The sequence below is a fragment of the Rhinoderma darwinii genome, chromosome 7, assembly GCF_050947455.1.
Source record: "Rhinoderma darwinii isolate aRhiDar2 chromosome 7, aRhiDar2.hap1, whole genome shotgun sequence".
In the NCBI taxonomy this organism is placed as follows: Eukaryota; Metazoa; Chordata; class Amphibia; order Anura; family Rhinodermatidae; genus Rhinoderma; species Rhinoderma darwinii.
The window spans coordinates 13500114-13644292 of NC_134693.1; the positions used below are offsets into that span (position 1 = coordinate 13500114).

Genomic DNA, 144179 nt, shown 5'->3' on the forward strand with positions numbered 1-144179 from the left:
CTTGCCCTCTTACTTGGCAGGTACTGGCGGAATTGAAGCCTCCCTTTAAAATGTACCAAGGACTCATCAATGGAAATACACTTCTCGGGGGTGTATGCTTGGGCAAACCGGGCACTGAAATGGTCTAATAGGGGTCTCAGTTTATATAAACGGTCATAACTGGGGTCATCTCGGGGTGGGCACTGCTCATTATCAGCATAATGCAAGAAGCAAAGTATTGGATGTATCCTGGACATGGCCATACGGTACATCGGGGTGTGGTACAAGATGTCCGTGCTCCAGTAGGTCCTAATGGATGGCTTTTTCAGAAGCCCCATGTTCAGGTGAAGTCCCCAGAACTTGCCCAACTCTGCTGCATCTACAGGGGTCCACCTGTTGGATTGGGCATAAAATGATGTGGGGTTCTTACTAATATATTGTTGGGCATATAAATTTGTCTGGGAGACCATTAGTTCTATAAATTCATCAGTGAAGAACTTCTTGAAAAAGTCCATCTCACTGAGCCCTGCCGTGTTAAATTTGATCCCCGGACTGCCCGTATACTCGGGGATTTGGGGCTCATAATTTTCTGGTGTGGGGGTCCATATGGGGTCACTTCGCTCTGGGGCTTCAACTGCGACGGGGTCACTTCTCTCGGGGGTTTCAAGTGTGGTGGATGTCCTGGGACGTCTCCTAGGTGGTCCCTCCTCTTCATCACTAGATGAGGAGGTTGACAAATAAAAAAGAGTCTCACCATCCGACGAGTCTGTGTCGGAGGCAAGGAATGCATAGGCCTCTTCAGCAGAAAATGACCTTTGGGACATCTTTTTTTATTATTTGTGCGACACGTGTAATTTGTGTGATGAGACACGTGTATTACGTATACAGGAAAAAAAAAAAAAATCCCTAACTCAAAGCAATAAGATGCTACTTTTTTTTTTGTATTTTTTTTTTTTTTTTTAGAACAAGTGGCCTTCCCTAACACTAAAGCTAACTAGGGCGAGGGTTCCTAACACTAAAGCTAACTAGATTTTTTTAACTTCCCTAACGCTAAACCTATCTACGGCGACGATTCCCTGACACTAAAGCTAACTAGATAATTCCGAAATTCCCTGACACTAAGCCTAACTACGGTGACGGGTTCCTGACACTAAACCTAAACTAGAGTATTCTGAGCTTCCCTGACACTAAAGCTAACTACAGTGATAGATCCCTAACGCTAAAACTAACTACGGTGACGGATTCCTAACGCTAAATTCCCTGACACTAAACCTCACTACGCTTTTTGACTGTTCCCTGACACTAACTAACCCTAATACTAAACTAGCTAGATGATAACTTTCTAAATTTTTTTTTTAAATTTTAATACATTTTTATATATTTTTTTTTTATTTTTGTATTTTATAAAGAAGAAAAAAAAAAATTATAATCCACAGGGACCAAAAAATGTGGCCCTGAAGACTAAGCAATGGTCAGTTATAGATCACTGACCAAAAAACGGGGGTGACAAGGGGAACACAAGGAGGAGGAGGAGGACAGGTGTGGGAAGTGGATGGAGCAAGTGGGAAGTACAAAAAAGTAAGTTTTTGAAACTTTTTTCGTTTTTTTTTTAGCACAATTCTCCTACACAACCGCTCTGAACAAATCTCCTACGCCAACAGAGAAGTTCAGGGCGGGTGCGGCAGGATGTGGAGTCTGGGGCAGGAAATGATGTATGCGATCGCCGCTATTGGTTAGTAGTCACTAACTAACCAATAGCAGCGATCGCCGGGGCGGGACCACTTCAATTGGTCCCGGAGTATTGAGCTGTGATAGCGTGCTGTCAGAAACAGCAGTTATCACAGCTCAAGCACGCGCCGGGATTAAATGGCGCCGTGTTTACTCAGGTCAGTAATAGTACTGACCTGAGCGCGAACGTTCTACTTAGCAGGACGTACTATTACTGACCTGAGCGCGAAGGGGTTAAGAGCCTCAATAAGAGATGAAAAATTAGTAGGGATTACCTGAGAAGGGTTGGGAGTGAGCGTAATTCCCAGATATTTCAGACCAGATTCCACCCAAGTAAATTTAAATTTAGAGCTAGACGCTCTCATTTGTGGGGAAATATGAATAGGCATCATGGAGGATTTAGCAACATTCAATTTATAAAAGGAGACTGCTGAATAAGATTTTATAACTTTAAGAATTGCGGGAATCGTTGTTAGAGGCGATTTACAAAATAACAGGACGTCATCCGCATACAACCCGATTTTGTGCTCAATAGGGCCGACCTGAAGGCCCTGGATATCAGGGGAACTACGTATAAGTTCAGCAAATGGTTCCATGCATAGGGTAAAAATTAAGGGGGACAACGGACACCCTTGACGAGTGCCATTACTGATTTGAATATGTTTTGAAAAGAAACCAGACGTAAAGATCTGGGCCGATGGGGAGGTATATAAAGAAAGGATTGCATCCTTAATAAAGGCTTGAAAACCAAATTTGTCCAGGACCGCTTCTAGAAAATGGCAATTAACCCTGTCAAAGGCTTTTTCCGCATCCAATGAAATCGGCACCGCAGGGACCCTCAGGGAATGCGCAATTTGAATTAGATCAAGACTCCACCTAGTTCCATCTCTGGCCTGACGGCCTGTAATAAAGCCCACCTGGTCTGAAGCAATCAGAGAAGCTAGGCCCCTGTTAAGTCTCGAAGCCAGTAATTTAGCAAAGAGTTTTATATCATTATTTAACAGTGAAATCGGCCTAAAATTAGCCTGTATGGAGGTATTATTTGGCACGGCAAGGAGGCATTTTTTGGCACTGTATGGAGGTATTATTGGCACTGTATGGAGGTATTATTGGGCACTGTACGGAGGTATTATTGGCACTGTATGGAGGTATTATTGGGCACTGCAAGGAGGTATTATTGGCACTGTATGGAGGTATTATTGGGCACTGCAAGGAGGTATTATTGGCACTGTATGGAGGTATTATTGGGCACTGCAAGGAGGTATTATTGGCACTGTATGGAGGTATTATTGGGCACTGTACGGAGGTATTATTGGCACTGTATGGAGGTATTATTGGCACTGTATGGAGGTATTATTGGGCACTGTACGGAGGTATTATTGGGCACTGTATGGAGGTATTATTGGCACTGTATGGAGGTATTATTGGGCACTGTACGGAGGTATTATTGGCACTGTATGGAGCTATTATTGGGCACTGCAAGGAGGTATTATTGGGCACTGTACGGAGGTATTATTGGGCACTGCATGAAGGTATTATTTGGCATTAGGTGAGGTAGTCTCCTACACATTTTTCTGCTCATAGGCCTGCACACACCTTGGTCTTAACCTGGTTATCAGAGAGCAGGGCATTGTGGGATAGCTCAGATGACATTTACACAGTAAGAGTTCAGTAGTTATGTCACATGTCTGACAGCGACATCCAAGGACAACTAGCAATAATATGAAAGCAGCTGTGGATATAAAGAAGTAAACATGATGAAATAACTAAAAACCTGCACACAAAAAAAAACTGTATAGCAAAGTAAAATAAGACTTCAGCAAGGGCGGCCGTATAACCCTGACCACTTGTATGTAATGTGGATTAAATTATGGGATGCAACAGGGGTGTAACTACAGGGGGTGCAGAGGTAGCCATTGCATCTGGGCCATGGGGCCTGAGTCGGTCCAAAGGTCCCTCTGTCCCATAAGAAGCCACCAGTATTATAAATGGCGCGTGGTGTGTGGGGTCCCAGTAGCTTCAGCTTACACCCCTGGATGCAGCCATTGTGTTTGGTGATTAACACTTCACCTCTCATTATTTATAGCTGTTCTCGCCTCTGCTCCATTTTCCAGCCTGCACCTGACACTGAGTGTAATCATCCCGTTTGATCGAGTGACAGAGAGGAGTGGGTCACGGTGCTTTGGGTGATTCCACTTTCCATAGGAAATAAATGCTGCACAAACAGGGCGGACTGTCTGCTAAACGAACGGATAACAATCCCGGCTCTGTATAGTGGAAAATAAACACTGATTAGCAGCTTTACATACAGGTCAAGTGAGGTTATATGTGCAGTATGTGGTAAGGGTCCGAGCAGTAGTTTTCCATGAACATTTGCCCCTAAAACAGCAAATATAAATTTAGAAAAGACGGGGGGAGAGGAATCCTCCAGCTCACCTGGTACGAGACTTGTATCGTTGACAGCGCACGGGTCCTCGTGTCGGCACGCGATAAGTAAACAGCAGAGGTAAGGAAAGTTGGATCCAGCGCTAGTTTGGGTAAAATGGAAACTGTTTCCAAGTTTAATTCAATCGTTGTTTAAAAAGGATCCATAGGTTGGAATCCTGGTGTACAAGGAGGGATATCAATCCAGAGGGGAGCCTACGCGTTTCAGACGTCTCATGCCACGGGGCCTTAGGGTTCTCTATAACTTGTGCCAATTATTTTACACTCATGCATTCTTCACATGACAGCACCTTGTGACAATTTATTTGTTTTCTAAATGATTATAATGAATATCCTAGCAACAATATGACACACCGACATACACATGAGGCTGGGAGATGCCACGGGAGGGAACTGAGAACACGTGTTGTCGCCGGAGTGTCTTGTGATTATGTTTCAAATTGACAAAATGAATTCTGTATCTATTTATAAAGGAAAATTTACCTGGAGGTCAAGAAAAACAAAACAAAAAACCGCCGAATCAATCCGACTCCACTGAGCCAACACCTGAAGAATTCTCAGAGCTGCCAACCCGCTCCAACTGCAAGCTGGCGAAGGCGGTTTATAGCATCCAGTAGTCACCAAATGCAGCTCCAACTGCAAATCCGATATCTGCGTTCCTGTACTATCAATTCAGCTTTTTATTAGTTAATGGAAAAAATGGTTGCCCAACTTTTCTAGAGTCCTGGATGGCAGATCTGTCAAGTTGGCAAACAAAATGAGAGTTTAGGATTAAATACTGCATAACGATGAGTATTTGCCATTCTGGAGGCTGGGAAATCTGGATGTGGAGCTTCAATGGCGGTCATATTGGTTCTCTAGATTTTTAGGGTATGTTCACATGATTAGCAAAAAACGTCTGAAAATACGGATCTGTTTTCAAGGGAAGACCGTTCCAGATTTTCAGACATTTTTTAATTAACTCGCATTTTTTGCTGCGTTTTTACGGGCGTTGTTGGAGCTGTTTTTCTATAGAGTCAAAACATTTCAAAACGGCTGTGTAAAAAAACGCCCCGTCGGTACAGAATGCCGTTTCTCCCATTGAAATCAATGAGCAGATGTTTGGAGGCGTTCTGATTCCGATTTTTCGGCTGTTTACGGTCATTCATTCCTATGGGCCCATGCACACGACCGTGGTTTTCACGGTCTGTGCATGGCCCAGGAGCCCGGACTCATAGCAAATAATAGCGAAGGCCATGTGCACGGCCCATGATTTGCGGGCGGCTCGCGGGTGACACTCCGCCCCGGCCGACCCGAAAATCACGGCCGTGCACATGGCTACGGTCGTGTGCATGAGGCCAAAGTCCATATGGATGCCAAGAAATATTGGGGGACATCTCTCTATGCAATGACATCAGTTCTCTGGTGTGACTGTATTCAGTACCGAGCGCCACGTTTATGATGTAATCAGGGATTGTGACCGTTAAATTGCACCGAGAGCAACTGATTTATGGAAATTTTTTGCCACTTTTTCAATAGTGGCCACCTTTTTACCCAATAGGTGTTGGTAGGAGATATGGCCCATGCACCTTGTGTTGGTGAAGTTATAGTCTAAGGGTATGTTCACACGGCCGTAAACACCCGAAAAACGGCTGAAAAATCGGAAGCAGAACACCTCCAAACATCTGCCCATTGATTGCAATGGGAAAACGGCGTTCTGTTCCGAGGGGCCATTTTTTTTCACGGCTGCGAAAAAGAAGTGCATTTCACTTCTTGGGACGTTTTTGGAGCCATTTTTCATAGACTCTATAGAAAACAGCTCCAAAAACGGTCGTAAAAAACGATGAGGAAATCGCAAGTGGCTCAAAAAATGTTTGAAAATCACAAGCTGCTTTCTCTTGAAAACAGCTCCGTATTTTCAGACGTTTTAGAGTTTGTGTGTGAACATACCCTAAGCGTAGAGTCTGGATATTGCTCACAAGTCTAAGTATTAGGCTGGGTTCACACGAGCATGCCGTTTTTGCACACGCAAAAACGTGGCGTCTTGCCTGCGCAAAAGGCACTTTACAGCTCCGTGTGACAGCCCCGTATGATGCGCGGCTGCGTGATTTTCGCGCAGCCGCCATCATTATGACACTCCGTTTGGATGTTTGTAAACAGAAAAGCACATGGTGCTTTTCTGTTTTCATTCATCCTTTTGACAGCTGTTGCGCGAATCACGCTGTTCGCATGGAAGTGCTTCCGTGCGAAATGCGTGATTTTCACGCACCCATTGACTTCAATGGGTGCTTGATGCGCGAAAAACGCCCAAAGAACGGACATGTCGTGACTTTTTTTTCGGCGGACTCACGCTGAGTAAAAATCACGGACATGTCTGCACGGCCCCATAGACTAATATAGGTCTGTGCAACGTGCGTGCAAATCATTTCCCGTTCGTCTGAATAAGGCCTTAACCCGTAGATTAGCTTCCCCTGGCAATAACTGATGACCCCTGGGGGGTTTCATATGCAAAACCTGCAGCAGTCGGCTCTTTTAAGGTGCTGTGAGATGCACTATTATGGGGTATCTGTAGCTAGCACATTGTTATGGGGTATGTAACGCTGGCACACTTATGGGGTATCTGTAGCTGGCACATTGTTATGGGGTATCTGTGGCTGGCACGCTGTTGTGGGGTATCTGTGGCTGGCACGCTGTTATGGGGTATCTGTAGCTGGCACGCTGTTACGGGGTATCTGTGGCTGGCACGGTGTTACGGGGTATCTGTGGCTGGCACAGTGTTATGGGGTATCTGTGGCTGGCACGCTGTTGTGGGGTATCTGTGACTGGCACAGTGTTATGGGGTATCTGTGGCTGGCACGCTGTTGTGGGGTATCTGTGGCTGGCACGCTGTTACGGGGTATCTGTAGCTGGCACGCTGTTACGGGGTATCTGTGGCTGGCACAGTGTTATGGGGTATCTGTGGCTGGCACAGTATTATGGGGTATCTGTGACTGGCACAGTGTTATGGGGTATCTGTGGCTGGCACGCTGTTATGGGGTATCCGGCTGGCACGCTGTTATGGGGTATCTGTAGCTGGCACGCTGTTACGGGGTATCTGTGGCTGGCACGGTGTTACGGGGTATCTGTGGCTGGCACAGTGTTATGGGGTATCTGTGGCTGGCAAGCTGTTATGGGGCATCTGTGGCTGGCACAGTGTTATGGGGTATCTGTGGCTGGCGCGCTGTTATGGGGTATCTGTGGCTGGCGCAGTGTTATGGGGTATCTGTGGCTGGCGCGCTGTTATGGGGTATCTGTGGCTGGCGCAGTGTTATGGGGTATCTGTGGCTGGCGCAGTGTTATGGGGTATCTGTGGCTGGCGCAGTGTTATGGGGTATCTGTGGCTGGCGCAGGGTTATGGGGTATTTGTGGCTGGCGCAGTGTTATGGGGTATCTGTGGCTGGCGCAATGTTATGGGGTATCTGTGGCTGGCACAGTGTTATGGGGTATCTGTGGCTGGCGCGCTGTTATGGGGTATCTGTGGCTGGCGCAGTGTTATGGGGTATCTGTGGCTGGCGCAGTGTTATGGGGTATCTGTGGCTGGCACAGTGTTATGGGGTATCTTAGGCTTGTTTTCAGAAACCTTGGGGCCAGTAAAAAGTTAATATGATGTGGTGTCCTACATATATATGTGGGGTGTGTGTTGGATTTCTAATTGTTGGGGGCTATTTGTATTGTGTCATGTGATGTGGCTTGTTGAAACTCCAGAGATCCTCTGGAATAAGTAGCCGTAATCAACAAGAAGTTCTGCAGCAGCTGGAAGACCATTGCTTCAGTGAGTGACTATCATGAGGTCAGGTGACAGCCTCACTCTGCCGGGACCGATCTCACAGGAAGCCCCAGCATTGTGCAAGTCCCAATGTGATTGACAGGTGACCTGGACCATGTGACCGGCTTCCTGCATTCCAGCCCGGGGAACAACGCGGTTTCCAGTCAGTTCGCGCGCCATGGCAACAGTCTGTCCCCGCCCCTCCCGTGACGTCACTGCACTCTGTTTTACCCGCGCTTATCCCTCCTCAGTGCGGCGAACAAGCAACAAATGTGTCACCAAAACCCCGAGGGAGCTGAGGAATCGTGCGGCCGAGCAGTGTCTCATGTGTTATCTGCATTAAACATCTCCATGTGTAAAAACATCACATACACAGCCTGTCCCTGACCGAAACCTCAGCTCTGAATAAACTTTATAAGAGGAAGTCCATTTACAGATGGTGTGGTACTACAAGCCCCAGCATGCCCGCTGGAGCGGCTGTTCATCCCTCAGAATTTTAATGAAGACATCAATATATGCATTAAAGGGAATTTTTCACACAAAATATATATATATATGTAACATATAATGTTCACATGTACACGTCCGATACGCCTGAAATTACGGAGCTGTTTTCAGGAGAAAACAGCTCCGGAATTTCAGACGTAAAGACAAGTGCAGGCGTTTTTCGCAGTGTCCATTACAGACGTAATTGGAGCTGTTTTTCTATGGAGTCAATGGAAAACGGCTCCAATTTCGTCCCAAGAAGTGACAGGCACTTCTTTGACGCGGGCGTCTTTTTTACGCGCCGTCTTTTGACAGCGGCGCGTAAAAAAAATGACCGTCGGCACAGAACATCGTAAAGCCCATTCAAATGAATGGGCAGATGTTTGCCGGCGCATTGGAGCCGTCTTTTCGGACGTAATTCGAGGTTAAAACGCCCAAATTACATCCGTAAATAGGGTGTGTGAACCCAGCCTTACAGCCTGAGGGTATGTTCAGACAGTGCGGTCAAATAAATCACGGCAAAATGCTGCAATTTTAGGCTATGTTCACACGCTAGACTAAAAACAGCTGTAAAATACGGAGCAGTTTTCAAGGGAATTTCAGCCGTTTTTTGCGGCGTTTTTTACGGACGCTTTTGGAGATGTTTTTCTATTGTGTCAATGAAAAACAGCCCAAAAAACGGCTAAAGAAGTGACATGCACTTCTTTTTACGAGCCGTTTTTTAATGTGGCTGTTTTTAAAAACATCCTCTTAAGTAACACCCCGTGGGAACGGAACGCTGTTTTTCCCATTGAAATCAATGGGCAAATGTTTGGAGGCGTCCAGCCCCCGTATTTTTAGCCATGTCTATGTTTATGGCCCGAAAAACAGCTAAAAATAGCCTGTGTGAACACACCCTTACAATAAACAGCATTTTGTCACAGTTTTCCATTAATTGCACATGGACTTGGAGGCTATAATACTCCTTAGTAAATTACAATATCGCCATACAAATGGCATCCACTGGATCATGCCACAAAATAAAAAATGTTGCATGTGGTATTGGTATCCACTGTACATAGCAGCGGCTCTGAGGATTTTTTTCTTTCTAGAACTCTCTTAAAAAAAAATTAATGTTGCCACACCACAATGCAAAATGGCCAAATGCCCATTTGACATTTTGTGTTTCCCATCTGATAAGATTTTCCTCAGCTGTCATCTGAAAGTAAGCAAAAATAATGGATCGGGTGACAAGATTTAGAGTTCACAGAACCAAACACGGTACAAATTTGCAAACGGCGCCCAGTCGTCAATGAATTTGCAAAAAAGATTGAAGATTTGGTGCAGATTTTGGGGTAGATTTATCAAAACTGTCAAAGAGTAAAACTGGCCTTGTTGCCCATAGCAACCAATCACAGTGCCGCTTTCATTTTTCCAGACCGGTTTAAAACATATAAGCTGAACTCTGATTGGTTGCTATGGTCAATAAGGCAATTTACGTGAACAGATATTCGCATAAGCGACTTTTGATAAGATCGCTTAGATCAAATAGCGATTCTAGACAAGTATCTACATGTTAGTGTCTCAATTGTTAAAAAAATTAATCGTTTGGTCGCCTATTTAACGATGTCACATATCTGCTATCGAATAAACGATTCATATTTACATAACACAACGTCAGAACGACCGATGATTATGTTTTGTTTGCGTAAACAATTCATTGCACGATTAACGAGCGTTTTATTGCTAGTCGTTCAGTCACCACCAAAAATAACCTATTTATTGATATGGCTACACGGCGACTCTGGCTGCGACACAGGTGCATCGTACATTATTAATGTGAATATGGCCGCATTGCGACCTGACAGTCGCAAGAAATCCAAACTGCCGGATTTCAAGCGAATGTCGGGTTGTGGCCACCTGCAAGTCGCAACGTGGCCTCGTTCGCTTTAATCACCGGTGATACACGCTGGGGCACACAGTGATCTTTGGCTGCGTGACCAGTGTTGCAGCCAGGGTCTAAGGGTATGTTCACACGCAGTTGTTTCAGACGTAATTCGGGCGTTTTACGCCTCGAATTACGCCTGGAAAAACTACCCTAATACGCCTACAAACATCTGCCCATTGCTTTCAATGGGAATTACGATGTTCTGTTACCACAAGCCTTTATTTTATGCGTCGCTGTCAAAATACGGCGCGTAAAATGACGGCTCGTCAAAAGAAGTGCAGGACACTTCTTGGGACGTTTTTGGAGGCGTTTTTCATTGACTCCATTGAAAAACAGCTCCAAAAACGGCCGTAAAAAACGCAGCGAAAGTTGTTAAAAAAACGTCTGAAAATCAGGAGCTGTTTACGCCTGAAAACAGCTCCGTATTTTCAGGCGTTTCTGGTCACTGCGTGTGAACATACCCTTATTGTTCCATGTTTTTTGGGGGTTTAAAACTGAAGTGTGACACCCGACAAACACAAGATTGATGTAGAAAGAACCTTCAACTCGTTAGCGCTGGGGGCTTGAGACCATTTTGTCCTAGAAATGACTGGGTGAGAAGGGTTGGCGGTCTACTACCCTCACTTCTGTAACATAGACGGTGGCCATGCAACGTGATCCAAGGTAGTCACCCAGAGCAGCATCCTGTTGCTAGGCAGCATCCAAAACACTTTTTCCAGATCTGCCTGGCCGACTCCGCAATTATGAAGACCTCCTTGCGCTTGTTAATGAAGGTTTAAGTTATAATGAATATTGTAAATGTGTAGCCTGAAGCTCACGTGGTAGATCCTCAGAGGCATGGCTGAACCACATGGGCTCCAATGCCCCAGCTTTACCTGGGCGCACCATCTAATGGGTGACAACTTGGTATTTCACCTCATGAGGTGACATCACACCATCTAGGTTTTATATACCATGTAAATAAAAAGTATTGATTTGTGGTGCGATTGATCAGGATATGTGGAAAACGCACAAATTGCCTCCATATTGTCCATATATAAAGTCGATGTTCTTTTATATAGAATGAGGGTATGTTCACACGCTGTATTTTCAGTCGCATTTCGGGGCGTAAAGGCCTTGAAATAGGCCTTAAAAAATGGTAGCTAAACACCTAGAAACATCTGCCCATTAAATTCAATGGGAAAAATGACGGTTCGTTCAGACGGGGGGGGTTTGGGTTGTTTTTTTTACGGCGCTGTTTTTAAAAACGGTGCGTAGATAAAGTGCAGCGTAAAATGAAGGAGCATGTCACTTCTTGAGCTGTTTTTGAAGCTGTTTTTCATTGTCAATAGAAAAACGGCTCCAAAAAACGCCTCAAAAAACGCCTTCAGCTTCAAAACCGACGGAAAATCAGAGGCTGTTTTCTCTGAAAACAGCTCCTTCATTTTCAGCGGTTTCCATTATTTTCAGCGGTTTTTGACTCTGCGTGTGAACAAAGCCTTAGGGTATGTTCACACGAGGGCGTCCGTTACGGCTGAAATTACGGGGATGTTTCAGCCTGAAAACATCCCCGTAATTTCAGCCGTAACGGCATGTGCAGGCGCTTGAACGCCGCGTCAATTACGGACGTAATTGGCGCTGCTATTCATTGGAGTCAATGAGTAACGGCTCCAATTACGGCCAAAGAAGTGACAGGTCACTTCTTTGACGCGGGCGTCTATTTACGCGCCGTCATTTGACAGCGGCGCGTAAATATACGCCTCGTGTGAACAGACAAACGTCTGCCCATTGCTTTCAATGGACAGATGTTTGTCAGCGCTATTGAGGCGCTATTTTCGGGCGTAATTCGGAGCAAAAACGCCCGATTTACGTCCGTAAATAGGCCGTGTGAACATACCCTTAGGGTATGTTCACACAGCTTTTTTTCAGCCGTTTTTTACTTGTGCGTGTGAACATAGCCCAAGGGGCCCATTGGTGACTGCTTCTTATGAATAGTGATTATGACTGAGGATGTAAAGGGGATTATGGCATATTAATTATGGGGATCAACCGCTGGGAGCCCCTTATATACGAGTCGGGGCACCACAGGATTAATGGGGGTCCCAGATATCAAATTGATGTCATAAAACTAGGACAACACGGCGACTTTAGCAGCGACACAGGTCGCGCGTCCAAAGATCGCTTTGTCACACTGCGTCCATCGCAGTAATGTATGTGAATGTGGCCCCATGGTGACCCGCAAGTTGTTGCAACCATCTCAAGGAATCCGAACTTTTGGAATTTCTTAGGACTGTCAAGTCGCAGTCACTGCAACTTTGGGGTCGCAACGTGAGCACTTTCACTGTACGCAGCTCGACACCGCGCTCTTTCGACGCACAACCTGCGTCGCGGCCATATCGTGTGTGATGGGAGACCCCCTTAAAAACATGGTAGACTTTTTTGACTGACTGACGAGAATTTTATGGGTTTTGTCACCATAGACACAGCAATTATCAGTATGATTATCGGTCAGATGTACTGCATGCAGTTATGGCTGCCTCTGCCCGGGTCTCAGAGATGAGGTGATTGGTGCTACGCGTAGGATTTACAGTAAGATGATATCACTATAGTGACAGGACAGGCACAGCTCGGGTATTACTCATGATCTGTACCAGAACAGAACCGCGTGAGGGGATTCGCTCCGACTAGCCAATGAAATAAGCCGATTCCAGCAGGGAAAGGGTTATGCCACCAATCCTATCGCCTGGCAACCGTCTTCCCACAACAGCCCCGCCTCTCATCTCTGAGCCAACCAATGGTGATTGCCGCCTTCATACAACCTTTGCATAGTAGTAACGGGGATGTGGTGTTGACCGGAGCTCATTTACATGAGCCAATCAAAGTCGGTATGTTAATGAGGTTCGCGGTGGTTGGCTGGGAGTTCGGCACATGTAGCCGGGTAGGGGACGGGATGAGTCAGAGTGATTGGAGCTGAGGTGTAGAGAGGACTCGCGTGTACACAGCTGTGAACGGCAGGATTACTATACGGAGTATCGGGAACACTATGACATTGGAGGAACTGACTGCTGGAGAGCAAAGCATGGGAAAGTAAGGACTGCGAATACTGCATGAAAGGGACTATTGTGGGGGCGACCGCCTGACCTGCCTCTGGTAGTGACCCTGATAGGGGTGACGTCGGTGACCCGTTCGCGGAGAAGTTACCGGCTGTGACGCTTGTGCTATGAGGCCACCCCGGGTCTGATGGGGTGATCGCCTGATGGCATTTTATGTGACTTGTGCGTTTATCGGGCTGTCGCTGGTGAGCTGCGTTTACACTGAACTTGGGTGAAGCACCTGTAGAGTGACGTCTGAGGGTGTTGTGGGGTGACTCGGGGTGTGCATGGAGCCATCACGGGCTAGGTGACGATTTGCGGGTGCGTCTCCATTCTGGGGTCACCGGGCTATTCTGCAGCATGCATGGCTGACGTGATGTGGGGGTGACCCGGGCTGAGTGTAATCCCGGGGTGACACCCTATAGTTTGCAGCACTGACAGTTATTTGCGGTGACCCTGTGGCTGTTGTAGGTGCATATAAGGTAAATGACCGTTGCTGCTGTACGGGGTGAGTGACCCGCTGAGGGTGATCATCTAATCTCTGTTTCAGGATGGACAGTGTGGGGTCAGCGCTGGAGGAGGTGCTGAGCAAAGCCAAACTGCAGAGGACCATGACCATCGGGGTGTACGAGGCGGCCAAGCTGCTCAATGTGTAAGTGCCCGATCATTACATATCTATCTCCTGTGGCTCTCCAGCTGTTGTGAAACTACAATTCCCAGCATTCCTGAGTTGCAGCCACTTCTTCCTACATGGGATGGTGCACACAGATCCGGTCCCTCTGCTCTAAAATCACGATGACCCTGGAGATTATAATCCGGGTAGATTACTGTACATCCAGCTGTAATTCATACCTCCATATGTGTGCAGTGGACTGTCAGAGCATGCTGAGCATTGTAGTTCCCCCTCAGACTTGGAGGCCTTGCAGCTGTAGACCGCTCCATTCATTCATAGCATTGGAACTTGGACAGTTCTCCCCTAATAGAATCAAGACAAAGTATCGGTCCAGTTGTCTGTCTGGGCTTTTAGGATTACATTGTTGCATTTTTACTTTTTACCGTTGGTGTTTTTTTATATATATGTGTGTTCACACGCTGCTTGGTGTAAACTCTCAATACGCCTGAAAAACGCTACCTAAACGCCTACAAACATCTGCTCGTCGAATTCAATGGGAAAAACAGTGTTTCGTTCAGACGGGGCGGTTTTGTTTTTTTTGGTTTTATTTTGCACCGCCACTTTTAAAAATGGTGTGTAAAAAAAACGCTCTGTAAAAAGGAGCATGTCACTTCTTGGGTTGTTTTTGGAACTATTTTTTACGTTGTGTCAATGGAAAAAAACACTCCAAAAAACACCAATTTTCAGCTTCAAAAACAGCTGAAAACCAGAGTTCTCTGTGATTTTCAGCTGTTTGATTCTGCGTGTGAACACGTTCTTATGGTGGAGACTGCTGCATGTAAAGACAACGATTGCCACCGTTTTCTTGACAATCTCACTTTTAGGGTGTATTCACACTGCAGTTTGAAAAGCCTGTGTCGAGTGGACATAGGTGAAATATATAGGAAAGATTCACATTTTTTTTTCTCTTTTACATTCCACTCCTGGTTGTGACTTCAAAAACTGCATAAAAGAACTGCACTGTGAATTAAGCCCAAGGCCAGGATCACACACACCGTTTAGATGCAGTTTTTGGCTCAGTCTTTTAAGCCAAAGCCAGAAGTGGATCCAAAAACGAAAGGTATAAATAAAAGACAGATTCATTCCTTTTATTTTGTGTCCGCTCTGGTCTTTGGCTAAAAAAAAAAACCTGTCAAAATTGCATGTGTGACCCGGCTTTTAATTTATTTATTTTTCACCCCCCCCCCTCCCCCTTTATTCTGGCGTGTTGTCGTTACACGTATGCGCTGCATGTTCTGATCAGCTCTCGGTTTGTACTTTGCAGGGACCCGGACAATGTGGTGCTTTGTCTTCTGGCCACGGATGAAGCGGAAGATCAGGATGTCGCTTTACAGATTCACTTCACTCTGATCCAGGCATTCTGCTGCGAGAATGACATCAACATCCTGAGAGTGAGCAACATGAGCCGGCTGGCGGAGATCCTGGGCGGCTCCGACAAGGCCGGGGAACCTGCTGATCTGCATTGTATTCTAATCAACGTAGGTGACGTTCTCTGCGGGCGGGTGCTGGGTGGTTACTGCTGGGCACATTCCAGGCCAGGGGATTGTTGTGGGTTACTGTGTACGATGCCAGGGAGGGGACAACATTCACTTTGTTGATGGCAACACAGTCTGCCCCGAACCTGTCTGATGTACATTTACTATAGTGCAAAAGTTTCTACAAGTCCTTGAGGTGTTCTCAGTAAAAGTTCTATCCTCTGTTTCTGGGAAAGCGGCTAACATTGCCGCCACGCAGGGGTCATGCCCAGCTTTCCTTTTGAATGGCACATGTTCCTGTGGATAGTAATGAGGGCTGTATCGCTGCTTACGAAGGGCGGAGTCACACGCGGCGTACTTGCGGTATATTTCCGCAGCTTAAAAATACGTTACAGAAGCCACAATGTAAGGCTGTGGGAGAAATATTGTTTCTAGTTCTTGTGTTGCAGAATATTTTTGCCCATAGACGTGCAGTGTAAAGCTTTCTGAAGCGCAGATCTACGCTGGAAATACAATGCCACGTGTGAGCGCACCCTGAAAGGCTTTGCTATTCAGGACGCTTGGTGGCTGGTTATCACCCAGCTTTCCCAGAAACAGATCTAAATACAGAATAGCTAAACTGAATTTTTCCAAACTTGATTTTAAGTCAATTCAAGAACCCTTTTTTTTTTTATATATATATATATATGTATGTATATGGGCACGCTGATGGTAACATGTGGGTATAGGTGTATTAGTGTTTTTGCGCACCTATTTTCTATAATTTGGGTCCCATGTTCACCTCCGTTTCTGCAGAACGAACTTTACACTCCGTTCCGCACTATAAGTTTTTGATCCTGATGACTTGTATACAGAAACCTTACAAGGGACCCCGGAGCTCTTTCCGATCACCCTACACCTACGACTCTCTCCACGCCCTGGTGGCAGCGCTTCCTGCTCCTATACCCCCCCCATTCCAGAACAATTGCTGCTCAGAGGGTATTGTGAGCTCGTCCTGCCCAGCCCTTGGCTTTCTTCTGCCACCTCCCTGCTTGGTTCCCAAGCTCCCTTAAGACTGACTCCCTCCCACATTCCTAAGCTCCATGCGTCCGCTCCCGCCCCGCCAAGGAGTTTCGGTAATGTAAGATCATAGTGACTTTGCTCTCTGTGCTACAGTTACTGTAGTTGAACTTTGGACAACTGCTTGTGATCTCATCACTGGGGCATTCCTGCCCGTTAACTTGTTCTGACATGTCCTTTACTAACGGGAGCTGCAGGTAGAGTAGCATGTAGTGTAACAGGTGCTTCTACGTTTCAAACATTTTTGGTGCTTTCACTTTAAATGGGTTCTAGATTAGAAGAAAAATATTTGAAAAAAAAATGCAGTTCATTAAAATTTAGTTTTTTGTCTTCAGAATCCACATGCTTCCCAGCTGAAGGATCCCGCCATCAATCAAGTGATGAGTTTTTGCAAAGAGAGTCGTTATTCGGATCAGTGGGTACCTGTGATCAACCTCCCTGAGCGATGATCTTTCTCGGACCGGCAGGACTTTGTTTTAAAAATAATATATATATAAAAAAAAAAAAAGTACTTTGCGGAAATGGCGTCTGTTCTCTCCAGAGGACGCTCCACCTGTAAAGTGAGGCTTTAAACCTTCTGTCTGACAAGTGGACATGACTGGGCGGCTGCTGCCTATTGTGTTTCCATGGGAGAAAGAAAGGAGAATATTGTGGTTTAAAAGTGGAAGAGGAGATGAATGGCGTCTGTTGCGGCACATCCGTGAGTTTGGAGGTGACCGGATTTTAAAGTTCAGGAGGAGTTGGGAATTTCCAGAACTAAATGGACTCTCAATGCCTGGCGTATTTTATGAGATTGTATTTAATGGAGGAGATTGGTTGATGCTTAAAGTTATCAATATGAAAAGTTAATTTATTTCTGACTTATTTATGCAACTTTGTTACCGATTGTATGAATTCAGTGACCTGGTACTATCTGCTTTTATATATAGTGGTTAAGAGAACCAAATTTTATCTTTTTTTTTTTTTTTTTTCTTTCTAAATTATTATTGGTTTTAAATTAAATAAAAAAATGTAAAGACTACTGGAATGTGTCTTCCTCTTTCCTTTATCGTTGACACAATTGTTGGGTTGGGGGCTATTTGGCAAACTGAATTTGTGGGTGGTCACAATGCAACAGTGCTGGAACTTCTGCTGTGTGAACATGGCCTAATGCATAATTTTTGCAGTTCATTCTGCTGCAAAATTCCACCTCCCCTTCATTTCAATGGAAGTCAAACGCTTTTTCCTACTCGCTGATTTGACTTTTTCCAATGAAGCATAAGGGTATGTTCACACGGGGTGTTTTCAGCTGTTTTACGGGCCGTAAACGTCCTGAAAAATCGGAAGCAGAACACTTACAAACATCTGCCTATTGAATTCAATGGGAAAAAGTGTTCTGTTCCGACGGGGCGTTTTTTACGCGCCCGTTTTTAAAAACGGCTGAGAAAAAAGTGCATGTCACTTTAGCTGTTTTTGGAACAGTTTTTCATACTCTATAGAAAAAGTCTAACGTGACTTTGATTAAAAAACGCCTGAAAATCAGGAGCGGTTTTCCCTTAAGCAGCTCTGTATTTTGAGACTTTCTTTATTTTGTGTGCGCACAATACCCTAAACGCTGCAGAATTTCAGCAACATAATTCTGCAGCATTTACAGTAGCAGCAACGTGAATGAGATTTAGCAAATCTCAGCCACACTCTGCTGAAAAAATGTAGAATGGAGTTTGTAAATAGACTTGTACAGAATTTACGCAGCGGAAATGCAGTTAAAAACTGCTGAAATTCCGCAGGTGCACATGTTGCTATAATCAATGTAACACGACTTTATTTTGCCCTCTTAAGTTGAGAGGGGGGGGGGGGGGTTGTTAATCATTTTGTAATGAAGTTCTGTAACTTTTTAATCTCGTGTTTTCAGTTCTTTACCATTTTCAAGATCTCTGCTTGCAGTCAGCAAATAAGAACACTATTTTTTGTTTACACCCAGAGATAAAAACCTGTATGGAGTGTTGTTACAATTGTATCAATTGTTGAACAGCCTGGACTCCCCTACATTTAGAGAACACTGATGCATTGTAGCAAACTCGAGAGGAGAGTTTTGTGCTGCTGACTTATTTAGGCCGGGTTCCCACGGGTCTGATGCACTGCGTAAAAGGTGTCTGACCTGGAACCCGCAGTATAGTCCATCCGAAAAATCGCACCATGTTGTGCAGATTTTAGACCGTAATTTCTGCTGCGGAAGAAAGCGCTTGTACTTCCCCGCTCTGTCTTCTCTGCGGGTAGTCCGGCCTCCTACAATGACATTGCAGGCCCATGTGATGCTGCAGCGGTCACATAGGATGAAACGTCATCCCAGGAGGCCGGACTGCAGGGAGGAGGGTGTTCTTGGTAAGTATAATTTATTTTTTTTGCAACGTCCTCGCTGCAATGAAGCCGCAACACTTTCCTTTCTGTCGTGGGATTTGCATCCCCAATGAATTCATTGGGGAAAATCCGTAACCGAAAACCAGCATAAATTGACCTGCTGCGGAATTAAACTCCACTGCAGGTCAATGTATAAACATTTACGTAGCTTTTTTTTTTTTTCCAGTGTTTGCGCTATGTGGGAACCCGGCCTCCAAGGGGTTTTCCAGCCAGTAAAAATGTATAGCCTAGCCTCAGGAAAGGCCATCAATAGCTGATCGCTCGGGGTCCGATCACGGCTCATACTGTAGCGGTGGTTCACAGTATTCACTTCAATTGGAGAAGGTTGGAATACTGTGAATCGCTGCTACTGTCAGCGATTCACAATACGAGCAGTGACTGGAATGAAGGGGAAGCAGCGTTCGTATCCGCGCTGCAGCCCCTTCAAAACAGCTGATTGGCAGGGGTCTCGGCAGTCGGACCCTGAGCGATCAGCAATTTATGGCCTAGCCTGAGGATAGGCCATCAATTACTTGCTAGATAACACCTTTAACTCAGGATTGTCTAGACGAGATGCCACTGTACCAAGAATGTTTCCATTCACTGACTGCAAACGGATCTTAAAAATGGTGAACAATTTGTAAGGCAAAGTATATTAGAATGTTCCAATTTTATGAGGAGTGCCTTCTCCATAATTTTTTACGCTGGGTTCACACGGGATGGAAATGCTGCATATTTTCATCAGCGTCTCTGCGGCAGATTCCGCACACGTGTGTTTCACCCTTTCTACATTGAATAGGGTGAACATCCAGAACAGAGCATGCTGCGCCTTGTCCGAAAAATGATCAGCAGCGTGTGAATGAGATTTGTTTAAATCTGATCCACGTGGCTGTGATCATCCGCTGCACTGACAATCTGCAGTATTTCTGTCCCGTGTGAATCCAGCCAAGGCCAGTTTTTGAAGTTTCAGAATGATGGCTTTTCCTGTATCAGACCTAAAGCGATCCCCTCATGCTCCACCTCCGATGAACTGTCACTTGCTGACCCCTGACATCCCCTCTATTCATGCTCCCTCGTGATTGGACAGATCTCTCATCAATGGCCTGATTTGCTTTATCCATATCTTTTTGGACTCTTAAGTTACTGAAATTCCTGGAGAACTAAATCCACATTCCCGGTCACCCACGACTTCCTGTCTTCCCACACTTCATGCGCAGTTGCTGAGATCACTTCCCCTTACAACAAATATTTAAAGTGAACACTTGGCTAGTAATTCCAATATGTTCAGTAGCGCTGTCTTGATTCTTGGTGTAGTGCGATCAGCTCGATTCACATTGCCCATATTTATCCTAAATGTATGTCTCTTTAAGGGTATGTTCACACATACAAAGCGGCTGAAATTTACGGAGCGGTTTTCAGGGCACGAGCATACAGCGTGTTTAGGGTGGATACGCTGCGTCAAATAGCGCAGCGTATCAGCCTTGAACACCGCAGGGAATGCCATCTGTAAAAACCCCACCATATTGTGATGCTAGTTCACACAATATTTTGGCGGTTTTTGAAGCAAAAAACACGTCTGAAGCAGCGCCAAAAAATATCCAGAATCGCCTCCCATTGATTTTAATGGGAGGCAGTTTTTCTTTTTTCCCCCATGCCCTTCAGGTATTTCCATCTCTGACCTCACAGAGGTCATCATTATGACACTCCGTTTGGATGTTTGTAAACAGAAGAGCACGTGGTGCTTTTCTGTTTACATTCATAATTTGACAGCTGTTGCACGAATCACGCAGTTCGCACGGAAGTGCTTCCGTGCGGCATGCGTGGTTTTCACGCACCCATTGACTTCAATGGGTGCGTGAGGCGTGAACAGCGCACAAAGAAAGGACATGTCGTGAGTTTTACGCAACGCACTCGCGCAAAACTCACGCACTGTCTGCACTGCCCCATAGCCTAATATAGGTGTGTGAATAGCACGCGTGTAAATGATGCCTTCCTGTCATAGCTACATTGCACTGATCCAAACCACCATTTAGTAACCGGCTCATTAGGGTGTGGAAGGGGCCATAGACCCACACAATGCGGGAGATTTATGGGAAAAAATGCACCACAGTTCTGGCAGAAATTGTGCCAAATAAAAGTGCAGTACACGTCGTGCGCCAAAACTATTGCATTTTAGACACCGTTTAAACCTTCGACAGTTTTGAAGTGTCTAGAAAAAGGAGCACGGCTGAAAAGCAAAGCGCCAAATGTATTAACGAATGCTCCATTTCTTTGGTGGGAAATACGCCAGTCCTGAGGCAGAAAACGGAAGAGGAAACACGTCTAGCCAAATGTCTCATATTAATATCAAATCTCCCCCGAGTGTCCCTAGGACAACAAAAAGCTTACCTGCCAGAGCACACAGGACAGGGAGCTTTGTCATGGGCACATTGGAGCCCAAACGCTGATGTGAACAGGCCCAAAGCCTGCAACTACTCTGTTCCAGTCAACCTTTCCATCAGAGGAAGCAATGACCGGAAACTATCGCTTCTGTTTGCATTACCATTGATTTCAATGGAAATGCTTCAGTTTGTGTTCCCGTTCTGTAAAGTTTCAATTTTTTTTTTTATTTTTTTTAATGGAACCCAAACGCTGATGTGAACAGGCCCTTATAGGGAAAATAATTTATGATTTTTATTGTAGCCATGGTGTAGTGAAAAACCCTGGTGCCCATTCCATGGGGCAGCGAATGTGATCATTAATAAATGAAATAGCGGTTTACATTAAAGCTGAGGTAGTCACAGCCCCACCCCTTATGAAACCAATGGCAACTGTAGACAATGGATAACCACTCGTTTAAAGGAAAACTCCAGTTTTGTACAACATAAACCGTTGATTATCTTAGTATTTACTTGGTTATTCTTCTCTTGTTTCGCTTTTTAGTTATGTGATGCTTTATCCTCCATTCAGCCAGAAAGTGAAATTAAGAATTATGCTGGTTTCCGGTTATCAGAGAGCAGTGCATTATGGGAACAGAGTCATGAGACAGAACAGCTGAGTGACGCTATTCTGTCTGTGGAGCGCAGATAAACCAGACTCCAGGAAGGTAATAGCAGAATTTTTACTTTGGCTGTGAATAGAGAAGAAAAAATACAACACACACAAGAATGAGACGCACAATAAATGGCTACAACATCGATGTATTTGCATGGAAAAGTGTTGACAGTCACATTCTTGTAGAATTAAAAAATATACACTGACAAATCATACAAAAACATTTCACCGCCAGTCCCGGGATAGGTCGCACCAATTGCAGACGTTGTACTGACGGGTTACATTTTGAAATTTCAGCAATAACCGTTAAAAACAAAAACTTATTTTTTTCAATATTGCAATTTTTTTTTGTTAAATGTATTATTGTTAAAGTGAACTCGGCACCGACAATGGGGGCAGCCATTAGGAGATCTGCTCCAAAATTCCTAAGAATTCAGCCAACAGCTGCGCCAATGCGAAAACGGCTCATATAGAAGAAAAATTACAAACAAGAAGTGGGAGGAGCCATCCATAGCAACCAATCAGCTGAAATCTGACTTTGCCAGGGGTGTGCCAAGAAGTCACTCTGCCATTGCCAGGGTACAGTGTTAAGGGGGCAAACAATCTTTTCCCCGGGGTAAGGAAAGCCTGGCTGTTTTTGGGTTTACAAATGAGGCCATGATGGTGCAGAAGCAATGATCTGATTGGTTGCTATTGACGACACCTCCAATTTCAGGTTGAATACCACCCCAACCAAGAAAACGGCAGCCGATTCCGGTTCCTAAAATAAATTAAAAAAAATCTCGCTCTCAGTACAAACGGCAATAACCCCTCGGTTGCCAGCGTAATGAGCCCAGGCCATGTTTCCTGAGCCCCACTGGCACCCAAAAAAATAAAAATACAAATTCTGTTGAAAATGTCTAAATTTACTGTGAAACTGTCAGTTTAGAAAAATATAGATTACAAAAATAGCTGAAGAATAAAGAGAAAGGAATTATCCTCTAGAAGAGAAGCAGATTTTTTATTTTTTTTGATCCCAAATTTTTTTTTAAACACGATGAGGAGAAAACGCGACGTACGTTCCCACACCTCCATGTTACACGGTCTCTTAATAAATCACCCCGTTACCCACAATGCCATGCAGCATCACTGGTCTAAAGAATAAAAAAACAAAAAAAAGCCACCCATCGTCTCACAGGGTAAAGGTCGGAATGAACACAATTTACACGTCTGGATTTAGAAAAAAACATTTAACATTTTTTAAAAAGCTTAAAACAAGGAGCAAAAAGAACCCCCCCTCCCCCAAAATGACTAGTAGTGTTTTAGGTTTAAGACATAATACATACACGGCCGAAACAGAAGGAATGTGACCGTCGGAGGACTAGGAAGGTGCGGTGTCAGGATGGCGGTCGTCTGTACTGGTAGGATACAGAATATACACACTGAGGCTCGGAGACAATCAGTGGCGGGTCGTTGGCGCTGGATTTGCAGTCCATCCTTGCCATTCGCTGAGGGATCACAGATGCTCGTGCAGAGAAAACATTCTAACTTTCGTCCTCGTAAATGATAATTGGCGACAAGTACATGGAGGACAGAGGTGCGAGTGACATCTACATTCTAGTAACCGCCGGTCCGCCATGATGTTGCGTTCCATTCCTATTCAGTGGCACTTGGACATGAAAAAGGAAGTCCCTGTGTGTCAAATACAAGATCTACAGGCAACATAAATAGGAAGAGTCCCTATGGGCGACATACATGATCTATAGCAGTTGAACCTGTGGATGTCCAGCAACTACAACTCCCAGCATGCCCTGAGCCACAGCTTGGAGACCACCGATCTTTAAGTTTCCAATGTGGTCCCTTGGGGCTTCGTCATTTTGATGGCTACACTATTCTTCCCGTCAACAGTGATGGAACGTACATGGGAGACTTGGATCGGCAATGTGACCACAGATCATCAACCTGTAGATTCTCCTTGTCAACCAGTCAGGTCCCTTCTTGGGTCCAAATCTCAAATGCAAAGACCCTATAAGAAGACCGTCATCACTGGAATGACGGACATTAATGCTGGAGCTTTTCTTACTATAAAATTCCAAAGCATGATAAAGACGTGTGTCCACCCGAAATCCCCCGCCCCCACACAATCAGCCATTAGGACAATCTTGCAGTTCCGGCTATCCAGCAGAAAGGATGTTTACACGAGATACGTCGCTGCACTGATTACACCACAAATCTAGACGTAGTCCGGCCATTCAGCACTTTCTCACACGCCGGGGCCGCTGGTGGTAACACCGTCCTCTATCTCCAATGTCCTCAAGTAGCTCAACCAATTCCTTATTAGGCGGTGTCAGAAAACACATTCTTATCACCACGGCGTACGAGACGCCCGCCATGACCATTACCACTGCTCTAGGGGATACGGATTTACAACAAGTCGCAGGGTAAGGGCCTGGTTTGTGTCATATGGACTTGCAAAAATATGTCAGGGATTGGAGAGAGTTAAAACCAACTTAAGTATCGAAAGAGTCACTTTGTTGCTCATAGCAACCAATCAGAACATTTTTTATTTTTTTTTTTTAAACTGCACTGAAAAAAAATAAAAAACGAAACGCAATTTGATTGGCTGCTACAGGCAATGAGGCCGCTATCAGAACCATGAGTCCTCAATGTACGTGATCTCCCCCACCTTCCCCTGCAGAACGGCCAATTCATTTTAACTTGCCTGGAATATCACTAAGACGTATTCCCGACATCTCTATGTAGTAGCTTCTCAACCAACATCTATAAACACTAGAGCAGATCAGGTCCATAGCAGCCAATTAGAATCCAGCGTTAATTTTTCCAGTAGAGATTAGAAAATTAAAGCTGCGACCTGATTGGTCGCAACGAGGATCGGTGTTCCCATCTGTTGGTCTGTTAGTGGTCCTACACCCCCCCCCTCTCCCATTAAAACACTATTTTTAATCTATTAATATAAAAGTACATTATTATTTTATAAAGTCCCACGATCCATCATTCAGAAAAACTATAACACGAACACAAGTATCACAGAAGACACGTACCTTCTCCGCACATACTATTAGCAGCCATTTTGTGCGCTGAATCTTTGCAAGACTATATCGGTTACATAATTTTATTATCCAAGGTCCCAATTGTTAGCAGTAAGAAGGGGCGTGGCCTGACAAAAAGGGCGTGCCTTAAATGGCTTCAGTGATCGGCCATGATTGTCGCCACCATTCTTGCAGCCCATAAAACGGCTTCCGCTGCTGTGTGTGGAAGAGGTGCACAGAGTCCTCGCCGAATACAGAATACCCAGCGGTGCGCAAAAAACACGTTGGCAGCCATTATAAAATACAGCCTATTTTTAATTAAAGACCAGTTTATCCACAGAGTGCGAGTAAAAGATGGTGATTCTCAGCTAACCGGCGGCGCTATAGGTGTCGAATCACAACGCCCATCTTATCCGGTTGTTGCCCAGAAATTCATATAGAATACATTAACCCTCCCCGGTCTGAGAAGCCATGAATACATACACAACACTCATCACTATGGCACATTAGGAGTGTACAAGAAGTTAGATTGGAATGTCCCATACGAAAATCCGACACTTGTGCAATTTGCTACGTAATAAAATACTTCGCCTTGGTAACCAATTAAAAACACACAAAGGAGACAGACGTTCTATTAAAAATATACTGAAGTCCGGTCGTTACGTAAGGGAGTTTCTACAGTTTGTGGCGTTACGTCAAATTTGTAACAGTTTTAGGAAATGGGAGGAGGAGGAAAACCAAAACAAAAACAAAAAAAAAGTTGGCCAATTTTTTTTTTCCCCCAGCACGATTCTCTTGGCTGAATCAAAAAGATTCAAAAACAGCAGTTAATGAATCTTTATATAGGACTTCGTTATTTCTTTATTTTACAAAAGCCTGATGTATATAAAAAAAAAAATAAGGAGTGGTAAAAAAAAACCCAAAAAAACAAGTACTGGGAGCGTCCGACACACCGGCATCACCAGGATTATTTATAAACCGTTGACAAAAAAAACACAATCTGATTGAGAAGCGTCGTAGGGAACTGGACTGAGTGCAAAAAGATCCTTTGGCTTCTTGGTTTCAATACTTGGCTTTAAAACACTGAACTGATGCAGACAAAACGAGAACCAACACGATGACGACGTCTCAGATGACACGGACCCAGACATTGGGACCAAGACTGAAGACAAGAGACGCCGGGCCCGGGATACACCAGGACTCCAGCCGCCGCCGTACATTTATTCACAGAGTCAGGCAGGACTGCCCAGCCACGTGGCAGCTCCGGAGCCGCCTGCTGGGCAGCAGCTGATTGACGTTAGTTTATGGCCTGGGTTTTAGGGATCAGTAACCGATGCTGTTACAATGGTATTGTGCCCATTGTCCATAATGCAAGGCATCTGGGCGTAAAATTCTCCCCAACAGCGAATTCTCCCTTTAGCAGAATAGTGATGCAAACAGAGCATTCAAGTTCTTTGGTAAAAAAAAAAAACAAGTGAAAAAATAAAATAAAAAATAAATCCCGCCAAAACAAACAAAAAAAAATACAAACGCTACAAAAAAAAAAATAAAAAAAAAATTGTCCCTCCTTCTAATGGCTTGTATTATGGATAGAATTACACAAAGCGAAGAGATTCCTAATGGGTCGGCGCGCCTGTATGGACATTCTGAAGACATCTTCGTCCATTTACCCCTCCCATGTGGCGGTAGCACCATCTAATAAATTATATTGGACTGGAGTGCCAACCGCAGCCAAGGGTCCCTGAAAAGGACAGCGTGGTTTGAAATAAAAGGGGCTGCGTCAGATTCCCATAATACTTTAGTAAAATATGCCTAAGACCCCCCCCATTTATAAATGAATGTTGAGTGATCAAACATGGACAACAAGGAGTCCAACGAGATAAGGGCAAGTCATGGGTGTCTTACACACGGTAAGGGCAGCTATTTTATGGACCAACTAGTATTCAACTGAACAGGGCGACCCCATGACTAGATGGGCATTTTGCAGAATCAGACTACATGGGCAATGGGTTCAAGTCATGGAAGATGCTGGTTTTTGTGGATTCAGAAAATAAAAAACGGACCCGGGCAAAGGGCTTGGAATGACAGAATCCGTCTATGGCAATGGACCCCCTAGTTGCACTGCAGTTCTAATCTGTGCAGAAAATGGAGGCAACTTTGGTCTTGGTAAGATTTTGCCTAGAAAAACTTACACTAGATGAGAAGATGATGCACATAAAAAAAATAAAAAATAATTATGATCATAAAATACAACCCCCCCCCCCCAGTCACGTAAATAAATTTGGTTTTCGAAACACTTTTTTTACCCCATGAAAATGAAAAATTGGGAAAAAAATTAAATAAAAATAAAATAAAAAATAATAATCATTGGTATAGATTAAAGATTAAACTTTTTTTTCCTTTTTACGTGGAAACCAGAAGCCCCCGGTATCATCTCAGTAGGGACCTGCTCAGTGTTTGAAGAGAAAAGACAGATGTTCACGAGTTACTACAATATGATACAAGGCTTTTTATCCTTGAAGGGGTTTTCTGACGCAGGAATGCCCATGAGTAACGGGTCGTTCTTGGCATGTTCATCACAGTAGCGCATTAGATCAGCGGATGCTTTGGAAATCTGAAGAGGGAGTGGAAAATAAATAAATTGCTTTACTTTGCTAGTAATATTATCAAAACAGTAAAATTCCATTAATCTGGAAATCCTGCTACTCCGGCATGCATGGAAAAGAATCTAAATCCAGGAGCAGGACTTGACCCAACACCCCGGCCCCTGACCCCTCTGCATCTCTTGGCTCCTCAGACTTCACGGCCAGCCCCGTCGCTATAATATCAGGTCATGCGGCCGCTGAGGAGTCGAGAGGTGACGTGAACCCACCGTTGCAGGGGCAGGAACGGTTGGGATATTGGAATTATCCAGAACATATAACGTTACCTTTATTCTTTCTATGGACGCCTCCACTTTCAGTTGCTGGACGGTTCTCCGTGCTTGTGCGATGTTATTTGTGCTGGTTGTTTTGGTAGACATCTTTGGTGAAGTCTAAGAATGGAGAAAATTGAAAGAAAGAGAACATTTTTAAAAATGGATCTCAGAAAGTTCTCTCTGTACAGGTGACACATAAGCCGGGTAGTGAGGACATCCGCCGCCCCTCTTCAGACCCCTTGAGTGTTTCTTCTAGAAAGGGAAGGATCAGCATTTTATATGGAGATTATTTTTTTAACACTTTGCAAACCCACCCCCAGTGCAATGGCAATTACATGTGTTATCGACTTCCTACGCAGCGCGAGAGGTGCAGCTATAGGGGGGCAGATGCAGCAATCATAGCTGGACCCCAAACACTGAGTACCTATAGTTCCCCCAGCCAGGATTATTAGATGGGTGAAATCACTGAATAATAATTTATTTGCTCTATACAGATGAATATAATGTACGCAGAATGTCATAATAATATATAGTATAAGGACAAGTCCACCTTCACAACCAATGTTGCAAATGATCAATTAAAAATCTATACATTTTTTGTCTACAGCTTTCCATGCAGTCCTATGTGTCTCCATGGTAACAGACTATAAACAAACCCTGTGTGGTCTGATCCTGCAGACATCCTGCCTTGCTTACCTACCAAATGCATGTTAGTAATAAGTAGGGGACAGATGGAAGGGAGTGACTACAGAATAGGACTACCAGGTTGGTTTGTAATCTGTAACCATGGCGATGCATAGGTCTGCATAGGAGCTGTAGACACAAACTGATGAGATGGTTAACAAAGACCATTTGTAAAGTTGCTTCATTTCAGATGCATTGGAATAATAAAAAAAAAAAAAAAACTGGATGCAAAAAGGTGCACCTTCCCTTTAAATGATCTTAATAATAGTGTAAACCCCTGAACCGCTGTGTGAGATCAGACACTTTCCTCTATTATAACGGTGCGTTCAACTTATCTGCAGGCAAAAACCACTTTATGAAAAGGAGAGAATAAATCTTGAGCGACAAACATATTAGGTCTCATTCAGACTAGCGTGAATCTCGTCTGTGCTCTCTGCCTTGAAAGAACGCACAGCACACGGACCCATTGATTTCAAACGGGGCAATTCACACGTGTGAGATTTCACGCAACGTGTGTCCGTTGTGTGAAACTCACTGCGTGTCCCATATTGGTGCGTTTTCACGCATATAGCCACCCATTGAAGTCAATCGGTGCGTGAAAACCACGGACAGCACACGGACGCACATCTGTCTGCTGTCCGTGTTTCACGCATCAATTACATTGGGAAAAAAAAAGTGCTTGCAAGTGTGTGAAAAACACATGCGTTTTGCATCAGGGTGCTTTGTGTGTTGGAACACACAGATTTATGTGCGGTTTTTTTACACATCAAATCGCTCACGCTCGTGTGAACGTAGACTTATAGGATTGACATACAATGGAGATCCAGGACAATCCGAGCCGTCATTTCCAGGAGGCTATAAGGCTGGATTCACACGAGCGTGTTCGGTCCGTAATGTACGGAAGGTATTTCGGCCGCAAGTCCCGGACCGAACTCAGTGCAGGGAGCCGGGCTCCTAGCATCATAGTTATGTACGACGCTAGGAGTCCCTGCCTCTCCGTGGAACTACTGTCCCGTACTGAAAACATGATTACAGTATGGGACAGTTGTCCCGCAGCGAGGCAGGGACTCCTAGCGTCGTACATAACTATGATGCTAGGAGCCCGGCCCCCTGCAGTGTGTTCGGTCCGGGACTTGCGGCCGAAATACGTTCCGTCCATTACGGACCGAACACGCTCGTATAGGAATATACTGCTTACAATAAGAGTCCCTCACACCATACAGATCGGTTAGGGCTGAAATAACCGGCCGTACAAGGATTGTACAAGAACCGATGACACCAACACAGGAGAAGGACACGGGAAGCTTTATTACTGATGATGTCATAACATAGCAACACTGCAGGACGGGGAATAATTGCTAAATATCATTACACTGCTGATACAGGCAACACAGGACAGCGGCCAAAACACTAACCGTGGCACGGCCTACTGGCCGGGACCTATGACGGTGCAATGCAGGCCCCGCAAAATTCACAGATTTTCAGTAATGGGAGTGCCAAAGGGGCCTGAGCTCTAATATAGAAGCCCTTTCATTATGTAAATTAGCGTCCGAGAACACAAACTTCACCAATGTGATCTTCTCACGTATCTATGACAGATCAGAAGATCGGCGGGGATGGATTTCCCCTTTATCTCAGAGCTCATACGTTATAGAGGACACATTTATCTGGATGTCACAAGGAGGATGATCAGGGCTTTACAAGTGTCAGCATCACAAATCCCTGAGCGGTGGATCGAGCCAATCCCTCAGCAGAACAAGAGGCAGGAAGAGCGGTGCAGGACGGAGGTGACATTTCTGGATTGAGAAAAAATAAAAACGGTGACTACATCTATCTACCAAAGATTTCCAGCAGAGACGTGGGACTGTGGCCCTTGGGTAACACCGCCTGATTCCCATGTTCTTGTGACGACCCGGAGTTGTCCATCACATAGAATTGAAGGGCTTGTGGCAGATATCGATCTATTGGAGATGTATCAAAACTGGTGTAAAAGAATAGTAGTTGTCTATGGCAACCAGATTCCGCCTCATTTTGAGAGAGGTGCTTTGGAAAATGAAAGCGGCTGTCTGACTGGTTGTCATGGGCGACTACTTCGCTTTTCTTTCGCACCACTTTGGATACATCTCTCCCATTGTACTCACGGTAACAATATAGTTTCTACATTGTAGCAGTCCGTGATTATCCTCCAAATTACATTTTTCACTGTCATTGTTCTTGCCGCTTTCATTACACAGGCGTCACTTGTCCGATAAACCCAGTCATGCCCCATGGGAGCCGAAGAGGCGTAGTACCCGAAAAAGGGCTACAGGCTGTAATATTGGCATATAATGAACTGTAACCCTGAATGACCTCACGATCTAGGCGTCTCACCGCCTTATATGTCTGAAGCTGAAGACGATGGTGAGAGGACACTGGTGGCGGGTGAGACTTCTCCAAGTTTACGGACCCTCAATTAGGTCATATCTCCTTTCTGATCCAGCAGATATAACGTGCCCAAAGACCGATCTATTATCGTCTCTATATATCGGACTATGTATGGCTGGTTTTCATGCATGGCTGGAGGAGTATAGAGATGAGCCATTGTTTACATGGTTACAAAACACGTCATAAAATGTAGGAACAACCAATGAGCATCACCCCGGCATCTCCACAATTCAGGTCCATCCACAACTTCAATGACAGCGTGTTTACAGAGCTATGAAGACGTCCACATCACGACACCAGATCGTGACTCAGGCAAGAAAACACAAAACAAAAAAGGCTCAGCCCTGGAAATTGCTGAATGACAGCAGCACTTCTGGCGCATGGGAGGCGCAGGTATGTGGCACTCAGTGCACCGGCCTATCGTACAATGAGGAATTCTGAATCATGACGTAAACGAGAGAAAGTCTAGATTATTCACATAACAGCAGAAAAAAAACACAACCACCCCCAACATAATGCCACCCCCACCCACCATCCGGTCTTCTGTCCACGTCATGGAGCATACAGCAAGATCTAGACATCACAGCAGGAAGAAAGTGCAACCCCGGCCATACACGGGACACCACCCCCGATCCCATCAATGTTCCCAGGTCTAGAGTGTCTCGGCTTTGTGTAAAGTCCTAATGATCCTCGCACGGGGCGGGTGTGTGGAGGTGGACATGCATATTGACGGAAAGTTTTTGAGGTTGGACCACCATCTTGTCTGGTTAGTTTACAGGTAGGTGTTTGGTGGACGGAACCAGTAGGCAGCAGGAAGCTCTTGGGCACCCGTGTTCGGAGTCACCGTTACAGATTCTGTCACGTTTGACGGGAGAATAGCTCTGCCTCTAGGGTGATTTTTTTCCCCGTCAGAAACGCCAGACAACCACAGGAACCGGACGAATCCCATTGTAAGACAAAGGGGGTTTGTTGGGTGCTGGTGGTAATCATACGAGCGTTGTGGCTTTTGTTCCGAACGGAGGCCACAACGCAAATGTGAACAGAGCCTAAAACATTCATCTAGATTCCAGAGAGAAGAAGTGCAGCAGAGCTGGGTACCATATCGGTAGAAGATAGAAGAGGTGACGGGCAGCCGGCAAATGTTGAGAGGTTCAAAGGGCAATGGGATGTGTTCACCTAGTCAATAGAAAATGACCAAAGAGAAATAAAAAAAATCTGAATAATATCTGGAAATACGAGCAAATAACGGACCGTGTTCTGGTTTCCTGCTCGAGCTGGTTGGCGAGGATTACATTTGCAGAGCTGCAGTCTCAGGGGTAAGAGAAGGGGCATGCTGAGATATCTGCCCGCTGTACCCTGCAATATGCTCATGGTCAGGTGCCAGGGACGGATAAAAGTAGTCTAGTCATTTACTCACAGTTGGGGGTCATTTCTAAACCAGGTTATGAATAAGCACCCAGTTGTGGACCCACATATCCAAGGTAAAGGCACCCCAAAACCCCTCCAAGGTTACCATCAAACCCCCCCAAAAAATCTCAACTCTAATATCCCATTCGCTTCCACAAAACTGGACAGGGGCACAAAGAAAGATAAAAAACACACAAACGCATGGTTAGACCAAATAATAAAATATATTCATATTATACCAAAAATATCAGCAAAAGAAGCTACAAATATAAGGGCACGTTCACACGGCGCTAAACCCCCCTCCAAAAAAAACCCACGTGTAAACGTGTCAAACATGCTAGTTTTTTGTTCAGCGCTTTTTAAAATAAAGGCGATTTTTACGCGTTTTCCACATGTTTTGTGGCACGCAATTAGGACTCCCACTGACTTTGGGAACATTTAGCATGTTTTACGCGTCAAAGAATTGACCGGAGGCCTTTTTTTTTTTTACGACACGTTATTTTATAAAATACGTTTTCATTAAAAAAAAGCGTTGTATGTACTAACTGCACGCGCTCCCATTGATTTGAATGGGAAGCTTAAAGCAAGTGTTTTTTACACGTGCGTTGGTGCGGAAAATGCGCCAAAATACACTTCATGTGAACAGGGCCTAAACATGCAATATTAGAGCATCTCCAAAATTCAGCGGGGCCGCTGTACCATAAGACTTTCCACCCTCAAAACTTCCCTATAACTTACAATCACTGCACTAATAAGAAAGCAGCTGGCACCGTGCCCACCATGCCACAGCGGCCCAGAGATTTGTTGGGGCCACACATGCTCTGATCCCTCCTGCGTTTCCTGTTGTGCAATTATTCAAATGACCCACAGACTGGGGATCCGGCAACAGGGAAAAGTCACTCAAATCTGCCGGTTTCAGGAAGTTGGGCGGGCGGGCAGCCTGCCAAGTTTCTTCACGTCGTCGTAAATCGCTGCGCCGAAAGGTCGGTCTGAACAAGTTAGAAAGCAATGAAACCACAGGCGTCAGGGACTAGGGAGCATACGAGGTCGATTCTCCTAGAAATCAGATGTACTGGTTGGACAAAAAGGCCTTGTTCACACAGTGCAGTTTTGCTGCAGCTTTTAAATGCATTTTTTAAGCCAAACCCAGAGTTGGATCCAGAAGAGGAGACCTATAAGTACCTTCCTTTATAGATTTCTTCTCTTTAGGTTCTGTTCCTGGTTTTGGCTCAAAAATATATGGCAAATCTGCACTTTGTGAACAAGGCCTAAAAGGTGTTCTTCTGAATGAACACCATCTGTCCACCTTCCCTATTCTTCCTGGAGAAATGTTTAGGGGTGTCGGGCATCCACACGATCCTCAATCCTAATTGTTTAGGGCTTTGGGGTCCATTCACACGTTGTGGTTGAGGTGAGATTAGAACCGCATAAAAAAGCGCAACAATTTATGGTAAAATAAAGTGTGATTTTTTAATGCGGTTCTAACCGCACCTCAATGTGTGAATGGACCCTTAAGGCTACATTCAGATAAGCGTTGGCAACCTCGGACGTGAACTGCAGTCTATGGGGGGGGGGGGGGATGCATGACATGCAGGAAAATAGGACATGTCCTATTTTTTCACGGACCCTTCACACGCTGCGTTGAAACAACGGTCATGTGAACGGCCCCATTGAAATACGTGAGTCCGTGTGACGGCCGTTGATTTAACGACCATCTAATACACGCTCGTCTGAATGAGCACTTAGGCCCTTTTTCACACAGTGCAGTTTTTTGGTTAAGTTTTTGAAGCCACATCCAGGTGTGGATCGTAAAAGGGAGGGAAAGTCTATAGGAAAGTTTTTTTTTTTTTTAAAAATCCACTCTTTGTTGTGGTTTCAAAAACTGCGCGGTGTAAATAAGGCCTCAGGGTCCAGTCAGACGTTGCGGTTAAAACCGCATCGAAAAACCGCGTGCGTTTTTACCATAATTTGGTGCGTTTTTTGAAGGAATAAAATTGAATGGAAGAAAAAACAAAACCCCAAATTTCGATAAACCGCAGATTTTTTTCACACAACCGTAAAAAATAACGTCCGTATTCAGATCCGTGTAACAGATGCGATTTTAGGTCTCCATTGACCTCTATGGGGATTTCTCTGCTAAATATCAGCATTTAATGTTGCATGCGGCGCATTTACTTTAGTATGCGTGATATCATGTAACGGAAAAAAAAAACATTCATGTGAACAGAACCGTTATTATAGTGTCAGTGTACAGACCGTATGGTGGGCGGAATACGCTAGGATACTACATGGAGATAAAAATAAAAAAAAATGTGTGTGAATTAGTCCTTAGACACACATTCCGGTCATATTGTAAGGCCTCATTTCACATGAACATGTTTCTCGTCCACGTGCTGTCCGTTTCAACCACACACTGACCCATGCGATTTAATGGGGCTATTCTCTTTTTTTTGATCTCTTGCACGGAGAGCGTGTCCATTGCGAGAAAATCCCAGCATGTCCTATTCTGATCTGTTTATGCGAATCAGACTCGCCCTTTAAAATCTACAGGTGCGGAAAAGAAAACAAAAAACGGACGGCACGCGTACAACACCTGAGCGGTCGTTTTTCACGGATCAATTGATAAAGAAATGCAGGCAGGAAAAAAAAAAAAAGAAAAAAAAAAAAAAAAAAAGGGACCAGGAAGTTCTTGCGTAGGAGAAAAACCACACGGACGCGGCCCGGACGATCATATACATAAACAAGGGTCCGCTTCATTCTGGATGCAAATTGGACACGCTCGAGTGAATAAAGCCTAACACTTGTCTTGTCTTTGCACCTCTACTGTATTGGTAGAGACCCTGAAGTTATCAGGGAGTAGCTAATGGAGAACTATTAGGCCTTATACACACAGTGCAGTTTTGGTGCATTTTTTTTTTATTGCAGCCTTTGAAGTCACAAACAGAAGTAGAATCTCTCCCATATACTATCCCTCCCTTTACAATCCACTCCTGGTTGTGGCTTCATAACCTGCAAAAAAACCTGCACCAGAACTGCACTGTGTGAATAAGGCCTAATGGGTTTTAACGAGAATTTCAATCAGTTGTTGTCCTGGGATTCACATTAATATAGAAGGATAAAGCAGAGACGCCAGTCAGTCACTTCCTTGAATGGGATTTCTCTCAGACACGACAGATTTCAGCGTTTCAATCTGGCAGGAGGAGGGACACGTCCGGGCTCTTTCTTGCCGTTTCATCATCTCACATGCCCGATGCCTCCCCCTGAACGCTGCCGACACTACACACGAGCTCTTTACCCTACAATTATCCTGCTCCGGCCCAAAGTGTAATAAACCACAGAATCCTCTAGGATTTCATCACCACAGTACTCAGCGCACCAAATGCAATGGTTGATTACAGAGAGCAATAGACTCCCAGCAAATAGAGGTAGAAAAGACTTTCGGCTGACTGTTCCTTTAAGGAGCTGAAGATCCCCCTGAAGGTAGACCCTACACTCCGACCGCCTAAATCACTGAACTATTAGGCCCCATGCACACAACCGTAATTTTTTTTACTTTCACTGTCCGCAAATACGGATTCCTCGCATATAAAGCGCGCTGTCCGCAAACACGGTCCGTAGTTCATCCGTATTTAAGAGTCCGCAAAAAAACAAAAACAGGGAGGAATCTTGGGTAATCCCCTGGCATCGCATAGCAACGCTTCCGCAATTACGGATGGCTACAGATCCACCTCCGTAGCGGTCGGAAGCGCCCATAAACTTCCATGGGGAGTCCGTGCTGCAAGTGCGGACAACAATAGGACATGTTCTATATTCTGCGGCCCGGACACATCCGTAAATATACAGAAAGGGGTCAGTGACCAATAGAAACGAATGGATCGGCAATTACAGATGAAAACCACGGTGGTGTGAATGGCGCCTTAGCATGGGTGGTTTTGACATTTGGCACATTAAGCTTCACAATTCTGAGAAAATCCATCTGAATAGACTCATATTTTATATTTGTCAACGTGTGAATCTCTTTGTCGGAGTTGAACAAAAGTCTCTTATTTCAGTGAGTCCAGGAGGAAGCAGCGACACCACCAGCAGCTCCTGCCAAAATCCATGAGGACAGACGGCCGGGTACCGCAGGTCTATGGGGTCTTCTACGCGTCGCTATTTTTCGTCATCCTCATATAGTGGAATAAACAGATCGTGAGAAACCAAAAAGGAAGCGACAGCCGTGTTGGTTCAGTCTCACAAAAAATTGCCTCATATTAATTACTAAAAATGATCAGTTGCTCCTCATCTTATCCGGATCATTGGGTTAGTGGGATACGATGTGTTAGGACATCCACAGAATAGGTTATAAATGTCTGATAGATGCGGGTCCCACCTCTGGAATCTGCACCTATATAAAGAATAGGGGGGGTCCCCTGACCTCATCCCACCATGTGAGGCGTCTGCTGCATCCAGGCGATGGAGAGGTGGCTGGGAAGTACAGAAACCGCGAGTTCACTCGCGTTGTCCATAAGGCTCTGTTCACATCTGCGTTCGGCATTCCGTTGTTCTGTCCGAGGAGCAGAACGAAAATGCCGGAATCACAGGCTCCGTTGACCAATGGAGGAAACCTTCATCCGATGGAACCCCCTGACTTACATGGGTTTCCGTCAGGGTGTCTGTGGTTTTAGCGGAAACAAAAGCGCAGAATTTTGTGGAATCTGCAACAAATGCCTTTAACGAAACAGTCAGTGCAGATGTGATGGGGCCTTTAGCAGTGAACGTGCGCGAACACCTCTCCGTTCATTCTCCGTCTAGAGGCCTCCTCACCAGGCGGATGGGTGACCCTTGTTCTCTACATAGGTGCAGGTTCCAGAGGTAGGACCCGCATTTATCAGACATTTATGGCATCTCCTATGGATTTGCCATTCAGGGTACCAAAAAAGCTGGGTGACAATCCGTGTAGGAGCTGTAATAGCGCCAAAATGTCATATTACCCGGAAACGGCTAACACAAATAGCTGAATACTATACAACAACTTAACGGAAGAAACGAGCTCGGGGGATTCTGGGTGTTTAGAGGGAAACTCTGGACCCCCACAGCCACTGTTAAGTATAGATCTGCCCCAGCAGCAGGGTTGCCATTCTACACCGACTGCAGAGTTACTTAGGAGCGGTCTCTTCAGCTCTGACGTTGGTTATTCCTCGGGCTGGATGACAACACGAGACCAGTAATCAAGTTATACAACGACGACCTATAAAACCTGTGACCTACTCCGGCAGGAACTTTACAAATCCACCTATATCCGTCGCCTGCGTAATACATTAACTCCTTCCTGGCCCACACAGATGTACCCAGCCCAGGGAGGGAGATAGTGACCCTGCAGACACAGATAAGCTACAGTGCAGGCAAGAAATGTGCCAGGCGGGTATGGGAGAAGGGGGGGGGGGGGGGATTATCTGTGGTGACAGGCACTTGTTCGGCCGTCTGTCTGTCTAGGGTGATCCATCACAGGGTGCAGGGGAGGCCTCACACCCGCAGAGCCAGGTGGTTCTCTGTGTATGATGTGCATTGTAGTGCAAGATCAATATTTGAGGGATTTCACTAGATCCAATATCACAATGGGACATCGACCTACTTTTGTTTCTCATGCATTGTAGGTTTTATCTTAAAGGGCCAGTAAACCTAAATTGGAAAGTGTAAAGGGGGTTTTACACTGGGCGATTATCGGGAAAACAATCGTTCATATAGCGCTAGTTGACGATAATTTCTCTGTGTAAACAGAGCAGCGATCAGCAGATGAACAAGCAAACGCTCCATCATCGTCTGATCGTATAGTTTTAAAAAAGTGAAAGAATATCGTTGTCGGCAGCACATCTTGGTGTGTAAACAGGGAGAGGCGCTGCAGACATGATGTATGGGGACGAGCGATCGGAGTAACGACCGCTTGTCCCCATCCATAGCTCCGTGTGACAGGAGCAAACGAGCGCCGATCGACGATGCATCGTTGATCGCCGCTTGCTGCACCGGCCGCTTATTGGCCGGTGTAAAAGGGCCTTAAGAATGCAACATCCCCCCCCCGACTGGGGCAGTATCGCGAGTCTATATCAGTACTTGTTTTTACCCCTTATAAAATGATACTGGAGGACCCCTTTAACCTCTTATCCCAATGGCCCCATTCCAGAGTCCCGTAACGCTGCAGGCCGGAATATGAAGCAGCATCGTATCTGACATAATCAGCCCGGGACTGGCAATGACCAGAACCTCAGCCCAGCGGATAAACAAGAAGATGTGAAGTGAATCAGCATTTATAAAAGTCCTGGATTTCATTCAAAGTGTCTTCTCAAGACCCCCTCCCCATAATTATATAACATGCACAGGAAAAGGACAACTGGAACGACCCAGGGCCTGATGCAACAGGAAAAATCAGAAAGTGCCAATCACGACGGGGCAGCCGCCTCCAGACAATGTTCGTACGGTCACGGAGTGCGGGGATAAACCGCATCACACCCCACAAGTCCGACCCATCGTGTTTATTGTGTGTTCAGTCCCTGGGCCGCTGCCAGACACACAACCATCACCGATTACAGTCAACAAGGTCTCATCACACACCCCGACAGAGACAACAACTCCCATCAGACACAAGAAAATCCCCAAATAGTCCTCTGCTCTCCAGACATTTCTTCCTGGCAAAGATGGGTGACCACTAATGCAGGCGCCATTACAGTTTTCACAGGGTCTTCATCCAGCTTTCTAAATGGCAAGTTATGTTCCCATATATTATATCAAAACTAAGCAGATTTGCCGTTCAGAGGGCTAGCGAAGCGGGGCGACGGACAATCGGACCTGGATTTCAGCACCCAGAGGGCTCACACGAGTACATGACATCTGCCCATAAAATAGGGACAGATTTGCTATTCAATAGTCCGCATGGCAAACCCTGTGATCACCCAGCTTTCCCAGATACAGATAGCACAGAACTGGCGGAACAGAAGTTTTATCGGTTTCTCTTCAAACTTCTATTGTCAGGCTGGAGCCGGGTCTGTAGGTAAAGCAGAGAACCCCAAGTGAGCCGACACCGCTTCTCAGCTCTGCTACTTCACGTAAAACACTTACACCTTCATTGCTGCATCAACACCTCTGTGTTCATGAAGTGTAACTGTGTTTGCAATCAGTCGCACAACCGCCTTTTATTAACCCCATCAGAGCACAGGTCCAACCTCCTAGAAATGTGGGAACTTCCGGATGTGAGAACGCAATGCAAAACATCTGCAGCATCAACCAGAAGAGATTTTACAGGCTCGGTAATTATGGAATCTGGGAACCCAAAGAAACACGAAATAACAAAGAAAGGGAAAATATGAAAAAAAAAAGACCCAACAAGAGGAGCCACAGGGAGAGGCGACGGGTAAGAGAGCAGCGGCGACGGGTAAGAGAGCAGCGGCGACGGGTAAGAGAGCAGCGGCGACGGGTAAGAGAGCAGCGGCGACGGGTAAGAGAGCAGCGGCGACGGGTAAGAGAGCAGCGGCGACGGGTAAGAGAGCAGCGGCGACGTCCTGCTATGAAACATGCAGCAGAGGCCACTTTAGCAGCTATGGAGGTGTCAGTCAGAGTCCCCCAGGCTTCATATGAATGCACAGTCCCTGCTCTCGGATTCCTCCTCCAATTTCGTACAGTGTCTGATCTGTGGCAGCCTGGACGGGAAAAGCTACAAGAAATAATACATACATTAGGCTTTAAAAAAAAAAAAAAGTGTCCTAAAGGACAAAGGAGATGTTAATGGACTGGGGATTGAATAATGTGTAAAAATTCATCAGAAAACTGCGTTTATAGTGTGAACGCTGTACTAGAAGAGCAGGGTTAGGCTCCATTATAGCAGCAGAGCAATGATAATACAGGAAGCGCAGGATCCGTTACACAACCCTACACCATGGCAGAAACCCAACGGAACCCATTAAAGTGAATGGGTTCCGTTGGGCTTCCGCTGTGTCTTCTACCAGACGCTGCGCCATTTTGTCCTTTATTTTTGACCGGATCTGTGACAGAGGCCTCTAAACGCAGATGTGAACGAGGTCCTGTTTGGTTTCAGTCCCCAGGTCTGAATGTCACGATACACAGTGCGCTTATTGTGTCACTATCACTGCCGGCAGCACACTGCGGATGGATGCCTCCAGTATGAGCACTCAGTCGGGGGGGGGGGGGCAGCTCTCACCAGACGACCACCTGCTGCGATAATTAGAAGGATAACTACCCTTTTACTGAGCCAGTTAGTGGGGAGGAGAGAACTTCAAGACCTGCAAACAGTCAGATAAGACTCAATTAGCACATAGATGCCGAAAGGATCCTGGGAAGAAAAGACCATGAAATAAAGACTGCGGACGCCACAAGCATTACAACACGAGGGGGTTATCAGGACTGGAAAGGATTGCGGCTTTCAGCACGAAACTGATAGAAAAAAATTATTTGCCAACTGTAAGAAAAAACCCAAAAACACGACAAATTCCCACCTAAATAAAATAAGTCCCTCTGTCAGGACGAGAATAAAATAATCAGTCCTCCGAGTTATAGCTGCTCCCACAAGGATATCACCCAGCTTTCCTATTCTCCTGAATGGATTGGCTAGGTTGGCCGCGGGCTAGCCTGGAAGTAACGTTTGGGAAAACTTGTGCACTTTTTGGTGGGATCTCAATCTTTAGCGGAGCTCGTGGGGCACCAACGTGTTCTCGGAGACGTCGTTCAGATGTCCAGACTTTCCTCTAAGGTCTATGAACAGTTTATTTATGATTTCACCATTATATTGGGGTTGTAGTAAATGTGGCTATAAGAACCCCGCCATGCTTCAGTGTTTGATGACGTGCCAGGCGCCGTAACCAAAAACGGCAACTTTTTTTTTTTTTACCCCATTTCTCAATGCTGTGTGTCTGGGGGTTGGCGGGATGGGCACCCAGTACATCTACATTCATGTGCAGGGTCTGATAAGAGCCCATGTAACATCTGTCCTGATAGTCATCTGCACATTGGGGTCTTGAACCGGACCTCCCAGGTCATTGCGGTGATGTGGAGAGAGCACAGAAGTCTCTGCGTGGACACCGGTTTAGTAACAGGGTCCAACATTGCGCCATTACTTACCAGACAGAAGATTACACGGCTGCGACTCCTTCCTGGCACTGACAATCCCCATACACCACCCTGGTCATGGATCCCAGGAACGCTCTATTCTATGTCTTTGCTGTATATATTATATATCAGCGCCCCAAGGAATTATAACTTGTCTTTCCAAAAAACCTGCAGGGTATTTAAAGTCGCTCCCTCTCTAATACAGATTGTGGAAGTGTCAGTCTCCACTGTAGTTCTGATATTCTATTCATGAACCAGAAAGACCAGGCTAAATAGAGCTATAGGTTCCTCCCAGATATGAGAATGCTGCATCGAATTCTAGGAGAAGAGATATAATCTATGCATCAATTAAAAACAAGGGGTATATCCCAACATACATCTTAAAAATGGTGGTTTTAAGCAAAACCTGTAGGGGGTTTGTGTAGGGGGTTTGTGTAGGGGGTTTGTGTAGGGGTCTACGGCTCTATACAGACTGTAGCATTTTGTGTAGAAGCTGCATACCCTCTGCGATATCATTTACTACAGTTTTTGGCCCACAAATATAAAATCTGTTGTTCCCTGTTATCCGCCATTCCAGGAAAAAGTCTAGTCTCCGATTTGTTGTCACGTCTTTATAAATGTAATTTTCATTGCGGAAAAACTTTCATCGTAATCACATTAATGGCACAAAGTGGCCGTGGCCCTTCTATAGTCATAGGACAGGTCTCCTTTAAAGAACAACGCGCTGTCACTTCAGTTTCATGTTTCCACGTACGTCCCCGGCCGCCTGCGTAGTTGTGTGTGTGTTGGGCCGGTCCCAGCAGAGTAAATCCCGCTACCTGCATCCATTCACCGTGCCCTCATGACGTCAGGAGCAGCACCCTTCACATGCAGGAATCATCTACATCGGCGGTCTGTGCCATCAGACTACAACTCCCAGCCTGTAGCCGTCAGGTCATGCTGAGAGTTGTAGTGTCACTGATTTCCATTATAGTTAGAGAGAAATGTGAGGAAAGTGGAACAGCAGGAGGTTGAGCAACGTGTTAGATAAGAATATGTAACGTGTTAAAGTTTCACCTTCCCGTAATCCTGCAGGCTATGTAACAAGGATGTTAGTCTATGCAAATGTACAAGTGATAATCTTCCAGGTAGAGGTGCAGGATCTGCCAGCCTCTCGCTTCTCGATAACCTGACCCATAGAAAGCAGCAACACGGACCCTGAACGCTCGCAGTCACATACAGACATACCTTACTAGTTAGCAGGGGGAGGGGGCACAAGATTTGGTTGTAGGTCTGTGGGGCTAGACTATGGTTTCCCCTCACATAATCCCAGATGACACATATTGGGTCGCTCACACATGGCGTATATACAAAGCAAGTACGCCACGTGTGACTGCACGCTTAGGGCCCCGTGCACACGTAGCGTAACTGCTGCAGACTTTCCATTCGCATTTGTCGATGAGATTTATAAAAAAAACAAAACAAAAAAAAAACTCATCCATGTCAACTTATGCTGCGGGATGGTTGCAAATTTGTTGCAGACTTTCCCCATTGCGTTCAAGACGGAAGTGAAATTGGTCTCAGTGCTGCAGCCTCCTGGGGCGACGTTTCATCCCGTCCGAGGCTGGAACGGTTACTTGGGAGAAGACGTCATCCCAGGAGCCCGTCAGCAGTGAGACCAGATGGAAGAGGAGTAAGGCGTCGCTATGGAGGACCAGGTGGAGGAGAGTATTGACCCCCCCCTGATCTAGTGTCCGCAGCGGCAATTCCAGCCGAAAGCCCGCACCAAATCAAACGCGATTTGTCGTGGACTGTCGGCCGGAGTTCCTTGCGGTATCTGGGTCAGACATACTGCAGAGCTTTTCGCCGCAAATCCGACCCGTGTGCATGTAGCCACCAAGCGCTTGTACAGGATTGGTAAAAACACGGCTGCTTTCTGCCAAAAATAGCGCCACACCTGTACAGGCCATGTGTGGTATTGCAGCTCAGTCCCATTCACTTTATACGAACTGCATTACAAATACAACCCATAGACAGGTGTGGTGCAGTTTCTGGAAAAAAGTTTCTATTGTTTTCTAATCCTCAATAGCCCATTTAAAAAGTTGCACCAAAGTTGCCTTAAAATGTATCGTCCCCATGTTCCAGACAGTGTAAAATGAGAGTTAATGCACTTTTATGGATGTCTAGTCTTGTAACTCCAAAGTCACACAAGAATCACGCGGATGTAGCAGTGGTCTACCCCGGGCCTAGATCCGACAGACCCCTCAGACATTAGTTTTAATAAATGACAAAAAAATAAATAAAATATAAAAAAGAAAAGCTAACTTTAAGATGGCAACAACAGCAAGGTCTGTCTACAGCTCACCCGTCCATAGAAATATGTTCAGCCAAAGTTGAATGTCATTTGGGGAATCGGGACGGGAGAACTGAGGGCCAAATGATATATCTGGGACGTCAGTCCGATTCCAGGAAGAGAGAAGGTTGTGTTGAGTTTGCATATAAAAACACTATCAAATTATTTTTTTCCCCATCTCTATGTCAGAAGAAAAACTGATAAAGGACTATTTAACAAAAACAGAGTGGTAGCTGAACAGCGCCACCTAATGCACAAACTACACTGAAAAAGCCCCACAAATTCAATATGCAGACCACAAAAGACCTAAAACCAATATAAAACTTAAATCACTATATGACAAGACTGATCAAAAGCATTCACTAAAGGAGAACATACAAGCCAGGAACACAAAATGTCAAGTCTACAAGTATAGAAGCGCATTGGCTGCCTGGCTACTGATCCAACTGTTTTAATACCATAGGAGCAGTGATAAATCACTATGGCTTTATACCCATGCCAGGGAGCCAATAAAAGGAACAGGTGTGGCAACAACTTTCATGAAGCTTAGTGCCAGCGGCTATGCGGCCTCCACTTAGACTGGCACGTGTCTGCTAGAATTCACATTGTTAATAAGAAATACTTCAGCGGCGAAATTCCAGGTCAGGAAAGTCATTGTCACAGTCTAGGGCGAGGGAAGGTTGGGCAGGGATGGACAAAATACTGCGGAGTTTAGGAGCCAGTTACACCACTCCAGGAGCCAAGTTAAAGGGGTAAATCTCCTCAAGACAAATCGCTTTTGAAAAAGAAGCCGGCTGATCAGCTGATCGCCACAGGTCCGGGTTCTCTAACCATCAGCGATCAACTGTTGTCGCCGGGAGAAGCCATGGCCAGCCGCACATTTCCCCTGCAGAGACCAAAACGTAGCCTTATATGCCGGCCATTTAAATGAATGGCCATCTGGGTAATGTAAGGACTTGGTGGGGCTTATAAAGCGGCTCTGCATTCTGGTACATAGAGGGGGGGCTCCCAAGCAGGGGTCTATCCTCTGACATCCATATACCCTAATAGGGCATATGGACAGTGGTTGTCCATCAAAAGCCCAAAAGAGTCAGAAACCGGCAGTGCATTGGCTCTCAGCCCTGTGTTCGGATATCGGGTAAAGGGAAGATGATCGCGCAGAAGTTCTCAGTGAACAGTGATAATGAAACCCTGCCGCCCGCACCGCCAGAATCTTCTTATGGAATGCGACGGTTTCTCCTCCAAATGCCTCAATTATCCTCCTACTAAATATAGTCTTCAGTTGTTCCCGTACAGAATAGAGCATCATAAAACAAGGAGCGGTCGGCCAGTCAGACAACAATCAGCGAGGAGGCCGCTGGGTTTACTTTGTGGGAAGGTTTCACTCCAATTCCCAAGGCAAATCTTATGTAATTTAGCTGCTATTACTGTGGGAAGTGCTAACAAAGCCGACACTGCAGAATGTGTCACCAAGACAGACCCCATCTGTAAAAAAGCTGTGCACTATGCTACTCACTGAATGGCCCGCACCGTGCCCAAGGTGGGAAAAGGGGCAAAATGCACCGAGTGCGGTCTGCCTCTGATTGGTCGTGGGGCCCTATTTTTGGGCCTGTTCAGTGGGTACAAGTGCACCCCAATTGCAGCCAATTCACCTAGAAATTGACTGTTGTGAACGAACGTATATGGGACTTCAGGTGCGTTTATACAAACTAGACCAGAAGGTCTGGTATTTTCCAGGTCCAAACGCCGTTGTGTAAAGCAAAAAAAACAAGCAACCCCATGATTGTCCCTATTAGGGCTCACAATTGAATACCCCAATTGCAGCACATGTAAAAGAACATCAGAGAAATCCATCTAACCCAAATATGTTTTTGGCATGAAAGTGGAAACCAGAGAACACAGGGCAAACCCACGCGAACACATGTGGCCCAGGTTAAAACTCAATCCATGGGCCCAGTCCTACAAGTCAGCTCTGCCAAGCGTTGTGCCGCGCTCTACGTCCGTGGTTTTCATCCCTGAGCGCCACAGACTGGGAGTTGTAGTTTCACAAGCGCTGGAGAGGCCCATGCCGGTAAACACGAGCACACACTGTACGACGTACCGCAGTGCCCCCGCAACAGTAACTGCAAGACGTCCATAGATCACAATGAAGTGTGGCGGACACGATGCTTGCAGAGCACTTTTTACACCTGATGACACTATTACTAACCAGGCAGGTAAAGATTTTAAAGTGGTATGGTGCCCACATTTTATTTGGGGATCATAAAACAATGTTTTACATATAGCAGCCTAAAGCAGAGGAGTGGGTTGCACTGCATATATTAGGGGTTTAGCAAAGAAGAGGTTAATGAAAATGCAAAGGTCAGCAGGGCACAGCACCCCCAGTGTGCATCACCTGTGAGGAGACATTCAGATGGTGCAGCTATACAAACAGATGTGAGGTTATAACCTTAGTCTGGAGCAGCCAAGCCTAAAGGTGTCACATCGCCCCTCCTGCTGACCGGCAAACACAGCTCCGAATGTGCCACCCCGGGACCCAGGACACACAAACCGCACAGCGCCCCCTGTTCCAAAAAAAACCGAGGGGCTCATCCTATTTTTGTAGCCAGATGTGGAGAACACACATGGTTAATCTTTGTTCACACAGTGCAGATTTTTCCAGTATTTTTTTAAAGCCAAACATAGGAAAGGAACCTAAACTGAATAAGATATATATATATATATATAATAAAAATAAAATTAAAAAAAGACTACCTTAAAAAGTGTCTCCTGTCCTGGATCCAATTCTGGTTTTGGATTAAAAAAAATGCAGGCAAAATCTGCGCTGTATGAACAAGGCCTTAGTAAAAAAATAAATAAAAAATAAATGGAGAAGTCGACACAGGAGTGCAGCCGGCCTCACCCGATAGGAGGCTAAATCCTATAAAACCGCCTAAAGTGTAGTGGGAAATTTATGGCATATACACAGAATATGCCATAAATGTGGGATAATTGCGGGACCCAGCTACGAGACCCCCACCTATATCACGAATGGTGTGGTAGCGCTGACCGCAGATTCCAGGTGGGGACTAGTGGAGAGGGGGCCGAGCATGCACGCCGCTCTGTCCATTCTTTTCTATGGGAGTTACATAAACAATTGAGCAGTGTTTGCTGGGCTGTTTACGTAACTCCCATAGAACAGAATGGACAGAGGGGAGTGCATGCTCGGCCCCCTCTCCACTCCACTAGTCCCCACCTGGAATCTGCGGCCAGCAGCTGCCTCAACAGGAGAAATAGGGGTCAGGTGACCCCTCCCCCCCGTTCGATATAAAAGTGTGGGTCCCAGAACTTGGACCCACATCTATTAGACATTTATGGTGTATATACAGTGAATATGCCATAAATGTCTAAGTTGGTGGCTCTGCAGGAGTTAAAGGAGTATTCCCATCTTATTAGGGGCCATCAGTGAGGACCAAGGGTGGTGGTATTTTCAGATTAGGCTTCGTTCACATCTGAGCTAGGGCTCCGTTCAGTCTGAGCTTCCGTCGGAACTGAGCCCTGACAGACACAAACCATAGGTTTCCGTTTCCATCACCATTGATTTCAATGGTGACTGATCCGGTGCGAACGGTTTCCGTTTGTCTGAGTTGTGCAGGGGTTCCATCGTTTTGATGGAATAGCGTAGTCAACTACCTATGGTTTCCCGTTTGTGTCTGTCAGGGATCCGTTCCGACGGAAAGCTCAGACCGAACGGAGCCCTAGCTCAGATGTGAACGAAGCCTTACACATATCCGAATTAACAGGTTTTGACAATAGACAATAAATCTCATCTCTTCCGTCAGTATGTAGTGGAATGCCATCTATTGTTCTCAGTTATCAGCCATTTCATTCTGTAGAGGGCGACTGTAGTATCCTCCATGTGATGAGTGACTGAAGTTCAGGAAAACCCCTGCTCCCCATGATCACTACGTTATATCACGTATCTCCAGCGCGGACATGTCGGATATCAGCCGCTCCTCTTATAACGCTGCTCCATCAGTACAAGTTATTAGTACAGATTAAAGGGCCGATTAGCGAATGACGGCGCGATACATGCACCGGTTACAACCATCATCATCTCGGTAAGGCTGGAGTAAGATATTAATGCTGGAAGGTCGGACTGACGGTTAATGGTGCGATCCACAATGTGATCATCTGACCCTTATAGTCACGGACAGAATATTCCAGCGGATGTCATAGGGACAGAAGCTCCTGCATTACATGCGGTGACTCAAACATGTTCCACAAGGGACGTTCTGCAGTAATCACCACGTCTCAGGGCAAAGCCGGATCTCTTCATATCCGAACGAGACTGCGTCACCGGTCTCTGGGACATCGGCCACGAAGGTCCTGGAGAAACGCAGATATAGAACATACAGATGTAACGGGCACGCTGGCTGCAGGGTCCGGGCATTCCCAGGTTATTACATTTCCCTGGCAGCTTTTCTTTCCCACAGTTCCAGAGCGGAGGCCGTGTGAAAAGCAAAGACATACCATTTCCTCAGCTCGGCGTTTTTCACGGGGAGACGGATAGTATTTTGACACTGCGGAAAACATTACAATATAAGCCAATGTGAAAAATATTTTGCAACGCTAGAAATGTAGAATTCTGTTCGAGTTGCAGAATAATTTTTCCCATTGGACATTGTACAGTTTTCCGCAGCGTATTGTTACGGTGATACAAGGCAAACACGTCACGTGTCACTGCACCCAAAGGAACCAGAATGAACTCGGAGTAAATCGACTGGATGTTGCAGGATCATTCACGTCTCCGGTCACCAGCACATTTCTAGCTATTGCAGCAGAACCAGGATCTGGCGGAGTAGAAAGGATTCCCGAGACGCCTGGACTTTAGTCTCATGACACCAAATCACTGCATGCCTGAAATACCTTCACACTAAGAACTGTGCACAAGACGAGCGACTATCAACAGCGCGCAATGAAAAAAGCATTCCAGTAAATAGAAGTCCCTAAACTCATCCCGCCATGTACTTCTATATATTCAGTCCAACATGCCCGATTCTTCTTTCTCCCCGACATTTGCCATTGGGACACCCCCTTGTATATTAGATGATCAGCCAGTCCCACCAGATTCGGTGGGATCAGCCGCTCGTAATCGGCCGTGTATGGGCACATCAAGAATTTATAGAGACCGTATTTCCGGTTCTAGAGCCACCGTTTTCCCCAGCGAGGCACACAGATTGGCATCACACACATCAGTCCCTGTCCCAGGCGAGGCTCGGTCTAGTCTAATTTTATTATTTTGCCTTTGGTCAGATCTGATCTGTGGACACTTGTGCACCCGGCAGCTGTAATAGTGGGGATCCATCAGTACATTGGATCGGTGGTGAGCGCTGTTGCCTTTGTACCCCCCTCAACATCTGCATGGCGTTTGTATGTTTTGTATGTTCTTTTGTAGGTTTCCCGTGCGTTCTCAGATTTCCTCCCACAATCCACACAAAACATAAAAAAAATAAAAAATAAAATTTATATATTTATTACAGTCCAAAGCAGATGAACACAGCGCTCCAGCATACCATAGATTAGGCCATGTGCTCGTTTCCAGGGGATGAATCAGTTCCCAAATTTTCAGTATAAAATAACCATAGAACAAAGTAACGGCACCAGGACTTCAAGGTAGATGAAACTGGGAGGATTTATTCACCTCGAGTGAGCGACGTTTCGGCAGATGCAACTGCCTCTCAAGCTAGACTAAGAAAAAAACTCAGAAATGGGTGAACAGATAATCATTACAGATTTTTTTGGTTTTTACTTATTTTCAGCCATTTTTAAAAGAAAAAAAAAAAAGGGAATAGTCTCAGACAGTCTGGATTGACGGCTCAGCGGCAGGGAAAATACCCAGTTCTGAGGAAGCAGCTTGTGTTACAGGACAAACAAAAAAAAAAAAGTCTGTTTGCTGCCTATCAAATGCCACAATGTTTACCCTACACCCTGGCACGCCCTGCCAACTGCACGCAATATGAACACATCCTGGATATCGCTCTGCTGTGCCACTAATCGCTCATTGAGCTGGAACCTCACACTGAAGGATTCCAAGAACTCACAACGTGCCAGAAAGCGTCCGGGCTCCAGGGGGCCCAACACCGTCACTAGTACAAACTATTACCACGGCACCGTCCCCCACATGGAGCTGGCCATAGACCGGAGTGAAACCTATCCCCCTATTCACATTCAGCCTGGACAGAAGACTCACCTGGATATGTATATCGGAGCACTGAACTCCTCAGTCTAGACCCAAGGCCGGATTTAAATGAATGTGCCAGTTTTGCGTCTGCAAAAAACGCTGCGTTTTTCATGCGTTGCGTTCCGTGTGCCATCAGTTTTTCATGTCAGTGTTTGTGCACATTTTATTTATTTGTCTTTTTTTCCTCTGCATTTCTTTAGCAACTGACATCAGTGTGCCGCCCGTGATTTTCCCGCACCCATAGACTTCAATGGGCACCGTGACCAGAATAGGACAAGCAGTGAGTTTCACGCAACGGCCACACGATGAGTGAAAAACAACGTATGTCTGAACAGCCCCATTGAATTGCATGGGTCCGTGTACTGTCCGGATAGCACACGGACGTATACAACGTTTGTGTGAATCGGGCCTAATACAGGAATCACTCACTTTACTAGTTGCATTGGTCCAATAGTCCGCTCACAGGGCTGCAGACAGGGTTAATTCGACCAAGCAAGACACAGACTGCCATAAAACAGCCAATGTCTGCTGCGAACTGGGAAGCTGCCTGGCATTAGAACTCCGTTATCGTACGGTTTCCAATGATCATGATGTATTAGGGAATTGCTATTTATGTAATTCCCTAATGTATTGTGTAAGATCACGAATGATTAATACCTATGGAGACAGGAGGAGCAGCTGCCAAAAACAGCCAAGTCAGGTCCAATGGCGGCTGCACGTCTCCTGTACATCTAGTGGGGTTTCTGCCTGACATCTGAAGCCCCGCTCATCTGTTATTAGGGATATGTTCACAACACGCTTTTTTTTCCCCCCCAAGAAGTTGCGCTTTCATCTGCCGCTGATAAGCGATAAGTGATGCCCATTTAACAGGGCCAATCCGCATGTGGAAACCATGTCTAGAAGTGAGTGGTCATTTTTCCCCCCCCCAACGACGCAGATTTTCAAACCCACTGCAGATTTTTTTTGCCGTATAAAACGAGTGTGAAATCCCATTGGGACATGAAATATTAGCGGATTTTACATGAAATTGGTTGCGGAATCTGCATGAAAATTCTGCCGTGTCTACAAGTCCTTCTATACGTGAAGATAAACAAGCACCAAACAACGATATTGCGAGTTGTGAACGTTCAAAAGACATGCAATTCTATGTAACAATCGCATGTTTTTTTGTAATTTCGAACACTTTAGATCGCGCATCTTTTAGTCCGTTTACACGAGGGGATATGTTGCCAATGATCGAATCTTTTATGATGGCATCAAAATTATCGTTTAACAACAAACAAGCAAATTTTCACAGATTGCACAATCGCTGAACATGATTTACACTGCACGATGATTGGGACCGTTTGATAGATTTTTATACACGATAATCGCTGTGTAGAAGGCCTTCAGGTCACATGCACGTGATGCGCATTACTTGCGGATTTGCCTGCGGGCAATCCACGGTGTAATCCTGTACCAGCAAAGTAAACTTCAACTTCAATCCACGGTGCGGATTTTAAAATCCACAGCATGTCAATTTATCTTGCATTTCCATCATAGAATTGTATCCGACAAGTTTATTTAAAAAAAAAAAAAAAAAAACAAAAAAAAAAAGCAACAAAATCTGCTGCATAAATTCTGCACCAGTTTCCACATCAAAATGTAAAATCTGCACCTAAAAACGGCAAAAAAAGACAAAAAAAAACACCACTCAATAATGAAGTGCGGAATTACCTGCGTTTAGATGCAGATATTCTGCATCTAATTCCGTAACAAGTGCAAGGAGGTCAAGACACGGCGCGGTGTAGGGGGAAGGATGTAGTGTAACGTCTATGCGCAGCTATAATATACACGTGACATTATAGACGTCGCACGATCCCACCAAGTTCACAGCGTCAGTGAGAAGAGAAGCACAATCTACACCAGGATATCAAGGAACAGAACAATTCCTTCCAGGATCCCATTCACAGGCCAAGAAAGCTCCTCAGATAACGCAGGGAAGTCAGAAGCGCTCGCAACAGAGAAGCAACCCAAGACTTTCGAACAGATCTTTCAAGCCCTCAGACACTCTGCTGGGAGTTGTAGTAGATCGAGGAGCACCGGCCGGGAGGTTAGAAGCTGCATGTGATCAGGACATTGTGCAAACACCGGCACGTGCAGTGACTGGTAACAAAAGAATCTGGAACATTTCATGTGCAAACCTCAATTTCCATGACCGAATGGCAATTAGAAGAGAGAGCTGGCACAGTTCTGCCGAGCACCCATACAGAGAGGAGGTCACTGGCAGAGGCTGGCTTTATGATGGCATCAAGGGGGGCACTTGTGACCTGCATTATTCCTATATAGAGCAGAACGTGAATAGATGTATAGCTGCCAGTCACTACCCGCGTGTGATTCACGTCCTTCAGTGCTGCGTGATTTTTCGTTCGCCTCCATAGGGCACAGCTATGATCACGGCTGCCATCTTCCCTGCACTGTATATTGGATTCTGGATGCATCTCCTGCTTCTTTCCTCCTACTTGCTTAAAGGGGTATTCCTGACCAATGACAGCTTTGAGAATCCACCCATTATGAGCACAAGGGTCCAGTGATCCCCTCATTACACAAGCCACGGTTGTCTGCAGCCGTTTTGAATAGGGGCAATGGATGGGGGGGGGGGGGTAACAGCAGAGCAAGCATGCTTGCCCGTTTCCATAACTCCCAATGACTTCAATGGCGAACTGCACTGCCAGCTCGCTTGAACCAAGTCCGTGGCCCCTTCATTCTTAGGATCAGGGGGGTCCCAGAGATCTTAGCGCTATATAATCACTTTATGAGATGGGAATGACCCTTAAGAACAGCGGCACCGGTCGCCTACATGCTTGAGATTAGGGAAATGCACAACCCCCTTGGCACATGTAACTTAGTAAGGAACCAAACTCAAGACCCCCGGAGCCAAAAACTACCGCAAAAAGTGAACATAAATGGACCTGCAACAATATACTAGAAAATGCAACAACAATGCCCTAATATACGTCTTACTGGAACGGCGCCCCCAAAAGAAGAGCATATTAAAAATATAAATCAGTGAAGCGCAGAATGAATATTTCCTGCAGAATTTATTTATGTGATGTCCTAATTATTGTAAATCTTGACCAATACGTAACGTGGAGAAAAACAAAAACATTTCAGCAAGGAGACGACGCCATGTGTATGTAAACAGGCTCTGCCTCGTGCCACACAATTACTGTCAATTTCCAGCACGTGCCCCGTGGCATAGCTGCCATCTGATTCAGCGAGGGCTTGGCCCGCTGCACTATGCGCTGCCATCACCTGCTACAGCAGGGACTCCAGATCGACTTTCTTATGCAAGAATATCACATGCACGGAGCAAAGTCTGACAAATCTAGTGCCAGGTCTGCTGGTGGAGGACAGATGTGTGACCTACATTGCATCATGCCGAGTGTCACATTACCCGAGCAGCAGCAGATCTGAACCAGTGCCACACATCACTCATTACCCCGCTGACCGTACAGCAAACACTCACCCTGGGGAAGAAGAGCGCGCTGGTGTTTTATAACACTCATTCCCCAAAATCTGTCTGGAATTACAGCAGCAAGACAGACCTCTCTAGGGTTTGCTACAATGTGTCAGTGCTGCTAAAATGCATCAGTATGGAGTCTAGAGGATTGTCTAGACTGGACACAATTGTAGCAAGGGTTTTCATCCTCTGGATGTAAATAAGAAATTTCCCATTCACTGACAGCAATCAGATTTTGTAAATGGTGAGGAACTAAAACACAATGTAGATCAGACAGATGCAGAACTTTTAACCCCTTAACGCTCCTTGACGTACTATTACGTCATGGTAAGCGCCCTGTTCGCGCTCCATGACGGAATAGTACGTCTCGGGAGTAACGGCCGTTTCGGCCGTCCTCCCGACACATACAGGAGCTGTGACAGCTGCTGTCTCGTACAGCAGCTGTCACAGCTCCTACAGCGGGGACCGATCGCTGTGTCCCCGCTGATTAACCCCTGAAAAGCCGTGTTCAATAGCGATCACAGCTTTTTAGGGGTTAAGCTGCCATCGCCGGCCTGCTACACGATAGCGGCCGGCGATGGTGACTATGGCAACCGGACACCAAACAATGGCGTCCGGCTATGCCATAGACGGAAGCCTAGTGGGTCCTGACAACGTCAGGACCCACTATGCTTGCTGTCAGTGAGTAGCTGACAGTTCTAATACACTGCACTACGCATGTAGTGCAGTGTATTAGAATAGCGATCAGGGCCTCCTGCCCTCATGTCCCCTAGTGGGACAAAGTAAAAAAGTTAAAAAAAAGTTAAAAAAAGATGTGTAAAAATAAGAAAATAAAAGATTTAAAAGTAATAAAAGTAAAAGTCCCACTTTTTCCCTTATCAGTCATTATTATTAATAAAAATATATAAACAAACAAATAAACTATACATAATTGGTATCGCCGCGTCCGTAACGGCCTGAACTACAAAATTATTTCATTATTTATCCCGCACGGTGAACGCCGTAAAATAAAATAATAATAAACCGTACCACAATCACAATTCTTTGGTCACTTCACTTCGCAAAAAATGGAATAAAAAGAGATCAAAAAGTCGCATGTACCTAAAAATTTTATTGATGGAAACTACCGTTCGTTACGCAAAAAACAAGTCCTCGCACGGCTTTATTGATGGAAAAATAAAAAACGTTCTGGCTCTTAGAATAAGGTAACACAAAAAGTGAATGATTGTTTACAAAACGTATTTTATTGTGCAAACGCCATAAGACATAAAAAAAAACTATAAACATCTGGTATCGCCGTAATCGTATCGCCCCGCAGAATAAAGTGAATATGTCATTTATAGCGCACGGTGAACGCTGTAAAAAAAATAGAATAAAAAAACAATAGTAGAATTGCTGTTTTTTAGTCACCGCGCCACTTAAAAATAGAATAAAAACTGATCAAAAAGCCGCATGCACCCCAAGAAAACTACAATGGATTCCTCAAGGGGTCTAGTTTCCAAAATGCTGTCACTTTTGGGGGGTTTCCACTGTTTTGGCACCACAAGACCTCTTCAAACCGGACATGGTGCCTAATAAAAAGGAGGGCTCAAAATCCACTAGGTGCTCCTTTGCTTCGGAGGCCGGTGCTTCAGTCCATTATCATACTAGGGCCACATGTGGGATATTTCTCAAAACTGCAGAATCTGGGCAATAAATATTGAGTTGCGTTTCTCTGATAAAACCTTTTGTGTTATAAAAAAAAATGGTATAAAAAGGATTTTCTGACAAAAAAAAAGTAGATTTCACCTCTACTTTGCTCAAAATTCCTGTGAAACACCTAAAGGGTTCATAAACTTTCTATATGCTGTTGAGAGCATCAGGGTATACCTACAAATTTAGGATATATGAAGGGAAGGACACCAGTATTCATCCCCCAGAATGCCCCCCCCCCCCTTACTGGGAGTTAATGCAAAAATTGTGTGGGATTTGGTGCACCCACTGCTGGACCAGGGTTACCACCTCTACCTGGATAATTTTTATACCAGCGTCCCACTCTTCAACTCCCTCGCTTCCAGAAGTCCTGCGGCATGCGGCACTGCTAGAAGAAATCTGAGAGGCCTCCCTAAGACTCTGAAGGGCAAACGCTCAGAAGGGGTGAGAGCAGGGCACAATCCAGCAGCAACATATTGTGTTTCAAGTACAAGGACAGGTGAGATGCCACACCAGTACCCATGTACGAGGTACCAGTACAGAGACCCCAAAACCAGACTGCATCCTGGGCTACAATAGGTACATGAGAGGGGTGGACTTGTCAGATCAAGCCCTGAAGCCCTACAGCGCTATGCGGTGTGGTATAAGAAGCTGGCCAGGCACATCATACAGATGGCATTGTACAACGCGTACGTGCTACATCGATGTACAGGCCAGACGGGAACTTTCCTGGAATTTCAAGAGGTGATTATCAAGAAACTAATTTTTATGGACCAAGAAGGGGGGGGGCACCCAGTACTTCTGGAGGCGAGCCCACACGCATCGTACCAGGGCAACACTTTCCAGGAGAAGTTCCCCAAACTGGCAAGAAAGAAAAAAGTCAAAAGAGGTACAAAGTCTGCTGTAAGAGGGGGATAAGGAAGGACACAATATATCAATGTGACACATGTCCCGAAAAACGAAGGCTCCGTATGAAAGAGTGCTTAAAAATTTATCATACATCCCATGATTTTTAATCTACCCCAGTTTTACTTACCCTGATGCACTCGGCACAGCTTATCCCCCTCGTCTTTCCCCTCTGAGCCCTGCTGCGTGCCTAGGCAGCGGATTACAGCCACATGTAGGGTATTGACGTACCCGTGAGAACCCACATTACAGTTTATGGGGTGTATGTCTCCGGTCAAAATGCTCACTACACCTCTAGATGAATGCCTCAAGGGTGTAGTTTTTAAAACGGGGTCACTTCTTGGCGGTTTCAACTGTACTGGTACCTCAGGGGCTACTGCATACATGACTTTGCACCAAAAAATCCCCAGTAGGCCAAATTGTGGTCCTTTCCTTCTGAGCCCTCCCATGGGCCCAAACGGCAGTTTATCACCACAAATGGGGTACTGCCGCACTCAGGACAAATTGGGCAACAGAATGGGGTATTTTATTTCTTGTGAAAATTAGAAATTTTCAGCCAAAACTACATATTATTGGAAAAAATAATTTTGTTTTTATTCCCAGCCCAATTCAAATAAGTTCTGTGAAAAAAATGTGGGGTCAAAATGGTCACAACACCCATAAATGAATTCCTTGAGGGGTATAGTTTCCAAAATGGGGTCACTTCTGGTGGGTTTCCATTACTTTGATACCTCTGAGGCTCTGCAAATGCGACACGGCACCCGAAAGCCAATCCAGCAAAATCTGGACTCCAAAGAACAAATAGCGCTCCTTTCTTTCTGAGCCCTCCCATGGGCCCAAACGGCAGTTTATCACCACAAATGGGTTATTGCTGCACTCAGGACAAATTGGGCAACAAAATTGAGTATTTTATTTCTTGTGAAAATAAGAAATTTTGAGCTAAAACTACATATTATTGGGAAAAAGTTTTTTTTTTTTAAATTCCCAGCCCAATTCAAATAAGTTCTGTGAAGAAACTATGGGGTCTAAATAGTCACATTACCCATAAATGAATTGTTTGAAGGGTGTAGTTTCCAAAATGGTGTTACGTCTGGTGGGTTTCCATTGCTTTGATACCTCTGGGACTCTGCAAATGCGACATGGCACCCGAAAACCAATCCAGCAAAATCTGGACTCCAACCAACACATAGCGCTCCTTTCCTTCTGAGCCCTCCCATGGGCCCAAACGGCAGTTTATCGCCACAAATGGGGTATTGCCACACTAAGGACAAATTGGGCAACAAAATGGGGTATTTTGTTCCTTGTGAAAATAGGAAATTTTGATCATAAATTACATCTTATTGGAAAAAATTTCATTTTTTTAAATTCACAGCCCAATTAAAATAGGTGCTGTGAAAAAACTGTGTGGTCAAAATGATAACAACAGCCATAAATGAATTCCTTGAGGGGTGTAGTTTCCAAAATTGGGTCACTATTGGGGGATTCCTACTGTTTTGGCACCTCAACACCTCTTCAAACCTGGCATGCTGCCTAAAATATATTCTAATAAAAAAGGGGCCTCAAAATGCACTAGGTGCTTCTTGGGCTTGTTTTTAGTCCACGAGCGCAGTAGGGCCACATGTGGGACATTTCTAAAAACTGCAGAATCTGGACAATACATATTTAGTAGTGTTTCTCTGGTAAAAACTTCCGTGTTACACAAAAAAAAATTGAAAAAAATTGAAATTCAGCAAGAAAAATGAAAATTGCAAATTTCCCCTCCACTTTGCTTTAATTCCTGTGAAATGCCTGAAGGGTTTAAAAACTTTCTAAATGCTGTTTTGAATACTTTGAGGGGTCTAGTTTTTAAAATGGGGTGTTTTATCAGGGTTTCTAATACATAGGCCCCTCAAAGCCACTTCAGAACTGAACAGGTACCTTAAAAAAAAGGCTTTTGAAATTTTCTTAAAAAAAAGAGAAATGACTGTTTATGTTCTAAGCCTTGTAACGTCCAAGAAAATTAAAATAATGTTCAAAAAACGATGCCAATCTAAAGTAGACATATGGGAAATGTGAACTAGTAACTATTTTGGGTGGTATAACCGTCTGTTTTACAAGCAGATGCATTTAAATTCTGAAAAATGCTATTTTTTATACATTTTCCCTAAATTTTGCAATTTTTCAACAATAAACACTGAATATATCGTCCAAATTTTACCACTAACATAAAGCCCAATGTGTCACGAGAAAACAATCTCAGAATCGCTTGGATAGGTTTAAGCATTCCGCCGTTATTACCACATAAAGTGAAATATGTCAGATTTGAAAAATGGGCTCTGAGCCTTAAGGCCAAAACAAGGCTGCGTCCTTAAGGGGTTAAATGACACAAAGATTCGGCTTTATACAAACACGCTTCTAATGTCCGGGGCACATTAAACCGACCACCCCAACATGGTGATTAAACGGAAAGCTGGGCGCTATGGTGTCGCATTGCGGTTCAGGTGCGGTTAAAACTGCATCCATTTCACGATTTGTTGTGTTTTTGGATGCAGTCGCGGTAAAAATGACAACGCATGAAAAAAAACAAAAAAAAACATTAAACTGCGGTAAAAACACATGCAGTCTGAATGGACCTGGAGGAGGAAAAAAAAAAGGCAGTTTTGTAACTTCTAAACATGGAAAACATCGGAGTTTGCGGAGAGAGGAAAACAAAGTCACAGATCTCGTAGAATTTCACACGTCCATTAAAACAAATACAAGGCCAGTTGGTAAGTGCGTTACATACCCAGCACGGCGGCATTGCCCGGGTGACTGGTTCATTTTACAACCTTACTGTTCCCCTAATTCGTGTTCATGTGAGGTCCTCTGATTTACTCCAACAATCCCAAAATACACTAGAATGTCAACTAGGGGGTGGTGACAATCGCCCCAAGACTGCGTATATATTGGGGTTCACAACACAATCCCTACAAATCAGTCATACAGAGACAATTAAGGCCCAAGTGGGTTAACATAGCGTTGGAGCCAAACACGACCAGAACATATCAGCTACAAGGAGACGTTGCTCCGACACCCGTTCTACAAGGCTCTTTATTCAGCATGTGCATTTCTATCTTACCCTCACTAGCGGCAAGATCTCGGTTTGCTGTCAGTAAATGGAAATGTCATATTCTTGATAACATCCACACTGCACACTTGTCCTGCTCACTCAGGTGCATGGCTCGTTACAAGATTAGATTTTTTTTAAACTTAGATTTAAGAGTAATGGAATAGATCAGAACAAAATAAACCTGCAAATAAAAGGATTATACGGATTATCAATATTAATTTCAGTTGGAGACTCGCTAAAGTCTCCAAATTATTGAAAAATTATTCAAAACCTAGGATTTCCTGGGCGGGTAAGATCGCTATAGTTAAAATGATGGCATTGCCTGTAATATTATATAGGTTTCGTACAGTAATCATTCCGGTTCCTAATTCTTATCTTTCTAAACTTCAGAAATGACTTACGGATTTTTATATGGGCTGGAAGGAAACCGAGAATACGACTTTCCACGATGGTCAGACCTTGGCTTTCTGGGGGGGATGGGAGTTCTGGATATGAAAAAATATTTTCATCCTACTGTTCTTACCCATATGTACCATTGGTGGCAGAGTAATTCGGATCTTAGATGGGTAGAGATTGAGAGGGCCATGGTGGGGTTTCCTCTGGTCTCCCTTTTGTCTATAAAAGGGTCTAAAGGCCCAGTATTGGGTAGACCCTTACTCTATTGTTGCTTCCATATCCTCCTGGAAATCTCTTATTTCAGTTACGCCTGTGTCGGAGTGCATATCTCTGAAGCGACTTCCCCTTTGCCATCTATCTTCCTTCATGCCAGGAATTAATTTGGGGATCTGGGTAAAGGCTGGAATAGGTGACATGGGGTCATTGTATGATGGAGATGTACGAATACCTTTTTAGAACTTGGTAGTTACCACATTCCCAAACATGATCTGTTTAAATATTTTCAAATCCGCCATATTTTACTGTCAAGTTCTGTCGATTCCCCAGTTTTCCCTATTAGTGCACACAAGATATTTGTCTCAGCATCGTCAAAATCAAAAGGGATCTCTCTGCTTTAGGCCTCATTCACACGGCAGGGTTTCCCGGCCGGGTGCCGGCCGTTCATAAATCGGCCGGCACCCGGCTGCATTAGGAATGATCGACCCCTAATGGGGCTATTCACACGACCGATTTTTTGACGGCCGGGAAATCCGGCCGTCAAAAAAATAGGACATGCTCTATCTTTGCCCGGGCACCCGGCCGCCCGGCTCCCATAGAAGTCTATGGGGCCGGGTATTACACGGCCATCACCGGAATGTGTTCCGAGTGATGGCCGGGTTTCCCGGCGGTTGCGCTCTATCTCCTCCTCCTCACAGCGCAGAGTGCATGTGAGGAGTTGATGCCATTCTGACGAATGGCATCGCTGTACACTGTGTTGCAGGGCCGGGGTGTACAGCAGGTGGAGGGAGCGCTGCGCTGGCTCCCTTCCCCTGCTTGTTAAAAGCACCCTGGCTCGGCGACACCTTAGATGGCGCCGCTAGTAGCAGCAGCTGCTGCTGCTACTACTACTGCAGCGACGCCACTATAGCAGAGCGGGGAGGTATCTCCCCGCTCTGCTATGTGCTAGCCGCACTTTAGCTCCTTAAAGGAGCGGAATCCCCGTGTTTTCGGGGATTCCGCTCCTGGACAGAGCGCTTGATGTCTCTGTCCATATCTGGGCAGTGACATCAGGGGAAACTCCTGAAGCGGAATCCCCGAACACATGGGGATTCCCCTTCAGGAGCTGCCGCTGATGTCACTGTCCGGATCTGCCCGGCCCGGCACGGATGCATAACTTTATGCAAACCGGCCGGGCAGAATGGCCGATTTTACTGGCCGGCACTCGGGCTCGGGAACGACCCGGTCGTGTGAATCCCGCCTTATTCTGAAATTTCCCGATCTCAGTCGCTAGTGAAGCCTGGGTATTTGTGGCATTGGGAGCTAGATTTAAAGAGGCTCTGTCACCAGATTTTGCAACCCCTATCTGCTATTGGAGCAGATCGGCGCTGCAATGTAGATTACAGTAACGTTTTTATTTTTAAAAAACAAGCATTTTTGGCCAAGTTATGACCATTTTTGTATTTATGCAAATGAGGCTTTCTAAAGTCTAAGTGGGCGTGTTTACAGTAAAAGTCCAAGTGGGCGTGTATTATGTGCGTACATCGGGGCGGTTTTACTACTTTTACTAGCTGGGCGTTCTGATGAGAAGTATCATCCACTTCTCTTCAGAACGCCCAGCTTCTGGCAGTGCAGACACAGCCGTGTTCTCGAGAGATCACGCTGTGACGTCACTCACTTCCTGCCCCAGGTCCTGCATCGTGTCGGCACCAGAGGCTACAGTTGATTCTGCAGCAGCATCAGCGTTTGCAGGTAAGTAGCTACATCGACTTACCTGCAAACGCCGATGCTGCTGCAGAATCAACTGTAGCCTCTGGTGCCGATGTCCTCGCTCGTCTGACACGATGCAGGACCTGTGAGTGACGACACAGCGTGATCTCTGGAGAACACGGCTGTGTCTGCACTGCCAGAAGCTGGGCGTTCTGAAGAGAAGTGGATGATACTTCTCATCAGAACGCCCAGCTAGTAAAAGTAGTAAACACGCCCCGATGTACGCACATAATACACACCCACTTGGACTTTTACTTTTCAACACGCCCAGTTGTACTTTTGCAAGCCTCATTTGCATAAATACAAAAATAGTCATAAATTGGCCAAAAATGATCGTTTTTAAAAAAATAAAAACGTTACTGTAATCTACATTGCAGCGCCGATCTGCTGCAATAGCAGATAGGGGCTGCAAAATCTGGTGACAGAGCCTCTTTAAAGCTGGAAATGTCACTAAGTGAATGGTGCTCTGCTATACATTGGGCCTTCAGGATTTCAAGGGGAGCTAGCCACAGAGAAATAGCGCAAAAAATACTACTTAGGTGGCATAGAACCCCTCAGCAAATTGCTACATTTAATGTTACTTACTCTCCGTCATGTTGGAGGGGTTGCGGTATGATAGGTAGTTATATGCATGTATGGTGGACTTGTCCTCTAGTATCCAAGTTTTGGAAATGAACCTTTACATTTATTTCTTCTATTGTACATTTCAGGATCTCTCCATCCCCAGCTCTGGCACTCGGTTTTATTGGCCTTGTTGACATCCCTATAGCGTTTCGGTGGATTGTTGGCCATGTAATCTTGGCTGCCAGATTATTGATAGCTAGGTCTTGGAAGTCTTCAGATCCGATCACAATAATGGAGCTAAGTAACCTAGTACACTTTGACTATGTTCTGGAGAAGATGGTAGCTATACGTTTAAATACTGTCAATACAATGGGCCCTATGGTCAGAATATAGGTTGTCCAGGACTCCTTCCCCCACGTAACATGGGCGCTGGTAGTTCGGGGGGCAACGTATGGCTATAGGTTCATTTTCCATTTTCTAAACTTTTCTGTATAAACCAAATAATGCGGCCGGGGGAAAACTTCTGGCTCAGACTTCCATGTTTTGGAGAAGGTAATATGGCGGCTTTTCTTTTTCTTTGTTAAAATTACTACTTATAGTCGAAGAAGCTGAGACTTGTTTGTTATTACTATAAAATATTACGATTTTTCACCAGTTCTGTGGACAACGAATGGAATGGTTTTTGTCTTTCCTTTCTTCTGATGGATTATATAGTGCAAATGTTTTTTTGTTTCTTAACTGTTTAGTTATGTTGAAAATGTCATAAAAATTTTAAATTTAAAAAAAAATATTAATTTCAGATAACAAAAAAAAAAAAAAAGGCAAAGTTCTGAATAAGTGTCATGTGACCGCGCCATAAAAACAAGTTATTACAAAACGCACAACCCATAAAGTCAGCTAAACGAGTAGAGCAATGCCTCCATCTAGTGGACAGTATATAGAATGCAGTATCCTTAATATTTGTTCATATGGGAATCTTCGGATTTATTAGTAAATATGCTCTGCACCGGAATAGCCTAACCACCAGCAAAGGCGACCATGCTGGATCTACAGGCCCATATAAAATACAGAGTACGGTGATCACTTGCTATTTACGGAAAGCGCTGCTGGAATTAGGCCTCATGCACACGACAGTAACTTTCTTAGGTGTGCACCCGTTAGTTTCTGTGGGGTCATACACAGTGTTTTTGGTAGATACTTTGTTTCGCTCTGCAAATTATAGAACCTGCCCTATCGCGGTCCATTTTTGCAAACCCGTGCCCACTAGAATCTAGAGACGTAAAGCATGCGAAAGCCATCCATGTATGGTCTGCATTTTGCGGATACGTTGCTAGGAAACTTTTTTGCAGACAAGGAAACATGACCGTAATATACGGACATACAGACCAGTTGTGGAAGAATTACGGACCCAAATACGGACACTAGTATCCGTAGTTTGTGGCCCGATCAGCAGCAAGGGTCGTGTGCGTGAGGCCTAAGGACGATTGCTGAAATAAGGGGGTTTACATTTTTTGGGGGTCATCAGTGCGACGTGGGAACTACATAATGACTTTTCTTAAGAGGCGTTCTTAAAGGACCTAAGAATAAGATTCTGATGCACTCTCCATATCCCATAAATGTAGACGTGACTGTGCACAAGACCAGTATACAGTGTAAAATGACGATATAACCCTCCAGCAGGGGGAGCTGTTGTGCTGCAAATTCTGTTATCTAGACGTCACCTGTTTACTTGTGTCCCTACACGGCCTGAACATCCACCTGACCCGCACTGCTGAGGTCTAGACCAGGTTTACCTCCTCTAAAAACCTGTAACGTCGCTGCTCCGGCATTCACACACAAGACTAGCAGTGACACAGGCCCGGCTTCCCCCACGTCTTTCTGCCATTGAGAAACTACAAGTGGAATCATTCCAGACAAGCCGTTCTAATACATTCATCAGTAATCAATGCTGCACGTGGGGCTGGAATTTATGGCGCCTCTTCCAATAGCGCTCGATCACAAAAAACACATCAAATTACTGTAAAAACGCATGCGGTTATTACCACATTACCATGTGATAATGGACACTTATGCGGTTAAGTTGTCGTTAAAACCGTATAGAAAAACCAGCATGCGCTTTTACAGTGATTTGGAGAGGTTTTTTTAGTTGCGGGTGCATTTTATACAGCAACCATAGGGAAAAATTAAATGCACCAAAACGCGTGTGGTTTTCAGATGTGTGGTTAAAATCGCATTTAAATAAAAAACAAAAAAACGCATCAACTGCAATGTCTGAATGGACCCTAAGGCCTTGTTCACACGGCGCTAAAAAAAACGAAAAAAAAAAAAAAAACCGACGTGTAAACGCGTCAAAATCGGTAGCATTTTTCCAAAGCGCTTTTTAAAGTACAAGCGTTATTGAGGTGTTTTTGGGCATGTAATTAGGACAGTTTCAGCGAGTTTCTTTGTGCATTTTTACACAGAACTTGAGTTCTGCAACAAATGCCAGTTTTTGCTGCGATTACACCGCGTATTCACAGCAAATGCCGTAGGTTTTAAAAAAAATTTAATATATAAAGCCTATACTTTCCACTTGCGGTGCTGCCACAGCAAATCGTCCCTGCAAGGGAAGTAGGGACAAGGAAAAATGAGGGAGTATAGGTTTTTGTTTTCTGGCAGCCATCTTCTGCGCCGGTCAGTCTAGTTGAATATATGCACAAAATCAAAGCAGCTATTTGGTAGGATTTCCATGCGAGTTCTGGGTTGGCTACGCGGTGGACTTTTTCACAGTGTATCCAACTGGTGTGAACAGACCATTAAGCTGGGTTCCCACATTGAATTTTGTATGCATTTCTTGCTACAAACTATGCCATTTGTGTGTGTACACACACACACACACACACACACACTGATTTCTGTCTCATTTAATCGGATTGGGGGAAGAATCTTTAGGTCTACAAGTGTCTATAGTTTCTCCCTTCTAGGATCTATATAAAACGGTTATTGCAGAAAAATCCACTAGGTGGCAGCATGTCCAATGTAATAGAATTGTTTTGTTCTTAGTAGCACACAGTAAGGACTGGATGGCGCCCCCTGATGACCAGGTGAGTAATTATTTAATTAGGGACAATGGATAACAGCAGCTGCTCCGCCACATCTTTACAGGGATTTATAGCTTTTTTTTTTTCCTTTTGTTAAACAAAGACCACAACAAAAGATCACATTATCTCAGCAGAGCCAAGGACAACGGACGGAATCACACAGGAAGGAGGACATTGTGAACCCATCTGCCGCCCAACTAATGGAGACACTATAGTGTGAATGAGAGTCAGGAAAATATTAGGCTGTGCTGCCCTCTAGTGGCCTCCATGATGTATGACTAGAGTATCCTTTATAAATAACACAAATCACTTCTATAAACTTTCAGGGAAAAACAGCCCTGACCAGTGACAGCTTCATGGTCAGCGCTGTGATGGTCCACTACTACCTAGCAGCACAGTCGCGTGTGTGTGACCTGTCCCCCGGCGCTCATATAAGCGCTATGTCCAGAACGATCAGGTAGGAAGAGATGGTAAAATATACTTTCTCACGTGGCTGCCTGACCAGCTCTAAAAACTGCATTTCTACAGCGCTGTAAAACAAGACGGTTAGCGATCATGGGCACCTATGACTTTTCTGTATATTCACCCTGTGCAAGAGCTTTTTTCTTTTCATTTAATTTTTTTTTTTTTTTTTAACTTTCTAAATTGACAAAATGTCAATCCCAGAGCCCCTTCCGTTAACATATTGAATATGGTGGCGCTTACTGATTGTTTGTAATAAAATGTGGAAATTATTTAAAAAAACAACAGGTAATAAATATATTGAAATGGAGGATTGTCAATAGTCCGCTGTATACATGGGATCAGTTACATTATTTTTCGCAGGGATCTTCCCATCGTCCTCCGGTCACACATGGAGAGGCAGGTCATGGAGGATGATCGGGACTCACCTAGATATGTGTCAGCCGCTCGTACCCGTATAAAGCCTTTGTCGTCTTCCTGGAAATCTGCAGAGGAATAAAACATAGGTGTGAATAAGTCTCTGAACCACGGATGCAGCTTCATACAGAAATGTGAGAAATTTCAGTGGTGTCTGCGCAGCCAGAAGATTTTATTACGCCAGCACGGGTGACCACACGGGGTTTATACCCAAATAGCAATCCTCTGAAAACAAAATCCCTAATAAAACACAAGTCCTTCAGTAAATTCTCTTTGGAGGTCTTATCTGATCCTAAAATATGAGTGATAACCATAATGGCCACGATTACTCCAAAAAAGGCTTATCCCTATGGAAGCCGTAATGGCGGCCACAAAAGTGGTCACCCAGTATTCCTAGAAACAAACATTACTGAACAACATATTAAAAGGACTTCCCATATGAGTGGTCCTCTTGTGGAAAGTTTATTTTAATATATGGCATCTGAATGTTGGTGATGAGAGTGACTGCAGAACGCACGCTTTACGAGTACACACCTTGGCCTTCGTTAGGAGCATCAGTCACAGATCCGGCCAAAAACACAGGACAAAGTAGCGCAGAACGCTGCCGTATTGTGTCTGGTAAAATGACAGACACTATGGCGGAGCCTATTAAAGTCAAAGAGTTCCGTCAGGCGCTGACTGTCCGAAAAAAAAAAAAAAAAAAAAAAGCTCATGACGTCCTGTGAACATACACTATGTCCAGCTCCACAACCAATTCTTTTTTTTTTTTTATTATGGTTCCCAATGAGTCTATAAATGACGCAAAAGTTTTGATTAAACATTTACCGTTTTCTGTCTACAGCTCCTATACAGACTATGCGTCTCCATGGTAACAGACAACAAATGAACACTGTGTAGTCTGATCCTGCAGTCACTCTCTTCCACTTGTCCCATATTTTATACTAACATGTGACCTATCAGCAGCGTTAACTGGCTCATCTGAGCACCCACAACGCACTGCTGTCTGATAACAGGAAACCAGAAAAATTGTGAATTTACCTTTAGACCTAAAAAGGGAAAGGAATGTTACAAAGGAAAATTTTATTTGCTGAGGCGGCAATACTCCCCAAAACTGAACGTCAGGCTTAGGTAGTATTACTCCTGGTCTTTGGGGTCTCACAATCCACAGCATTAACAAGTTTCACTCCCTCGCTCACAGTACGAGAAGCTCCAGAAATGTCTACGTCTATTCTGGGCCCTACACAGATCTTTTATCATACTCCAGCTGCGGGGAAAGGGGAGCGAGGGAAAGGGGAGCGAGGGAAAGGGGAGCGAGGGAAAGGGGGGAGCGCGAGAGAAAGGGGGGAGCGCGAGAGAAAGGGGGGAGCGCGCGAGAAAGGGGGGAGCGCGCGAGAAAGGGGGGAGCGCGCGAGAAAGGGGGGAGCGCGCGAGAAAGGGGGGAGCGCGCGAGAAAGGGGGGAGCGCGAGAAAGGGGGGAGCGCGAGAAAGGGGGGAGCGCGAGAAAGGGGGGAGCCAGAGAAAGGGGGGAGCCAGAGAAAGGGGGGAGCCAGAGAAAGGGGGGAGCGCGAGAAAGGGGGGAGCCAGAGAAAGGGGGGAGCCAGAGAAAGGGGGGAGCCAGAGAAAGGGGGGAGCCAGAGAAAGGGGAGCGAGAGAAAGGGGAGCGAGAGAAAGGGGAGCGAGGGATTTCTAAAACCTGACATACTAGGTAAAAAGTTGAGGTTCAAAGCCCAATTTGTTACCTGTTTTTGGATACTGGTGTAATCACAGAATGCAAAATATGGGTTATTGATGTGAACGGCGGCTTTATAAAATGTTTTTTTTGTGCGGTTTTTGACGGAAACCACGTAAAAAAACGGCCAAAAATGCCTCCAAGTGATTTCAATGGGAATTTTGAGGCAGATTTTCTGTCTGCAAAAAAACTCAGTGTGAACCAAAGTGAGATTAAACCTGCAAATATAAAAAATGGGCATCTTTGGATTTACATTGCTTTTATTTATTTTTGTGCGGTTTTCACTGGAGACCGTGTGGAAATTAAGCCTGGGCGATTATGACCTAAATCAAAATCACGATTAATTGAACATGTAACCTCGATTACAGAACTATTTAGACCACACCCCATTTTGCCTGCCACGCCCCCTATTTGCATGCTACACCATTGAATTAATATTTATCCCCTGAGCCTGCTGTATACTAATGTATCTAATATACCACCGGACACTCCCCTCACACAGTATAATGTCCCCCATAGCTGCCCCCATAACTGTCCTCCACACAGTATAATGTCCCCCATAGCTGCCCCCACGCTGTATAATGCCCCCAATAGTGTCTGATAAAAATAATATACATACTCACCTAACCCCGTTCCAATGACGAGTGGAGTCCCCTCTGATCTGTGCAGCTCAAACGCAGACAGGTGCGATGACGTCACTGCCTCGCGTCCAGCGATACATAGTGAATGGTAGAGCAGGGACCTTACGGTTCCCTGCTCTACCATTGCACTCAACCGTATCGGTGTCCTGAAGATGCAGATCCAGTTTAGAAAAATCGGGAGAAAATAATTGATAAAACTGAAATTCGCAGGACGACGTTGATTAATTGCGCTGAATTTCGATTAATTGCCCAGCCCTGGTGGAAACAGTCACCAAGTAGGCTACGTGCTGTACCAGATGTGATAAATATATAGCTTGTTACCGGTGTTCACAACTTATGGTCAAAATTGCGCTAAACAAATGTTCCTAATAAAGTTTTGATGGTTCCCCCCTTTTTCGCTTTCTACATTGCACAACGCGAATGTGAACTGAAGAATGAAAGAAAAAAAAAAAAGAAAATTAAAAAAAGGGAAAAAAAACAAAACCCCAAAGCCCTGTAACGCGGACATGTTACAAAGATGGCGGATTTTACATTTACTGAATAAGACGCCGATGGTGATGAGATCTGGAGCGCACATTTCATAGTCGGATTCTCCTGTCCCGGGAGTTACATACAGTAGTTTGCTCTGGGTTATCAGTATCACCGCGGGCGATAATCTGACACATAACACGTCCGCTATTATACGTGAACAACCGGAAACACTACTGAATGAAGCTTCATCTACACAACCACAAATAAAGGCACGACCTCGGGGTATTGTTACCCATTATTATTCGCCTCATAGGAGAATGACACTTTATCTGACGGATTTAGGAGATTGTTCATCCAGGCATTTTATTAGCAGAACGTCTCTGAAAGACACGCGGGCCTAGAATCCCCGCCATCTGGTATCAGAACACACTGGGGGGGCATAGTAAGACTGGCGTTTCAAGCACCAGTCTTAATAAATTTGGTGCATATTCCGCAGACGTAAATTAGTTTAAGGGCTTGTTCACACCGTTTTTTGGCGCTGTTTTTGACGCAGAAACCGTGTGATATTCTCCCCAATGACCTCCGGAACAGTCTGGTAATGACTTTGGTCTAGTTAGTGGCATCACCGAGGCTCCGTGGTTCGCACACTTGCCTTATGGGAGGTCCAGGGTTCGAATCCGACCATGGACAACATTTGAATGGAGTCTGAATGTTCTCCACGCGTTTGTGTTCTATTCCTCCCACACGTCAATATACCCATATATAAGGAATTTAGACTGCGTCGACAACCGCTGTACAACGCTTGCACAACACTTTGGCGCTATATAAGAAACAAAACCATTTGTATCCATCCGTCATTCCTTATTATTTATAAAGTTCGTTAGTTCAGTACCCTGACGGCCTACAAAATTACAACAAAAAAAAAAAAAAAAAAAAAAAAGTCACATGCCAGGGACTTTTCGGATAGTCCCAAATTTCAGGTCCATGTGGCATCCTGGGCTGTAGGGCACCAAAACATGACACTAATAAAAGGAGACCCCATGGACTTGTACACCGTGTGTGTAGAAATTGCTGTATAGAATATTCAACAACTTGGACGTCCTTGCAGAGGACTTCCATTTACTGGGGGTTTTCTAATTACAGGGGATATCCCCCCCCATTTATTTAAACACATTTTTTATTCAGTTTCTTCAAATTATTAAAAACTATACAAACAAATATGGCCACACAGACCCCCCCCCAAAAAAAAACAACATACATAACATATAATACAGAAATCCAAGTAGTAAGGCCCCATGCACACGAACGTAAAAACGCCCGTAATTACGGGCCCATAGACTTCTATTGGCCACGGGTACCATCCCGTTTGCTTACGGGAAGGTGCCCATGCCGTTGAAAAATATAGAACATAAGCTACTTTATTTTACGTAAAAAACAGCCGCCTGCCCATGCCCATAATGACATGTCGTAATTACGGGCACGGTCGTGTGCATGAGGCCCAAAAACACATTGCATTTCCCGGTTACATAAAATAAGGAAAAAAGGAAAGAACGAATCCCCTCCCGGGAAAGAGTCACAATCAGCGCCTGTAGTAAAATGCATAGATCACGGAAGATGTAAACGACCCAGCGTACGCTTCAGCGTTTCCAGTAAGTACCAGGCAGGGAGCGTGAAGGGAGACACCGCCTGTGCGAGTTCTGAATCAGACGCCTGGTCCACCACGAATGCCTTCCATTTAATTTAAAAAAAATGTAGTGTTCGCTTTTCATACTTTTCGCTTCTAGTCTTTCGATGTGTAAACATTGTTTTAATTAACGCAGTACATTTTGCAGAGTCGGCACAGGAGGCAACAACCAGTGTTGCAGTCGTGTCCCCCACCCCCCCCCCCATTTTAAGGTAAAATGAATGTTATGGCCAGGGCGTAAAAAGTGCGCTCTGTTCCATCGGAAATCATAACTTTAATTTTTGGACCTTGCACATAAAACCCTTTTCCATACAGAGAATGTATTATTCCCAGAATCAGCAAAGTCTTATCACCCCTGAAGCATCAGCTCCGAGCACAAGGAAACGGGAGATACCAGCATAGAGAGAATATACGGGAGATACCAGCATAGAGAGAATATACGGGAGATACCAGCATAGAGAGAATATACGGGAGATACCAGCATAGAGAGAATATACGGGAGACTCATTCACAGAGTAGGTATTATATATTCATCAAATTTACTGAAGCACAACATGTGCGTGTTCACCCGGCGAGGAGGTCATCATGACTGAACGCTTTATATAGGGAATTGTAAAAAAAATTATTATATATATATATATATATATATATAAAAATAAAATAGGAATTTTTTTTGCAATGTTACTGTGGCCCCTTCAAGCAGTTCAACCTGCCCCAAGTCAAAAAAAAAAAGAAGGACCTGCACCTCAATATGCGTGTTGTTCTGTGGATCAATGTGAACCATGGATGTGGCTGAACAACTAAAATGATGATAATTATCCCAGAACGTAATCTACTAATAAGAATCCCGGCTTTGTCCGTCTAGATCCTAATCTGATCTGTTACAAGAGCAGCCGGAGCACATCACTGGGCACAAGGTACAGACGTGATAAGGCACTGGATAGTCGGTAGACATTGATCTCCGTTACTGATCATCAAGAAAATGTCAGATCAAACCATCAATAAATATATTTCAGAATGTCAAATATATCAATGACGTCACTAGACCTAATTTCCCTATAAACCAGGACTTCCCATTCTTCAAAGTGATCAGATCTATTCCCATAAGGGCCACGTGATGGATTTACTAGGATTTCATGAGCTATTCTCAACGTACGGCAAGAAAAAAAAAACAAAAAAAATAAATAAAATCGATCTAGCCCAAAGTGAATAGACAGGCAATATGGCGACACACAATCTGAAGTGAGACGCTTTCGTTTACATCACTACAAGCTAAAAGGCAGCAAACAGCACGGGCAGATGGATCCACACGCACTGATCGACAATTACGGTAAAATGCAGAGATTTCTCAACCAGCGCAGTTGTTTCGCACGCATTTAAAAACCTGACTCGTTTTACTCGGAAATGCTGCGTTTTTGTGATGTGATTACTGGCCGCGTGGTTCTCTCAGGCGCAATACGATTTAAACATGTTTTACTTATAAAAACCACGCAGTTAATAACCGTATTTGTAAAACCGCAGCAATTCATAGTAGACGGCGTGGTACACTACAACGTGTGAACCCAAACGGTCAAACTTCTGACATGTCATAGTGACATGTCAGAAGTTTGTATTGGTGGGGGTCCGAGCACGGAGACCCCCACCAATCGCAGCTGAAGCGTTCGTGCGAGCGCTCAGCTGCTTCGTGTCTGTTCGGCTTTTTCTGGAAATAAATGTATCTGTGTAGAGACTCCATAGAAAGTCTATGAGCCCGTACTCCGATACATCGGCTTTACGGAAAAAGCCGAACAGACACGAAGCAGCTGAGCGCTCACACGAACGCTTCAGCTGCGATTGGTTGGGGTCTCCGTGCTCGGACCCCCACCAATACAAACTTCTGACATGTCAGAAGTTTGTCGAACGTTTAGCTACACTTTAAGGCCCCATGCACACGAACGTGTTTTTGCGTCCGCAATTCCCCCGAAAATCCACGGGAGAATTGCAGACCCATTCATTTCTATGGGCCCATACACACTATCCGTGTTTTCACGGGTCCCCGCATGTCCGCAAATCCGTGCCGCACAAACTCAGGACATGTCTTATAACGGCCCGCAAATTAGATGCGGACATACCCATAGAAGTCAATGGGCCCGTGGAAAATGCGGGTACACCTCCGTCAACCGCAGTTTGCGGAAGTGTTGCTAGGCGACGACCGTGAATGAGTTCTGTCGTCATCCTGTTTTACCTAGGGTTTTTTTTTTTATCCACATTTTGCGAATTACATACGGATGAACTGCGGAGGACATTTCACGGAACACGGTCCTGGAATTTGCGAACCAGAAAAACACTACGGTCGTGTGCATGAGGCCTAAGGTGTCCATACACATTATAAAAACGTCGGCCAGACCTGCCGATTTCGAAAGGACCGACCTACCATCTAATGTGTATAGCGGCGTCCCAACTCTCCCCCAATGGAAGATGTCGGGCAAAAGAAGGGTCGGGAAGGATGGCTTTCAACATCCCAATACTTTTGTTCCTAAGGAGATACACCGCTGTCAGACACCTCTAGCAGCGGCTTGTTCCCTACTCCGTTTTAGGAACACATGCACGCTCAGCCGAGCCGAGTGTGCACGATTATGGGGGAGACTGAAGGAATAGCGGTCAGCGAACAGTTATCTAAGAGTGTATGGCCTGCTTTATGCTTTTATATTGGACACCCGTGATCAGCGCATCCATACTGGCTTCTCGACATCTCATTTCAACATCGTGGGCATTCACATTGCAATAGCAGCAAAGGGGATCTGCTCAGACACCCCACATTTCACTAGTGTTTAGAACACGGCTTGAGATTATTGGGTCAGGCACATATTTAGATCAATGTTATTAGTCAGGGCTTTCTGCAAACCAGCCAGCTTATTTCTTTGGACCTTCCCTTGTGTACAGGAACATTGCTCGAACAGATCAGGAACTTTCTAAAATGGTTGATACAAAGATGAAGCGCACAGTTCCCTAGAAATGTCACGGATGTAGCATTAATACTTCCCTTCCACTGTAGCCAATGGGCCCACCAGACCTTCCTGTTGGCACTATGTAAAGCAGGCAGGAAGCGATCTCCTGGCATCTGCCAATCCCAGACTTGTCCACCCGACAACCAGATGGACAACTCACCAATAGAGAGGGAGCATTTTCACAGCTCCACAATGGCGGTATGCAGCACACCGCTCAAGCTGCGTTCTTGACAACCATCATATTCGGTGATCTTACACGGCCCACTGCCTTGTGGCAGAGTTTCTTGCTTCACAAGAACATTTACAGATTTCTGGGCGGCTCTGGCAGCGAACAAGTTGGCAAAGTCCGTTGCTGGAAAGGTGGCCACCGATGCCAGGTAGAAAGGCACCGAGCTTTTTAGTTGGTCTACGCCTTTATGTGTGATTTTATGCACCGGTTAAGGGCCTGTTCACATCAGCGTCAGGCTTCCGGTCGACCTTTCTGTCAGAGGAACCGATGAAAGGAAAGCCAAACAGAAACCACAGCTTCCGTTTACGTTACTATTAATTTCAATGGTAAGGGCCTGTTGACATCAGCGTTGCCCTTCCGTTGAGGGGTTCCATCGGGTCAATCCATCAACCGAAAGGCAAACGGAAACATTTGCTTGCGTTTGCATCACCATTGATCTCAATGGTGACGGAAACTTTGCTAATGGCTTCAGTTTCTCACTGTTGTGAACGGGTTCCGTTATTTTAACGGAATCAATAGCGCAGTTGATGGATGCCCTGAACGCAAACTGTGATGTTGACAGTATTTTCAGAGGAGTACTGTATTGTAGAATTCCACTGTCACAGTTGTATAGTTCAATGATAAACCGATGTTGACTTTGTCCAGCGATCTGAAATTTCAGTTTCTATTGATTACGTTTTATGGCACTGAAGATGGAGCAGGCGGTTTATCAGAAGGAAAACATGGTCTACGGATAGCAGAATATCATGTCCATGTGAGTGACATACCAGACCATCTGCAGCGGATAAGGGTAAAGGCTGTGTCTACAGGTTGCGGTCATATCACGTTTTTCCATTTCACCATTTTCACAAAAACTACATTTTTGCAAACCTGTTGTGGTTTTGCTGTGGTAAAAACATGATTCACCTGCAATGTGTGAACATCGCCATAAAGTGAATCCCCCCTCCTGAACACCATTTAAATAGATCCTAAATTCTGTGTTACTTAATATCTTTAGAGCAACTGGAGCTCAGTTTTTCGGATACAGCACTCCAAATTCTCCGCATAGACAGAGTTAAAAGATTAAATTCTGGCTTCCTTCAGTCACCACTAGGGGGAGATTAGTGCATACTGTTTATATGTTGAACAAAGATGCAGTCAGCTCCCCCTAGTGGAGAAGTCGAAAGCTTCTCATTAAAGAGGAGCGGTCACCGCTCCTGACATGTCTGTTTTAGTAAATACTTGTATTCCCTATAAAACAACAATACTAAAGCATATTTTCTTAGAATACTGTGGTGTGTTGTATAAAATGTAACAACTGGGTGTCACTACACAGTCAGGCCTCATGCACACGAACGTAAAAACGCCTGTAATTACGAGCCGTATTTACGGCTTGTAATTACAGGCCCATAGACTTCTACTGGCCACGGGTACCTTCCCGTATGCTTACAGGAAGGTGCCCGTGCCGTTGAAAAATATAGAACATGTCCTATTTCAGGCCGTAATAACGGCACTGGCAGGCCCATAAAAGTCTATGGGGCTCCCGTAATTACGGGTGGCTACGTGTGTGCACCGGTAATTACGGGAGCGTTGCTAGGCGACGTCAGGGGATAGTCACTGTCCAGGGTGCTGAAAGAGTTAACTGATCGGCAGTAACTCTCAGCAACCGGGAAAGTGACTACCGCTGGAGTTAATAGTATTAAAAGTTAACTTACCCAGAACTCTTCTTCTTCCTCCAGTCCGGCCTCCTGGGATGATGTTTCAGCCCATGTGACGGCTGCAGCGGTCACATGGACTGCCGTGTCACCCAGGGAGGTCGGGCTGGATGTCGAAAGAGGGACGCGTCACCAAGACAACAGCCAGGTAAGTATGAATTTTTTACTTTTACTGCAGAAAGGGCTGTCCCTTCCCTCTATCCTGCACTGATAGAGAGAAGGGGCAGTGCAATTTTGCAGCGAAAACGTGCCCGTAAATACGGGTGGAATACTGGCGACACCGGACCCGTATTTACGGACACGGGTCCGTAAATACTGGTGCAATACGGGTCGAATACCTGTGACCAAGGACCCGTATTTACGCCAGTATATACAGGACGACAAAAATAAGTTTGTGTACATGAGGCCTCAGACTGAGCACTGATTGGACAGTGTCAGTCTGTGTAGGATCACACCCCAACACCCAGTTGTCAATTTATTCATAACTTTGTATGAGGAATAACAGAGGAACGGAACGCAGAGTTCTACGAAAATACGCTACAGAATTATTTTCTGGGCAATACAAGAATTTAGAGCTGTCGGGCGCTCTTTAACTAGGTCTATATAGAGGGATTAGAGCTCAGTGTTAGAAAAATGGAGCTATAATGATATTCCGAAGAAAATTTGTGTTTCGCTGAACTCAGCACAGAACTATGGACCTAAAAACATGGTGTTTTATAGGAGGATATTAACTTCAAACTGGCCGTACACATTAGATAGTGATCTCTTGAACCACCCATAACACAAGGCCAAGCCAAGCGTATCTTGATGGGGAAAAAGCCACTGCCAGACACCTCTGGCAGCAACTTATCTCCTAGGGGAAACAGGATCGAGCATGGTGAATTCTCCCAACCCTCCCCACGTCTGCTCTCTGGGCACTATCAGGTTGCCCCCATACACACTAGATCAGGGGTCAACAACCAAAGGCACTCCAGCTGTTGTGAAACTACATTTCCCAGAATGCCCTGACCACCTTTGATTGGAATAATGAAGCCTTTGGCAGGTTAGAGCATGCTGGGAGTTGTAGTTTGACAATAGCTTGAGTGCCAAAGGTTGCTGCACCCGGTACTAGATCATCGTCCGACTATAATCGAATGTGTTTAGCCATTTTGAGATTCCTTAGGGATTACCGTCCAACAAACCTGAAGTGTTATGAGCTTCATTCCCCTTTCTTCTTGTAGGTTCCTCTCGAATAAGGGGTTTGAATGAAAATTTTCTTTTGCATTTAATGCGGCACTTTTAGTATGATGTCAAATTTGCTCAAACAAGTTTATCTATAAATTTTTTTAAAAAGTAACAGGAACAGGGACGTCTCCACTTCCTATATACCGGAGAGGAAGATGAAATACCTTGCAGAGCAATTTTAAGAGAACATGGGTACACACATCCCCTTATCTGATCAAACGTCAGAGAGAAATCCAAACTCAACGACTTCTGGCCGGACACAGGATTACAGAAAATATTCGGCCCCATGATTCAGCCGCAGATCGCACGTTTCACACACCTGCACTAACAGAAAATCTAATTGACGTCCCTGCGACAAGTATTCGTGTGCTGTGGCCAACATGTCCTCGCTAACTCAGTGCAATGAATTTCTTTTACAAAAAAAGGAGGGGGGGGGGGTACAGGGACGAGGAATTTTTAAATAGAAAGCTGAAAGAATGCACAAGTCGTGATAATAGCGAGCGGCCTGGAGCCAAGACCAAAACATGACCTAACCAACCAGCCGAGGCCGACATACAACATCACACCACCAAAAATACTTGTTTTTCTAGCTGCGACATACAGAATGTGGGCACGGTCTTGGCTCCCTTTGTGATTAACTTTATATAAAAAAAATAAAAAATAAATTCACACCTATATAAAAAGTTTTCCGGAAGTTCTCAGCAAAGGAGAAGACCCAGTCCTGGAACGTGTCGCTGTGTTAATCAAAGCAGATTTATATCCTATACTAGTCCGTCGCTCTCCAGCTTGAAATGGCTGATTGCAGGGAACAAGAGACTGCACAACAAATCAAGATGGACTTTAGATTCAGTGTCCCTTTAAAGGGAATTTGTCAGCACAATATAGGGGAGGGGGAGGGTAATGTAACCAAACCTTTTGTTGCACAACTGAGAAATCCATGTTTATTTCCCCTGGTGCCACTGTCGCAAGTGCCACTGAGGCGGGACTTGATGTGCACGTGCTCCTTGGCTCTCCTCGCTGCAAACCCCTCCAGCGGTCTCCCGATTGGCCACTAGGGCAGTCACGTGGCGCAGTGTGGGCACTTGCAACCGCAGCCCTGGGGAATTAAGTCCTTAATGACAGCTCATTTTTTTCCTCTCTGCATTTCAGCAGCCATAACTTTATTTTTTCATTGACGTAGCTGTATGAGGCCTTGTATTATGCAGGAACAATTAAATTTTATGTGCGTTTTGGGGGCAGAACAAAAAATTGACTGTGTAAGGCTGTGTTTGCCAAAAGACGTCGCTGTAAACTGGACTGGGGACCTGCACCGCTCGCTGTCAAAAAAACAGCGGGCGGTCATTAAGATGTTAAACATTGATTATTCTGTCATACAACTTCCAAAACAAAAAAAAAAAAAAAAAGGGATGTTTACGATGCCCTTTCCCCTCCCCTATATATCGCGCTCAGCAGTTTTAAGGCCTCAAAACTGCTGACAGATTCAGAGTGAGCGCTGTATGAAGTCATGGTAGAAGACAAGGCTATGATGGAGAATACTTATTAGCCATGTCCCTTGACTGGAAGACTTCATTCCCATATGCGTCAGGGTCCCGTTCTGACGTTCCGTCGGAGCTTCCCGTCAGAACGGGACCTTTACTGAAACCATAGATTTCCATTTGCATCACCATTGATTTCAATGGTGACTGATCCAGTGCCAATGGTTTCCGCTTGTCTCAGTTGTGCAAGGGTTTACTAGAATTGCTAATCTGCCATGAAGAGATGAGATGGAGAACGTGAGACGACCCTGGTCCTTTATTAGAAGGGAAGGAGTTAAAATATGGCTGAAAAAAATAAATAAATAAAATAAAATAAAATAAAAATCGCTGCATGCACAAGACAGGTAGCAGGGAAGTGTTAAACAATAAGGCCTTATTCAGACGAACGTGCCCGTTTTGCGTCCGTAAAAACGGACCGTATTTCATGCATTTCATTTCCGTGTGGCATCAGATCTTCCCGTCTGTGTTTCTCCTCTGCAAGCACTTTTTAAAAAAAATATTTTCTCAGCATTTCTTTAGCAACTTCTGCATGAAACAAGGACAGCACACGGATGTAGTCTGTGTGCCGTCCGTGTTTTTCACGCACCCATAGACTTTAATGGGCGACAAGGTGGGCAAAAGCGGAACAAAAAAGGACATGCAGTGAGTTTCACGCAACGGACACACGCTGCGTGAAGAGTCACATGTCTGAATTAGCCCTATTGATGTGCATGTGCTGTCCGTTATTTCAACGGACAGCAAACGTTCGTATAATACGTTCATCTGAATGAGGCCTAACAGACCGAGGATCCCCGATCTAGTTTCAAATACAACCTGGAAGAAACAAGCATAAATATAGCCCAAGGTTAGAAGACCTTAACAGGGGACCTGTGCGGTGCAGAAAGAATATCTAATTACATATATTATAATCTAATAGGAGTATCTGCCCGAGGCCAGTCGTGGTCAATCTCTGGTATAGTGAATATTCAGCAATTGGTCACAATACCAGGGCACCTCTCCGCCCAGAGACTACAGTCCTTGCAATGCCCTGGCATGATCACCCAGCTTTCCAAAAACACTGAAAAGTATATTGGTTTCCATGTGCCCCCTCCCCCATATCACAGGAACCAGTAAGCTCAGGATGAGCAGTTCTATTACCGGCTTCCTGACATGACAATGTTTGAACCTGTGCGGCGATGCAAGGAATTGTGGGAGGATAAATAAGGTCAAGGTGTGGTAACAAGTCTACTAGGTTAGGTTATTGGGCAGATCATTTACCACGGTCACAATATCCTCTTCCCTTTGTGACCTTTTTGGTAAGGCTGTATATTTTAGCTGCGCTCATTAATGAAGTAGACCCAATATGTCCTACTGTCCCATATCATATCATCGAGATTTCATAGTCTTATCCGAAAATTGTGAGCGCCGTCATTGCACGGGGACATTCAGTACAGAACATGTAGATTAAATACATTCGATTTCATTATTTGTACACAACTCAGACACAATAAATAGGGCTCACTGCCGACAGTTCTTACCTAAAGTGCCACATTCTGCCACAGCAATGCATTAAATAGAACTGCACATAATACCTAAGGGATGTATGAAAAAGATGGTGGGGGGGGGGTATTGTAGTCGCTGGAACGCGCCATGTGGCTGCCCGATCACTGACACTTCAGCTTTAAATTCTCATCGCTCAAAGTCCCCAGTTTACTATTGTTTTCTCCTTCACAAGGGGGATTTCAGAAACAGCGGCAATTATTAAACGTAGAATACATATTCAGTACTGCCCACTGTTGTCTGGTACCCAAGGTTTACACTGCTGAGCAGCTTGTAAGGGAATGCCCCAAAGGTGCTCTCCCCAATGATTAGCCGGTCTGAAAAACCCAGGCGATCAGATGTTCTTGCCAGTTGAAGCGGTGATTGGCCAATACATGGGAAGTTACATGACGCCTATTAAAATAAACGGGTGACTATGGGACACGTGTCTGGGCTAGGACCACCAGACTGAGAATTGCTCTTGCTTAGCAGCTCTCAGCTCTTCCTAATAGAGGGGCGTCCTGGGCCGGGTACACCCCTCTGACGTTCATATGCCCCAAGGCTGTAACAACCTCTTACTCTCGTGATAAAGACAACATTTGTCCCCCTGAAAAGATGGGAGTTATTACTATTCACTTGGCTGTATTACGTAATAGGGCTACCATTGTATTGAATTGGGCCTTTACTTCCCAATGTCTCAAATTTCATAAAATAAAAATCGCGGCATGCTCCATCGGATTCAGTCTGTATGCCAATGCTTCTCGGGGCAAATTGCTCTGTGTATACGGCACCAGAAAGAACCTGTACGGCAGCACACAAGGGGCCTTACTGTAACATACAAAATATGGATCTCATGAGCACTTGATTAAAAAAAGTTTTTTTTTTTTTTTTTTAATTACATCACCTACACAGGTAAACCAGGAACAGATTAACAATATCCTGCTGAAAGAGGGCACTGCCATCAAGCAATAACACTGCCATGATGGTGTGCGCTTGGTCTGCAGCAATTGTTAGATAGCAGTGGACCGGGTTCAGCATGGGTATTCGGACCGTTCTGCGGCTGCACATACAGCCAGCTGCGATACTCTGCGTATTCGGACACCTTTCTGCTACAGTAGTTCTTCTGTGGGATAGGAGTAGACAGGCTAGCCTTAGCTCACCACGTGCATCAAGAAGGCTTGGCCGCCCATGACCCTGTAGCCGGTTGTCCTGCTTTTGGTAGGTACGAACCACTGTATACCTTGAACACTGCACAATACTGGACGTTGTGACCCCCATCGTCTAGACATCACAATGGCTCAGATCCTTACACTTGTCCGTTTTTTCCTGCTTACAACACATCAACTACAAGAACTCATTGATCACTTGCTGCCTAAAATCTCCCACCCCATGTCAGACGCCATTGTAACCAGATCATCAATGTGATTCACTTCCTCGGTCAGTGGTTTTAATGTTATGGCCGAATCTCTGGTTCATAAATACGATATCAGATCTACAGTGACAATAGAGGAGATTTAGGAAAAAAAATAATAACTACACCGAGCGATAAACTGCAAAATACAGAGAAGAGACTTCAAAAATCCCTCATGCTTTACACAATTAGAAAGGCCCAGAGGAGCGCATCCAAAACCTGCACTGTCCAGGTGATTTGTCTGATGGGTCTCTGTAGGTGGTCAGTCAGGTCTTTCCTGTGACTCCAGATGCCCTAAAACTTTTCAAAGGAGGACAGGACATTTACAAAAATCTGTAAACACATTCATACAAGACACCAGACTGTCACTGATGGCAATCATCCGCTGTACTTCTGATGATCTAAGTTGGGGGAAGGGGCATTTCTAAATTCTAGCTATTTTCAAGGAAACTTCCATGTTTAACAAACATCTGACGAGTAAAAGCAGGTTGTAAATCCCACTCATTTCCAAGATGAAGTTAACCTTTCCAGCACTGGTAGGAGACTTACACAACTTGTATCCTCCAAAACCGTTCCTAAGACCCTTTTACACCAGCCGATAATCGCCCGATGCAGCGAGCGCCGACCAATGAGACATCATTGATCGGCGCTCGTTTGCTCCTGTCACACGGAGCTATGGATGGGGACGAGCGGTCGTTACTCCGATCGCTCGTCCCCATACATCATCATGTCGGCAGCGCCTCTCTCTGTTTACACACCAAGATGCGCTGCCGACAACAATATTTTACTTTTTTAAAACGATATGACCCGCAGATGGAGTGTTTGCTCGTTCATCTGCTGATCGTTCCCCTTCTTACACAGGGCAATTAACGGCAACGAGCGTTCTATGAACATTGTCTGCCCGATAATCGCCCAGTGTAAAACCCCTTTTATTGTGGGGTTGCAGAACCTTCTTCATCTTGGAAGTGGTTTGGTTTCCACTCACAGACACCCACTAACGTTATCTTATGAAACATATTTTACATTCCAAAAAAGACAACGATAAATGGAATTCACCTTTAAGAAACGGCAGTCTGTCCTCCGAGGGGAATCCATATGCTATTCAACGCCAGTTTGTGGTGTCAAAAGAAACAAGGATAAACTGGATGATCTGTCCAGACTAGGAGAATTCGAGATCTGATGCTTTACTGAAAAAGCATCAGCGTACCAAATTTGGGTACCGGAAAAGGGAATTTAGAGGGCAATTTTGGTACAAAAAATAAAAAAATTATACACAACCCCAATGTCCATCCCACACAAATTGGTGATTTTTCCGTAGGTTACAGCCTGTTTTTTCTATTTCTATTAGGTGGGGCCTCAATCCCATTCATTTTGTACCTCAGCTTATTCTGGAGGACTTGGGAGAACGCTCGGTGAAACCAGTTGTATAGTTGGTACATCTGCAGAGACATATGGGTTAGTGTTCAGGACAGATAAGGCAAGGTTCCTGCGGGGACATTCTTTTCAGGGCCAACAAACTAGGGACATATTCCACTGCCATTTTTCAGCGATACCCCTTTAACACAGTGGTCTAAATGGACAAGCCCACTCAAATAAAAGCTGGACCTTGAAATGTCACTGGCAATCCACATGGCAGGACAGCAACAGACCGAAGCAATAGAAGGATGCAAGTATGGAAACAATAGAAAGGCCTAATCATTACTATGGGTCGAAACATTGCGTTTTTTTCTTCTGTACGGCTACTCGGACACAATAAACTTTTGAATACCAAGTGAGATGCTGTCGCTTCTACTACATTCTTGAGACTTCACGGTCGCCTTTAGATTGACGGCTGCTCAATGCACAGACAATAGATCCAGGCCGGACTCCTAAATCCCACGTGAGAGCGGAGCAGCTCTCGGAGGGCCACACCTGCGAGTCAGCATACCGCCTCGTGTTTACATTTCCAGGACCCATCTGATACGCAGTGAACTATTCCAAGCCCCAGAGCGATATCACAGGAAGTCCTTCCCCAGGAAACTGCTTGGTCATAGAGAACACAGACATTACGAATATACTTAATCCAGCTTAATAATGACTGTGGCCCAAAGAGTCCGACTTCTAGTAGTCGTGGAAACCAACATAACCAGTCTCATAGAGGTTCAATCTAAGGCTATGCTGACACTTGGTGGTGACGTGGCACGGAGCTGCATCATTCTTGCCACAAAAAACACATTAATAAGTGGTAAAAAAAATAATCTCCTAGATCTTCTACAGAGAACAGCTTTCTTTATACCATGAAACACTGTTTTACATGTGGATTTACCATCTTGTTTTCTCCAATGAAGCCAATGTTTCGGGGGATCTAAACTAATCACCCGAACTAAGTAAGTGATCCTTCTCTCAGCTGCGGGAAAGGTCCTGGAGAGACCAAGAGAAGGTGCTTTTCCAATGGTTCAAAGAATAAGGACCACCAGGGCTGTTGAGAAGCGACGTGACATGATTAGGGTGATCAGAATTAGGGTATGTTCACACGAGGCCATTACATCCGTAATTGACGGACGTATTTCGGCTGCAAGTCCCGGACCGAACACAGTGCAGGGAGCCGGGCTCCTAGCATCATAGTTATGTACGACGCTAGGAGTCCCTGCCTCTCTGCAGGACAACTGTCCCGTACTGTAATCATGTTTTCAGTACGGGACAGTAGTTCCACGGAGAGGCAGGGACTCCTAGCGTCGTACATAACTATGATGCTAGGAGCCCAGCTCCCTGCACTGTGTTCGGTCCGGGACTTGCGGCCGAAATACGTCCGTCAATTACGGACGTAACGATCTCGTGTGAACATACCCTTATATAGAAAAGGGTAGACAAATTACAGCACCGCAAATTAGAAGCAATTTATAGTACAATACAAGTGGATTTTCAAAACTGCATCCACATGTAGCAGGAGAAAAAATAAATAAAAAATAAAATAAAAATCAGAGCATATGCCAGGTCTACGAAACCGTAACATGCTCAGCCTTGTGAAGTATAGCTGCAGATTTTCATCAAAGATTTTCTCCTTGGACAGGGTGAATTCTGCAATGAATAGGCAGTAAGACAAGTGGATTTTGATGCAGAATCGCCATGCATTTGCCGAACAATAAGGCCCTGTTCACACAGAGTTTTTTTGGCACTGTTTTTATTGCGGAAACCGCACCAAAAACCCCCACCTCTCATTGATTTCAATGGGAGGCGGTATTTTCCTTGGGGGCGAAAAGCTGTGGAAGAAAGCAGTTGCCGCAGTGTTTTTTGCCCGCGGCACTCAATGGCCGCGGCCGTAAAACGTGGCAAGTTTTCTGCCGGCAGATCAAAAATCGGCCTTAAAATTCCTGAAGCAATTTTGGAGGCAGATTTTTCCACCTGAAAAAAAACCAGAACAGGACCTAAAGAAGGATTTTACCAACTACTATCATATGGAATAAATCCAGTTAAGCGTTGCGAGAACACGTGAAGGGATTTCTTGCCAACACTAGCAGCATGCCAACATAAATACTGAAGAAAAAGTACAAGCGGAAGAAAGAATTACAAAAACCAAGTAGTAAATCCAGCCAAGCCCAGCAGTGGCAGATCGGCACGGAGAAATGAACTAACTCGTTGACCCAATGACTCATTACTGTAAGAACGAGGACGACGACCGAAACACAAATCCATTAAGACTTCAATCTTTGAAGTGAAATAAAATTCCTGTCAATCCCCCTCCTCGGGAACAAAGCCCGATAAACAAAAAGAGCAGCACGCTGGAGGCACCGAGCCAAGAAGTTCACTGTTTATCACCATTTCAATACTTCTGTATCCTACAGACGGAAGTCTACGTCCCAGCTCCGGATCTGTTCAAACATTTTCTGGAAAAATCTCAACACAAGCAGATGATCAGATGCAGCACATAAGAACCGCGAACAGCGTGGAAGTTTTATCGCTTTCGTCTCGTCACCATGCGGGACGATCATAATCAGCACGTCGTTTCAGCCGACCGAGGAAAACCTATGGTGTCTGGTCCACATGGTCTCCTGGGTGAAGCTTTCTGCAGATGGGTAAAACGCGCTAATGATCGGTGTGGTAAAGGCGTAATGGCGCTGCGGAATATATCAGCGCTATATAACCCACAATAAGAGGACCAGCAACAAGACCGATCACAGAAATAATGATCATGGAGGGGACTGGAGAATCAGTTGATAAGAAATTCTGGAGAAACATCTATATAGTCCACAAAATAATCCTGACGGTACCAACCAAACATTTAGGTCCTGTTCACACAGTTTTTTTGCAGACAGAAAATTCAGCCTCAAAATTCTGGCTGGAATTTTGAGGCAGATCACCTGCACGCCTTTTGCCGCGTTATTTGCAGCGTTTTCTCGCCCGCGGCCATTAAGCGCCGCGGGCAAAAACGCTTTCTCTGCCTCCCATTGAGGTCAACGGGAGGTCAGAGACGTAAGCTCCCGAAGATAGGGCATGTTGCATCTTTTTCCCGCTTGTGGGGGGGAAATTGCCTCAGATTTCAATGGGAGGCATTTTCAGTCGTTTTTGGCAAGTTTTCCGAACCAAAAAAAACAGTGTGAACAGGGCCTAATAGAGAAGGGGGGGGGGGGAATTACCTTGTCTAGGGCGGCCGTTAATTCGCTAAAGCAAGGAGCCACTAAAAAAAGCGCATATTTCTGGAGACACTGGACAGACATTTCCACTGCGGTCACATGAATGGTCGTCCATTAAATACTCTGTTCTGGCTCATAGGTGAGGGTCCTGAACAGGGAACCCCCCAATCTATGATGTACATACGACCCAATAGGACATATGGACAGGAGTGGTTTTCATGAGTATACATACCCTTTTAGGTTAAGTGCACACGGAGTGGATACGCGGTGAAAAAGTACACAGCGTATCAGTCCTGGAAACCGCAGAGTATCCTGCCCGAAAAACCACACCAAAATTGTGCTGCAATTTTTCAGGGGTGGATATACTGCAGGAAAAAAAAAAAATAAAAAAAGCCGAGCAGAGGGACGTGTCGCCATGACAACGCACAAGGGTTAAGTATGAACCTTTTAATTTTTTTTTCAGCCAAATATAGCTTCTTTTTTTATTCTGAAGTGCAATTTTTGCAGCAGAATTGCAGTTTCTCCGTTGCAAAAATCACAACATTTGCCCATTTTTTTTGCGAGTTTTTAACCTACACATTGAAATCAAACGAGAAAACCCGCAACAGAAGAGCAGTGATTCCGCAACATAAATTGACATGTTGCGGATAAAAAATATGCACCGCAGGTCAATTCATGAACGGTTTCTTGGCTGATATTTTCCGCTGTGTGTGGATGACATTTGTTCAACTCTTATCCACACTACGGCTACCGTACTGCGCTGCGGATTTTCCATAATGAAACCCAATGTGGAAAATCTGCAGCATTTACGCTGTGTGTGTGTCTCTACCCTTAAGCAGCTACTCAGGCCTAGCAATGTTTCTGGTCTGTTTTTACCCATAATCCAACTTTTCGCAAGAACTTCTGTGGAACGCGCTACCGATTACGAACACATAACGATCCGGTTGCCAACAATAGTCAGTGAGGGATGATATCGAACCGGTGAGCTAAAAACGAACAGGAGTGGAAGACAAAGGAGGTATTTTAACAACTGCAACAAAAGTCGTAAAAAAAAAAAAACTCAAGTCGCAATAATTGCAACTTTTGACCAATTTCTGCAGCTCTCCACTCTTCTAAGAAGTGGGCGGAGCTTAGCAGAAGGGGCCGGAAACTGGAATATAGCGGAACTCTACGCCAGTTCAGTGGTGCACAGACAGTCGAAGATGCGACAAATTTTATTAGGAGGCGTGCACCTCTTAAAATTTTTTTAAGACTAAGGCCTCATGCACACGGCCGTATTTTTGTCCACCCATAAATACGGGTCCTTGGTCACACGTATTCGACCCGTATTGGACCAGTATTTACGGACCCGTGCCCGTAAATACGGGTCTGGTGTCACCTGTATTCCACCCGTATTTACGGGAAAGTTTTTGGCTGCAAAATTGCACTGCACTAAATCGACAGCCCTTCTCTCTATCAGTGCAGGATAGAGAGAAGGGGCAGCCCTTTCCGTAATAAAAAGTAAAAGAAATTCATACTTACCCGGCCGTTGTCTTGGTGACGCGTCCCTCTCTTGACATCCAGTCCGACCTCCCTGGATGATGCAGAAGTCCATGTGACCGCTGCAGCCAGTGATTGGCTTGTGATTGGCTGCAGCGGTCACATGGGCTGTAACGTCATCCCAGGAGGCCGGACCGGAGGAAGAAGAAGCGAGTTCTGGGTAAGTATGAACGTTTTTTTTTTGTTTTTTTTTACAGCTTTATCTATATTATGATCGGAAGTCACTGTCCAGGGTGCTGAAACAGTTACTGCCGATCGTTTAACTCTTTCAGCACCCTGGACAGTGACTATTTACTGAGGTCGCCTAGCAACGCTCCCGTAATTACGAGTGCACACATGTAGTCACCCGTAATTACGTGGAGCCCCATAGACTTCTATGGGCATGCCCGTGCCGTAATTACGGCCTGAAATAGGACATGTTCTATCTTTTTCAACGGCACGGGCACCCGTGGCCAATAGAAGTCTATGGGCCCGTAATTACGGGAGTTTTTACGGTCGTGTGCCTGGGGCCTAAGGCCTCAGGCACACGGCTGTGTGATATGCACGGTCCATGATTACGGGCACGGCCAGCAGCCGCAGACAGCCACCCGCATTTTCTGCCCGTACTCCCATATAAACTATGGGAGCACGGTCCGTAAAAAGCAAAAGATAGGACAAGTCCTATCTTTTGCAGAGGCTTTCTATGGCATGGACACCTTCCCGTAAACATTACGGGAAGGTGTCCGTGGTCAATAGAAATTAATGGGTCCGTAATTACAGACTAAATCTTCGGTCGTGTGCATGGGGCCTTATTCCCCAGCTTGTTTCCTATGAAGACTGGCGCATAAAATGCCAATCTCAATAAATTCCTCCTGAAGATTGTGAGTTCATGGATACAGGATCTGAGATATAAAATCGAACTTTAAAATATCAAAACAGGCTGTTGATACGTACGGCTACACGCATTGTTTTATTAGGGGGGGGGGGGGGCGGGACAAGAGCCTTCCAGGCAGATTACAAGTGTGCATATGGCCTAAATGTATTAGGGTATGTTCACACGCAAAGGCAAAATACGTCTGAAATTACGGAGCTGTTCTCAAGGCGAAAACAGCTCCTGAATTTCAGACGTTTTTGCATGTACTCGCGTTTTTCGCGGAATCTTTTAAGGACGTAGTTGGAGCTGTTCTTCATTGAAGTCAATGAAAAACGGCTCCAAAAATGGGCCAAGAAGTGTCCTGCACTTCTTTGACGCGGGCGGAATTTTACGCGCCGTCTTTTGACAGCGACGCGCAAAATGACAGATCGTCTGAACAGAACCTCGTAAGACCCATTGCAAGCAACGGGCAGATGTTTGCAGACGTATTGGAGCAGTCTTTTCAGGCGTAAAACGCCTGAATTACGTCTGAAAATAGGTCGTGTGCACATACCCTTATTCTTCAGCTACATCTCAAGCCGGGAAACGCTGGACCTCTGCGTCTGTTTATACACAAAAGTCGAAATTCAGGCCCTCTTCTGTATACCCCATGTGGCCAGATAATGCTGTTCTAGCAGAAGGTTCACACCTGTTTACAAGGCAAAAGGAATAGAAATGTATGACGCTGGCACAGATCACGACGCAGAGCGCAGGCTTCCAAAATCAAAAAAGTCTTGGGCTGCCCAGGACACTTTGTAGGCGCAATAGCATTGGATTGTATCCCTGGACTGAACCATATGCATCTTGCTGAGGTCCCTTCAATTTCAAATCCACAGCATGCGCCGTCTGTTCACTGCAGTTTTCATCCTTTTCAATGGACAAGGGGTGAAATCTGAAGCAAAATCTGCACGTAACATGTGTAAACAGAGGCGTAACTGTAAGCCCCAATGCAAAATCTGTAACAGGCCCCCCCCCAACCATATATCATTTATAATACTGGTGTTTTCTTCCGCAGGAGAGGGGCTTTTAGGCCCCCTCAGGCTCCAGGGCACATGTGCAACTGCTACCTCTGCACCCCCTATAGATACGCACCTGCGTGAAAAGATCCGCAACGTGTGTGGGTACCCCAACACCTTCCCCATATTGCCACTGGCGGGGAGCAGTAGTCTGAAAGGCAAGTCCATGACTATTGCTGGGATTACATTGGTGGTTTTTATCCACTAGTGCGATCTTCAGGGCAGATGGGATATAGCAATGTAGCCCTGATATCTTATCCAAGTGTACCAGAACCACTGAAATAGACAACAGTTTAGGGGCTATGCTCACACCATCTGGATCGACACGAAGCAAATCCACCTTGAATTTGAAAAATAATCAGCGGCAGAATTTATGATTTCTGTCGTGGATTGGGTCTATTGAAGTTCAATAGAGCTTATTTGCGACAAAATCCACAATGTGTGAACAAGGCCATAGGCCGGTTTCCTACGTGTCACCATGACAATGGCAAGTATGGAAGTTTTTGGTTTTTCTTCTCTACCGCTGCTTTCTGTAGTGGAAATTCTGGACAATTTTCGGACGGAACGTGCTACAGGTCGGATACGCTGCATAGTTTTTACACAGCGTATCCAAACCGTAGGAACCTGGCCTTACAATTCCCATTAAGTGTAGGTTATTAAAAACGAATAGTGTCAAACCGATGGAAATTTGCCCCATCGGTCTTAACAGATCTAGAACTTGCTTTAAATTTTTCTCAATGATTACTTTATAATGATTCCATTTCTTCTTGGGCAAAGTATTACACTTGGAATAATGTGTATAAATTATATTTGCAATAGTGGAAACCATTCTCTGTATGTAAAATCACTCCCATCATTGTCGACTTCTTACAGTGTACAACCCCTTAATAACAAAGGACCCGCATAAAGAATATTTAAACAATCAGTCGTATGAAATTGTCCCGTGTTTGGCAGATTACAAAGTGTTAAACAACCAAGTATTCTCTTAGGTCATGTAAATCCACCATGTGAACAAGTGGAAAAATCAGACATGGATTCGGTTGAGAATTTGTGGCAGAAATGCAAGGCTGACCCTCGGATTTCTGCCACTAATTTGCAATTTCATCTGCCGCAGAGCCGCTCCCAGATCAGACCCATTTATTGCAGTTTTCACCCAGAAACTGCATCAAGAAGTGACGCCGCCTTTTTTTTCACCCACTCGGTGGTTTTCAATTCTGCACAGTAAGGGTATGTTCACACGGCAGCCTCCGTTACGGCTGAAATTACGGAGCGGTTATCAGGAGAAAACAGCTCCAGAATTTCAGACGTAATGGCATGTGCAGGCACTTTTCGCAGCGTCCATTATGGATGTAATTGGAGCTGTTTTTCTATGGAGTCAATGGAAACCGGCTCCAATTACGTCTCAAGAAGTGACAGGCACTTTTTTTTTTATGCGCCGTCTTTTGACAGCGGCGCGTAAAAAAAAAAATGACCTTCGGCACAGTACATCGTAAGACCCATTCAAATGAATGGGCAGATGTTTGCTGCCGCTTTGGAGCCGCATTTTCTGACGTAATTCGGGGCTAAAGCGCCCGAATTACGTCGGTAAATAGGGTGTGTGAATCCAGCCCGAGGGTATGTTCACACACCCTATTTACGGACGTAATTCGAGCGTTTTAGCCTCGAACTACGTCCGAAAATACGGCTCCAAAGCGTCGGCAAACATCTGCCCATTCATTTGAATGGGTCTTACGATGTTCTGTGCCGAAGGTAATTTTTTTTACGCGCCGCTGTCAAAAGACGGCCGTGTCAAAGAAGTGCCTGTCACTTCTTGAGACGTAATTGGAGCAGTTTTCCATTGACTCCATGGAAAAACAGCTCCAATTACGTCCGTAATGGACGCAGCGAAAGACGCCTGCACATGCCATTACGGCTGAAATTCCGGAGCTGTTTTCTCCTGAAACCAGCTCCGTAATTTCAGCCATAACGGAGGCCGCCGTGTGAACATACCCTAACAATTCAGCCCCATATGACGGGGTGGTCTCTTGTTGAAATCAAAGTCCCATTGCTGTTTGGAAGCGATATTCAGGCGTAGTTAGGTGTGGTGTCCGCTCTATATTAGGCATGAAAATCAGCCATGTGAACACAACCTTAAGGTTTCCATAAACATAAGAAATAAAACCTATGAAATATGCCATCAATCTAATGTGTATGCGGGCCACCCAACCCTCCCCCAATGGTAGATACAAGGATCGGGCATGTTAGATGTGAACATGTCCGATCCTTCGTTCCCAGGGCAGATAAGCAGAGGTGCCTGGCAGTGACTAATTCCTCTCTATCCATTAAAATAAACATGCAGGCTTGCCCGAGCGTGCGTGTTTATGGGGGAGTCGGGAGAAATAGCTTTATATGGCCACTTCTACACTTCAGTGCACTACTACAGTTCAAGGCTTGCAATCTATTTGAACAAAGTGACTTTTACACCAAGGTTTCCTTTTTCACAGCAAGGAGCAGAGGATCTCTGTGTAACCACAAACTTCACAGCGCGCCAGGGAAAAACTAAAACCATGAGCAAACTTCCTGCCCCCTCCTTACTTCGCCCAAACCTTGTTCTTATTTATATAATTGCATCCGCCGTGTCACGTTCATGTTTTATCAAGTTAATGTACGACCGGTCTGCACACTGTTAAGGGATGTTCTCAGAAAGATGACAATTTGTGCGCTCTGGTAGAAGTAAATCCAATATGGGAAAAAAAAAAAAGAAGTATAATTTTTGGAGGGGCAGGGGGGGATTGACTGGTATAAACCCCTCCATAGCCCACTAACTTTACTTCCAGTACTTTCATTTCAAACTACTCTACATCTAAATTTGTGCAAGGATTTCGGAGCCGTTGAGAAATAGTTTTTTTTGTACGTTACTAGAAAAACTCCCTTAAAAAGTCGCCGCCATAATGATCCCAGACCAAAGACGGCTATTACTGTCAAGTGTTTTATTACATCTTGTGTCATAAAAAGAAACATTTGCATTGTGTGGCGCTCTGGTATATAAACAGCAGGGTGTGTACAGGGCTCCACAATGTGTCAGGAACCTTGGGAGAGAACTGTGCCGCTCAGTTATGAAAGGGGATAATGATTCCTGCAAGTAATCCGATAATACCTGGATGAGCAGACACTACATGACAAACTGAAGGGCAAGATATAAATCTGTCAAACTACAAGGGAGGCTCCTGACAGCATAGAAAGCAGTCACGGTATAAAGGATCACCAACGTGGCCGGCTTCCAATATACACACAACTGCACCCATGGACAAGATTCACACTGCACTGCAAGCAGTTTAAAGCACGTGTTCACCTCTGAGCGCCATTTTACATTTTATAGAGCTCTAATCTACATAAAAACTTTAGTCACGGTGTACTTATAGTGTGCCGAGCCGGAGATACAGCCTGTATTAGGCTACACTCACACGAACGTAGCCCACCTCGGACGTGCGAGGTGGACCAGTCTTGGACGTGTGGTCACGGATCTCCCACAGACTAGTCTACGGAGGGATGTGTGTCACGCAGGAAAATAGGACATGTCCTATTTTTCAACGAAGCGTTCACACGCTCCACTGAAACAACGGTTGTGTGAACGGCCCCATTGAAATGCATGGGTCCGTGTGACGGCCGTTGTTTTAACGGCCATCACATGGACAAGATTCACGTTCGTGTGAATGAGCCCTTAGGCGGATTTCACAAGGGGCAGATACACGGCTTAAAAGCACACACCATATCCGCCCTGTGCGCTAAAGGGAATTGCAGGGGGAAAAACCGCACCAAACGCAAGTTTTTCGCTCGGAATGTCCATTGCGGAAAACTGCAGCACTTAGCCGGCCTGACAGCGGATCGGTCTCCTGGGAGGACGTTACATCCCAGGAGACCGCTCATATGAGATTAAGCATCATCCAAGGAGGCCGGCCTGGAGGAAGAAACACAGACTTCTGGGTAAGTATGAGATTATTTTTTTTCTGAGTTGCGTCTTTTGCGGTGGAATCGCTGCGAAGCCGTCGCAAAAAACGCAACAACTGCTATTTGTAGCGGGATTTACCTCTCCATTGAATTCAATGGAGGAAAACCCACAAGAAATAAGCGTTTACGCAAATACAATTGACATGCCGCGAAATAAAAGTCCGCACCACAGGTCAAATTCTGAGCAGTTTTTCCGTTCAGTATTTACGCAGCATGGATGAAATTTTTGTTTTATCTCATGCACTTTGCTGCTACTGTATTTGCTGTGGATTTTCCGCAACAAATGCCATTGCGTAAAACCCGCAATGTTTACGCAACGTGTGAATAGACCCTTATACTCCAGAGCTGCACTCACTATTCAGCTGGTGGAGCCACTGTACACATTACATAATTTTATACGGAATCCAAGTAAGGCCTGTATTAAACTCCAGAGCTGCAGTCACAATTCTGCTGGTGGAGTCACTGTGTACATACATTACATTATTATCCTGTACTGATGCAGAGTTATATCCTGTATTATACTCCAGAGCTGCACTCACTATTCTGCTGGTGGAGTCACTGTGTACATACATTACTGATCCTGAGTTACATCGTGTATTATACTTCAGAGCTGCACTCACTATTCTGCTGGTGGAGTCACTGTGTACATACATTACTGATCCTGAGTTACATCGTGTATTATACTTCAGAGCTGTACTCACTATTCTGCTGGTGGAGTCACTGTGTACATACATTACTGATCCTGAGTTACATCGTGTATTATACTTCAGAGCTGCACTCACTATTCTGCTGGTTGCTGTGTAAATAAGTCGACAGTTTGGTGACAGACACCTCTAATAGGTGGCCCCTATACATTTTTTTGCGCATTCTGAACGTTTGGTTTTCCTCTACAGATTACTGTTAGGTGCCTGGTACAAAGCCTACACGTCTCAGGATAAAATTAACAGCAAGCTCTGTACAGACACTGAACTATCAAGGCATGCCTAAGGCCTCATGCACACGACCGTAGCCATGTGCACGGCCGCGATTTTCGGGTCAGCCGGAGGCGGAGTGTCACCCACGAGCCACCTTCATATTGCGGACCGTGCACATGGTCGCGTGCATTATTTTCTAGGAGCCTGGACTGTGGAAACCACAGTCGTGTGCATGGGCCCATCGAAACGAATGGGGCCGCAGTTCACCCATGGCTTTCGGGGGAATTGCGGCCGCAAAAGCACGTTAGTGTGCATGGGGCCTTAGATTTCATTACTTCTAGGGGAGAATATGTCCGCAATATGGTATAAAAGCCAGAGAGTGCTCCTAGGGTTCAGTAATATGGGCTCTGTGCACACAGCTCTGCCGTGTGCATGTAGCATTGCATATTTGCATCATTCACGTGCCACTGGTCAACTCACTCCTTTGCCACTCTCTATTGGAGCCTGCATGATGACATCACATGACAATCTAAGATTACCATCTTCTCCATAGTCCAAACCTCTCACTCCCATTTTCTTTGTGCTGCGCCAGTTCTCTGAAATGCGCTACGCAATCGAAACGTCATCGCAGGAGCAGAAAGATCAGCCGGGGGAGCAGGGATGCGTCGCAACAAAAGTACAGTCTTTATTCTGAAGTGCAAATAGGGGGGGGGGGGGGCATTCGACTACTTGTGTTCTTTGCCAATATTGCTTTCAAATCCACAACATTTGACACAGATTTTGACTTCCCCGTTGAACTCAATAAAAATCGGTACTCTGTAATGTTGGATTTTGTTCTGACACGTTCCCTCTGAATTGTAAAGCGCTGCAGAACATGTTGTCGCTATACAAAAGACTATTATTTTGGCAGCAGCCTATCATTTTGTCCATACGGACATCAAGGCAGCCAGTGGTGATTGACAGACACGGTCACATGATGTAGCGTTATTATGGAGGATTGTAAACAAGGCGAGCGAGCAGACCAGCCACGCAGTAAAGATGTGGAACTGGTACAGCAAGTTTATGACTTTATGGCCATAGGAAGTAAATTGTTTATCCAAGTATGGAAGGATCAAAACTTTCTAAAAAGTGAAAGTTTTAAAAAATAAAATAAAAATTAGAGTGAAAGAAAAAGCCATAACCGTTCACTTATACACATTACGTCACCAGAAGCTATAAACCCACAAATGGGTGTAGGAAAAGCTTCATGAGGCACTCAGAACAACTCAAGCTGCCAAAGTACTCAAACTAAAAACTTCCGGGGTGTTGTTCTAAGGTCGAGGAAGTTTTAAAGCGATGAAACATCTCCCCAGAAAACGTCAGGAAAAGACTCCTTATCTGCTACCAGCCTGGCGTTAATAACCGAGTGCTCACGCATAAAGCAGACTAGTGGCATGTTCACACGCGGCATACTTGTTGCAGAAATTTCTGTTGCTGAACAACCCATTCTATACATCTGATTAATGGGATAGACGCAGAAATTTCTGGAAAAAAAACGGTCATATATAAGTATGCCCTCGATGTAGGGCTGGGCGATTATGAACTAACTCAAAATCACGATTAATTGAACATGTAACCTCGATTACGATCAAACGATTATTTAGGCCACACCCCTTTATGCATACCACACCCCCTATTTGCATGCTACGCTATTGAATATTTATCCCGAGCCTGCTGTAAACTACTGTATATAATATACCCCGACACTGCCCCCACACAGTATATTGCCCCACATCGCTCCCCACACATTATGCCCCTATAACTGTCCTCAACAGTAGAATACCCCCATAGCTGACCTCCACACAGTATTAAGTCCCCATAGATGCCCCCCATGCTGTATAACGCCCCACAGCTGCCCACACATGGTATAATGCCCCCATAGCTGCCCCCACACAGCCCCAATAGTGCCTAATAAAATACATACTCACCTAACCCCATTCCAACAAGTGGAGGAGATCCCTCTCTCCTCCGTTCTGTGTGGCTCAACGCAGACAGGCAGGATGACATCACTGCCTCGCGCCTGTCTGAGCTGAACCGTGAGCGTACAGCAATACATAGTGAACGGTACAGCAGGGACCTTATCGCTCATTGATCTACCATTGGATTAAACTGTACCTGCGTCCTGGGGACGGAGATACAGATGAAACCAGGAAAAAATAATTGAAAAAACCGAAAACGCACAAGATGGCGTCGGTGAATTGCGCTGAATTTCGGTTTCGGTTATTTTTCTATTAATTGCCCAGCTTTACCTCAATATCATCTTCAACACAGGGCGAGCTGCCTTGGACTGATCCACAACAAGCATTTCAAACACAGGGTCCTTGAGCTGCGACTCCCTCCAATCTCATGGATGCCATTTTTGGATAGGTCTTCTTAAAGGCACACATGGTAATTAGTTCATAGGGTTGGTCACCTATATGAAATCTACTAAAGGGCAAATGCTACCTACCAGACTTATTCCAGAGCATCTATAAGATGACCTAAATAGAGAGAACCCAGTGGGTGCATCTGCATCCTCCAATCAGGGAAGGGCAGTACATCAATTAAGACCTCTCAGCCAATCAGAAAGCGGCTCACGTCATCTGCTTCTGACTACGCAGACTTGTTCGTATTTCAAGGAGTCTGTGCAGTTGAAAGAAGTGATACATGTGTACTCTCAGTGCTTCTGATTGGCCAGGAGGGCTTGGAAACCGCTTATAGTAATGTATAAAAAAGGTATAAGGTACATCTGGGGATTATTTGCTAAAAACAGTAGCATTAACGGATATCGGTTGGCATCTACTATGCGGTCAGGGACGCCCATCATGAAAATGCAAGTAAGACGGTTTATTCTAGGATCGAACACTAAAACATGGATTTCTTTGTAGTGATTTTTTTGGGGGTGGGGGGGGGTTGTGTGTGTTGCTGGAGAGTCTGTATCTAATTTGTTTCTGCTTTATATGAATACTATGAGACACATAAAACAAAGGATTCCACATACCGATATAAAATCTACACATGGGAGCTGTGCAAGCGGGGTGTGTACACAATCAAATTCACTAGTTTAAAAAAAAAAAAAAAAAAAAGGGAAATCCAAAAACCAAGGAAAAGCGACAAAGAAACCAGCGAGCCAGATCTGCCGAGCTGTAAAATAAAATAACTTAATGAGCTCCTGGTGACGTCTGGTTTCTTCTGTAACATTACCCGGAAGGCCCTGACGTGTGCTAAACCATTGCGGCCTTTTACGATTTCAAAAGACCATGACCAAATCTATCTGGTGTATTTAATTTTCAGGGGTGAGGCAAAAAGTGCTCTGAATTCTGCAGAATCCCTGTAATAACATTGGAATTCAAATAAAACAATGGGAGTTGGTATCTCCTTCCTCAGAATTGTATAATCCCGTAACGCATATTTGAAAACTGAGGTATTAAAGCCTGAAATTCTCTATTTCTCTGTTTTTTGTCTTTAAGTTCTTACGCCCTGTTTTGAAGGGCATTTTTGTGTATATTTACCATGTGCGACATGTTACTGTACTTGCTCTCTCTGCATGGTTGGTGCTTCACATGCGTGTGGAGATGCTTAGGCCTCATGCACACGACCGTAGCCATGTGCATGGCAGTAATTTTTGGGTCGGCCGGCAGCGGACTGTCAGCCACAAGCCGCCCAGCAAATTGCGGGCAATGCACATGGCCGCGGCCATTATTTTCAATGAGCCCGGTGTAAAGGATCTGCCAGGCACAGCTTCGGGGTTAACGCCCATAGATAATCAGTCTGCACCTGGTTCTATGTCTGTGAGACTGACTCCATCGTCCACCACTCAGGGTGGCAGGCTTAGGAGTGGGAGAACCTATCACAGCCTGGCCAGACGGCGCTAGCTCCCGCCCTCTGTCTATTTATACCTGCCTTTCCTGTTCCTCCTTTGCTTGTGATTCTTCTCATTTGGTTTCCTGGCCCTGCTGCAGCTTCTTGTACCATTGTCCTTGCTTCTTATTGACCCCGGCTTGCTAATTACTCTTCTGCTCTGCGTTTGGCACCTCGTACTCTCCTGGTTTGACTCGGCTTGTTCACTTCTCTTGTTGCTCACGGTGTTGCCGTAGGCAACTGCCCTTTCTCCCCCTAGCTCTGTGTACCCTTGTCTGTTGTGCACTTATTGAGCGTAGGGACCGCCACCCAATTGTACCCCGTCGCCTAGGGCAGGTCGTTGCAAGTAGGCAGGGACTGAGTGGCGGGTAGATTAGGGCTCACTTGTCTGTCTCCCCACCCCCGTCTTTACACCCGGACCGCAGAACACGGCCGTAATAAGACATGTCTGTTCCTTCTGCGGTGCGGGCTCACGGGCCATTCACAGACCGTAAAAAACTACGGTCGTGTGCATGACCCCATAGAAATGAATGGGGCCGCAATTCCCCCGTGGATTTTCGGGGGAATTGCAGCCACAAAAGCACGTTCGTGTGCATGGGGCCTTAGAGTTGTTCTGAGTTTTCCATACAGGACAATATGTGTATTATGTATACTATGTGATACAATGCATCTTTGTACAGCCATGTGTATGTGGTTATTGTCTTATGTATGTTATCTTGCCAAAATTCTTCAATAATAATTATTGATGGTCAAATAAAACAATGAAGGGAGAGTCGTTGGGCCTGGTATTCTTGAAACCACAAAAGGAGAAAACAAAACAAATTGATTTCAGTTTTCGTGTAAAGGCCATATTACATGGGACAATAATCGGGCGAACTATCACTCGTACGAACGCTCGTTCCCGGTCATTGCCCTGTGTAAACAGGTCAGCGATCAGCCGATAAATGAGCAAGCGCCCGTACCTTTGCCTGGTCGCATCTTTAATATGGCCAGAAAAATGGTCGCTTGTCGGTAGCACATCTCCCCATGTAGACAGGGAATTTGCTTTTGACAAGATACAAAAAGGACGGACGACGAACGATCGTATTAATGATCGTTCGTCCCCATATACTCCGACCATTGCTCCATGTAAATGTAGCTAGATGCGCGATGATTGACGAACTATATCGATCGGCGCTCGCTACAGGCCAGGATAAAATCACCTTTAGTCCCCAGTCCGTTTTTTGATTATGGCAGTAAGGGAATGTTTACATGTTGTGTTTTCAGGCGTATTTCGGGGAGGAAATACCCCGAAATATACCTGAAAAAAAACTTTAGCTGAACGCCTACAAACATCTGCCCATTGAATTCAATTGGAAAACTGAGTTTCATTCAAACGGGGCATTTTTATTATGCCGTCGTTTATATAATAATTTTTTTTTAAAAACACACGTAAAAGGAGCATGTCACTTCTTGAGACGTCTTTGAAGCGGTTTTTCTTTGTCTCAATGGAAAAATAGCTCCACAAACTTTTTCAGCTTCAAAACCAGCTGAAAATTGGAGGCTGTTTTCGCCGACAACCGCTCCGGAATGTTCAGCCGTTTTTGATCTTGCGTGTGAACATATCCTAAGTGTCTCGATCTCGCAACACTGGAGAATTACCTCGACCGTAACCTCATGGTTTAAGGAACTACACCACAAATTAATGGCAGATGCAAAACCCTCCACAGAACTTTTGTTGTAAGGGTATGTTCACACGGCTTATTTTCGGCCATAAATGGCTGAAAAAAAATCTGAAGCAAAACGCCTCCAAACATCTGCCCATTGATTTCAATGGAAAAAAAGAGCATTCTGTTCCGACGGGCAGTTTTTTACGTGGCCGTTTTGAAAAATGGCCATGAAAAGTAAGCACAGGTCACTTCTTCGGACGTTTCTTGGAGCTGTTTTTCATAGACTATTGAAAAAAGCTCCAAAAACGGCCGTAAGAAACGCAGCAAAAAACGTGAGTGGCTTAAAAAAACGTCTGAAAATCGGGAGCTGTTTTCCCTTGAAAGCAGCTCCGTATTTTCAGACGTTTTTGGTCAAGCGTGTGAACATAGCCTAACTGGTGCAAATTCACAAGAACCTCGGCACATATAGATTATAGACCTTTTTCTCTACCTAAATTTTCCCCTATACACTTAGGCCTCATGCCCACTTCAGTTATTTTCTTCAGTGCGCTATTAGTTTTTTTATATCTGATAGAACCCTGACACATTCATTTCAATGGGGCCATGCACACTTCTGTTGTTTTAACGGAACCATGTGTCCGTTCCGTCAAAAATAGGACAGGTCCTACTCCTGTCCGTTTTTTGACAGAACAGTCTCGGCCTTTTCATTGATTTGGTCCATGAAACGGACTGCACACAGAAGCCATCCGTGTGCAGTCCGTGTTTCACGGATCTGTCATTAACGGCTGTACGATGGCCAACGGAAGTGTGCATGAGGCCTTAGTTATACAACTAAGTGGTGATCCCTGAATTTACTTATGTGATCTTGGGCCTCTCCCCCTCTTTTCGTCACTCTTCTCCTTGTCCTTAATACCTCACTTTATTTTATAGGCTCTGTTTCAATATTCTCGCCAATTCGATATTTAACTTTTTTTTTTATGTGACATTTTTAACCCGGCTATGACATGTTAAAAAAAAAAAACTTCAATGCATTTAAAGGCGTCTTCCCTTTCCGAGTGATGGCATATCGCTAGGATACATCAGTCAGGCCCCATGCACACGACAGCAAAAAACCTCCGTTTTTGCGGACCGCAATTGCGGTCCGCAAAAACGGAGCCATTCACTTTCATTGAACACTGACACCTTTCCGTAGCACTACGGAAGGGTGTCAGTGCCGTGGAAATGTTCCGGGAATTATGGAACATGTCCGTTCTTTCGCATTTTGCGGGCCGTGCTCCCATACTTTGTATGGGAGCACGGCCCGAAAATGCGGCTGTCAGTCAGCGGCCGGACGTGCCCGCAATCGCGGGCCGTGATTGCGGGCACGGTCGTGTGCATGGGGCCTCACTGTTTTCAGAGGGGTTCTGGCTGACAGGGACGTCCATGACCACGAGAATGAAGGATCCGCAGCCGCTGTTTTACTACACACAACGCCACTCTCATCTGAGCTTGGGGTGTGATATATTGCAGCTAAGAATTTGTCATCAATGGAAACTCTTTGAAATTAATTTTCAGTGTTTTAAAAAAAAAAAAAAAAAAAAATAATAAATCTGTTTTATGGGTTTATAATGTTAAAATAAAACACTTACAACCTTACGGCTTTCACACGTTTCCTATTGTGTTCTGCTTTGTCCCCTCTATTGAAATCTGGAAGTGATGACGTGTCACCTTACCATGGACTACACGGCATCACGTAGGGGCTCCCAAACAAGGGGCAGTATACTGAAAGCCTTCAGGATTTCGGACAGTCCTACAGACAGAAAACAAAATCCACAACCGCTACGAGCAGCCGTAGATTTTTACAAAAATGTAAACCATTGAAAAAAAAAAAAAAAAAGAAGCAAAATCTGTCAAAAACGTGTTCGCCTGCCCCCGCACAGTTAACCCCACCCACAAGTGGCGAGGACAGGCTATTGCGCAAAGACGTGTGCCATAATTTGTGACTTTTATGCCACAAAACTGGTGCAAATGGTTTCATAAATCCCCCCCCCTATGATGAAGCTGGAGGGGGGACTACTACAGGGGGAGCAGCATGGAAATAAAACGTCCCAGAACCTCGGGGGGGGGGGGGGGGACGCTAATACTTTTCATTTCCCTTTTTAATAGCCTGTGGCAAGCTTTTAATCTCTGTGCCTATATCAGCGCCAAAGGAAGAACGTTACTACTACAAAAGGAATCCACAGGCCAGCTCTACCCTTAGGCACAAAATGTTAAAGGGACAGTAACGAGAAAAAATATATATAAACAATTATAGATTTGTTCCATCGATTGGTCTATAAATGCGCCTGGTGCCAAATCAGGGCGTCCTGACGGGTTAAAGCACCATTAACAAAAGGCTGACCACAAAGGCCGCAGGGAGAGCAATGTAGAAGCGCTTCAGAGTAACGTGCCAATAAATAAACCATTCAGACTGCCCAACCTGCCCCCGCCACGTGGATCTAGCTACTCAGCCATGCCAGGGGCACTCAGGGGCAGCCTTGCATAATAGAAAGGACCCGGACAATGCATAGCCAGCCATTAACAGCATACTAGTTGACCACAAGAGTGTTTTTATTTCAGGATATAATAGAAGTCCTAACGCAGATGTGAACAGTGCCTAAGCATTGCAAGTGGAGGAAAAACAAAGTGCTGGTCATCAGACGTTACACAATTGTAACAAACCATCAGCGGTCTGTACGGGTTATCAGACTCTAGATGCAAACAAGACGGTTCCCATTCACTGATAGCAAGCAGAGACCTTGAAAATGGTGCGAAATTAAATCAAAGTCTATTCGAAACTTGAAGAAATTTTCTCGAGACAATAATTATGTTTTATTTACATGAAATCAGAAAACCGCTTGTTACGTGCCTCACCTGTCCTTGCATCTCAGACGAAAAACAAAAAGCAAAACGGTGAAAATTCATAAAGTTATTAGCCATGAGGCGCACGAGCGTTACGTGTGCGGGCACCCGTACACCCCATGACCACATAACCGCCCCCCAATCACGTGGAGGACAATGTGTAATGTGCCAATAGTCAATGATGGTCAGATTATCCCACTCCTGCCGCTAAATGTATTCGGTTTTCAGGTTTTGCGCCTATAACAAGACCTGGAATGAATCCTGCAGTCAGTCAGTAAATCTGTTTTGACAGCTGTTTGATTAAAGCGATCTGTAATTGGTTTAATATGTGCAGCGCGGATTTCCAAAGTCACGTTAACTGCATACTAATCCCGCTACAAATCCTGGAGAATTCACATGAATGATTCTGAAAATTAGAGAGAAAAAAAAAATAAAAAAAAATGCGGCAGAGGAGACGCTGAACAGATGTTAATTATCCTCCCCACATAACAATGACATCTATAAAAGGTATCGGGGGTTTTTTTTTCTCTAACCTGGCTCTGTACCAAAACTACAACTCCCAGAATGCTCCGGACAGCCTGCGGGTCTATTACAGCAACTCGGCTAAAAACTGTGATCAACTTTTTCAACAAGACATCAGAAGTGAAAGCTCGAGCCGCGCACGTCTGCAATAACAATATTCAAGGTTAGAACTCGCCAAGGAAGCAGCAACCTTCACTTCAAGACAGGGTGAAGGAAACAAAGATAATTAAGCAAACACATGGCAGGCAGCGCCCACAAACTTTTTTCCAATAGGAACTTGGCAAGAAGCTACATGGCAGCGGGAATAGAAAATAATCATAAATCTCTGCCCGATCAATAGGACTCTTATAACTTGGTCTGTGGAGACAATCCAGTCGTTTGTTGCACAGGATTATGTAACATGGTGAACAGTTGATCATGGGCAAAAAAAACAGACATTTAAAGGAACAGTAAGGCTGGGTTCACATTGTGCGTTTTTGACACGTTTTTTGTTTTTGTTTGGGTAGACAAACGACGATATCTCTCAATAGGAGTTCAGGTGGGGATATGAGCCATTAAAGTAGGGATAAATGGCGGGGGGCAGGGATTGTTCTGGCCTACCTGCCCATCATACCCTTTGATAATATGTCCTTATTCCCAGCCTAATGGCTGATAACAGAGAGCAATAATGAAATAAACGGCTTTAGTGTCTGCAAAGTGACTATAACAGGTTTGCTTTGGCCCAAGTACGGCTTTGTTTAGTGGCGGCTCCATAGCATCACATACACGAAGAGTCCAGCGGATGATAAAGACGACGTTTGTCCCGGATCAGACAAGACTTCGCATTTCACTGGGCACTAATATATATATATATATATATATATACACACACACACACACACACACATATACATACACAGTGGAGGAAATAAGTATTTGATCCCTTGCTGATTTTGTACGTTTGCCCACTGTCAAAGTCATGAACAGTCTAGAATTTTTAGGCTAGGTTAATTTTACCAGTGAGAGATAGATTATATAGAAAAAAATAAAGAAAATCACATCGTCAAAATTATATATATTTATTTACATTGTGCACAGAGAAATAAGTATGTGACCCCCTACCAACCATTAAGAGTTCAGCCTCCTCCAGACCAGTTACACGCTCCAAATCAACTTGGTGCCTGCATTATAGACAGCTCTTACATGGTCACCTGTATAAAAGACTCCTGTCCACAGACTCAATGAATCAGTCTGACTCTAACCTCTACAACATGGGCAAGACCAAAGAGCTTTCTAAGGATGTCAGGGACAAGATCATAGACCTGCACAAGGCTGGAATGGGCTACAAAACCATAAGTAAGACGCTGGGTGAGAAGGAGACAACTGTTGGTGCAATAGTAAGAAAATGGAAGACATACAAAATGACTGTCAATCGACATCGATCTGGGGCTCCATGCAAAATCTCACCTCGTGGGGTATCCTTGATCCTGAGGAAGGTGAGAGCTCAGCCGAAAACTACACGGGGGGAACTTGTTAATGATCTCAAGGCAGCTAGGACCACAGTCACCAAGAAAACCATTGGTAACACATTACGCCGTAATGGATTAAAATCCTGCAGTGCCCCTGCTCAAGAAGGCACATGTACAGGCCCGTCTGAAGTTTGCAAATGAACATCTGGATGATTCTGAGAGTGATTGGGAGAAGGTGCTGTGGTCAGATGAGACTAAAATTGAGCTCTTTGGCATTAACTCAACTCGCCGTGTTTGGAGGAAGAGAAATGCTGCCTATGACCCAAAGAACACCGTCCCCGATGTCAAGCATGGAGGTGGAAACATTATGTTTTGGTGGTGTTTCTCTGCTAAGGGCACAGGACTACTTCACCGCATCAATGGGAGAATGGATGGAGCCATGTACCGTCAAATCCTGAGTGACAACCTCCTTCCCTCCACCAGGACATTAAAAATGGCTCGTGGCTGGGTCTTCCAGCACGATAATGACCCGAAACATACAGCCAAGGCAACAAAGGAGTGGCTCAAAAAGAAGCACATTAAGGTCATGGAGTGGCCTAGCCAGTCTCCAGACCTTAATCCCATCGAAAACTTATGGAGGGAGCTGAAGATCCGAGTTGCCAAGCGACAGCCTCGAAATCTTAATGATTTACAGATGATCTGCAAAGAGGAGTGGGCCAAAATTCCATCTAACGTGTGTGCAAACCTCATCATCAACTACAAAAACGTCTGACTGCTGTGCTTGCCAACAAGGGTTTTGCCACAAAGTATTAAGTCTTGTTTGCCAAAGGGATCAAATACTTATTTCTCTGTGCACAATGCAAATAAATATATAATTTTGACTGTGATTTTCTGTTTTTTTTTTTATATATAATCTATCTCTCACTGGTAAAATTAACCTAGCCTAAAAATTCTAGACTGTTCATGACTTTGACAGGGGGCAAACGTACAAAATCAGCAAGGGATCAAATACTTATTTCCTTCACTGTGTATATATATATATATATATATATATATATATATACACATACAGTTGTTTTATAAAGACATGAATGCAGGAAACGCGTGGTCATTGGCACACATATCAGTACGGCAGATCGCCAACGCTGCCCGACCTTAGAAACTTGTCCAAATTCCAATATTTATTCCAATACATAGGATGACTGGAGATGGGAAAAATGTCACATGACCGTCCTAACGGCACCAGCTTCCAATGGTCAGAAATGATTAGACAGATGTACGGTGACACAAAGTAATCAGTAGCTCATCCGTAAGATCCGCAAGTCACAAAGACACAGGGGGAAGTGAATAGACAGACAATCAAATGACAGGAGAAAAGAGGGGATTCAGTTCAAGAAACCCATTAACCCACAGTACTGGATCTACTGCATCAGGCACACAAGGATTGATCTGGTGACACCAATGTGATCTACTGGCCTCCACTACACAAGCACGCATGGGAATCCACTGGAGACATACAAGGAAAGGGAGTGACATGCAAAGGGGAGGTTCTACAGGGGGATCTACAGGTGAATGGGATCCACTGAGTGAGTGACATGCAAAGAGGGAATTTAGTTTCATGGGATCCACAGAGACAAAGGACAATCTACTGTCACGAGATTCACTGAGTGAGTGACATGCAAAGGATGGGGATCTACAGTTTCACAGGATCCACTCAGAAAAATACAGGGGGACCTACAGGCTCACAGGATCCAGAGACACACACACAGGATCCAGAGACACACACACAGGATCCAGAGACACACACACACACACACACAGACACAAGGGGATCTACAGGGTCACAGGATCCAGAGACACACACACACACACGGGGATCTACAGGCTCACAGGATCCAGAGACACACGCGGGGATCTACAGGCTCACAGGATCCAGAGACACACACACGGGGATCTACAGGCTCACAGGATCCAGAGACACACGCGGGGATCTACAGGCTCACAGGATCCAGAGACACACACACGGGGATCTACAGGCTCACAGGATCCAGAGACACACACACGGGGATCTACAGGCTCACAGGATCCAGAGACACACACGGGGATCTACAGGCTCACAGGATCCAGAGACACACACACAGGGATCTACAGGCTCACAGAATCCAGAGACACACACACACACAGGGATCTACAGGCTCACAGGATCCAGAGACACACACACACACAGGGATCTACAGGCTCACAGGATCCAGAGACACACACACACACAGGGATCTACAGGCTCACAGGATCCAGAGACACACACAAGGGGATCTACAGGCTCCAAAGACACACAGGGATCTACAGGCTCACAGGATCCAGACACACACGCAGGGATCTACAGGCTCACAGGATCCAGAGACACACACACACACACACAAGGGGATCTACAGGCTCACAGGATCCAGAGACACACACAAGGGGATCTACAGGCTCCAAAGACACACAGGGATCTACAGGCTCACAGGATCCAGACACACACGCGGGGATCTACAGGCTCACAGGATCCAGACACACACGGGGATCTACAGGCTCACAGGATCCAGACACACACAGGGATCTACAGATAAGATCCACCGAGACACACACAAGGGGGTTCATAGGATCCACTGAGAAACTTATGGGGGTCATCTACAGTTTCAAGAGATCCACTGAGACACAGGGGGATCTAGTGGTTCATCTGGTCCACTGAAGAGAGAGGGGTCTGTAGTTTCATGAAATCCGTTGAGCAAGTCATACGAGGGGCTCTGTGGTCACAAGGTGAAATGTAGTAATCTAGAGGAGGAGCAAATATAATGAGTGGATCTAATGTAACAGACAGGTGGAGAGATGATCTACTGCCACCACTATAATCACCGACGATCTACTAATGACAGACACAAGGGGAGCGATTTGTGAGATCAAGAAGTATCAACCGAGCAGGATCCAGCGGCAACAGATCTGCTCTCAGGTGACCCAGCGAGTGACAGGTAGACAAGTTGGACCCAGTTGATCCACTGTCTGACAGGACTATGACACCAACACACGAGAGCGATCCTCTCATAACTCCTACCTGGGATCCAGTGAGTGACAGCCCCGCACAGCGAGCCGCACACAAGTGTCACAAAGCTGCGAGTCAGAAGCCTCCCGTTCCTCTTACCTCAGTCTGAGCTCCTCCCGGTGACTCCGAGCCGCCGCCCGCTGCCTGGCTCGGTGTCTCTCCGCTGACCTCTCACCCGGCCGCGCCTCGGTCTCACTCCGCGGTTGCTAAGGCAGTGAATGCTCGGGAATGCTGGGAAGGCTTGTGACGTCAGAAGGAGCCTCCTGTCACAGCACGCCCACTTCGTATCCTCCCCGAGGGCGTGGCCATCAAGCGGGGTGGAGAGATTGAGGTGAAAAAAGGCGGGAAAAGGGGAGGGAGGATGGTGACAGACATGTCCAGAGGTTTTCCTGTGTAGTTTTGAGGGAAAAATTACAAGGAAACCCACTGTGGAGTGAATATACATAGAATAACTAAAAATCAAACATCATAAAATGGCAGCAGTAAAATATATATATATATAGCTATGAATTGTATAGTGTGTAATCAAAGTACCCAACTCAGGGTAGTGTTGTGTTCGGCAGAGCACTCATTGACCAACCACTTGCCTGCCCTTTCGGAGGTCGCAAGATCTCCCTTTTTCGGGATACTTGCGGACAATATGGCGGACGCCTGTGTCTAATTGACATGCCATAAAATGTTATAAGAGCAAAACCGTTAGGCTGGGGTTACACAATGATTGAAAGATGCATGTGGATTGTGGTAACATTGCGGTCGTGATGCGACTTCAATTATTCCCTATGATAAAAAAAAAAAGCCATAAGCAACTATCAACAAATTTCTGACACATCTAAACATTGGTCAGATATATTTTTAGTAGTCAGGACGGGACATACATCGGACCCTCATTTATCAAGATAACAGGGGTCACGTAATCGCCAATTCAGGCCGGCCGCTCTCGCCATACGGCTATGTGGCAACTTTGGCCACTACTACGCAGGTCGCACAGCCAAAGATCGCTGTGTGTCTCTGCGTGCATCGCACGTAATTAAAGTCAATGTGGCGGTGTTGTGACCCGCAGGTTGCCGCAATCCGACAGTCGCAAAAAATCAGGCAGATTTGGGTTTCTTGCGACTGTCGGGTCGCAACGTGGCCACATTGACTTAAATTACGTGCGATGCACGCAGGGGCTCGCAATGATCTTTGTCCATGCGACCCGTGTTGCGGCCAAAGTCGCCATGTAGTCCAAGCCAATGAAGAGGTGCCTCCATTGGAGTCCATGGCAGTTACAGAAAGAGCCAAGCAAGCAGCACCGTCACCTCTTTATTGACTTCTATGGGAGAGCGGCCAGTCTGTTGAGTAAGGGTCCCAGAGGTGGGACCTGCATCTGTGGATATGACATAAATGTCTATGATGGGAATACTCCATTAAACATTATTTAAAATTTGGAAAATTGTTCCCACTGTTTCAAATATCCCCCCAAAAATTCTCATCATGCAGCCAATTAAACAATTATAGCATTTATCAGTAGTAACCTAAAGAGCAAGAGAATAGAAGGGATTATACATGTACCATAAGGCCCCATGCACACAGCAGTATTTTCGTCTATCCCAAAATACTGTCCGTAAATATGGATCCGTATTTCATCCGTATATACGGATCTGTACAAAAAGAGGGAGGTTGCAAATGATGTCATCAACATGTTGCCTAGCAATGCTTCCGTAAGTACTGACGGTTTACGGATGCACATCAGTAGCCGTCCGTATTTACGTAAGCTCCCATAGACTTCTATGGGAGAGTCCGTGCCGTCATTACGGACAAGAATAGGACAGGTTCTATAATTTTTTCAGCAAGGACACCCATCAGTAAAAATACTGAAAGGTGTCCGTGGCCAATAGAAATGAATGGGTTCGTAATTACAGTCAGTATTTACTGTCCCTAATTACTGATGAAAAATACTGTCGTGTGCATGGTTCCATGCACACGATCATAAAAAAACTCTGTAATTGCAGACCCCAATATGATCCGCAATTCTGGACCCGCCCGGTTCTATTGGCCACGGACACCTTTCCGTAGCGCTACGGATAGGTGTCCGTGCCATAGAACCGTGCCATGAATTGTGGGGCATGTCCTACTTTTCTGATTTTACGGGCCGTGCTCCCATACCAAAACTGGATGCAGCTAGAATTCAGCACAGGTGATAATATAATAGGGGTGCCACCCCTGATTGAAATAATAGGAGCTTGTCTTGGAAAAAAAATGTGAAAAACTAGATTGAACTGAAGCTAAAGCTTTTGACAGTGCAATTTAAGGGTTGTGTCGATGTGATAATTACACATGATCAAAAATCCAGTCAAGAGTCGAACAACTGGCTCTCTGTCTAGTTTCACCACAAACATGGGAAGCCAAAATTGGATGAAACACAACTATTTGCACCTCGAGCTGCACTGGATTACTTCCAGTGTCACATGGTCTCTCTCAGAGTATATACCCCATGCACACACCAATAGCTTTTTTTCATCATCTCTGATGTTAATCCTATCAACTCAGGATTCTTTATGTAGCATCAAGGTTGCTTAAAGGTATCCTAAGCTTTGGACAATCCCTACTTGTTAAAAGGGTCCCTTGAAAGCAAGCAGATCACAATGTGTCCCCATGCTAGAACCTCCAGCGATCAGCTGTAATCTGTGAGAAAACGTTAGTGTTCGATTTCCCTGCAGTGCCGCCACAGGAGAAATGGAGCATTACACTTTGTTCATTAATATCAATGGGTTGTTTGTAATTCTGTACAGAACAGGTCCGCCATAGAGAGGGAGAGAGACACTCTTTATATCCACTCTGGCCAAAAGATTAGGATCCTGAACAGAGGACCCCCCTCTATTAACTCAGAATTCCCTAATGAGATATATAAAAATGGGTTTTTTAAACAAGACAATTCGTTTAAGCCAATAAGTAATGTGCAGAGTGTAATGCTTCATTTCCCCTGTGGTGGCGCTGCAGTAAAATAGAACACTTACTGCCAGGTTTCCCTACAGAGTACAGCTGATCGCTGGGGACCCTTCAGGAGGACACTTTGGGATCATCTTATTGTCAAGGATTCCTTTTAACAAGAAGAGATAGCCCGCATCATAAAACCCTTTAATGATCCAGCCGGGAACATTAGGATAGTCGTTTCATCTATGCAACTAAAATGATCGGAAAAATGATCAATCAAAATCTTTAATTTTTATTGGCTTTGATCATTATTATATAATTGTTATGTATATTCAGGGACGTTAATGATATTTCGCCGTGAGGCTCATTGAATTTACCTGCCATTGATATCGAGCTTTGGATGAAGCATATTATAGACAATTATTCAATTAATGGGGATATTAATTATTATTAAATTACCTAAACTTTACTAAATGTAATTAAAGCAATCACTTTTGGTTACAGTGTCAGTTTAGAGATGGACTACTCGTTTTTGCATTTTCTAATTATCTTTACATACTGCTATAGATTTTCTTGTCCCTGCTGGACGAGATGCCACCTCATCAGTACCAAGCAGCGGTCCTGGAGAATAGCTACAGATCTGAGTAACAAGCTTTTTATTTGACTAGATTGACATTAATAGCATAGATTTTACTTCAATCAGCCTAATCCTATTGAAGTGGAATTCCTTTCATGCTATAAATAAAGTCCTCAGAACCAGTAGGCCGATATACAGCTGCACCAATCAATAGTTAAATCTCTGTACGACCGTAGGAAACTTTTTTTAGCGCTATATATATATATATATAAAGTCTAAAATCAATACTTTCCATCACACAACAGCAATATAATGTGGACCAGGAAGGTTAAAAAGAGCTTGTTGTGCAGAAATAGCGCCATTCTTGTCCATGGACCATGTCTGGTATTGCAGCGTATCCCCATTCAAATATATGGAGTTGAGCTGCAGTACCAGACACAGCCAATTGACAAATGTGACGCTGTTTATGGAAGGAAAAGTGGACCCTTTTTTTTTTGTAATTCCATATAACCCCTTTAAAGTGTCACATGTCCCAGAAAATATGGTGTTATCCCTGAAGACTATATTTTTGAATGTATTTACTCCATGAGACTCATGTAAATGCACAGATAAATGTCTCCTAATGTAAACAATTGTCATGTACACAAATAGTTTATTGGGGAGACTTTTTAATACTGGGCCATCGTATGAAACACCACCAGTCCCTCCCCCAGTGCAGCGTGCACCAGTTTTGGAATACTTTGATAAATAAGTTGCGCTTGGTGCAACTTTGAAGCACTGTCTACTTTTTCCGACATATTCGTATGTGTTGGCAAAAGTGTAGCATGGGCTTCATGAATACTGCATCTGATCTGAACTCCATATTTTTCAATGTTTTCACGCTACAGAAAAATCTGCCCCATTATAAAAAATACTAATGCATCCAAATAAGCGACGCTAAAATTGTGCTTTTAGCCGATACCAGGATGCCAATGTATAATGTAGTTTTCTGTTAAATAATTTGCCCAAAAAAATGCAAGCAGCGCTGTGTTGTTGCTAGACAGAAACATCCAGCTGTAACTGGAGGGCAGGCTGACCCTGTACGCCGTCTTGGGTCGTCCCTATGGATCCGTATTACTCTGTGTGCCAACATATGGTGCCCCTGTCTATATCTTCCCCCAGAAGCAACAGAGCATGCAACGATTTTGTTAAAAACGGGGGAATGCAGAGGTACAGTATAGTCTCGAACCAGGTTATAGGTGCTTTGTTATGGATCTGTACAACACAGATCCGTAATAGGGCTATGTGCATGAGTATGATCCCAAATAGTAGTAGACAGCTCCATGTAGACTGGTGACAAGTGTTGCTTACATTTTTATTGAGCATTGATATATCATTTTGGTTTTCTTAGTTATTTTTGTATTATTACTCATTGTGCTAAACAGTTAATGATAGGACCATAAAAATGTAGCAACCTGATCTTACGGCCTTACTGGTGGCCATGCACCTTTTTAAAAAAAAAAGGTTTTATTTTTCCAATTTCAATAGTACAAGTAAATACAAGCACAACATAATTACCAATCAAAGGAACTAGTGGGCAACAAACGATGCACCATTATATATATTGCATTAACCTCCCTGGGCAGGCAGTTTGTAGGGGAAGGAATATCACATCAAGGTACAGACATTGCGGTTAAATGAGAAAAAGAAAGGTGACCGCATTCATTGCCCAACTATAACTTAGAAAACACACAATTATGCACCATTCCCCCCACAGTGATCCCATCCCAGCCAGTAATGTACACAGTAATTACATCGCAGTGTCCGCCGTCTCCAGCCAACTAGACCAGATCTTTCCAAATTTGTCAGGGCATCTCCTATTGAGGTACAATTTTTGATACATAGGGATATATTTATTTACTAACTGCATCCAGTGTTCCAAACTCGGACAAGTCGTGGCTTTCCACGTCATAATCAGAACCCTAGCACAAAACAAAGTAAAGCGAAGAAAATATTTTATCATAATAGCCTTGTACAATCTCATTCATAATGCCCAAGAGGCACACCTGAGGGGTGAGGAGTTGAGGGAACCCAAAATGAACATGAAGGAACTCCAATACATCAGACCAAAATGACGAAATCCTAGGACATAGCCATATACAATGAAGGTATGTGCCGACATCAGAATGACACCTAAAGCATCTATCCGAAACTGAGGCCCCAATTCTCTGGAGTCTAACTGGTGTATAATATATCCGATGAATAAAGCGCGACTGTATTAGGAAATCCCTTGCACTGATGAAAGAGTCAAAGAATGAGAGTTCTACTTCCCTCCACTCCTCCGCCCCCAAATTAGGAATATCTCTCCTCCACCCCGCAAACGCCCTATCAAATGGCCTTTTTTTCAGAAGATAACAACAAGGCATACGTTTGGGTAAGAGTCTTTGGAAGGTCTGAAGCGCCAAGAAGGTCCTCCACTCTAGAGGAGCCCAGAATAGGGGAAACAGAGCCGAATTGGGCCAGCGTAGTTGGAGACAATGAAAGAATGCCAAACCGCTCCTCAAGTGTATGAGGCTGACCAATCAGTGACCAATCAGTGACCAATCAGTGTCCTACACTTCTCATTGTTCCAGCCCAGCTTCTTTCACTGCACAATCACACTGTGCTGTGGATCATGCTGGGCTGGAACAATGAGAAGTGTAGGACACTGATTGGTCAGCCTCATACACTCCTCTGTACAACGCCCAGTTGGTAAAAAGTAAAAACACGCCCAGTTGTCCATTGAGAAACTCATTAGCATAAATCTAAACTAGCTCATAACTTGCTCAAAAATGATCGTTTTTCAAAAGAAAAACCACTGCGGTTATCTACATTACAGCGCCGATCAGATTATGTAGGAGATAGAGCATTTATAATCTGGTGACGTGTATTGTCCTTCAGTCACTGGCCACTGTCTGCAAAGGAAGCGGCGCATAAGACGGGGACTAAGGCCATACACCTTTCACCTACAGCCATTCCTCCCGACCCCCATACACATGCACACTCAGTTCGGCCGAGCGTGCATGTGTTCTCAATGAGTAGAGGAGAATGATCTACTACCATAAACCTTTTGCGGCGGCTCACTGTATATCTGCTTTGAGAATTATGGATTGGGCATGTTGAAATTCAACTTTTTTTACCCAGCTTCTGCCAAATGAACATCGGCAGAACATCTAATACTAATTAGATGGTCGTCCGAACCAGCGCAAATTTGCGAGTTCATGCAACGTAAGTCTAATGTGTATGGCCACCTTAACATTCACTATTTGTAATCATTCTGTAAATGTGTACATAACACAACAGGTTATTATCTTGATGAAATATCACATTATGTCATATTCAGAACAGACCTGCCCTCTACCCAGACAGGCAGAACCAGACTTTTGCGATCGGCAGCCAAAATCCTACTGTGTTGTCAGACATGTTTAAAGGTCAGAACAGGTTTCTGTCACCAGCATTATCCATATAACATACATCCTAAAGGTGTAGTAGTGATATCTGATAGGGAATCTTTTCTATTGTGCAAAGACAAACATTTTAATCTCCAGGAAGACCTTAAAGGGATTGTCTAGTTTAGAAAACCCATTTTCATCTATACTGTTAAAGAATTCTGAGTAGAGGGGGTCCCATGATCAGGATCCTCATCTCTTGACCAGAGGAGTGAAGAACGGTTACAAAGAGTATCTCTCGCTCTGGAAGACCTGTCCTGTATTACACAGACAACACATTGTTATGAATGGACACTGTGTAATGCTTAATTTTCCCTGTGGTGGTGCTGCAGGGAGACTGAACACTTACTGACGGATCTCCCCACAGATTACAGTTGATCGCTGGGGGTCCCAGCAGGGGGACGCATTGTGATCTGTTTATTATCAAGGGATCCTTCTTACAAGTAGGGATAGTCTAAATCAGATAACCACTTTAAAGTGTAACTTGAAATCTTTTGCTTTAGTTTTTTGTATTGATATTGATCTATTGGTTTATTGTTTTTTTCTCTATTCATATACATAACTGCTTTCAAAATTCTTCTGATGAGGATATTGCTTACTCTGGGGTGGGCAGCCTGAGCCGCTAGAGGAAAGAGACTGCCCAGGCTTCAACATACCCAAACATTGTCCTGGACAAAAGTTAAATATGTTACCTGTACAATCTAAAACTGGCCATACACTTTAGAGAAACATTGTCTGAACGATGTTTTGTGTATGGAGGCCTCCCGACTCTCCTCCGACTGCAGATGTTGGGGGAAAGAAGGATCCGGCATGTTGACAGAGAGGTCAGTCAGCAGCTTATTCTCCTCTTCCCATTGAAATAAACTTGCATGCTCGGCCGACAGTCATTTCATGTGTATGGTCTGTTTTAAAGGGGTTATGTGGGGACCAAAAATTATTAGCAGTGTAGTCCCTGCAGAATGTGAGTACACTCGCTAATATACATTCCATGCCCCATCGCGCCGATTCTGAGATTTTCGTTGATTTTTATAGCGCTGCTGGGGGACCGGAAGTCTAGTTGCACAGTCTTCTTTGAGTACAATACGACTTTAGTCATTTGACCGATCCCGCTGTACTCTATGTACAAGCAGGAGCAGTAGTACAGCGGGGCCGGTCACGTGACAAAGAGTCGTGTCGTCATCAAATAAGGCTGTGCAACTAGACTTCCGGTACCCCGGCAGCGCTATGAAAATCTCAGAATCAGCACGGCAGGGGACCGGAATGTATATTAGCAAGTGCATTCACATACTGCAGGGACTACACTGCTAATCATTTTTGGTTCCCACATAACTCCTTTAACTATTGGACAGCCATTTCCTTGCAGATTCTGCAGAGCAATTGGCTGCCTGCTCTGGAGGGAACAAAATGCACAAGATAAACGACTCCATCCTGAGAAAACAACTTTTGTTATGGTGCTTTTATATTTATAAAATATAGAAATAACCACATGCACAGGTCTCCTTTAAATACTATTTTCATGTTTTAACTCAGAAAAGCAGCTTAGTGTCCTCTTCTTGACAAAACTGGCCATACACCTTAGATCGCTGTCGGCCTAGCTTGCATATTCATTGCCATAGGGTGAGGGGATAAGCGTCTAAACGTGCATATTGTGCCGCTTACCTCTCAGGACCAAATGATCATGCATATTAATCCAAGAGTTGGAATACGCTGACAATTATCTTATGCGTATGGCCATTTTAGAGCCATCCCTTACCATTTCACTCTTGTATGGGCAAAGAGAAGCGACAAACCCCATATTATAAGATGGATTACTTTGCACAATCTACGCCTGATCATGTTGAAGCTTGCATAGTTTGCAAAGTAAATTCAGGAGAAATTGGTCTTTATCTTAGATATCTGCAAGCTTCTGAAATGTTTCCATATAGACTTGTCTGATTATATAATTTGCCTAAACTTCTTATATTCTCTATTCTTGTATATTTCTACATAATAGGCTGCAGTGTCAGGCAACATTGTCTCATACTGTGTCTGTTCACAAAACACTAACCAATAAATACTTTTTATTTCCATGTTTGGTGAAACAATGCAGAGAAATACAACAGGAATGCAAGTTCTCTTCCCTGATTCATGAGTGGGAGATGCATTAATGATCAGATTTATGGTCCCGGACACCAATAACATATCATTTTGTCTGGGTTGTAAAGTGCATTGTTAGTGTGCGGGGAATTGTTCCAATAATTAGATGTATAAGAATTGGTACAACTAGCCCCAGTCATGTCATAAACATGTTAAAATCTAATAAATCATCATATAAAGCAAAAATAGAGTTGTACTGCTGAGCGACAGAAGAGCAGTGTGATAGTAACCTCGTCCTTGCTTAGTTTTTGTCAGGAAAACGCCTGTTCCCCTAAGGTTTACCATGACTAAGGTTCTGGCTTCTGGGCGTGTCTGTTTTACCTTCAGCCTATCTCTTTTGTCTGTCTTTCTGTCTACAGGTGTAGAATTAGTATTTATACCCAGCCTCCTCCACCTGTCAGTGCTTGTGTTCTTCTTGTGTCTGATCAAGCTTCCTATATTCCCTTCCCTTGGCTTGTCTTTCGTTAACCCCTTTGCTGATTTTGGATTAACTGCTCCCGGACGATTTTGACCTTTGCTATCCCTGATATCCGCTTGCCTTCTGATTTGGACTTTCTGTTTAACCCCTGGCTGTCTGGTTTCCTGCTCAGGTTAGTCTGCATTGCACCTCTTATCCAACGCTGAACTCTGCTAAGAAATCCTGGGTCCTAAGCAGCAAAGTCCATCCCTGTAATGTCGGGGTAGGGAGACAGACAGGTGAGCCCTAATCTACCCACCACTCAGTCCCTGCCTACTTGCAACGACCCGCTGTAGGCGACGGGGTACAACTGGGCGACGATCCCTACACTCAATAGGTGCACGACAGACAAACAGACAAGGGTACAAAGAAGCCAGGGAAATGGGGAAGCTGCCCACGGGGACACCGTGAGCAACAAGCGAAGTGAACGAGCCGAGTCAAAAGAGGAGAAGAGCGAGGTACAAAAACGCAGAGCAGAAGAGTGGTCAGTAAAGCCAAGGTCAATCACAAGCAGAGGATCAGTAGTTCAAGAAGCTGCAGAAGGGCCAGGAAACCAGCAGAGAAGAATCACAAGCAAAGGAGGAACAGGAAAGGCAGATATAAATAGACAGAGGGCGGGAGCTAGCTCCGTCTGGCCAGGCTGTGATAGGCTCTCCCACTCCTAAGCCTGCCATCCTGGGTGGTGGAAGATGGAGTCAGTCTCACAGACATAGAAGCAGGTGCAGACTGATTAACTATGGGCGTCGACACAGAAGTTGTGTCTGGCAGATCCTTTACAATCCCACCTTGCGGTCGGCTCTGGCGAACAACTTAGGGTTGCCTTAGACACTGTCGATCAGAGTTGTGACGGATTCGAGGTTGCGGTTTTACGTGCACGCTCTGTCCCGGCACACTCCAGCAGCCTTTGGGGAATCGCTCAAATTGCAATTCAGTTTTTTGGGGGACCTGTGACATGCACCATTATCCACTCATAATCACACGAGTGAACTGGTCCTTGCCTATAACTCCAAACAGGTTGCTTTGTCTCCTAAAATACTCTGAGCTGCTGGTTAATTCACTACGTAAGGGTTCATGCACATGGCGTATTATGTATTTTACGGACTCTATGGGCTTCTATGTAAAATCAGGGCCACGTGGAGATTTGTAAGCTCCATTGCATGCCATATAATGTGTTCTCTAGAAGCGTTGCTCCTAGGGCAGAAAGCAACGATTCATAAAGCCAACATACGGTGTCAAACAAAGTGTCTGCTGCTCAGTAACAAGTAAGCATAGGGACTTCACATGGCACATGTCACACAAAGTGCCGTCATACAGACATTGCCATATGTCAGTCTGTGACCTCTCACGTCAATTGCAGCCATATCCTCATTAACCCCATTGTAAATGGATAACTTACTGCTTTTCACAAGATTAGCAAACTCCTCTCCTGAAATGCTCTGCACTACTGGGAACACTCCTCTTCCATTACCTAAAGCTGGCCATATACCACCGACCACCTGTAAATACACTGTATATAGGGCTCGCCTTAGGTTGTATAGCGCCCTGCTATTTTATTTGCCGCTTCTCCCCAAAAAATAATAAATACAGGCGCTACACCTGACTCTGATACCAAGGACCATGGGCAGGTGCTCACTTGTCTAGACAGCCAAGGCCAAACATATTCATTCAGACTACAAGGGTCAGTTACTCACATGTCCAAATACTTAGTGCCAGGTCCTAAGAGTAAAGGCCCTTTTACACGGTCCAATTATCGGGCAACAATCATCTACAGAGCGCTCGTTCTCCATAATTGCTCTGTGTAATAAGGGCAACGATCAACCGATGAACGAGCAAACGCTCCTTCAGGGGATAATTGCATAGTTTTAAATTGCCAAAATATTATCATTGTCGGCAGCACATCTCCCTGGGGAGATGTGCTACCGACATGATGGTAATGTATGCGGGGGGAGCGATTGGAGTAACGAGTAATGTACATAGCTCTTTGTGAAAGGAGCAAACGAGCGCCGATCATTGAGCGGTCTTGTTGATTGGTACTCGCTTACACGGTCCTCATCAGGATCAGCTTGCAGCGAAAACCACGTTGGCAGGGGTTTTAACGCAAATTGGTGCTGTTTTCAAATACTTGTTAATGCTGGTCACCTGCAAAATAATTTTACGGACATTAAGAAGCATTTGAAAACCACGTTGATTTGTGGTAAAACTTCGTGTTGGCATGGTTTTCAGCTGCACAACGGTGCCTGCACAATAATATTGGGATCATATGGTGCCCATATGTAATATTTACTCCTCCTAATTTGACTTTTGACACTGATTACAAATCTCTACAAAGTGATCTAAATTCAATACAGATAATTTAATGGATATGTCTGCCGCGGACCAATGCAAGCCACCATGCCGTTCCTTCAGCCTGTAATGGCGTAAACATTCCTACCCAACTGGTCATGACAGTCAAAATTGTCACTACTATCGGGTGGAACTCTTTAAAGGGGAACTACTCCTGGAACTAGTCGCTTGGCTATCAGCCCTGGTGGTTGGTTTCCTGGCGTTTGTTCCTGTTTTTCCCTGTGATTTTCCTGTGTTTGACCCGTCTTTGGTCTTGACCGAGGCTTGATCTGATTATCCATGTGCCATCCTCTGGCTTGAACCTGACCTTGTCTACTGATACCGATCACTGCACCTGATATTGCTCGCCTGTCACTGACCCGGATCTGTTTCACCTCAAGACGTTTCATACCCTTCTGCAGCTGACCGTCTATTGAGCACTATCCAGGGGACCGCGACCTGGGAATCTTGCAAAGTCCATACCACCTTGCAGTGGTTAAGTGTGAACGGCTGATTCCTGAGACGCCGCACCCCAGGTTAGCCTGCGCCAACTCAATAACAGTCTCAGTCTCAAAGTAAACTACTCCTGGAGCGCAACTCCTTAACCGACAGGATGACTAATAGGGTATGTGCACACGAGAACTGTCTTTTACGTCTGAAAAGACAGACTGTTTTCAGGAGAAAACAGCTGCGTCGTTTCAGACGTAAAAGCTCCTCCTCGCATTATGCGAGGCGTCTTTGACGCCCGTAATCTTGAGCTGCTCTTCATTGACTTCAATGAAGAACGGCTCAAATTACGTTGCAAAGAAGTGTCCTGCACGCGTAAATGACAGGTCGTCGGCACAGTACGTCGGCAAACCCATTCAAATGAATGGGCAGATGTTTGCCGACGTATTGGAGCCCTATTTTCAGACGTAAAACGAGGCATAATACGCCTCGTTTACGTCTGAAAATAGGTCGTGTGAACCCAGCTTTACCCCCTTCGTGTCAGTACTTAGCAGTCACATTTGGCAGCTATTACATTCTTGATTCTGTTTGTTGTCTCCATCAGCTTTCCACATGTGGACCCTGAAGTTTTATCTCATCTATTTCTGCAAAAGAGTTCAAGCTCTGTCAAGTTGCGTGAGGATTGTGAGTGAACAGCCACAAGGAGGAAAATACTATCTATAGGCACTGTATATAGTACTAAGGAAACAATAAGGAGTCTCCACGAAGTAGCAGGAAGATTAAACTGCTTAGGGCTCCATTTGATCCCAACCTGGCCATAATTATTGTTCTGTTCATTCATGTTAAAAGGTTTGTCCAGGATTAGAAAAGCAATGCTGTTTTCTTCAAGCAGCGCCACACTTGTCCATGGGTTGTGTCTGGTATTGCATTGAACTGAATGGGACTGAGTAGCATTACCACACACAACCTGTAGACAGGTGTGGTGCTGTTTTTGTTATGTACGATGCTAGGAGCCTCTCCGTGGAACTACTGTCCCGTACTGAAAACATGATTACAGTACGGGACAGTTGTCCTGCAGCGAGGCAGGGACTCATAGCGTCGTACATAACTATGATGCTAGGAGCCCGGCTCCCTGCAGTGTGTTCGGTCCGGGATTAGCGGCCGAAATACATTCCGTCCATTACGAATGTGAATCCAGCCTTTGTAATATACTTTCCATTCAATTTTTCCTCTTGTCAACCCCTCGCCTCACCGGCACCAGTCTCTATTGGTCCCGTGTGTTTCATAGACCAATGTAAAATTGCTGTAATAATGTCATAATGACAACGTTGACTATGCTGTCCAATTGCCAATTCCTGTCGTCTGAATAGCCCTTTAAGCCAATGTTTCACTTACAGTACATTGGTAAATCTGCCCTTTCATCTTCTATAACGTAATACAATTTTTGAGATTTTACAATATAACAGGCAAACTTGGAAAAACAGATGTCACAAAGTTAGAAAAATGTCAATGTGACACGTAGTTTTTCTATAATAAAGGGAATAAGAGCTGTGATATGGCGCTGGAAAATGTTATTAGGTCCTGCAAAATTGACATAATTTGCAGAGCACAAGATAAGAATAGACTGCACTTAAATGGTTTAAGTTACGTATGTGGACAGAAGTGGGGACGTCACCAGAGTTCATTATGTACACCAAAGAATATACATTTGAAAGTTAGGCTCTGCGTGTTGTAAGCAAAATAAGTTGTGTTTAGAGCGTCTGCAGTATCACGAAATAGATGTTTTTGGTGCAGTTTTATTTTTTTTAGCAGCCTGATGTCCTGATCCCATGGGATTTAATTATTCACACATTCTAAGTCTCTGTTCACACTTCTTATCAGGGTTTTTGTCAGCCATTCTTGTATTTTTCCATGGCAAGAATAGCGCAGTCTGCAGCGCTTATTATGCCATCAAAAATACCGGAACCACTGACAAACTCAATAGGGTCTGTCAGGATTCGTCATTGGATCGGCTGTCATAGCTACGTTATTAATGGAAGACAATATGCTGGTCTGAACAGAGCCTAAAGTTCATGCATCTAGTGACACTTTTGATAAAATCCCCCCCATTATTTTCCAGTTTTATGTAAAGCTTAAAGGGTTATTCCCATCACATATCGCTAGGATATGACATCACTTTCTGATCAATGGGGGTCTGATCTCTGGGACCCCCACTGATCCGTAGAATGAAGGGCCACAGCACTGGTTTTGCACTGCGGTCCCTTTACTGAATAGTGGATATTGCCTGCTGCAGTTCCCTGCACAGCCAGTGGCCAGTAGCGCCGCTGTGCAGGTAAAAAATTTAAAGAGGCTCTGTCACCACATTATAAGTGCCCTGTCGCCTACATAAGGAGATGGGCGCTATAATGTAGGTGACAATAATGCTTTTTATTTAAAAAAGCGATCTATTTTCACCACTTTATTAGCGATTTTAGATTTATGCTAATGAGTGTCTCCATGCCCAAGTGGGCGTGTTTTTACTTTCGACCAAGTGGGCGTTGTACAGAGGAGTGTATGACGCTGACCAATCAGCATCATGCACTCCTCTCCATTCATTACCTCAGCACATAGGGATCCTTTTAGATCGCTATGTGCTGTTTTATACTAACACATTAACGATACTGAAGTGTTTAGACAGTGAATAGACATTCCCCGGGATGTCTATTCACAATCTCTGCACTTCGTTACTCTGTCTGTGGTAGTTACAGCAGAGCACAGCGTAATCTAGTTGTAACCTGTCATCTACAGCGTAATCTCGCGAGATTACGCTTCCTCTGCTGTAACTACCACAGAAAGAGTAACGAAGTGCAGAGATTGTGAATAGACATCCCAGGGAATGTCTATTCACTGTCTAAACACTACAGTATCGTGTATAAGACAGCACATAGTGATCTAAAAGGATCCCTATGCGCTGCCTGAATGAATGGAGAGGAGTGCATGACGCTGATTGGTCACTGATTGGTCAGCGTCATACACTCCTCTGTACAACGCCCACTTGGTCTAAAGTAAAAACACGCCCACTTGGGCATTAAGACACTCATTAGCATAAATGTAAAATCGCTCATAAAGTGGTGAAAATAGATAGTTTTTAAAAAAAATAAAAAGCACTGCTGTCACCTACATTATAGCGCCCATCTCCTTATGTATGAGATAGGGCACTTATAATGTGGTGACAGAGCCTCTTTAAATGGTAAGGAGTACTAAACCATTGCTGTTGCCCCTTCATTCTCAGTATCAGTGGGGGTCCTGGCAATCAGACCCCTTCCCGATCAAAAAGTGGGGCATATTCTAGCGATAGGCCATCACTTTCTGTGATGGGAATAACCCTTTAATCATTGTATAATGAACATGAATGCAGCTTTCTTATATATTTTATGTTTCTTTCGCTCGCCATTTACAAGATCTATGCTTGCTTATTCTTGTTTATCCAGAGGCTGAAAACCTGTACAGACCTAATACTTCTCACAGCTGATTCAAGCTCAACATCTCAAACAGGAAGTGATACGGACAGAATATAATTTGTCGTGACATTTTGAGACTGTCGGAAGTTTTCAATTGTTTTGCTAAGAAAATGTAAGTAATGATGAACAATGTCAGTTCCTGAGTCCGCCGATTTGTTTGAAATAAAGTTATCAACTGTTTAGTTAAAGAACCGTCCTGTATCTGTTCTCTAGAACACAGTATTTTTCCTAACTGGGACTTTGCAAGAAAAATGAATAACTTTCTGCAAATCTAAGGGTGGTTTTACACAATGCGATAATGCGTACGATTCTGCGATGCAGTTGTTTGCTCCACCATGCCGTCCAATCGTGTAGGAGGTGCACCACGAGTATTTAGATGTAAAGATTATTCAATATTGAGATTCAAATGAAAAGACAAATCACATGGATCAGTAAGTATAGGGAAATTCTCATAAGCCCTATTAGGGAATTTTGAGTTAATAGAGGTTCGGAAACCTCATCCCTTATCCAGAGTGGAGAGCAGTTACGAAGAGCATCTCCCTCTCTCTGGAGGACCTGTCCTGTCTTGTATTACACAGACAACCTATTGATATGAATGGACACTGTGTAATACTCAATTTCTCCTGTAGTGTTGCTGCAGGGAAATGGAATACTTACTGCCAGGTTTCCCCGCAGATTACAGTTAATCGCTTCGGGTCCCAGGACCTGTCTAACAAGAAGAGATTTACAAGAAATTATATTTGAACACTGCAAGTTTATGATTGAAATTTTCAGCATGCTCGAAGATTTGCGATCACAATTTTGACTATCCAGACCAGTTGGGCGGGAATGTTTTACATGCTGTGATGCTCGAAAGGACAATCACTCAAATCGTACACATGATTGCAGAGTGTAAAGTCACCCTGTGTTATAAACATTCAGCTGCTCACACTGTATATGAATTGCACTAAAAGAAAAACTCATCCTTGTGGTTTCTATTGTGGTTTTGGCTTCAACATTGAGGTCAATTGGGAAAACAGCCCAATAAAGTCCACAAAATATACAACATTCCCAACCGCACTGTGTGAAAAGGGTTGCCACCTTTTCCACCCAAAAGATTTTAAATCATGGCAAAAAATACCACAATACCGAAACAGGTAAATACACCGTAAAACGAGTGGCTTTGGTGGTGTGACTTCATACTGGGATTGATTTGTAACAGTCAGTATCTTCCTCCACTCTTGAGTCTCAGGGCTGCACAGGTAGACAGTGCGCATATGTCCGGCTGCTGAATGTAAGTGTCTGTGGCTCTCTAATCCCTTGCCCGCTGCAATCCCCTGCTAGTGCCAGTTTCACAATTGACGTAGTCCTGAAACAGCTGATATATCTAGGGCTGGAGGAAGAATATCCAATCCAAATAGTAAGAATCTGACTTATCAAAAAATTTCCTGCACTCGCTATTCCTGCCACCGATCACCATCCTCCCAGTGTTCATACCAGCTACGCTGGTGGTTTATCGACCTGGTGACAACCGTATGTGTGAATGGTTTGAAAGATCTGGCCAAAACAAAGGGAGAACACAGCAGTATAGACCCATTTTGCAATCTGTGTGCCGCCATATGCTGCCACCGTGAGGCACAAAACTCCATCCTAGAAGTACGGAGAATACCTCCATAATACAGAATCTGTGACAAAAAGCCTCTGTTGCCTACTTGTAAAATTGGAGGCAGACAGAGGTAAATTATGGCTCAAAGTAGGCTATGAGCGCCATATTTCAGATCCATGCAAAGAATTACTGTTGAAATATAAGGAAAAGTGCTTTTAAGTACCTTAACAATGTAATTGAATTTAAAACAGTTTTATCAAAGGTCGTATGTAATTTGCTTTTATAATGAGATGAATTAGGCATACAAATTAATTTGAAGATGTGGCTCCTCCAAAGTACAGGCTTCACAAAGAAGAATGGTTCATGAGGATGGATCGATGCTCTTTGGCTAAATGAAATATGTTCGGGTTATTAGACTGTTTTATTATAAAGCCATATCCAGGCTACAATGAATATCGTTCCATTACTTCTATTTGCATCATTGTTTAGGACTGCGCTTTTACCCAATATCACTCAAATATATACAGCGTACAAAGAGTAAAGGTTTTAATTCACTGCAGGATGACGTCTGTCACATGAATTGTTTAGAACTGATTTATTGACCGCAGTTCTGGGACAACTTTGACTGAATCCGTGTATTGCCAGAATCATTTTCTGCACTTCTATTATTTGAATGCCCTTTGAGTCTTCTTGACTCGCTCAAAGGGAATCTGTCAGCAGATTTGAACCCCATAAACGTAATCTCATTTTAAATGACAGTTTACAGGGTAATCTCGCGAGATTACGCTTGCCTTGCTGGAAATCTCACAAAAAAGATTAAGAAGTGTCAGGATTCTGAATACACATCCCGTCCTGGCTGGTAGTGATGTATATTCATTATCAGGACACTGCAGTAACGTTATAGTGTGTTTATGTGGCTGCACATAGCGATATAGTTAAATCGCTAGTGCAGTGTAAATGAATGGAGAGAAGTGCATGACGCTGATTGGTCACTGATTGGTCAGCGTCATGCACTCCTCTGTACAACACCCACTTGGTCTAAAGTAAAAACACGCAAACACGCCCACTTGGGCATTAAGAAACGAATTAGCATAAAGCTAAAAATCGCTCATAAAGTGGTAAAACTAGATAGTTTTTCTAAATAAAAAGCATTACTGTCACCTACATTACAGCGCCGATCTCCTTATGTAGGAGATAGGCCACTTATAATGTGGTGACAGAGCCTCTTTAAGGCTAAGTAGGTGTAATGGGAAACAACTTTAAACATCCACATATTTTCTATCTAAACCAAGTATACCGGAGAAAATTATTTTTTATTCACTCATAAGTGTCTGGTAGCTAATGGCCTTACCATTGCGATCCCCTTCGATCACTAGAAAGCAAGACTGCAGTGGGGAGAACTTTGAATGAAGCGGCGGGTGAGCATTGCGTGGTGCCGCTTCACGCAGTCTATGGGACAGACAGAGACAGTCAAGTACAGCTGTTTCCATCAGTCCCATAAACATTGAATGGAGCGGCAGGGTGCATGCTAGTCCTCCGTTCCATTCAAGCTCCTCCTCACTGTGGCTGGATGCAATGAGGAGGAATGGGGGGTTGGGATCCCCGTTCTAGTGAGCTTGTTGGTCACAGCGATCAAACACTTGTCACCTATTCTGCGGATTGTTGATAAATGTCTATTCTGGGAATATCCCTTTAAGCGTCCGCTGGGCGTTCTTTCATCTGTGAAGTGTCCTGCATTATTGTCGGGAAACCCCTCCAAAACCACTTTTCTGTGCTCTTCACTGACGTCTCTTGCCTCATCAGATGTCTTTTTCAGGAGTCGTCAATCCTGATTGATAGTTTTTCTTGGAAATTCAAGATCCTGTTATGCCCCAGTCTTTTGTCCGTAAATCACTGCACACAGCCGTTGACATTGTAAAACATAATTTTCATAAACACACATGCACGCTTAAAAAATAATTTACAATGCCATTGGCTGTGTGCAGTGTTTCCCCAGAGTACACTCAAAGGAGCCCTATTTCTGGCATCTTTTTTTATAGTTTCTTAACTAGCGGTTCCAGCAATTTGTTAAAACGTGCTGACAGACTCCCTTTAAACTAATGAGGCAAAAATACACTGTGTCTCTATGGTTACAGACTACAAGCAAATCCTGTGTAGTCTGATTCTACTCCTGTTCCCTACTTCTTGTTCACTTACATTGAGGGACAGAAGGAAGAGAGTATGACTGCAGGATCAGACTATACATAGAAGTTGTTTGTAGTCTGTAACCTTGGAGACATATGAACACAAAACTGTAGTAGATTTTGAATCCAGACTATTTGCAGGAGTTACACTACCGTTCAAAAGTTTGGGGTCACCCAGACAATTTTGTGTTTTCCATGAAAACTCACACTTATATTTATCAAATGAGTTGCAAAATGAGTAGAAAATATAGTCAAGACATTGACAAGGTTAGAAATAATGATTTTTATTTGAAATAATAATTTTCTCCTTCAAACTTTGCTTTGGTCTTGGAATGCTCCATTTGCAGCAATTCCAGCATTGCAGACCTTTGGCATTCTAGCTGTTAATTTGCTGAGGTAATCGGGAGCAATTTCACCCCATGCTTCCAGAAGCCCCTCCCACAAGTTGGATTGGCTTGATGGGCACTTCTTGCGTACCATACGGTCAAGCTGCTCCCACAACAGCTCTATGGGGTTGAGATCTGGTGACTGCGCTGGCCACTCCATTACAGATAGAATACCAGCTGCCGGCTTCTTCCCTAAATAGTTCTTGCATAATTTGGAGGTGTGCTTTGGGTCATTGTCCTGTTGTAGGATGAAATTGGCTGCAATCAAGCACTGTCCACAGGGTATGGCATGGCGCTGCAAAATGAAGTGATAGCCTTCCTTATTCAAAATCCCTTTTACCTTGTACAAATCTCCCACTTTACCAGCACCAAAGCAACCCCAGACCATCCCATTACCTCCACCATGCTTGACAGATGGCGTCAGGCACTCTTCCAGCATCTTTTCAGTTGTTCTGCGTCTCACAAATGTTCTTCTATGTGATCCAAACACCTCAAACTTCGATTCGTCTGTCCATAACACTTTTTTCCAATCTTCCTCTGTCCAATGTCTGTGTGCTTTTGCCCATATTAATCTTTTCCTTTTATTAGCCAGTCTCAGATATGGCTTTTTCTTTGCCACTCTGCCCTGAAGGTCAGCATCCCGGAGTCGCCTCTTCACTGTAGACGTTGACACTGGCGTTTTGCGGGTACTATTTAATGAAGCTGCCAGTTGAGGACCTGTGAGGCGTCTATTTCTCAAACTAGAGACTCTAATGTACTTGTCTTGTTGCTCAGTTGTGCAGCGGGGCCTCCCACTTCTCTTTCTACTCTGGTTAGAGCCTGTTTGTGCTGTCCTCTGAAGGGAGTAGTACACACCGTTGTAGGAAATCTTCAGTTTCTTGGCAATTTCTCGCATGGAATAGCCTTCATTTCTAAGAACAAGAATAGACTGTCGAGTTTCACATGAAAGCTCTCTTTTTCTAGCCATTTTGAGAGTTTAATCGAACCTACAAATGTAATGCTCCAGATTCTCAACTAGCTCAAAGGAAGGTCAGTTTTATAGCTCCTCTAAACAGCAAAACTGTTTACAGCGGTGCTAACATAATTGCACAAGGGGTTTCAAGTATTTTCTAATCATCCATTAGCCTTCTAACACAGTTATCAAACACAATGTACCATTAGAACACTGGAGTGATGGTTGCTGGAAATGGGCCTCTATACACCTATGTAGATATTGCATTAAAAAACAGACGTTTGCAGCTAGAATAGTCATTTAGCACATTAACAATGTATAGAGTGGATTTCTGACTAATTTAATGTTATCTTCATTGTAAAAAAAATTTGCTTTTCTTTCAAAAATAAGGAAATTTCTAAGTGACCCTAAACTTTTGAACGGTAGTGTACGTATTTTTTTTTAAATTTAGATGCAGTTCTGACCTGTAGATATTATCATATTTTTCATTTTTATGCCTTTTTTCTATTAATCATTAATTGGGAAACAAGCAAAAGTAAAAATATGCCAATTTTACATCAATAAATGCAGTTTTCAGTAGAAACAGTTCTATGAAGAAATTTAGGTATAGTGATTGTTTAAGATGTTCTGCAGAAGTTGAGAAATGCACATTGCACGGGTTATTGTAGATGCTTGTTGTGGGTCATGGTAGAATTTCTTGCACTCACTGACAATATCTAGATTCAAATGCATCTTCGAGGCTTTATAACTGGGCCTGTAAGATGCATTTGCCCCCAGAAAGACATATAATTTGTAATAAATAACTAATGTATTCACTGGTAATGGAAGTGCGGGATGCCAGAGGGCATATAAGTGGCCCTTTTTAGGCTTGTGGGTATAAGTCTATTCTCATAGGTTGTCTCAGAGAGTCAAGATACGGGATGCCTCATTTCTATATTCAATAAAGAAATGGCCATGGGGGTCCTGGTTTACGACATAATAAATGCAGTGCTCGATGCTAAGAGTGTTTTATTTTTACTCTCTGCTGTGGCTGAGGTCAATTGAAAATGAAATCAAATTGCATGTGTACCTCAAGGGCAAAGTCAGTGTCATTGTAACATTCGTAATCTGGAGGATGGTTCCTGTGTGGCAGCTGTTCACGTCAAAGGGAATAAAAGGAGAAAACAAAATATTCTCAAAGGCTCTGTGTAAAAAAAATGAAATTAAATAAGCAGATAAATCGTCATGAGGTTAAAAGGTTCAAATACAAAACACTGATAATATTAAAAAAAAGTTACAAATAAAATGTTTGAATTTCCCCTAAACTTAATCGCCATTAAATATAAGACCCTGCATCGACCTATTTTGTTAAGTTGATACAAATTCTACGTAGATCAATTCTTAGATCTAGCTATCGATGAGAAAGTTGGGTGACAGTGATAATTATGTCCTAGTTATAAGAACCTGCTGAAGAACCACACAGGAGAGCTGACAGATCCCCTATACTGCACCACACAGGAGAGCTGACAGCTCCTCTATACTACACCACACAGGAGAGCTGACAGATCCCCTATACTGCACCACACAGGAGAGCTGACAGATCCTCTATACTACACCACACAGTAAAGCTGACAGATCCTCTATACTACACCACACAGGAGATCTCACAGATCCTCTATACTACACCACAAAGGAGAGCTGACAGATACTCTATACTACACCACACAGGAGAGCTGACCGCTCCTCTATACTACACCACACAGGAGAGCTGACAGATCCTCTATACTACACCACACAGGAGAGCTGACAGCTCCTCTATACTACACCACACAGGAGAGCTGACATCTCCTCTATACTACACCACACAGGAGAGCTGACTGATCCTCTATACTACACCACACAGGAGAGCTGACAGATCCTCTATACTACACCACACAGGAGAGCTGACAGATCCTCTATACTACACCACACAGGAGAGCTGACAGATCCTCTATACTACACCACACAGGAGAACTGACAGATCCCCTATACTACACCACACAGCAGAGATGATAGATCCTTTATACTATACCACACAGGAGAGCTGACAGATCCTCTATACTACACCACACAGGAGAGCAGACAGATCCTCTCTACTGCACCACACAGGAGAGCTGACAGATCCTTTATACTGTACCACACAGGAGAGCTGACAGATCCTCTATACTACACCACACAGGAAAACTGACCGATCCTCTATGCTACACCACACAGGAGAACTGACCGATCCTCTATACTACACCACACAGGAAAACTGACCGATCCTCTATACTACACCACACAGGAAAACTGACAGATTGTAAAGGATCTGCCAGGCACTACGTCTGGGTATACTCCCAGGATTAATCAGTCGACACCTGAGGCCAGACCTCTGAGACTGACACCTGCTCCCACCAATCAGGGGGGCAGGCTCAGGAGTGGGAGAGCCTATCGCGGCCTGGTCAGTCAGAGTTAGCTCCGCCCCCTGTCCATTTATACCTGCCGTTTTCTCTTCCTCCTTGCTTGTTATTCTTCTTGGATTCCTGGCCCCACTGCTGCCTTGCTCCAGCCTGCTTCTGCCGTGCTTCTGCCTTGCTTCAGTTCCGTTTATCCTGCGTTGCTCTGCCCCTGGCTTGCTTCTGCTCCGTGCTCCCGTTTGTATACTCCACTACTTCCTGATCCTGACTGGCTCATTCACCGCTCCGTTTCCTCGCGGCGTTCCGTGGGCTACTGTATTCCCTTGCGTGTTCCCTGTTTGTACTCCTTGCACTTAGACAGCGTAGGGACCGCCGCCAAGTTGTACCCCGTCGCCTAGGGCGGGTCGTTGCAAGTAGGCAGGGACAGGGCGGTGGGTAGATTAGGGCTCACTTGTTCCCTTCACCTCCTTCCTGCCATTACATAATAACAAGCCCTTACCTAGTCTACCATTTCTTCTACGCTGACGCTATCATGGACCCCCTTGAGACCCTGACCCAGCAGATGCAGGGCCTCTCCCTACAGGTCCAGGCCCTGGCTCAGAGGGTCAATCAGTCTGACGCTGCCTTTGTAGTACCCCTCACCTCACCTTTAGAACCCAACCTCAAGTTACCTGACCGGTTCTCAGGGGACCGTAAGACTTTTCTCTCCTTCCGGGAGAGTTGCAGACTTTATTTCCGCCTAAGACCTCACTCCTCAGGTTCCGAGAACCAGCGGGTGGGTATCATTATATCCCGACTCCAGGAAGGGCCCCAAGAGTGGGCCTTCTCCTTGGCTCCTGACGCCCCTGAACTTTCCTCCGTTGATCGGTTTTTCTCTGCCCTCGGTCTCATTTACGACGAGACTGACAGGACTGCCTTAGCCGAGAGTCAGCTGGTGACCTTACGTCAGGGTAGGAGACCTGTTGAGGAATACTGTTCTGATTTTAGAAAGTGGTGCGTAGCTTCTCGGTGGAACGACCCGGCCCTAAAGTGCCAGTTTAGGTTAGGATTATCTGATGCCCTGAAGGATCTGCTGGTTAGCTACCCCTCTTCTGACTCCCTAGACCAGGTTATGGCCCTAGCAGTACGACTTGACCGACGTCTCAGGGAACGTCAGCTTGAACGTTTCAATGTTTTCCCCTCTGACTGCCCTGCGATTCCCCCCGAGGTCCCGTCTCCTCGCTCTTCCACGGAGGACTCGGAGGTACCTATGCAACTCGGGGCCTCCATGTCCCCTCGACAACGTAGAGAGTTTCGCAGGAAGAATGGTCTCTGCTTCTATTGTGGGGACGACAAGCATCTACTGAACACCTGTCCCGGGCGCAAGAATAAGCAGCCGGAAAACTTCCGCGCCTAAGTGATCATCGGGGAGGTCACTTGGGCGCACAGGTATTTCCCGTTAATACTAAACGTAATAAGATTTTGCTTCCCTTTCAGGTCTCGTTTGCTGGCCGGTCTGCCACTGGCAGTGCCTTCGTGGATTCGGGCTCATCTGCTAATATCATGTCTGTGGAATTTGCTATGTCTCTAAAAATGCCTTTTATTGATTTACCTTATCCTATCCCGGTAGTGGGTATCGACTCCACTCCTCTTGCTAATGGTTATTTTACTCAGCATACTCCTGTTTTTGAACTCCGTGTTGGCTCCATGCATTTGGAGCAGTGCTCTCTACTGGTGATGCAGGGATTATCGTCCGATCTGGTATTAGGTCTTCCCTGGTTGCAGCTGCATAATCCCACGTTTGATTGGAATACTGGGGATCTCACCAAATGGGGTAGTGATTGCCTGATGTCATGTCTTTCGGTTAACTCTATTTCTCCCCGGGAGGAGGTAAACACGCTTCCTGAGTTTGTTCAGGACTTCGCTGATGTGTTTTCTAAGGAGGCCTCCGAGGTGTTGCCCCCTCATAGAGATTACGATTGCGCCATCGATTTGGTGCCTGGTGCCAAGCTTCCTAAGGGGAGGATATTTAATCTTTCATGTCCTGAACGTAAAGCTATGAGGGAGTATATCCAAGAATGCCTGGCCAAGGGTTTCATTCGCCCCTCGACTTCTCCTGTAGGTGCTGGCTTCTTCTTCGTGGGGAAGAAGGATGGTGGTCTTAGGCCGTGCATTGATTATCGGAAATTGAATAAGGTCACAGTAAGGAACCAGTATCCCCTTCCTTTGATTCCGGATCTTTTTAATCAGGTTCAGGGGGCCCAATGGTTCTCTAAGTTCGATCTACGGGGGGCATATAACCTTATCCGCATCAAAGAGGGGGATGAGTGGAAAACTGCGTTCAACACGCCCGAAGGTCATTTCGAATACCTAGTCATGCCCTTTGGGTTGTGTAATGCCCCTGCCGTCTTCCAGAATTTTATTAATGAAATTCTGAGAGATTACCTGGGTAATTTTCTTGTAGTGTACCTTGATGACATACTGGTGTTTTCCAAGGACTGGTCCTCGCACGTGGAGCATGTCAGGAAGGTCCTCAAGGTCCTTCGGGAAAATAATCTGTTTGCGAAGACCGAAAAATGTGTGTTTGGGGTACAGGAGATACCATTTTTAGGTCAAATCCTCACTCCTCATGAATTCTGCATGGACCCTGCCAAGGTTCAGGCTGTGGCGGAATGGGTCCAACCTGCCTCCCTGAAGGCGCTACAGTGTTTTTTGGGGTTCGCTAACTATTACAGGAGATTTATTGCCAACTTCTCGGTCGTCGCTAAGCCTCTTACGGACCTCACTCGCAAGGGTGCTGATGTCCTCCATTGGCCCCCTGAGGCCGTCCAGGCTTTTGAGACCCTCAAGAAGTGCTTTATCTCGGCCCCCGTGCTGGTTCAGCCCAACCAAAGGGAGCCATTTATTGTGGAGGTTGACGCGTCCGAGGTGGGAGTGGGGGCCGTCTTGTCCCAGGGTACCAGCTCCCTCACCCATCTCCGCCCCTGTGCTTACTTCTCTAGGAAGTTTTCGCCCACGGAGTGTAACTATGATATTGGCAACCGCAAACTTTTAGCCATTAAATGGGCTTTTGAAGAGTGGCGTCACTTCTTGGAGGGGGCCAGACACCAGGTAACGGTCCTTACTGACCACAAGAATCTGGTTTTCCTAGAATCTGCCCGGAGGCTTAATCCTAGACAAGCTCGTTGGGCACTATTCTTTACCAGATTTAATTTCTTGGTTACCTATAGGGCTGGGTCCAAAAATATTAAGGCTGATGCACTGTCACGTAGTTTCATGGCTAATCCTCCTTCTGAGAAGGATCCTGCTTGTATTTTACCCCCTGGTATAATTGTTTCTGCCACTGATTCTGACTTAGCCTCTGACATCGCGGCTGATCAAGGTTCAGCTCCCGGGAACCTCCCTGGGGACAAACTGTTTGTCCCCCTGCAATACCGGCTAAGGGTACTCAGGGAAAACCATGACTCCGCTCTATCTGGTCATCCTGGCATCTTGGGTACCAAACTCCTCATTACCAGAAACTATTGGTGGCCTGGGTTGCCTAAAGACGTTAGGGCTTACGTCGCCGCTTGTGAGGTCTGTGCTAGGTCCAAGACCCCTAGGTCCCGACCTGCGTGCTTACTACGTTCCTTGCCCATTCCCCAGAGACCTTGGACCCATATCTCCATGGATTTTATCACCGATTTGCCTCCATCTCAGGGCAAGTCGGTGGTGTGGGTGGTAGTAGACCGCTTCAGCAAGATGTGCCACTTTGTGCCCCTTAAGAAACTACCTAACGCCAAGACGTTAGCTTCTTTGTTTGTGAAACACATTCTGCGTCTCCATGGGGCCCCAGTCAATATCGTTTCGGACAGAGGGGTACAATTTGTTTCCTTATTTTGGAGAGCTTTTTGTAAAAAGTTGGAGATTGATCTATCCTTCTCCTCCGCCTTCCATCCCGAAACTAATGGCCAAACGGAAAGGACTAACCAATCCCTGGAACAATATTTAAGGTGTTTCATTTCTGACTGTCAATTTGATTGGGTCTCATTCCTTCCCCTCACCGAATTTTCCCTGAATAACCGGGTCAGTAACTCGTCAGGGGTCTCCCCGTTTTTCTGTAATTTCGGGTTTAATCCTAGGTTCTCCTTCGTTTCCCCTGGTTGTTCCAATAATCCCGAGGTAGAGGACGTTCATCGGGAACTGTGCACAGTCTGGGCCCAGGTTCAGAAGAACCTAGAGGCGTCCCAGAGCGTACAAAAGATTCAGGCTGATTGTAGACGTTCTGCTAACCCCCGCTTTGTCGTCGGGGATCTGGTGTGGTTGTCGTCGAGGAACTTGCGCCTTAAGGTCCCGTCCAGGAAGTTTGCTCCCCGATTTATTGGACCTTATAAGGTCATTGAAGTCCTCAACCCTGTATCCTTCCGTCTGGAGCTGCACCCATCCTTTCGCATACACGACGTCTTCCATGCCTCCCTCCTGAAACGCTGCTCCCCGTCCTGGTCCCCCTCGAGGAAACCTCCTGTTCCCGTTCTCACCCCTGAGGGGGTGGAATTCGAGGTGGCCAAGATTGTGGACAGTAGGATGATCCAGGGCTCCCTCCAGTACCTGGTCCATTGGAGAGGATACGGGCCGGAGGAGAGGACTTGGGTACCTGCTCGAGATGTTCACGTTGGGGTATTGATCAGGAGGTTCCACCTTCTCTTCCCCACTAATCCGGGTCCTCGTAGTAAGGATCCGGTGGCCCCTCATAAAAGGGGGAGTACTGTAAAGGATCTGCCAGGCACTACGTCTGGGTATACTCCCAGGATTAATCAGTCGACACCTGAGGCCAGACCTCTGAGACTGACACCTGCTCCCACCAATCAGGGTGGCAGGCTCAGGAGTGGGAGAGCCTATCGCGGCCTGGTCAGTCAGAGTTAGCTCCGCCCCCTGTCCATTTATACCTGCCGTTTTCTCTTCCTCCTTGCTTGTTATTCTTCTTGGATTCCTGGCCCCACTGCTGCCTTGCTCCAGCCTGCTTCTGCCGTGCTTCTGCCTTGCTTCAGTTCCGTTTATCCTGCGTTGCTCTGCCCCTGGCTTGCTTCTGCTCCGTGCTCCCGTTTGTATACTCCACTACTTCCTGATCCTGACTGGCTCATTCACCGCTCTGTTTCCTCGCGGCGTTCCGTGGGCTACTGTATTCCCTTGCGTGTTCCCTGTTTGTACTCCTTGCACTTAGACAGCGTAGGGACCGCCGCCAAGTTGTACCCCGTCGCCTAGGGCGGGTCGTTGCAAGTAGGCAGGGACAGGGCGGTGGGTAGATTAGGGCTCACTTGTTCCCTTCACCTCCTTCCTGCCATTACACAGATCCTCTATACTACACCACACAGGAAAACTGACAGATCCCCTATACTGCACCACACAGGAGAGCTGACAGATCCTCTATACTACACCACACAGTAGAGCTGACAGATCCTCTATACTACACCACACAGGAGAGCTGACAGATCCTCTATACTACACCACACAGGAGAGCTGACAGCTCCTTTATACTACACCACACAGGAGAGCTGACAGCTCCTCTATACTACACCACACAGGAGAGCTGACAGATCCTCTAAACTACACCACACAGGAGAGCTGACAGATCCTCTATACTACACCACACAGGAGAGCTGACAGATCCTCTATACTACACCACACAGGAGAGCTGACAGATCCTCTATACTACACCACACAGGAGAGCTGACAGATCCTCTATACTACACCACACGGGAGAACTGACAGATCCCCTATACTACACCACACAGCAGAGATGATAGATCCTTTATACTATACCACACAGGAGAGCTGACAGATCCTCTATACTACACCACACAGGAGAGCAGACAGATCCTCTCTACTGCACCACACAGGAGAGCTGACAGATCCTTTATACTGCACCACACAGGAGAGCTGACAGATCCTCTATACTACACCACACAGGAAAACTGACCGATCCTCTATGCTACACCACACAGGAGAACTGACCGATCCTCTATACTACACCACACAGGAAAACTGACCGATCCTCTATGCTACACCACACAGGAGAACTGACCAATCCTCTATACTACACCACACAGGAAAACTGACAGATCCTCTATACTACACCACACAGGAAAACTGACAGATCCTCTATACTACACCACACAGGAAAGCTGGCAGATCCTCTATACTACACCACACAGGAGAGCTGACAAATCCAGTATAATACACCACACAGTGGAACTGACAGCTCCTCTATACTACACCACACAGGAGAGCTGACAGATCCTCTATACTACACTACACTACACAGGAGAACTGACAGATCCTCTATAATACAACACACAGGAGAACTGACAGATCCTCTATACTGCACCACACAGTAGAGCTGACAGATCCTCTATACTACACCACACAGGAGAGCTGACAGATCCTCTATACTACACCACACAGGAGAGCTGACAGACCCTCTATACCACACCACACAGGAGAGCTGACAGATCCTCTATACTACACAGGAGAGCTGACAGATCCTCTATACTACACCACACAGGACAACTGACAGATCCCCTATACTACACCACACAGCGAACTGATAGATCCTTTATACTATACCACACAGGAGAGCTGACAGATCCTCTATACTACACCACACAGGAGAGCAGGCAGATCCTCTCTACTGCACCACACAGGAGAGCTGACAGATCCTTTATACTGCACCACACAGGAGAGCTGACAGATCCTCTATACTACACCACACAGGAAAACTGACAGCTCCTCTTTACTACACCACACAGGAGAGCTGACAGATCCCCTATACTACACCAGACAGGAGAGCTGACAGATCCTCTATACTACACCACACAGGAGAGCTGACAGATCCTCTATACTACACCACACAGGAGAGCTGACATCTCCTCTATACTACACCACACAAAAGAGCTGACATCTTCTCTATACTACACCACACAGGAGAGCTGACAGATCCTCTATACTACACCACACAGGAGAGCTGACATCTCCTCTATACTACACCACACAAAAGAGCTGACATCTTCTCTATACTACACCACACAGGAGAGCTGACAGATCCTCTATACTACACCACACAGGAGAACTGACAGATCCTCTATACTACACCACACAGGAGAGCTGACATCTCCTCTATACTACACCACACAGGAGAGCTGACAGCTCCTCTATACTACACCACACAGGAGAGCTAACAGCTCCTCTATACTACACCACACAGGAGAGCTGACAGATCCTCTATACTACATCACACAGGAGAGCCGACAGCTCCTCTATACTACACCACACAGGAGAGCTGACAGATCCTCTATACTACACCACACAGGAGAGCTGCCAGCTCCTCTGTACTACACCACACAGGAGAGCTGACAGCTCCTCTATACTACACCACACAGGAGAACTGACAGCTCCTCTATACTACACAGGAGAGCTGACAGATCCTCTATACTACACCACACAGGAGAGCTGACAGATCCTCTATACTACACCACACAGGAGAGCTGACAGATCCTCTATACTACACCACACAGGAGAGCTGACAGATCCTCTATACTACACCACACAGGAGAACTGACAGATCCCCTATACTACACCACACAGCAGAGATGATAGATCCTTTATACTATACCACACAGGAGAGCTGACAGATCCTCTATACTACACCACACAGGAGAGCAGACAGATCCTCTCTACTGCACCACACAGGAGAGCTGACAGATCCTTTATACTGCACCACACAGGAGAGCTGACAGATCCTCTATACTACACCACACAGGAAAACTGACCGATCCTCTATGCTACACCACACAGGAGAACTGACCGATCCTCTATACTACACCACACAGGAAAACTGACCGATCCTCTATGCTACACCACACAGGAGAACTGACCAATCCTCTATACTACACCACACAGGAAAACTGACAGATCCTCTATACTACACCACACAGGAAAACTGACAGATCCTCTATACTACACCACACAGGAAAGCTGGCAGATCCTCTATACTACACCACACAGGAGAGCTGACAAATCCAGTATAATACACCACACAGGGGAACTGACAGCTCCTCTATACTACACCACACAGGAGAGCTGACAGATCCTCTATACTACACTACACTACACTACACAGGAGAACTGACAGATCCTCTATAATACAACACACAGGAGAACTGACAGATCCTCTATACTGCACCCACACAGTAGAGCTGACAGATCCTCTATACTACACCACACAGGAGAGCTGACAGATCCTCTATACTGCACCACACAGGAGAGCGGACAGACCCTCTATACTACACCACACAGGAGAGCTGACAGATCCTCTATACTACACCACACAGGAGAGCTGACAGATCCTCTATACTACACCACACAGGACAACTGACAGATCCCCTATACTACACCACACAGCGAACTGATAGATCCTTTATACTATACCACACAGGAGAGCTGACAGATCCTCTATACTACACCACACAGGAGAGCAGGCAGATCCTCTCTACTGCACCACACAGGAGAGCTGACAGATCCTTTATACTGCACCACACAGGAGAGCTGACAGATCCTCTATACTACACCACACAGGAAAACTGACAGCTCCTCTTTACTACACCACACAGGAGAGCTGACAGATCCCCTATACTACACCAGACAGGAGAGCTGACAGATCCTCTATACTACACCACACAGGAGAGCTGACAGATCCTCTATACTACACCACACAGAAGAGCTGACATCTTCTCTATACTACACCACACAGGAGAGCTGACAGATCCTATATACTACACCACACAGGAGAACTGACAGATCCTCTATACTACACCACACAGGAGAGCTGACATCTCCTCTATACTACACCACACAGGAGAGCTGACAGCTCCTCTATACTACACCACACAGGAGAGCTGACAGCTCCTCTATGCTACACCACACAGGAGAGCTGACAGATCCTCTTTACTACATCACACAGGAGAGCCGACAGCTCCTCTATGCTACACCACACAGGAGAGCTGACAGATCCTCTATACTACACCACACAGGAGAGCTGCCAGCTCCTCTATACTACACCACACAGGAGAGCTGACAGCTCCTCTATACTACACCACACAGGAGAACTGACAGCTCCTCTATACTACACCACACAGGAGAGCTGACAGCTCCTCTATACTACACCACACAGGAGAGCTGACAGCTCCTCTATACTACACCACACAGGAGAGCTGACAGATCCTCTATACTACACCACACAGAACGGACAGATCCTCTATACTACACCACACAGGAGAGCTGACAGATCCTCTATACTAAACCACACAGGAGAGCTGACAGATCCTCTATACTAAACCACACAGGAGAGCTGACCGATCCTCTATACTACACCACACCGGTGAACTAGCTGATCCTCTGTACTACACCACACCACACCACACAGGATAACTCTTTAATTGTAATTTTGTAATTAATAGGTACTGTATATGGGAACCTGACAAGTCATGGGTAGTAATTTAGTGTGAGGCCTATTGAATCTACTGGTCAAGGTGTTTTGGTACATAATCAATTGTATTGAAAACTATACACAAAATATTATTCAGAAAGTAATTTTAATTACATATTAAATAATCCCTTTATTCATAACATACTAGTCACAGCATTCAGTTCATTGTTTCATTGGCCTGATTTACTTATAAATAAAAACCATTAACCCTACTCATGAATAGGAAATATGCGCTTTGACTTATTAATAGCTAACACTTAAATTACCTTTAATTAGTAAGCGATAAATATGCAGATGTGAACACGTCCCACATCCTGCAGTTAGCAAATCACAGTCATTACAGACCTCCCAGCCCTTTTGTTAGGGGCAGCGGATAAATACAGCTCCACGTTACCAGAGTGATTCATGCCACAGAAAACAGAAGACGTGTCAGGAGTTGGCCGATAATAATCCGTAATTACTTCTGAAACAAAGTAGATGTGAAGTGTATTTCCAGAGATTTGGACAAAACCCGTTCCGAGTCTGTGTCTCAGAGTGGACAATAAAGCCGCTACACTTGTTCCTTACTTGGTCTTAACTTTGTGTTCATGCAGTAAAGTCCCAGGCTACAGCTATATTGATTTCTATAGAAATTAAAGTTAGAAGAGAAGCTATCTTCTGGTGTCTCCATTGAACCGCACGCTTAAGAATTTCCTATTGTGCAACAATAAAAAAATAAAATAAAAAAACAAAACCTTATCCCTGATGGACAAATAACCATTTGGATACTGATATCAGATAATTTTTCCCATTGCACAAGTATAGATTTATTTCTCACTTTAATTGACTGCCATGGAGAGCTGAGAGAGGTAGAGGAGGAGTCTCTCGGTGACCAGGTGACAGAAATGACAGTCCTATATGAGAAGTGCTATGGCTGACAATGGCGTCTGTCAGAAAACGACTTCCTGTCCCAGAAAATGAAGAAGTCTAGAGAACAAAACTGCTGAGGAAGCACAAAGTGACTTTACGTAAGAATACAGGAGCAGTCAGGTTTTTATTATAGTCTGGAGGTACGCTTTAATTTATATATTAAGTAAACATGCAATATACAGAAATGATCCAGATTTTTTTCCGCTTTTATGCAAATTGTATGTTTAAATATTGAATTATGTCATTACAGGAAAATTAATAATGGAATATTAGATATAAGGGATCTTGGAATTTTGTTGTCACCAGACTCTTTCAACAATCTTAATATGTTCATCATGTAGAGGAGAGAATTATAGTTTTCCAAACTATCCAAAGCAATGTTGAGCAGATGATTTTGTATTGGCGTGTTAGTCGTCAGGGAGTGACAAAAAAAAGGGCAAAATAGATATTTAACTGATGCTTAAAAAACAAACACATTTCACTGCACCTTGGGAGCAACTTCCTTCTGTACTCACTGTCGCCCCCTGCTGAGCAATGCACATTATATAAGCTGCCAAGTGGAAAGGTGGACGGGGACTGATAACTGTCCGGAGCACATTCCCTGCTCATGACGGGTTGTCACTTTTCAAGTTTTTTCAACAATTAACCTACTAAACTATGTAGAATCTCTTTACTCTGCCAGCAAAATCTACCATACTGCCCCCTTATGAACAAGATTATGAATCTCAATGGGTTGTCCAAGTCTCATATCTGAGTGAAAAGGTAAAAGAAAACAGTCACCCTTCCTCCTTACACAAGCTTTGGAATTGTGCCGACCGCCACCGCTCCCGCTGCTTTCCCCCGCTTTTTCGGTCAACACGCGTTCCTGCCTCTCTTTCTACTGTTCGCGGCCTCACTCGCCAACACTCCTCCTGTGTCTCGCGCACTTCCTAGTGCGCATGCCAGCGAACACCTACTATCCAGCTTTCCCAGGGTATATAAAGAACCTCCCCATGTCCGCCATTGCCTGATCAATTTCTCCCTAGTTAGTCTAGTGAAACTCTGCGTTATACTTTGTTGGATTTTCTGTGTTTTTACCTCAGCTTGTAGCTTTCACTATCCTTTGTGTTAAGGATCTGCCAGGCACAGCTTCTGTATCCACGCCGATAGGTAATCAGTCTGCACCTGCGTCTATGTCTGTGAGACTGACTCCATCTTCCACCACTCAGGATGGCAGGCTTAGGAGTGGGAGAGCCAATCACAGCCTGGCCAGACGGAGCTAGCTCCCGCCCTCTGTCTATTTATACCTGCCTTTCCTGTTCCTCCTTGCTTGTAATTCTTCTCTGTTGGTTTCCTGGCCCTGCTGCAGCTTCTTGAACTACTTGTCCCTGCTTCGTATTGTCCCTGGCTTACTGACTACTCTTCTGCTCTGCGTTTAGTACCTCGTACACTCCTGGTTTGACTCGGCTTGTTCACTACTCTCCTGCTCTGCGTTTGGCACCTCGTACTCTCCTGGTTTGACTCGGCTCATTCACCACTCTTGTTGCTCACGGTGTTGCCGTGGGCAACTGCCCCGTTTCCCTTTGTTCTGTGTTTCCTTGTCTGGTTGTCTGTTGTGCACTTACTGAGTGTAGGGACCGTCGCCCAGTTGTACCCCGTCGCCTAGGGCGGGTCGTTGCAAGTAGGCAGGGACTGAGTGGCGGGTAGATTAGGGCTCACTTGTCTGTTTCCCTATCCCTGTCATTACACCTTGCCTGCCACATGCCCTGACCTCCTACTTGTGGCCCGTGACGAACCTCTGCCTCCTGCCCTGACCTTTTGCCTCTGCCTCCTGTCCTGAATGCCCATCTGCCGCCTGCCCTGACTTTTGCTATACCTTACCTTGCACACTGTCTGCTGACTTTGTACTACACCTGATAAACAGCGGCCATTGTCAAGGGAAACTACTGTGGAGGTAGTGAAGCAGCGAAGTCCCATTCCCCATATAGGGCTTAACCCCTTACGACGAGCGATGGATATATCCGTCACAAGCAGGTGTTAGTTCCTGCATAGCGACGGATATATCTGTCGATCTGATCGTGTGGGCAATGCCAGTGTACCCACGCGATCAGCAGCAGGAGCACGGCTGTTATAAACAGCCTGGCTGCTGCCGCAACTGCCGTAATCAAAGCACTTCCGGCAGTTTAACCCATTAGATGCAGCTGTCAATAGCGACAGCGGCATCTAATATGTTTGACAGAGGGAGGGAGCTCCCTCTGTCACCCTATCGGCGCCCCTGCAAAGCAATCACGGGGCGCCTTTGGGTTTCCATGGCACCCAGGGGCCTAACAAAGGACCCCAGATCTGCCTTCAGCAACTGCCTATTAGGCCATGTCAGAGGCATGGCCTAATAGATTGCCTGTCAGTTTTACACTGACAAGCAATAATGCTTTGGTATACTAAATATACCAAAGCATTATATAAGCGATCAGCAGATCACATGGTAAAGTCCCCTGGTGGGACAAAAAAAAGTAAAACTGTTAAATAAAGTTTATGAATAAAAAAATAAAGATTACAGTAAAAATAAAATAAAACCACTTTTTTCCCCAAAAATTGGTTTTATTTAGTAAAAGTGTAAAAAATAATAATAACATACACATATATGGTATCGCCGCGATCGTGACAACTCAAACAATAAGGTTAACACATTAATTAAACC

General features: G+C 45.0%; 2 protein-coding genes across 7 annotated transcripts; one reads left to right on the forward strand and one right to left on the reverse strand.

Moving 5' to 3' along the window:
- The first annotated feature begins 13006 nt into the window (after positions 1-13006).
- On the forward strand, positions 13007-17593 carry GADD45A (growth arrest and DNA damage inducible alpha). 2 transcript variants are annotated; one of them, XM_075832098.1, is made up of 4 exons: positions 13007-13213; positions 13971-14072; positions 15358-15571; positions 16963-17593. In XM_075832098.1, the coding sequence occupies exons 2-4, from the start codon at positions 13972-13974 to the stop codon at positions 17074-17076; spliced, it is 429 nt and encodes a 142-aa protein (XP_075688213.1). In that variant the 5' UTR covers positions 13007-13213; position 13971; the 3' UTR covers positions 17077-17593. The 2 variants fall into 2 exon arrangements, with proteins under 2 accessions (XP_075688213.1, XP_075688212.1); XM_075832097.1 differs by lacking the exon at positions 13007-13213 and adding an exon at positions 13260-13415.
- Positions 17594-22391: 4798 nt separating this feature from the next.
- Positions 22392-108002, reverse strand: GNG12 (G protein subunit gamma 12). 5 transcript variants are annotated; one of them, XM_075832811.1, is made up of 6 exons: positions 107855-108002; positions 103240-103371; positions 88896-89030; positions 66229-66285; positions 27995-28099; positions 22392-27679 (listed from the first exon to the last, which is right to left on the reverse strand). In XM_075832811.1, the coding sequence occupies exons 5-6, from the start codon at positions 28085-28087 to the stop codon at positions 27554-27556; spliced, it is 219 nt and encodes a 72-aa protein (XP_075688926.1). In that variant the 5' UTR covers positions 28088-28099; positions 66229-66285; positions 88896-89030; positions 103240-103371; positions 107855-108002; the 3' UTR covers positions 22392-27553. The 5 variants fall into 5 exon arrangements, with proteins under 5 accessions (XP_075688926.1, XP_075688927.1, XP_075688924.1 ...); XM_075832812.1 differs by lacking the exon at positions 103240-103371; XM_075832809.1 differs by lacking the exon at positions 88896-89030.
- Positions 108003-144179: the final 36177 nt, after the last annotated feature.

Coding starts and splice junctions, on each gene's coding strand:
- GADD45A (XM_075832097.1), top strand. CDS start 13,372: ATGACATTGGAGGAACTGACTGCTGGAGAGCAAAGCATGGGAAA. Junction 14,073..15,357: donor GCGGCCAAGCTGCTCAATGT/GTAAGTGCCCGA, acceptor TGTACTTTGCAG/GGACCCGGACAATGTGGTGC. Junction 15,572..16,962: donor TGCATTGTATTCTAATCAAC/GTAGGTGACGTT, acceptor TTTTGTCTTCAG/AATCCACATGCTTCCCAGCT.
- GNG12 (XM_075832808.1), bottom strand. CDS start 28,087: ATGTCTACCAAAACAACCAGCACAAATAACATCGCACAAGCACGGAGA. Junction 27,680..27,994: donor CGTCCATAGAAAGAATAAAG/GTAACGTTATAT, acceptor CTCCCTCTTCAG/ATTTCCAAAGCATCCGCTGA.